Source organism: Oncorhynchus clarkii, chromosome 6, assembly GCF_045791955.1.
Source record: "Oncorhynchus clarkii lewisi isolate Uvic-CL-2024 chromosome 6, UVic_Ocla_1.0, whole genome shotgun sequence".
In the NCBI taxonomy this organism is placed as follows: Eukaryota; Metazoa; Chordata; class Actinopteri; order Salmoniformes; family Salmonidae; genus Oncorhynchus; species Oncorhynchus clarkii.
Genome location: NC_092152.1, coordinates 18,295,296 through 18,439,474, shown reverse-complemented (window position 1 = coordinate 18,439,474; position 144,179 = coordinate 18,295,296). Strand labels below are relative to the sequence as shown.

Here is a 144,179-nt window from a genome sequence, read left to right as displayed (position 1 = left end):
GCCAAACAGGAAGGATATAACCCCACCCACTTTGCCAAAGCACAGCCCCCACACCACTAGAGGGATATCTTCAACCACCTGAGACAAGGCCGTCCTGAGACAAGGCCGAGTATAGCCCACAAAGATATCCGCCACGGCACAACCCAAGGGGGGGCGCCAACCCAGACAGGAAGATCACATCAGTGACTCAACCCACTCAAGTGACGCACCCCTCCTAGGGATGGCATGAAAGAGCATCAGTAAGCCAGTGACTCAGCCCCTGTCATAGGGTTAGAGGCAGAGAATCCCAGTGGAAAGAGGGGAACCGGCCAGGCAGAGACAGAAAGGGCGGTTCGTTGCTCCAGAGCCTTTCCGTTCACCTTCACACTCCTGGGCCAGACAACACTCAATCATATGACCCACTGAAGAGATGAGTCTTCAGTAAAGACTTAAAGGTTGAGACCGAGTTTGCGTCTCTGACATGGATAGGCAGACCATTCCGTATAAATGGAGCTCTATAGGAGAAAGCCCTGCCTCCAGCTGTTTGCTTAGAAATTCTAGGGACAATTAGGAGGCCTGCGTCTTGTGTACGTGTAGGTATGTACGGCAGGACCAAATCAGAGAGAGAGGTACAGTGCCTTGCGAAAGTATTCGGCCCCCTTGAACTTTGTGACCGTTTGCCACATTTCAGGCTTCAAACATAAATATATATTTTTTTGTGAAGAATCAACAACAAGTGGGACACAATCATGAAGTGGAACGACATTTATTGGATATTTAAAACTTTTTTAACAAATCAAAAACTGAAAAATTGGGCGTGCAAAATTATTCAGCCCCTTTACTTTCAGTGCAGCAAACTCTCTCCAGAAGTTCAGTGAGGATCTCTGAATGATCCAATGTTGACCTAAATGACTAATGATGATAAATACAATCCACCTGTGTGTAATCAAGTCTCCGTATAAATGCACCTGCATTGTGATAGTCTCAGAGGTCCGTTAAAAGCGCAGAGAGCATCATGAAGAACAAGGAACACACCAGGCAGGTCCGAGATACTGTTGTGAAGAAGTTTAAAGCCGGATTTGGATACAAAAAGATTTCCCAAGCTTTAAACATCCCAAGGAGCACTGTGCAAGCGATAATATTGAAATGGAAGGAGTATCAGACCACTGCAAATCTACCAAGACCTGGCCGTCCCTCTGAACTTTCAGCTCATACAAGGAGAAGACTGATCAGAGAGGCAGCCAAGAGGCCCATGATCACTCTGGATGAACTGCAGAGATCTACAGCTGAGGTGGGAGACTCTGTCCATAGGACAACAATCAATCGTATATTGCACAAATCTGGCCTTTATGGAAGAGTGGCAAGAAGAAAGCCATTTCTTAAAGATATCCATAAAAAGTGTCATTTAAAGTTTGCCACAAGCCACCTGGGAGACACACCAAACATGTGGAAGAAGGTGCTCTGGTCAGATGAAACCAAAATGGAACTTTTTGGCAGCAATGCAAGATGTTATTTTTGGCGTAAAAGCAACACAGCTGAACACACCATCCCCACTGTCAAACATGGTGGTGGCAGCATCATGGTTTGGGCCTGCTTTTCTTCAGCAGGGACAGGGAAGATGGTTAAAATTGATGGGAAGATGGATGGAGCCAAATACAGGACCATTCTGGAAGAAAACCTGATGGAGTCTGCAAAAGACCTGAGACTGGGACGGAGATTTGTCTGAGACAGGTTGAGATGGTACACACGTACATGGTATAGGAAGGACAATAAAGTTGTATGATCTTAAATCTGATCACCCTGTTGCATGAGAACTCTCCTGCATTGCAGGAATGTAACTTCTAGTGTATTGCAGGTTTAACAATGCTTCTGACGTTTTAATTTCGGACTGGATTTTCCCTTATGAAAAATGGATCTTCTACAAAAATGGCCATTAATTATAATCCACATTTTCTGTTGCTGCAGGGTTGTTTTCCTGTTGTAGCAAACTGGTTAAAATATTAAGATCCTACATCTGTCACACCCTGGCCATAGAGAGGCTTTTATTCCCTATTTTGGTTAGGACAGGGTGTGACTAGGGTGGGCATTCTATGTTCCTTTTTCTATGTTCTTGTATTTCTTTGTTTTTGGCCGGGTATGGTTCTCAATCAGGGACAGCTGTCTATCGTTGTCTCTGATTGAGAACCATACTTAGATACCTCTTGCCCACATGGGATTTGTGGGTAGTTGCTTTCTGTTTCGTACCTGACGGAGCTGTTTCGGTTGTTACTTTTGTTACTTTGTATTTAGTGTTCAGTTCTATTTAATAAATGACGAACACGTACCACGCTGCGCTTTGGTCCTCACCTTCTTCCACCAACGGTTGTTACAACATCTGTAATTCCACTAAATGATCATTTCACCCTGAAGTATACTGTTTTTTTGTTGATACTGCTGCAATACAAAATTATATGGGCAAGTGAGGTGACTAATGGAAATAGACATGTAGGCATATTGTAAATACCTTTTTAGTTCTGTTCACTTGTTTGGATTCCTCTAAAATAATTATACTCTTGAGAAACAATGTAAACAATTCAATCATTTTGGTAGGGCCTATTACTTCTAGAGCTTAACCCAGGGCCGGCTCCAAGCATAACCAACAGTCAATAAGCCATGTAGGCTAACAATTTTTAGATTGGTAAATTAGTCTAGTCAATTATCTAAACTTGTAGGAATCATGGCTGAATACTGACCGAGCACGTGCCCTGATCTCCAGGGGGCCACCATTGATTTTGTTAGTCACTCACAGATATCATTAACATGGCAAAATGTGTAGAATTGCAGGTAATTCTTTAAAACTGCAGTTTTGTGGCATTGGTGCTTAATATTAAATTATATTGGAGAATCCCATATCCCTAAACAGGAGTTTATGGCAGATTGCCTATTCTGAATGCAGCAGTTGAGGTAAGGAGCTGATACATGAGCAGGTTAGAGGACAAGGGTAGGACAGAGAGTTGGGGTATCAGTTTAGAGAGTTTCAGCTGCCATTTATTTAGTCCTTTCAATTATCCAATTCATTTCCATAATTGTGTGCTAAAAATACAGCACATATTTGCATTAGGATACTTTACTTCAAACATATTCCTCGACATACATGCAGTATTTCATATAACCTAAATTCTTTACTAAACATTTACACAATATATTCATAAAATGTATAAATCAGATCATTTCAATACATATGTTATCATTCCTTTTCAAATCCACACGCGGCAACAACTCAACATCCTACCGCTAATTATACAACAGCGCATCTTGTATCTATACACAAAAAAATTAATTAAAAAGTAAATATTTCGGGTTTCTCACTGTGGATATTGTGACACACAGATAACAAAGACAAATGCGGGAGAATTCTTCACAACTCCATGGATTGTTTGGCACTGAACTAAAAGACAAAATGAATGTGTTTATTAACAAGTGAATTGGTTGTAGGTGCGCTCAAAGCAGAAAGATATATAGGGATGTCTCTAGTGCCCAAAAGCTTGTATAACATGGGCTGCGCCATTTAGGTCTGATACATAGCGATCTCTACACATCTCTAGGGCTCAGAGGCGCCTGCAATTAAAGGGTCCGTTAACAAAAAAAGTGCAATTAAAAGACACAGAGAACTAAAAAGTGTCAGAAAATGAGAGCCTTTTGTTACAAGTTAGTTCAGGGTCATGATTATCTATCATTTCTATGGCACATTTCAGACAAATTCATTCTACTTTTAAGATGAGATCAACTTTATTGCCTTCCTGGTGGCGAAATGCATTGGACAGCCAATATTGCTGCATAAAAATTCATATAAAACGTGTATTATTTTCATGTATTTGGCCCCACGCACATTCGTGTTGCTTGTTTGTTCTGGGAACCGTGTGGCACTTGCAATTCCCTGTAAAACCTTAGATTAGAAGTGTTTATTCTAAAACCCGGGTTCTGGCAAGCGGAGTGTCTGACTGCCTATAAACGCACGGGCGTTCAGCTTCCCACTGTGAGCTCATATACGTTTCCCCGGAGACAAGTGGGGGGCCTGGTTGGCCACATGCTGTGTGCAGACCTAAGGAGTGGCGTTTTACCCAAAATCATTGTTTATTTCCCTTTTAGCGCTCATGAATGTTCCTGCTCTAGTCCGCACAATCTCTCGGAAATGCACCGGCGCCATTATGTGTTCTCGGTTTCACTAATTCTCGAGGCCTAACCAGTTAGGTTGATCATTGTTTTTAGATTACTTGCTCTCTTCAACCCAGAGCACTACACTAAGTGATTTTAATTTATGGTGAATTTCTATCACATCGTTACTTTTGCCCTAGGCCCACATTAGACAGATTCTCTGTTTACTGGTTGCTGATGTTTTTTTGTTTTGTTACATTTTTACAAATGGCACTGCAAGTCGAGTTGGCCTATATTTTCCTTTATAAAGTATTGGTTGGAGAGACGTCTGTTTTAATGTTTGTTTTTTTACACATTTCACAGCGCACATTCGGTTATTCCAGAGATTTCCATGTGTTTACAGGGCTTTTTGATGATAAATGTGGACATTTATGGAATTACTAATGCCACCTTGGCAACCAGTGTCCATAAGTGAGTCGGGGCTGCCATAAGAGAGAGAGAGATTATGATGCTGGAGTAGTGTCTGGTCCAATAAATATTATATTCTCATCAAGAAACACAAATCACCAAATGACCCGCTACAATTTGTCCATATGAGTTATGCAACTCCAAACAAAAAACTTTTCCAGATGAACAAAGTCAACCTGTCTGTATGCTCTGCCCCCAGGGTACTCCTGGCACATTCATTCATATGGTCTGGGAGAGCCAAGAGGTTTTCTCCTTTTGGCAATCTGTGGCTACATCCTTATCAGGCATTTTGTCTAAACCCATCCCATGTCTGCCCAATGTGCTACTGCTTAATGATGACTCTTCACTGAATTTAACATACAGGTAGAAAAGGATTTGGCTTGCCGGCTTAACAGCAGCCAAGAGAATGGTTGCCTTACAATGCCAAGCCCCACACACTCTGCCACATCAGCAATGAATGTATTTATTCATTGACATAGCTCAACTTGAACTGTCAATCTCTGGACTGCATGGTGCAAAATCTGAGAATATTAACATATGGACTACAACACTTGGCAGTATAAAATCATTACTAAATTACTAAATGTACTTAAGTAAGCAATATGCTGTGAATTTGTTGTGCTAAGGGCCAGGTTGCATTAAACATTTTAAGTGTTTCCATTAAGGAATAATTTTCCCTTACCTAAGGGAATTGTATTGCATAGAGTGGTGTTGCATAGAGCCCCTCGAACATTTCCTTAGGTAAGGGCATAATTGAAGGGTATTACGGTAGTTTAAAGGCATGTATGTCAGAAAGAGTCTCTGGTTACCATGGAGACGATTTGACTCACTGACTGAACCTCTTGTCAAAGACATCTCATATATTTTGGAAGATGGCTGAATAGAATCTCTACATTCAAGACAGGAGAAACAAATTGATTCAGACGATAATAAAACACGTTTCTTTTAGTAACTTTTTTCTTAACTTGTTTCTATTACTTTCTAGCACGTCTAGCTAATTTACAGAGTAGGTAGCCAACTAGCCAGATAGCATTGTAGTCATGGATTGTGCACAGTGCACCTTCCATTGTTTAGCTAAATTCTTTAGATAGCTAGTTACAATAAGTAGCTAGCTAGTTGGATGATGGTTTCCTTTTGAAACCAGGGCAAAGGAAAGCAACATTCACCTCCACAAATACTGTTTACATTGGTATCTATACTGAATGAAGCATTTAAGGGATCTCATGGATACCCTTAACATCGCCTTAAAATGTTTTGTGTAACTTAGTTAAGGAAACCTTAAGGGAAATGAAAATGGGAACATTAATTTAAAATGTGTTATGCAACCGGCCCGACTGCATCATTAAAACCCCTAACAGGTCTGGGTCTATGTGCAAGTGAAGAAGCTACAGAATGTATTGTTCAGTCTGGTGTTATACAACAGCTACTACATACTTCTGGCCTTGATCTGCCTGTGCATCCACTCAGCCCTAGGATAGGGTCACACAGGGCACACGCACAAAAACTCCACGAAGTGTGTTGACATCATGGTTGAGCTCATACATGCGAGTGGTCCGACCTTGGTCTTTTTTTCAGGGAACACTTGCAGACAACCATTCAATCAGCCAGTTCAATTTCTTCCCCCCTCTAGCTGCGTTTATTAATTGGATTTCTGTCTGAAAGGCATCTCAATTACTGCAAAGGAACATTTCTCAAAGATGTTTCCCTCAAATCAGAGATGTTAATTTCTGTTTTCCGAGGCCTCAGTAAAGAGCATCTGGTGCTTCTGGAAGGACATGTGCTCTGGGTTGTTCCCTTCTTCCACAGGAGAAGCTTTCTGTGTGGTCTAATTGATACCAAGTCCATGCACCATCCAGCTCTGTCTCCTGCTGACTTACATAGTTGAAGGCTTGTCATTTCAAGGCATAATCCGGCACATTTCCTGTTGGTCATTTTAATATCCATTGATTCTTGAAGAATCTAACTTGTATATGAGCTCAGTACAACTGACTGTTTTACCCTGGCATAACCCAAAATATACGGTTGATTAAGTCCCCTTTATTTATAGCGACCCGGGACGATTAAACACTGTTGCTTAGGCTTAAGGTCATCAATGATTCCTCTCCAGCAAATTCGACTTTGGGCAGTCTTCTCAATCTCATCCCAGGAGAAGTCCATCTTTCTGCTCTACTTCAGTGGGGGTTTTTTTCATCCTCCCTTCCTTTTCTCCTGTGGATTCCATATCCAGAAAGCTGCCCTTCAATGTATTTGTTTTTAAAGGAGTTAAATGGTTTCATAATATTAAATACAAAAGTAGTTGAATCAGCAGAACGGACCACTTTCTAAACAAGATGTGCCAACATTTTCTATTAAGAAAACAAACACTGGTACTTTAAACATTATTCTCCAGCGCATGATCATTTACTCTAATTGATAAGACTATTGGTGGCCAGCTGTTACATTTTCGGTTTAACAGATTAATAACACTAACCAAGTCCCCAGACAGAGTGACTGTGTTTCTGACCGAGGGAGATGCTAATGATCATAATTATGTTGGTATAATTCAGCATAACCTCTGTTGCCGAAGCGCTAGTTGTTTACAGAGTGCTGGTGTGTGGCGACAATTAAGTGATTAGCAGTGGGCTCTCTGGTGGCTCGTTTCGCTCCAGCTGTGTGGCACTCATAGACATGATGTTCCTGCTCCTGGTGCCTCACTGTTAAGAACACTGTTATCAACCACACCTGTTTTAATCCAGACGAAGAACCATAGACATAGATAGGGACCTTGGGGCAAAGGTGACTGAATTAGAAGAGGGTTGGAGTCAACTTTAGCCCCCTCTCTCTAACACACACAGTTCCTTTTGAGGTATAATGTTTCCCTTAATTTATCCTTTTCTCCGTGGTTTCCTGATGACCTTTTTCATATCATGAATGAAAGGCAATATCTAAACCAATAAACACCCAAAAGTACCAATAAACACACATAGGCAAGTCAATACACACACATAAACAAACAAACAAACATAAAAAATGCTTCTGTACAGTGTCGATTTGAACACCTCAGCGCCCAGAAAAAAAACAAGTAGCCGTCCAGCACACGTGAAATTTGGTACTGGTTTCAGAGATTAGATTAATATCTACATGGATAGTTCAATGGGTGGCGTGAGGGGGTCTGTGTCAACTCCCTAAAGGAGGCATGTAATAAAAGACTGTGCATAGGTCTATGACCCTCACCTCCATCACATCATGTCCTCCTCCCTAACACATGAGAACAGGTTTGTGTTCATTAGGGCACGCAATGGAAAACATTTTTCAACAAATCACAAAAATCCAGTCTGTTTCTTCCATTTGGTGCCTAATGAACACAACACATGGCTTCCAGCTATTCAGAATTGGGAAGGTAAGGGGGTTGAGGTGGTGTCAGGTCAACATGAACATGATTTATACCATTTTCATTCAATTACCCTCTAATTGATGAGTTTGACAGACCGCTCTCCCAGTTAGTGATGGACAAGTGGAGGCCAATGAATTCGGTCATTTTTTGTCTGAATCACCCATTCTCTCAATCTTTTCATACATTTTCAAATGTATGTAATTATTGCGTATGGTGTGAGAATGGACTGACTGTGCCTTGGAAGTGGGTTTATTTATTTTATTTCACCTTTATTTAACCAGGTAGGCTAGTTGAGAACAAGTTCTCATTTGCAACTGCGATCTGGCCAAGATAAAGCGTAGCAATTCGACACATACAACAACACAGTTACACATGGAATAAACAAAACATACAGTCAATAATACAGTAGAACAAAAGGTAAGGAAGGAAAAGCCGTTCCCACTGGGCACACAGGTTGAATTCATGTTTTTTCCAACGTGGAAGACATTGAATTGACGTCTGTGTCCAGTGAGTTGTTTGTCGAAGTGCTGTTAAAGCTCTTTCAGCATACCCAGGGTTTGGCTTTTCCATTAGTCTGGTAAGGTTAACTATGCACCGCTGCACTGAATGGATGCAAAATACCAAATCAATTTAGTTCAGTAATTGCAGTTTTACCCCCCATCACTTATAATCCTTTTCGTATTGTTTTTTTGTTTCCATAGGAGAGAGTGTGAGAGATTCAGGAAGGATGGTTAGTTTTGGAACGCTATATTCCAGTGAGTTGGACCACAAAACTTCAGACTTCATGTCATTGAGCAGTTCTCCTTCAATTATCTTCTATTGCAATACTGCAGTACAAAGAGTATACTTGATCCTACTGTGCTTTATTGCAACAAATCAGCCCTGCCATAACCAACAATATTTTTGATCATGACACAAGTGTCCTCTGCTCATACATTTGTCAGTCGTCAGATGTTCTCATTGTTTAAAAAAAAAAAACTATTCAGGTCCAATGATTGTAAACAACCATAAATCATAGATGCTCATAGAACATGCAGTTATGAGTAATGAGGGACAATAAACTCCAAACTGTCTTCATTTAGATAAAACATTTAATAGTTTTAGTGTGCCTAAAAACGAATTTCATGATGGCCACATCATTAGCATGACTCATACTGTACTAGAATGATGAACAAACATCACAGAATTTGACCTCTTTAACCCAGTCAGTTAAAGAGATATGGCTCTGCCTCTGCTTGAACCCACTCTCTGCTAGATCCTAATAATTCCCATCCCATCAACGTCTGGATAAAATAATGTACCAAATGTTTTGTGAGACCAATTTTCCTGTAATTTCTATTCCCTAATGACGCGCATCTTCAACTTGGAAACACACAAACAGGGACGGCTCGGGCAGAGAAACCCATTTGCTGATCTTCATGGAACTCAGACAAAGAGGCCAGGCCTAAGTGGATTTTTCATTACCCATCCCTAATAGGGAAGTTAAATTACAGCTGCGGGTATTAGTTTGGTTTGCTGATGTTCATTTTTCCTCTAAAAACGAAAGGACCAAAAGGGTACACTACATCTGTGGTACGAGCATTAGAGAAATTAGCACGTCTCTCCATGCATCCACCACCACTCACCTGTAATTCGGGAACATACAAACTCACTGGAGAACGTAAAGGCAGACTGCAACAGAAAGAGGGGGTGTGGCAGGGGGGTGGTATAAAATCAAGGAAATAACATTGCAAATGGCCTCTTAGCAAAGTCAAAATGTTCTGATGTTGCTTCTAAAGTAATTCACACTACTCCTAATAACAGGGGAAAGACACCTTGCTAGAACACAATAGTTTATTTTATGAAGTTCAGACTATTTATCATGTATTATAAGAGTAGTGCATGAACAAGGTCTGTAGATCAAGGTATCTATGCATTAATACGGTCTTGCTATTTAGCAGACCTTTTTATTCAAGCGACTCAAACCCACCACCATGTTGTTGCAAGCACCATACGCCAACCAGCTGAGCCTTTGTAATCATCCTCGGCATATACACTCCCTTCTTTCTGTATGTATGGACAGTGAAGCTAAAATATTTAATTTGGCTCTATACTCCAACATTTTGGATTTTAGGTATTTGTATTTATTATGGATCCCAATTAGTTCCTGCCAAAGCAGCAGCTACTCTTTCAAGGGTTTATTATGGATCCCCATTAGTTCCTGCCAAAGCAGCAGCTACTCTTCCTGGAGTTTATTATGGAGCCCCATTAGTTCCTGCCAAAGCAGCAGCTACTCTTTCTAGGGTCCAGCAAAATTAAGGCAGTTTGTACAATTTTAAAACATTACAATACATTCACAGATTTCACAAAACACTGTGCGCCCTCAGGCCCCGTCTCCACCACTACCTCATATCTACAGTACTAAATCCATGTGTATGTATAGTGCGTATGTTATCGTGTGTATGCATGTGTCTGTGCCAATGTTTGTGTTGCTTTACAGTCCCCGCAGTTGTGTGTTTTCATGTTTTTTAAATCTAATTTTACTGCTCGAGTCAGTTACTTGATGTGGAATAGAGTTCCATGTAGTACTATGTGCCTGCCTCCCATAGTCTGTTCTGGACTTGGGGACTGTGAAGAGAAGTACACTTATTCATATTGTTACATGGATGACATTTGAGACAGGAAAGGGTATTTGTAGGCTGAATACCATATTTATTTTGACAGTGAAGCTAAACATTTTTATTCGTCTCCTCCACTCCAGCATTTTGGATTTGAAATGTAAATGTTTCATATGAGGCGACATTAGATTGTCACCTATATTTGAGGGCAGTTCCATACATATCTGTTTTACCGTTTGGAAATGAAAGCACTATGTATCTGGTCCCCCCATGTGAAGATGTCAATTATTCAGCCAAATTCACTTAGAGTGTATCAAAGTAGTGTAAAGTTTTGTATTTGGGCCCATATACCTTTCACTCAATGACTACACCAAGCTTGGGACTTTAACTGACTGGATTGTGTTTCTAAGTGAGCAGATAAGATATTTCTGAACACTCATTAATTAATCATGAATAATGATGAGTGAGACGCTACAACATCATAAACCCTTTACCATTACCAATAACGGGGGGGGGGGGGGGTATGATCTTTATTCATGATAATCCATAATCCTTATGGCTTCTTTAAATGGGGGGAGGGGGGGGGGGAGCAGATAAATAGTGATTTAATTTCCAAACAGTAAAACAGATGAATGGAAATACCCTCAAATAAAAAGGTGACATTCTATAATGTCACCTCATATGAAACACTTCAATCCAAAATGCTGGAGTAAAGACACATAAAAATGTTTGGCTTCACTATCCAAATAAATATAGTGTGCAACCTATAAATACAATTTCATCCATGTAACAATATGAGTAACACAGAACATTGTACCAATGTGTGGCTTCCCTCTAATCCACCCACCCAACCAAGCCCGTCGCCCCATTCTGCAGCTAATTCCCCAGGCCTATGGGTGCTCACTACTCTGGACTACACCCTTCTCACGGTGGGCCCAGTCATTAATGCATAACAGGCTAATGACATGCAACGCAGGCTACTAATTTTGGTTAGGCCTTAATGAAATCAGACGAAAGCTCTGGATACGTGTGCACAACACAGAATAGCAATGAGCCAAGGACGACTATTACTCAGTCTCTTTACAGGGGAACAGAGCGAATTGCCCATGGCCTGAGCACCACTCTACAACTCAATGACTAACAGAGGTATATGACCGAAAATGTGTCATTGTGTAGTAAACTACACGGACTGACCTGTAGCAAAAGCAGGGATGGTGAAAAGTAATTCTAAGAGTACAGAGGATAGATAATAACATTCAAATAGTATTTATCCATCAAAATAACTGTCATACATTAGCAACAGTTAATCTAATCAACCATCAGTGAGGGACATCTACACAGTTGCATACCTACTATCAAATACTGAAGGCTAACTTCTTAAAAATACTGTATTTCAGTACTGTAATAAGCTTGTGTTCCTTCACATTCAAAACACAAAAAAATAAAAATAATGTATATTTATTAACATTGTTGCACTTGAACATAGTAGCCTAATGGCTGCATGAATTAAGTTTTACCACAGAGACACCGTAAAGAATGACAGTGGACCAGGGCCAGGGAGCTGGAAATCCACTTACATCCAAGGCAGTCATCACAACCCAGAATTCCCCAAAGCAGTCCTCCATAGCCCACATCACAGAAGGTTGGTGGCACCTTAATTGGGGAGGACGGTCTCATGGTCATCGCTGGAGTGGAATAAGTGGCATGGTATCAAATACAAACACATGGCTTCCATACATTCGATGCCATTTCATTCACTCCATTCCAGCCATTATTATGAGCCGTCCTCCCCTCAGCAGCCTTCACTGGTCCATGTCCCAGAGTCCTCCTGCCCACGCCTGCCTTTCACCCTCTCCTCCAGGGCTCGGAAGTCCTCCTCTGTGACTGCATCAGCCTTGAGGACCACAGCCTTCCCACCGGCAGGGTCCAACCTCAGAGTCATCACGCAACACATGTCCACCAGGCCCTGCTGACACGCCTTCATCCCTGCGTCCTTCCGGGCTGGGTCTAACTTCGACTTCTCAGCCGCTGAGAACCCCAGCAGGCCCGTCAGAACCTGGTCTGAGAGGTGAACGTCCATGTAACCAGTTCCATCAGAGATGGAGGCGCTGACCAGCCACTCCCCCTTACTGCATTTGAGGTTCCCTTGCAGGGTGACGATGAAGGCTTTCACGCACACCTCACTCATGCACTCCAGCAGGCCTGAGGCGCCCGCAGCAACCTGTTGCAGCAAACACAGGTACGTAAACGGGGATGAATCGAGCGTCACAGTCGCCGCACTCTCTGGGATTTTGGTTGAGAGCCTCTCTGCTCCTGCCACAGAGGGCTGGCCTGTTCCCAGTTCTCTGACGCAGGTACTCTCTCGTCTTTGCTCATGTCTAGGAGCTTTTGGCTCTGGTGGGAAGAAGCAGTTCATATCCTCGTCCAAAACAGGATCATCCCTCTCATCCAGGGAGTCAAAATGGCTTTCGTTTATCATGTCATCGTAGTGGTTAGATACTTCTTCCTGCCTTCTCCTCAGGTTGTCTCTTTGATTATCCCTCCCGTTTGTCAGTTGGATTGGGCTCTCCTGGAAAATCATACCATCAAGCTCATCCAGGGGAAGGTCATCAAAGTCCTCATCTGGGATGTCCAAATTGTCCAGTTCAATGACCTCGTGGGATGAAGAGGTTACGAGTAGAGAATCTGCAAGGCTTTCAATGTGCCGACTCTGCAACGAGGCATTTCTGTAAGAGGCAGAGGATTCCTCACTGCGGGTCCTGTAGCCACTCTCCAGGCTGGGTTCCACACTCCACCCCACCTGCCTCTCCTGGGTCTCCAGGTTGGCCAGCAGCTCTAGGTCGTCTGATTCCTGGTTGTCAGCCTGCTGGTTAACTGGTTGTGGGACCTCTGGCTGCTCAGCCGGACCCTGTGGCTCCTCCTCAGGCAGTCCCAGAGCCCTGCATAGCACCTTCCCTTGAGAGTGCCTCTCACCCAGCTCCTCCACCTCCCCTCCCAGCACCTTTACGTTGCCTGGCTTCAGCAGTAGCACCCCTAGCCGGCAGGTTATTTGGCCCTGCAGCTGCAGTTTGACTCCTGGCTTGAGGGTGGTGCTGAGTGCAGGGATGGGCTGGTACTCCATGGCATCCAGGGTCTGCACACCATCAGTGAGCTGCAGCAGCAGCATGCGTGTGGGTTTGGCCTCCCAGGTCCGCTGGGTGGCCTGGGTGATGGCTGACACGGCCTCGTTGGTGCAGTCAGTGCCCCTCCAGCCCTGAAGCTGGCCATAGGCAGGCTGGCTAATGTCCAGTAGGGAGTCCAGCTGCACGCAGAAGCTGCCGCTGAGCTCCGACTTCTGGGCCTGATATAGCCCTGCAGGGAGCACAGAGTGGGCCAGGTCACGTAGGTCGGTCAGCAGCCACTGATCCAGGACCTGCAACGACACAAATGTTACATTTGTGTAAAGAGCTTCAATTCATTTGTACCGGAGTTGAGAAAAATGGTTAATGAGATGGTTAAAATGGTTAACCTGCTGATTAAGCTGGTGTTGAGGCAGGGGGGCACCTCCCCCTTCCTGCTGCAGCCACTCCACACATGCCTCTAGCCAGGCGAAAGGCACCTGGATCTGCCAAGAGGACTGGAGCCAGGTCTGGGTTGCTAGCACATCCTGAGGGCTCATCCCCGCTCTGTCAGGTGGTGCCACTTAACAGTTGACCAGAACCTCCAGGCAATTTCTCATATGCCTACAAAGTGCCAGAGGGCAGAGTGAGAGCAGACTCACTGGCCATGCAGATGACAATCTGTGTACTGAAGTATAATAAGAACGGGACGGTTGTTTTCAATGGGAATGGAACCAATGGAAAGAACATTAATTTCGGTAGTCTGAAGAAACAGAAAGCTAGTGTTCATGCATGTATTGGAAAGCAAGAAACTCAGAAGTAACTTAATATCAAACAGTGACAGTCACTTAAAAAAATGAGAAACCTTAATTTACTTACAATGGTTTTTAGTCTTTCTGTACGAGAAGACTAGTACAGCTGCTTTTCGTTGGGCGAATCGCCAAGGCGCCAAAAATGTGGAGGCAGAATAGTGTGAAAATGTTTGTGGGTAGCTTAGGCAAGCTCCCATAATACATTTTTGGATATTTCGCGACGCATACGAAAGGTGTGATATCTACATTTTAGAACTATGATAGAATTAGCAAGATACATCCCTATATGAACATAACTAGTAAGTATTCACATTATCAGCAAGACTGAAAGCGAAGCCTGCTGCAAATCAAGCAAACTATCTAGGTACGGAAGAATGAGTTACCACAGACACAAGTCATAAACCCCGCCTATTGGTAAAATGTTCATCTTAAAATCCGATTTGAAACCTAACTCTAACCTTAACACTAACCAAACTGCTAACCTTATGCCTAACTCTAACCTTAAAGTATGACCAAAAAGCACATTTTTGTTTTTACAAATTTGTACGCTAGCCAATTTTGACATTGTGGCTATGGTCGTGAAAACCGGAAGGTATCATCACTGCAATCCGATATCCTTGGGACGTCCCTATCCTAAACCCTACCAAGCCCAATTTCCTAATTTTACTTTACAACTTCTATTGGGGGGGGGGGGGGGGGGGATGCACGTCCCAATGATCCCTTACAGCAAGGACCACGGAAGAATGAGCAACAACATCGTTTGAGACACGCCTCCATCCTGTGAATGGCATACGAGCTGTCCAATGCTTGCTCTTTATTTCCAATTCACTCGAAGCGGCTACATCTTTCTTTAGTGCACTTTTTCAGAGCCATTTTTGTGCTTGCGTTCTTCGTCAGAGTGAGAAGGGTCGAAAACGAGTAGCGATACAAGGTGTAGAGCAGGTCTGTTTTACACACATTTCTATTTAGCTCTGTAACAAATAAATTACATGTTAATGCGATGGTATGAGCAAAATCATTTGCGTAACTACATGACCAAAGCAATGCCAGCCATGCATGGCTAGCTAGCAAATGTTAGCCAATTATTGTATCCGGTGTAACGTTAGCAAGTTACTTTAGCTAGCTGTTTTCATCATATCTAGCTAGTTTACACGGCTACATTTAGAATATTAATCGTCAATTGTAGATATGGATTTCATAGGTTTATTTAAAGTTATACATTGTTTCTTCATGCCCAAAACTACTAAACTAGCTACCTACATAATATTAGCAGCCCAACGGCTAGCTTGTTAAACAACAGAAGCTAACGTTAGCTAGCCATCTTTAGCCAACTGAATGCACTTACTGGCTTCCCAAGATGGATGCTAGTTTGTTCTTACTCACCTAGCCAGCGAGCACATTTTCTCGTCTAGCCTAGAGAGCTACCTACACAGTTGGGTACTTAAACGTTATGCGCACATCATTAATCTAAACGGAATGTCCGATGAGGAAACGCATACTTTTACCGTAGTTAGCTAAACATATGTCCAGTGTAGCTAAGATCAAGATAATTCTCGGTGCGAGATGGTTCTGAGACGAGCCCTCTGCATTGACATTCTCAGTTGTCCAGACTCAGATTTCGACATTGTGCCATGTCGAATATATTGTCAAATGCAACGGCATTGATACTTCATTCATGCGATTGACTTTAGATACATAAATTATATGTGCATCAATTAATTCCGCATCAGTATGATCAGTTCAGTAACGTAAATTGTCATCTGTTCTCCTCTGTGTAGGCCGTCATTGTAAAATAAGAATTTGTTCTTAACTGACATGTCTAGTTATATAGGTTACATTTTTTAAATGTTACATTTTTATTTCCAGAATTGTAAAGAGCTCAACTCACGCATTCCTTTGAATCAATGCTGTTCCAGATGCTTCACCTCATCACATCTGCTGTTTTATTTTATGAAATGTGTCATTACCCAACCTTAATCCGCATTTATTACAGTTTTGTAATCGTATGTGTCATGTAAGATTATTCTTGGGCACGGTTTTTTATGGCACTGGCTAACGTTAATCAAACAAAGCTTTTTCTCAATAGGTTAGCAGCAGCTCTGAGACTTGTTACGTTCCGCCCATAACACGCCCATCTTCTCGCAATAAATAGCGGTAAGTGTTGGTTACCAGGCTAGTCTCATCTGCCATACTGACTGTTTCGTCAGTTCTGAAAACTCAAAATCTCACTCTCATCAAGTTCCATCGACCATGTACCCCCCCACAGCCAGTACGACCGAGGAGCCCTCTCCTTTCTCCCCACTCTTACCTGCTCCCAGGACCGAGGTGCCTGGCCTACCCTGCCCGGTGTTAACTGACAATGGAGACAGAAATTGAACAACAAGAAGAAGATACCTCATTCAGCAACACAGAAACCAACGGTGAGTTATAATCCCTTCACGTATTAATTATATGTTACTAGTATATCAAATGAATATTAACAGTATAGTTATTTAAAATAATGTTATCTGTATGGTGCTCCGTCTATGTCCTCTCCTGTTTTCATTATTTATTTATCAATGGTCTAAAATATAAGCATTTCAGTTCCTAAATTGTAGCTGCCAGATAAAGTTCAGAGCAGATGTGTGTAGTGAACAAACCATGTCTATTAAATCTATACAGTTTTAACATGTAAGTACAATGAGTGGGAAATTAGTATTAAGTGTGTATTGTTTTTACATCAATTGAATGCAGAACTAGAGAACCTGTGTATGTGGGAAATTAAAGTCAGTATTTTTCCTTCTCAGGTAAGCGTCCTGCGGAGGACGCCGATGAGGAGCAGTCATATAAGCGCTCCAGGAACACAGAGGACATGGTGGAGCTCCGCATACTCCTGCAGAGCAAAGTCAGTCCGCTTTCTGTTCCTCATTCACAATCTCCTCATGGCATTTCCTGCAATGTAGCCTGTCTTCTTTCCTCCCCAATTATTTTATTGAACTTTTGTTTGACCAGATCTAGGAGTTTAACTTTTACATTTTTCTACCCCCTGTGGTTCACTGTCCGATTTAATGCCGTCAAGATCCGTTTTCAATTATGTAGTTGAGGATTTAAAAAAAAAACTTATCTCAATAAGTTTATCATCTGACGTCTCTCTTTTTGCTTCAGAATGCAGGAGCCGTGATTGGGAAGGGTGGTAAAAACATAAAATCCCTGCGCACAGACGTGAGTACATTTACACCTTTTCTTATTGGGGTAAGCGCGGGTTATATTAACAGTACCCACCCCCTTATACTGGGATGTACTTTGGGAATGTATGATTTTAATACTTTATATTAAAGTTGAGGCATTTGGTAGTTTGGCCTTAAGAAAATGTGTCTGTTATTAACTGTGGTTGGGGAAGTTAAGCTATGCTGTTTTGGGGTAACGGTTAATGCAGGGATATGTGTATTGAGACCTGCTTTACACCGGTTATGGTATATTCCCTCCAAAGTGTAACGTCATTGTAATCAAGTGGCGCCCGCATATCGATATGAAACAGCTGGCCTTTTTTTGTTTAACGAATAGTGATATTACTATCAGGCATCGGCACCACTAAGACTGTCATTAATACTTGAGTGGGCCCAGTGTATTTTAGGATAGAGCTGTTATAGCACCCAAAGCCAATTCATCATTCTATAGGAAATGTCTTGTTTATAAACAACCTGGCCAATTCTCAACTAATTTAATGCCATTACCTTTCTCTACTCTCCACTCTTCTCCCTCTACCACTATCCCTATCTCACCTTCCTCTCTACATCTCCCCCTCCTTTTCTGCTCTCGTTCATTCTACCGGTCTTTCTCTACCTCAATACCTTTGTCTTCTCCTTTTCTATCTACACTTCTGCACTCTTAAAACAAAAAAATCTCAGAGAATGAAATCACAATGAAGAATATTAGCCTGTATTAAAATGTATTCCTCTTCCCCCTCCCTCTTCCCTCTCCTGTTTTTTATTTTTGTTTATTTTTGCCCACTTCCTCTGTTGCCCATGTTCTGGATCGCCCCTCCTGCGCCCGCCCACCTGACACCCTGGTTGGCCCTGCCCATAATCGTGCCCCTCCCTAAATGGGCGCCTTACTTGATTGACATCTGTGTGCTCGAATGGCCCCTGCCCATGCCACGCCCACGGCCCTTGCAGTTCAATGCCAGTGTGTCAGTCCCAGACAGCAGTGGGCCTGAGCGGTATGTCCCTAAGCTCCTCCCTCTCACTACCTGACTACAGGAAATAAACAAACAAACCTGCCTCTGTTCTAGTGACAATATCAAAATCTGCCTCTGTTCCTGTGACAAACATGTAAACTTTCCTCCATTTGTTCAGTGACACCATTATAAGCCTCTGTTTTTAGTGAGGGTTTCAACAAATACTTTAAACCTGCCTCTGTTCTAATGACCGTATTTCAACATTCTATATTTTATTTCAGTGACAGTATCTTTCCCTTCCACGTTCCTCACCTCCCTCCTTCTCAGAATCGGTGTGCTGGTCTGTTTTAGTTTCTCACATCCCCCCCATACCCTCTTCCTTGCTCCCTCTTTGATTTTTGTGGGCGGTTTGACCACTGTAAATACTGTAAAGAATGTTCTGCCATAGAGCAGCTAGGGCTCAAGTGTTGTATGTCTATTTCTTGTCTTTACTCTTCATATAACCTTTGCCATTGTTGAAACTGTTGAATATGAACTTATTTGTCACCTCATGCCTGTGGCCCATGCCCTTGCCTTCCCTCAACATCCTTCTGTCCAATAGTGGGGAGCATAACTCTCTGTTGCCCTGCCAACTCTCATCCATCTTTAAGTTAACTTTAAACTGTTCCATAGTTTGATGTTTTTTTTGTTGGCTTCGGCTACTACTGTCATCTTGTTTTTTTTAAAAATCTTTTTGTTCTTTTTCTTTTTTTTCTCCCCCATGTTGAGCCACAGTACAGTTCCTTTAGTGCGCTGGCAGCAGGCCCCATCGGTGCAAACCACCCACCAACCTTTCCTCCCCCTCCCTCTTCCAGCGGTCACTAAAACACACTTGCTTTCTTTGGGTTCCTTTTACCTGTTTATTTATTTTTTGGTTCCTCTTCTTTGTCAGACACACTTTGAAGGGAGTTACTTTTTTTCAGTCTTTATTTGTCTATGTATGGATCTGTTGCTACGTTATATAGATATCAATGGGTTTTGGTCTGTCCATTTCTATTCCTCAGTTGTGATTTTGGAGGGTGCACATGGAAATATAATTACTAGATATGGCCATTGGTACACTCTTCACAGAACATTGACTTGAATGGGAATGCTCATTCAAGTAAATCTATTTCAATGGGAGTGCTACCTGGTTCATACCCAACAGCGGGGTGGGAGGGAATGGGTTTTTAATTCGTTATTAGACAGTATGGTTGGAATTTTTGCTGAGGGAGAGTTGACCCCGGCTTTGAAATACTGTTTGTTTCCTCTATGTCCCTCTCATCATTTGATTGGTCCTCCTGGGAATGTCCTGCACTGTGATTGGTGGCTCTAAAGAATTCTGAGCATCGGTGCGGAAATTGAGACCGTTGGAGACATCCTACTCAAGATCATCCCTACTCTGGAGGAGGTGAGCCTGGGTTGGAGATGAGCCTAATGGCTGCCTACCATTTTCAATGATAGTCCTATGGTACAGCTAGACATTGAGTGTGTTGATAAAAACAAAACATATACATTTCAAATGCACAGATCTGAATATGGTGATGCTAAAGTCCTTTTCTCTGATTGCCCCCAATCCTCCTTAGTACCAACAGTACAATGGGATGGACTTTGACTGTGAGCTGAGGCTGCTGATCCACCAGAGCCTGGCAGGCAGCATCATTGGTGTGAAGGGAGCCAAGATTAAAGAGCTGCGAGAGGTACAGTTACACCAAACCTCTCACCTGGGTCATGTTCAGTAGCTAAAAAAAATGGGGGAACATCTTAAAACCAGGGAGATAAACCTGTCCCATAAGAATGCACATTTTCCTTTGAGATTACTGTAGGTGACCCTGATTCCATGTTTTTCTGTGGTTTCTTCTCAGACCAATGGCATTGCTTTGTCTTATTTGACCAGTGTTTACTTTGACCATTGCAGAACACCCAGACCAACATCAAGCTGTTCCAGGAGTGCTGTCCCCAGTCCACAGACCGCGTGGTTCTGGTCAGTGGCAAGTCTGAGCGTGTCGTCGAGTGCATCAAGATCATGCTGGATCTCATCGCCGAGGTTGGTGTTTTGATCAAACTGTTGGTTCTCTTATCGAACCATTGACTGAGCTGCTTAACATACCACATACCAGTGTAAAAACCACAGCCAGTCAATTGTAGAAATTGTGTGATCCTGTCCCCCTCAGGCTCCCATAAAAGGGCGCACCCAGCCCTACGACCCTAACTTCTATGACGAGACATATGACTACGGCGGCTTCACCGTGATGTTTGAGGAGCGCGGAGGTGTTGGTGGTGGTGGACGGCGCCCCATGGGAGGCTTCCACATGCGAGGCGGACGTGGTGGCGGAGGGTTTGACCGGATGCCCTCTGGGCGAGGTGGTCGAGGTGGGCCCATGCCCCCCGCCCGCAGGGACTATGAGGAGATGAGCCCCCGCCGTGGACCCCCACCACCCCACCCAGGAAGAGGGGGAAGGGGAGGGAGCCGTGGCCGCAACCTGCCGCTGGCCCCGCCACACAGAGGAGGGTAAGAGAGCTACACCATCGCCCATTGCCATCTCCTTCTCTAAATCTCTTGCAATCCATTTTGCTTTGTCTACATCGGTTTGCTCTTAAAGGTGCAGCAGATATATGATCCCATTTAAGTATGTATTTCATTCATAGTGTGTGTGTGGGCTCATGTGTGTGTTCCATTTTCACGTTGTTTACAGAGATGACCATTACTCCTATGATTCCTATCGGGGCAGTGCAGATGACAGACAAAAGTAAGTACTTCTCCTGCAGAATCCCCTGGTTTGGAGTCAGCCAGTCAGCACTGTGGTGAGGCAGCCAGTCAGCACTGTGGTGAGGCAGCCAGTCAGCACTGTGGTGAGGCAGCCAGTCAGCACTGTGGTGAGGCAGCCAGTCAGCACTGTGGTGAGGCAGTCAGTCTTGCCTTAGACTGGTCCTCTGATTTACTGGTCTCATCAGTGTCTCAGCTCTGCCATCAGTCTGTCATCACCTCTTACTTTTGTGTGAATGCTGTATTTTTCTCTGTCTGTTGTTTGACTTGGATCAGAGATCTGCTGAAAAAGCACACTCTGCCTTGTCAATATTTCCCTCATGTCAGACTTGCATTTTCTCTCTCTCAGCAGTGACAGGCGAGGGAGACCAGGAGATCGCTATGGTGATAACATGGTTAGTGACATATGACTAAATGCATGCAGCAGTCCTCTTGGCATTTGTTGGCTGAAAGCATCATCATAGACTGAAAAGGCTGTAGGTCTTTCCTAGACAATGATTGCAATTGCCTGATAATGACCACAGCTAACCACACAATAAATCCCAGCAATACATTTACCACTAACATGAATTGTAATAAAACACGAGTTTACCACAGTTAACCATACACACAGGTAATGGGTAACTTACCCATGGTTATAATTACCCATACCACCATAACCACTACTATCTACTCAATCATGGGGGGGACGACGACGACTATGCTGTGGTTGCTAGGTGTTAATAATAATGCTTTGTTGTCAGATGAGTGGGCTCTTTGAAAGCTGGCAGAAACTGCCTCCGGTTGCTCGGCAACTGATTTTTTGAATCGCTTGTTGCCCTGGTGACTGAGGAGCCTCTGAATAGCAGGTGAAAGCTGTGGAGTGAGTGGCTAATAGAGTTGCAAGCAGGGGGAGGGTTCTACAGTATCAAATGGGGGCTTTTGGACAAGCTGGGCAACTCAATCCTGACCATGCAAGGCCGGGATTGCATGCATCCATGAGTGTATACAACAGATCAGAAGGAAATCTGATGTGGGTTTAACCCGGCTCCCCCTCTCTTTTCTGTCTTTCTGCAGGGTGCGGGTGGATATGGTGAGTTGTTCTGCTCTTCCTATGGGGTTCTGTCTAGAATGCCAGTTTGAGTTCTGTTGTGCCACTGGAGACAGCAACGACAATCGAAGGCCAGTGGTTCTCCAGTGTATGTTCTAGAACATGATTTCAGCTGGGCTACTATTACACTGACTCAAGTCTTGAGCATATTGTTTTACACCAGGGCTTCTAGTCTACTATCATTTTACTTCAGTTATTTTTATATGGAATATCATCTTTAAAATGTGTTGGTCTACTCTGTGTATCAGGTTGGTAAATACTTATTTGTTTATGATACCAGTCTGCTGTGGATATGTAGATTTAAGCATATTTTTTAATAAACTTCAACCTGTAAGGCCAATTTCCCTAAGTGTAGATCTATTTTCTCGGTCTCTCCTTTCAAACAGATAACAGCTCGTCCTGGAACTCCTATCAGTCTGGTGAGTATAGAAACGCGTCTCGGCAGCCTGGTATTCAATGTTGTTAGCTCATGGTATCATTAAATATGTTCCGGTTCTGTTAATAGAACCTCCACACTTGCTCAAGTTTTTCTCTGATCTCTACTTGTCTGTATTAGGTGGACGCGGTTCCTATAATGATATGGGAGGGCCAGTCATCACCACACAAGTGACGATCCCCAAAGACGTGAGTGTATAACCAGAGGGATGACTCTTTACCTCACATACTCTGTTCACATACAGCAGGGGTGTCAAACTCATTCCATGGAGGGCCTAGCATCTGCCGGTTTTGTTTTTTCCTTTAAAGTAAGCCTTAGACAACCAGGTGAGGGGAGTTCCTTACTAATTAGTGACTTTAACTCATCAATCAAGTACAAGGGCGGAGCGAAAGCCTGCAGACTCTCGGACCCCCGTGGAATGAGTTTGACAAATGACATACAGAGTAATGACTCGGTCTGTCTCACCCACCATGGCCTATGAAACCCTAATGCAGCACAACACCCACATTCTCTCACACATATATTTTTACACTTTTCTTGTGCATCGCGTTCTGTTGACTGTGGAGTTGTTCTCTCCAGCTGGCCGGCTCCATCATCGGTAAGGGAGGCCAGAGGATCAAGCAGATCCGGCATGAGTCTGGCGCCTCCATTAAGATCGACGAACCACTGGAGGGTTCAGAAGACCGCATCATCACCATCAGCGGCACCCAGGACCAGATCCAAAACGCTCAGTACCTATTGCAGAATAGGCAAGTTCTGGATGCCCTCTGAGTGAATAGAGATCATGTCTGCCTTTCTATACAGTCTCCTCCCTGTTTTAACCTACTTTGATCTCAAAATATGTCTAGATGTATATATATTTTTTACCCTCTTATTTTATTTCTGTCTGCTGATGGTGACTAACCACTTCCTCCCATGCAATGTGCAGGTAGTTTGAGCTTCCCCTTGGGAAATGTCTGCGTATTAAACTGTACAGAATTCTTGTATAACTATTATTATATTGATACGAAACTGGAGATCCATATTTTAATTGGTAATGTCTGGTTTTTGAAGAATGTGATTGGTGAATTGTGATTTTATGACTTAAGAGCCGTTTCAGTGTGAAGCAGGGAGTGGACCTCTTCCCTGCCTGTTGCTGTGTGGAAGACTAGTGATTTTGTTGTTTTTAGTTAGATGAATCGACAACAAATCACAGTCTGCCAAACGGCACAGGCTCCTCCTCTTCTGTCTCCCCAGCAACCCTCAGCCTGTCTCATTGCGTGGATGCTAATATGCTAACGCTGCCTCGTAGCCATGGTGACTAACCCTGCCTCCCTCCCTCCTCTTCCCTCAGCGCACTGCACCTGCTCGGACACCAGGACTAACCCTTGCCTCAGACTACGCCCACATCCTGTGCCCTCTCTCTCCGTCTCTGACTCTCGTCCCCCTCTCCCACCACAACCCCTCTTATCTATCTTAATTGACTCATGTGAATTCTCTTATTTTTTCTTTTTACTCTTTATATTTCAGTGTGAAGCAGTCCTCTGGTCAGTTCCTCTAAACAAGGAGACTCAGATTGAAGCAAATCCCCTGGTTTGTGGGCATTTTGTTTATTTTTATTTTTAAAGGGCAACATTCCTGTGCTTAATGTAGACGTTCTGCATTTTTAGAGTGTAGTTATCTACTCCATCTCTTGTATCTGTATTTTTAAAACACATTTGTCTAAATATTTGGAGTCTCCTGACAGACTAGTGAACATTATGTATTTTTTTGGATGGGTTGATTTCCATGGTGTGTTTGTCAGTAGAGTAAGCCTGTCCCGTGTGTGTGTTCTCTCTGTATTGGAGTTTCTCACCCACCCCCTTACTATCACTCAGTGCAACGTGCAGAATGTAAGCTTTTTTTGTTGTTGTGGTAAGGAACATTTTATGATTTTTTAAAAAATAATAATAAATGTAGGAAATTGAACTTCTTGGTTATGTTTTTCAGTTAATTAAATGTATTTTCAGGATGCATGCGGGGTGGGGGATTATAAATACACAAGTATCCTTATTATTCATTACATTTCCTGGCTGTAAACTTTTTTTTCCTGTCAAAGTTTGTACTGACAGGTAGCCTATAGAATATTCATAAAATACATTCTCCAATTGCAATGTCTGCCTATCCTCACACACATTGTCTCAAGAAAATAATAATATTTTTAATACCCTCAAACGCCAAGTTAAGTATCTTTAATTTCAAAATAGGCTATCGCCATCAATCGTGAATTATAATTCTTCACAAAATGTTCAAACTGCATCTGCATGCCAGTCATTTGATATCAATCAGTGTCATGGGAATATGCATTTAGATATTCTTCAATTACTTTTTGTGTGCAAATTAGAGCAGATGGCGTTAACTACACTGAACAAAAATATAAATGCAACATGTACAATGTTGGTCCCATGTTTCATTAGCTGAAATCAAAGACACTTTCCCTCCACACAAAAAGCTAATTTCTCTCATTTTGTTCACATTTGTTTACATTCGTGTTAGTGAGCATTTCTCCTTTGTCAAGATAATACATCCACCTGACAGGTGTGGCATATCGATAAGCTGATTAAACAGCATGATCATTGCACATGTGCACCTTGTACCAGGGAGAATAAAAGGCCACTCTAAAATGTGCAGTTTTGTCAGAAAACACAGTACCACAGATGTCTCAAGTGGTGAGGTAGTGTGCAATTGGTATGTGGACAGCAGGAATGTCCAAGAGAGCTGTTGCCAGAGAATTGAATGTTCATTTTCTACCATAAGCCGCCTACAACGTCGATTTAGAGAATTGGGCAGTACATCCGACTGGCCTCGCAAGCGCAAACCACTTGTAACCATGGCAGCCCAGGACCTCAACATCTGGCTACTTCACATCCGGGATCGTCTGTGGGGGTATTTTGGACTGATAAAAAGCCTTCTGTGTGGAAGAACTCATTCTGATTCGCCACATGTGCGGCTGTTTTAAGTATCCACCCTTTGCCTTGATGACAGCTTTGCACACTTTCACAACCAGCTTCACCTGGAATGCTTTTCCAACCGTCTTGAAAGAGTTCCCACATATGCTGTGCACTTGTTGGCTGCTTTTCCTTCACTCTGCGGTCCAACTCATCCCAAACCATCTCAATTGGGTTGAGGTCGGGTGATTGTGGAGCCCAGGTCATCTGATGCAGCACTCCATCACTCTCCTTCTTGGTCAAATAGCCCTTACACAGCCCGGAGGTGTTTCGGTCATTGTCCTGTTGAAAAACCAATGATGGTCCCACAAAGCGCAAACCAGATGGGATGGTGTATCGCTGTAGAATGCTGGGGTAGCCATGCTGTTTAAGTGTGCTTTGAATTCTATATAAATCACAGACGGTGTCACCAGCAAAGCACCATCACACCACCACCTCCATGCTTCACAGTTGGGAACCACACACACACGTAAATCATCCGTTCACCTACTCTGCGTTTTAGAAAGAGACAGCGGTTGGAACCAGAAATATTACATTTGGACATCAGACGAAAGGACAGATTTCCACCTTTCTAATGTCCATTGCTCGTGTTTCTTGTCCCAAGCAAGTCTCTTCTTCTCATTGGTGTCCTTTAGTAGTGGTTTCTTTGCAGCATTTTGACCATGAAGGCCTGATTTCATGCGGTCTCCTCTGAACAGTTGATGTTGAGATGTCTGATACTTGAACTCTGAAGCATTTATTTGGGCTGTAATTTCTGAGGCTGGTAACTCTAATGAACTTATCCTCTGCAGCAGAGGTACCTCTGGGTGTCTTCAGTGGGGGTCGTCATGAGACAGTTTTATCATAGTGCTCGGTGGTTTTTGCGACTGCACTAGAAACTTTCAAAGTTCTTGACTTTTTCCAGATTGACTGACCTTTGTCTTAAAGTAGATATGGACAGTTGTTTCTCTTTGCTTATTTGAGCTGTTCTTGCCATATTATGGACTTAGCCCTATTTGGTAAAAGACCATCTTCTGTATACCACCCCTACCATGTCACAACACAACTGATTGGCTCAAATGCATTAAGAAATTCCACAAATTAACTTTTAACAAGGCACACCTGTTAATTGAAATGCATTCCAAGTGACTACCTCATGAAGCTGGTTGAGAGAATGCCAAGAGCGTGCAAAGATGTCAAGGCATTGGGTGGCTGCTTTGAATCTCAAATATAACATGTATTTTGATTTGTTTAACACTTGGTTACTACATGATTCCATGTGTTATTTCATAGTTATGTCTTCATTATTTTACAATGTAGAAAATAGTAAACATTTATAAAAACCCTGTAATGAGTAGGTGCGTCCAAACATTTGGCTGGTACTGTACATAAACTCTCACTGTCAACTGTTTATTTTCTGCAAACTTAACGTGTAAATATTTTTATGAACATAAGATTCAACATCTGAGACATAAACTGAACAAGTTCCACAGACATGCGACTAGCATACATTGAATAATGTGTCCCTGAACAAAGGGAGGGTCAAAATCAAAAGTACAGTCAGTATCTGGATTCAGTACTGCAGTGCATCTCCTCATGGACTACCAGATTTGACAGTTATTTCTGTGAGATGTTACACCACTCTTCCACCAAGGCACCTGCAAGTCCCTGGATATTTCTGGGGGCAATGGCCCTAGCCCTCACCCTCCGATCCAACAGGTCCCAGACATGCTCAATGGGATTGAGATCTGTGCTCTTCGTTGGCCATGGCAGAACACTGACTTTCCTGTCTTGCCGGAAATCATGCACAGAATGAGCAGTATGGCTGGTGTCATTGTCATGCTGGAGGGTCATGTCAGGATGTGCCTGCCGGAAGGGAGGAAGGAGGATGTCTTCACAGTAACACAGCCTGCAATGACAACGAGCCCAGTCCGATGATGCTGTGACACACCTCCCCAGACCATGACGGACCCTCCACCTCCAAATCGATCTTGCTCCAGATTACAGGCCTCGGTGTAACACTCATTCCTTCGACGATAAACGAGAATCTGACCGTGAGACAAAACCGTGACTCGTCAGTGAGGAGCACTTTTTGCCAGTCCTGTCTGGTCCAGCGGTAGTGGGTTTGTGCCCATAGGCAACATGGTTGCCGGTGATGTCTGGTGAGGACCTGCCTTACTACAGGCCTACAAGCCCTCCGTCCAGCCTCTCAGCCTATTGCGGACAGTCTGAGCACTGATGGAGAGATTGTGTGTTCCTGGTGTAACTCGGGCAGTTGTTGTTGCCATCCTGTACCTGTCCCGCAGGTGTGATGTTCGGATGTACCGATCCTGTGCAGGTGTTACACGTGGTCTGCCACTGCGAGGACAATCAGCTGTCTGTCCTGTCTCCCTGTAGCGCTGTCTTGGGCATCTCACAGTACGGACATTGTAATTTGTGGCCATTGCAATATCTGCAGTCCTCATGCCTCCTTGCAGCATGACTAAGGCATGTTCACGCAGATGAGCAGGAACCCTGGGCATCTATCTTTTGGTGTTTTTCAGAATCAGTAGAAAGGGCTCTTTAGTGTCCTAACTGTGATCTTAATTGCCTACCGTCTGTAAGCTGTTAGTGTCTTAACAGGTGCATGTTCATTAATTGTTTATGGTTCATTGAACAAGCATGAGAAACGGTGTTTAAACCTTTTACAATGAAGATCTGAAGTTAATTGGATTTTTACAAATGATCTTTGAAAGACAGGGTCCTGAAAAAGGGGCGTTTCTTTTTTTGCTGAGTTTACATTCATTAACGCATGACTGCAAGAGACGGGTTGGAATGTCTAACTGAAATATTGGACAAATCAGCCTTTTATTTTAACTAGTGGTGTTTGAAGTTGCTGTTTTAAAGTGCCGGACAAAGGCAAAACGCAGGACTGTCCGGGACAATCCGGGAGAAGTGGTCATACCATTTTACAATGTTAGGTGTATGTACGGTATCTCTAGTGTTAGACTTTACATATACTCCAGAATCCATCATGCTTAATGATTTTCTTAATGTGTCGATATTCCCCTTCGCCTGACCCTTGCCCTGCTGTAGCTTGAGAAACTGACTTGTCTTATGAAAATAAAGTTTATGCCACTTGTCTGACCGAACCTGCCGACTCAGTTTAAATAGGATGCTGCAGGGTGGGACGTTGTCATAAAGAATTATCAATTGTTATTGGGCTACGTGCAGTACACGAACGGTTTTATTTAAAAATGTGCAATGTAGTGGAGGTCCAGGAACAAAATTATCACGGTCACCACACTCGTCTAGACCTTTAGACACAATCTTTCAAATTTATGTTCATGCTTATTTCACTGTTGTAGAGTCATAGCCTATAGCAGCAAAGGGTTTCATGTGACTATTTTACATATAGCTGACTTTAGTGTAGTGGTGGCGCAATAGCAGATATGTGGTGCCAAACTAAACAGCAACATCTTGTTTCCCTTTACTGATAAAATAACGAATCAATTACTAAACTAATGAATAAAAAAAAACAGGTCACAAAACAATTACGGAAAGAATCCATTTGGATTAGGAACAACAAACTGAAACCTTTGGCACTGTAATGTCCTTGGAAACAAAGATACCGGATCTGAGGAAATCGTTACAAGCTAGCTCTTTATTTTTCCGCATTCGTCTGACATAGGCTCTAATATAATTGGTTGACAGACACCGGATATAGACCTATCGCTCCACGCCCATTTATTTTTTTTCTGTCTGCCGCTACTTCAGCCAAGTCCTAAAGTCCAGGTAAGGCCAACTAACTACACAATTGGTCGTGTTAAAAAAAAAAAAAAAGATGTATCGTCGTGGACAACGGTTGAACCTTTAACTGATAATGATAAATTAAACAATCTAGTAATATTACATTCGATATAAAGTACAGGCGTAACGTTACAATGTAGCCTGTATAGTCAACATAGAACGTAGAAACTCATGTGGAATGAACAGTAACGACGCAGTTCACATGCAGGGTAATTTTGCTGCGTTCAAAGCAACTGGGAACTCGGAAAAATACGAGGTCAAATCATGACGTTAGTGATCTTAAGGTCGGAGCTCAAAAAAGAGGCCCGAGATCCCGAGTTGAATGACCGTTCAAATCGATTTTTCCCAGTCGGAGCTCGTTTTCTTTCAAGTTCCCAGTTGATTTGAACGTGGCATTACTTGCGTGAAGTCCAGTTATGACAGTTTACTCGTTGTCCTTGTCACAGTGAACTCATGCTGCCTTCATAACCAAATGGAAAGGTGGTAATTGCCAGTTGTAAAGTCCTAAATACCAGTTGGATGCATTCACATGTTTTGAACTTGTTGACAAACGCTGATTGGCTAATGGACAACAAGCTGTCAACAATCAACTAAAGTACAGCTATCATGCTTGTAAACAAATTTTAACCATGTGAATAGATTGCTTTTTATAAATTGTGTTTTGTTGCATTTAACTGTGGAAAATGCTGTTATCAAGGTAATTTCCCTAGTAGGTGACGTCAGGTCAGCATGTAGGAGAAGTCTCTGAGTTTAGGGATGGATGATGCCCCACGCAAAACAACTGGGAAATCTTTTTGACTTCAATGCGTTCAAGACAACTGGGATCTCATGGAAAGAAATCTGAAGCTCAGACTTTCCGACCTGAAGAATCCAGTTGTCTTGAACCCAGTTGTCTTGAACGCACCATGAGTTTCCCACTAGTAATTACAAGTTGGAGGGGCGTTCAAGTGGATTTTTCCAAGTTGTGTATAGTAAATACAACCTTTCCACATGGTTATGAACGCAGCATTAGTTGTATAGGATTATACTGGGCTATATATAGCATTTGAGTCATTCAGGGTTGTGCTTTTTCCATTAAAGATGTACATTTGTTTTTCCCATAAAAAGAGGGAAACGCGAGCGTGACTCAACATCAATCAATCCAATGTATTTTATAAAGCCCTTTTCTTTTTACAAACATAGCAGAGTGAAGGTGGTTTTGAACAGTAGACTACCATGTATGCAATGCTGGTGTTATGTCCCAGTCTCTAAGTTTTATTTGAGAACATTTTAATTTGTCGTGGTATGGTGTACCTATTTATGTAGAGCGAGGGGGTGAGAAGTGTAACATTGAACATCGAAGATGATGTGACTGGTCTTTTTATTTGCAGTGCTGATGGAGGCCCCACTGCCCCCCCGTGAGTCTGGCCGGTTCGTGGTGGAACACAGTCAGGATGTGTTTGTGGAGGAGGAGGGCGTGCAGAGGGTAGCGGAGATGCTCTATGCCCTGCGGAAGAGTGAGGACCTCACAGCCAGTGGGTGGAAGAAGGCCAACCCTTTGGCCCCCTCCCCAACCTCCGATCATGCCCTGAACTGGGTGTTTGTAGTCGACACAATGAACTTCTCCTTCTGGCCCGAACGGGAGGACCAGCAGTGTGAGGTGACGTACCGTGGGACCACCTACTACGGTTACATGACCCTCTGTGCTGCCATCACCAGAGCAATGGAAGAGGGTAGGAAGGGACAATATCCAGATTTTCATACCGTTTCTGTACCATATGGTATTATCGGAAGTGGACACAAGGGGCGCTATAAAATGTTTCTTTACACACAAACAATTTAGGCAACAAGAATCTTGATCCAGAAGGGGAATGAATGTATCTCCTGTAACCAAGAAGCTTGATCTTGACATCTAGCCACTTAGCTTGGAAGTTAGCAAACCAAATGCATAGCTGGAGCCCTGAGCTGGATATTATTTAACACATCTTAGATTTCTTATAGTTATACTTAACCTGCAGTGGCGTCGCACACAATCCCTTAGCGAGGCGGGGATTCCCCAACCCCCCAAAGAAAACAATAAATAAATGAAACGGTATTAAAAATATCGGTATTTCGAAATACCCCGTTAAACGGTAGACCGCCCAAGCCTAGAAGAGGGTGAGCGCTACAGCCCTATATCTGTTCTGTCTAGGGCTGCCTGTCCTCTCATACACACACTGCTTTGTGCTGTTTGCTTGTACACTGTTATCGTTTGCAGAATGCATGCATGATAAAACCTTTGAAGTAAATTACACTCTTGCTTGTTCTAAAAATTACCATTCAGTCTTCTTAACACATTTTCAGTAACATTTCCAATTACCTATTGTCCATCTGAACGCAGCTAATCAAGATACCATGCCCTCTATAGGTATTCCCATCACAGAACCGTCCTATTTCTCCCAGATGAGTGTTGAGGAGTTGGGCCGTGTCTTGCGCTCTGATAACAACACGCCCATGCCCATGCTTGAGGAGCGTCACCGGGTCCTCACAGAGGGGGGACGTGTGCTCCTGCAGCACGGCGGGAGCTTCCGGAGCTTCATAAGCCCTGCCGGTAGAGATGCGCAGAAGATGGTGGAGCTCATTGTAGACAACCTGCCCTCATACAGGGACGAGGCCACATACAAGGTTATACACAAAACACAACCTCTTCAACATAACGTAGGGTGAATTTGGAATAACTGGGACACTTTTTGCATTTTTGTCTTCTGTAACCTATCCAACATATTAGCCCATGATACATTTCTGAAATACTCAAGATGTTTCCTAATCTCACACTTATTTTATTTTACATTTGTCATTTAACAGACATTCTTATCCAGAGCAACTTGCAGTTAGTGCATTCAGAGCAACTTAAGATAGCTAGGTGGGACAACCACATTTCACAGGCATAGAAAGTAAACATTTTCCTCAATGTAGCTGTCAGTAGAGTCAGAGCTGGGGGGGTCAAGTGTAAGTTCTGTTTTTTTTTTAAAGAAAGGATTATTTTAGATACGGTTTGAAGAGGTAGAGTTTCAGATGTTTTTGGAAGATGGGCAGGAACTCTGCTGTCCTAGCTTCAGGGGGAAGCTGGTTCCACCTTTGGGGTGCCAGGATGGAGAAGAGCTTGGACTGGTTTGTGTGGGAACTGCCCTCCCGTAGGGGTAGCAGGGCCAAGATACCTGAGGTGGCGGGTTGGGGGTGTAGGGTTTGAGCATAGCCTGAAGGTAGGGATTTTTATATCATATTCACAGGAGACATGACACACACATTTGTGTACACTGAGTCAAAACCATATTTTTTGTTTGCATTTGGTGGACTGGGATAGTAGGTTAAACAGGAACACCATTATTATAGTCCTAATTGTACCCCAATGACAATTACATTTTGTGTGATAAGGAAACATCTGAAGATTTTAGAAATATATCATGTTGGGATAATATGTTAGCTGTCTGAAGAGGTTATAAAAAGTCTCCCACTTTTTCTGAATTCACCCAAATAACAGTGCTAACAAGAGTACTACAATAAATAATTAACAGAATATAGTACTACAATAACCAGAGCCCCGCCTAACCTAAGTACAGGGCGTCCCTACTGGATCTCTTTCCTCCATTGGAGAAGGCTATAAGACTGTCCCACTTTAGCTACTCCATGATGTCCTACTTTAGCAAGTTATGGTTGGTAAAGCGGGACAACAAAAAAATCACTGAATTACAAAAATGAAACATAATATTGGTAACTTTTTAATGTATTTTGATGCACCAGTACATAGTATACACATTTACATCATAATTTGGCTCAGTGCATTTTTTGACAGTTTTAGAACCTTAACTTTTTTTTGTTTTGATGTTATGTCACTGATCTAACCTTGTGCTTTGCGGGGTGAGCTTCCTGTTTGCAGCTTGCACTGCTTCCCTCTGATGTCACACTAATAAAGTGATGTGATTTTGATCTTGTGGTTTCTCTGCAAGGGCTTAATACCCAAGAAATAAACGCATCAGGATTAAGCTGTCCCAGTTAATAGGATGACCCACTCATTCCAAATTCACCTTGTGTAGAGAGTAAGAGCACAAATGTGCCTCAGGTGCTGTAAGATTAATGTGGAAATGGTGCAATGTGGAAGCAAGGGTTAAAAATGTGTTTCAGTTACACACAATACAGTATGTTATCTATGCTATACATTCATTACCATACTTTTGATTATACAGTCGTGGCCAAAAGTTGAGAATGACACAAATATTAATTTTCAAACTCTGCTGCCTCAGTTTGCTTGATGGCAATTTGAATATACTCCAGAATGTTATGAAGGATGATCAGATGAATTGAAATTAATTTCAAAGTCCCTCTTTGCCATGCAAATGAACTGAATCTCCCAAAAACATTTCCACTGCATTTCAGCCCTGCCACAAAAAGACCAGCTGACATCATGTCAGTGATTCTCTTGTTAACACAGGTGTGAGTGTTGACGAGGACAAGGCTGGAGATCACTCTGTTGTGCTGATTGAGTTCAAATAACAGACTAGAAGCTTCAAAATGAGGGTGGTGCTTGGAATCATTGTTCTTCCTCTGTCAACCATGGTTATCTGCAAGGAAACACGTGCCGTCATCATTGCTGTGCACAAAAAATTTATTCACAGGGAAGGATATTGCTGCCAGTAAGTTTGCACTTAAATCAACCATTTATCGGATCAACAAGAACTTCAAGGAGAGCGGTTCAATTGTTTTGAAGAAGGCTTCAGGGCGCCCAAGAAAGTCCAGCAAGCGCCAGGACGTCTCCTAAAGTTTATTCAGCTGCGGGATCGGGGCACCACCAGTACAGAGCTTGCTCAGGAATGGCAGCAGGCAGGTGTGAGTGCATCTGCACGCCCAGTGAGTAGTAGTAAGGCTAGCTTTTTAAAATAGAAATTTGCATCCTGTATTACAAAATCAAAAAAGTTCTGGGACACTGTAAAGTTCATGGAGAATAAGAGCACCTCCTCCCAACTGCCCGCAGCACTGAGGCTAGGAAACACTGTTACCATCGATAAATCCACTATAATTGAGAATTTCAATAAGCATTTCTCTACACCTGGCCATGCTTTCCACCTGGCTACCCCTACCCCGGTCAACTGCCTGGCACCCTCCACAGCAACCCACCCAAGCCCACACCATTTCTCCTTCACCCAAATCCAGATAGCTGATGTTCTGAAAGAGCTGCAAAATCTGGACTCTTACAAATCAGCTGGGCTAGACAATCTGGACCCTCTCTTTCTAAAATTATCTGCCAAAATTGTTGCAACCCCTATTACTAGCCTGTTCAACCTCTCTTTCGTATCGTCTGAGATTCCCAAAGATTGGAAAGCTGCCGCGGTCATCCCCCTCTTCAAAGGGGGTGACACTCTAGACCCAAACTGCTACAGACCTATATATATCCTGCCCTGTCTTTCTAAGGTCTTCGAAAGCCAAGTTAACAAACAGATTACCGACCATTTCGAATCCCACCGTACCTTCTCCGCTATGCAATCTGGTTTCAGAGCTGGTCATGGGTGAACCTCAGCCACACTCAAGGTCCTAAATGATATCGTAACCGCCATCGATAAGAGACATTACTGTGCAGCCGTATTCATCGACCTGGCCAAGGCTTTCGACTCTGTCAATCAACACATTCTTATTGGCAGACTTGACAGCCTTGGTTTCTCAAATGATTGCCTCGCCTGGTTTACCAACTACTTCTCTGATAGAGTTCAGTGTGTCAAATCGGAGGGCCTGTTGTCTGGACCTCTGGCAGTCTCTATGGGGGTGCCACAGGGTTCAATTCTCGGGCCGACTCTCTTCTCTGTATACATCAATGATGTTGCTCTTGCTGCTGGTGATTCTCTGATCCACCTCTACGCAGATGATACCATTCTGTATACTTCTGGCCCCTCTTTGGACACTGTGTTAACTAACCTCCAGACAAGCTTCAATGCCATACAACACTCCTTATGTGGCCTCCAACTGCTCTTAAATGCAAGTAAAACTAAATGCATGCTATTCAATCGATCACTGCCCGCATCTGCCCACCCGTCCAGCATCACTACTCTGGACGGCTCTGACTTAGAATACGTGGACAACTACAAATACCTAGGTGTCTGGTTAGACTGTAGATGCTCCTTCCAGACTCACATTAAGCATCTCCAATCCAAAATTAAATCTAGAATCGGCTTCCTGTATCGCGACAAAGCATCCTTATCTCATGCTGCCAAACATACCCTCGTAAAACTGACCATCCTACCGATCCTCGACTTCGGCGATGTCATCTATAAAATAGCATCCAACACTCTACTCAACAAATTGGATACAGTGTATCACAGTGCCATCCGTTTTGCCACCAAAGTCCCATATACTACCCACCACTGCGACCTGTATGCTCTCGTTGGTTGGCCCTCGCTTCATACTCGTTGCCAAACCCACTGGCTACAGGATATCTACAAGTCTCTGCTAGGTAAAGCCCCGCCTTATCTCAGCTCACTGGTCACTATAGCAGCACCCACTCATAGCACGCGCTCCAGCAGGTATTTCTCACTGGTCACCCCCAAAGCCAATTCCTCCTTTGGTTTCCTTTCCTTCCAGTTATCTGCTGCCAATGACTGGAACGAACTGTAGAAATCACTGAAGCTGAAGACATATCTCCCTCACTAGCTTTAAGCACCAGCTGTAAGAGCAGCTCACGGATCACTGCACCTGTACATAGCCCATCTGTAAACAGCCCATCTATCTACCTCATCCCCATACTGTATTTATTCATCTTGCTCCTTTGCACCCCAATATCTCTACGTGCACATTAATCTTCTGCACATCTAACATTCCAGTGTTTAATTGCCATATTGTAATTATTCGCCACCATGGCCTATTTATTGCCTTAACTGCCTTATCTTACCTCATTTGCACTCACTGTATTTTCATTTTTGTTTTATTTTTTCGACTATATTATTGACTGTATGTTTTGTTTATTCCATGTGTAACTTTGTTGTATGTGTCGAATTGCTGTGCTTTATCTTGGCCAGGTCGCAGTTGCAAATGAGAACTTGTTCTCAACTAGCCTACCTGGTTAAATAAAGGTGAAAAAAGTACATAAACAGTATACAGTGCATTCGGAAAGTATTCAGACCGCTTGACTTTTTCCATATCTTGTTACGTTACAGCTTTATTCTAAAGTTGATTAAAACATTTTTTCCCATCAATCTACACATGACGACAAAGCAAAAACAGGTTTTTAGACATTTTTGCAAATGTGTGTGTATATATAAAACCCCCCTGGAAATATAAGTATATAAGTATTAAATAAGTATTCAGACCATTTACTCAGTACTTTGTTGAAGCACCTTTGGCAGTGACTACAGCCTCGAGTCTTCTTGGGTATGATGCTACAAGCTTGGCACACCTGTATTTGGAGAGTTTCTCCCATTCTTCTCTGTAGATCCTCTCAAGCTCTCTTAGGTTGGATGGGGAGCGTCACTGCACAGCTATTTTAAGGTCTCTCCAGAGATGTTCGATCGGGTTCAAGTCCAGGCAGTGGCAGGGCCACTCAAGGATATTCAGAGACTTGTCCCGAAGCCACTCCTGTATTGTCTTGGCTGTGTGCTTAGGGTCGTTGTCCTGCTGGAAGGTGAACCTTCGTCCCAGTCTTAGGTCCGGACCGCTCTGGAGCAGGTTTTCATCAAGGATCTCTCTGTACTTTTCTCCGATCATCTTTCCCTCGATCCTGACTAGTCTCGCTGTCCCTGCAGCTGAAAAACATCGCCACAGCATGATGCTGCCACCACCATGCTTCACCGTAGGGATGGTGCCAGGTTTCCTCCAGATGTTACACTTGGCATTCAGGTTGAATAGTTAAATCTTGGTTTCACCAGACCAGAGAATCTTCTAATGGTCTGAGTCCTTCAGGTGCCAGTTGGCAAACTCCAAGTGGGTTTTTACTGAGGAGAAGCTTCCGTCTGGCCACTCTAGCATAAAGGCCTGATTGTTGGAGTGCTACAGAGATGGTTGTCCTTCTGGAAGGTTCTCCCATCTCCACAGAGATACTCTGGAGCCCTGTCAGAGTGACCAATGGGTTCTTGGTCACCTCACTGACCAAGGCCCTTCTCCCCCAGTTGGTCGGTTTGGCCAGGCGGCCAGCGCTAGGAAGAGTCTTGGTGGTTCCAAACTTCTTCCATTTAAGAATGATGGAGGCCAATGTGTTCTTGGGGACCTTGAATGCTGCAAAAATGTTTTGGTACCCTTCCCCAGATCCGTGCTTTGAAACAACCCTGTCTTGTAGCTCTACGGACAATTCCTTTGAACTCATGGTTTAGTTTTTTCTCTTGCAACTGTGGGACCTTATATAGACAGGTGTGTGCCTTTCCAAATCATGTCCAATCAATTGAATTTACCACAGGTGGACTCCAAGTTGTAGAAAAATCTCAAGGATGATCAATGGAAACAGGATGCACCTGAGATCAATTTTGAGTCTCATAACAAAGGGCCTGACTACTTACGTAAATAAGGTTTTCAGCTTTTTACTTGTAATAAATATTCAACAATGTCTAAACCTGTTTTTGCTTTGTCATTATTGGGTATTTTGTGTAGATTAATGAGGAAAACAATGATGTAATACATTTTAGAATAAGGCTGTAACGTAGAAAAGTCAAGGGGACTAAATACTTTACGAATGCACTATGCATGCCTATGGTTAATATGTTCATGGTGAACGCAGTCTCTGCGTGAACGTGTCTTGTCAACTGAATTGTCTGTGTGTCTACCTCAGGGAAAGAGGATTTCACTCTACAAGCGAGCTCAGATTCTGGTGGCTGATTTTTGGGGCATCATGGAGGCCAGGGTAGAGGGGGACATGCCAAACCTGGACATCCTCACCATGTTTGCTGACTACAGAGTACCACAGGCCCTGGTCCACCTGGGGGCACTACGCTACTCAGACACCCTGATGGAGACATTGAGGAACGGTTAGTCTTTTCTCCCCTGTATGCTGTGCGTGTGTGTGTGTGTGTTGGAACCTCCTTTGACCCTCTTCTCTCTCTCAGGTGAGTTGCTCAGCTCGGGCGACAGGAGAGAGGTGGAGATTCGTGGCTGCTCTATCTGGTGTGTGGAGAAGATCAAGGCACACCTGTGGAGTCTGGTTGAAGATCGAGATGGCCAAAGCTGCAATATCAACTCTGCCATCATCGACTTTTATCTCTGGCCTTATGCCAAACAGCACCATAAAGAGATGGCCCACATTCCCATACACCACACACGCTGCATATATTACTGACAGGCCTACACAGAGAAACTATTTTTGTGATTCAAAAAAATTATAAATGATGTCCGGTCCTTAATGTTTAACTTTATACAAAGAACTTTGGCTTTGGATCTCTGGCTGAGGATGACCATACTAAGAATAAAATATAGCCAACATTTTCAAGACTATCACATCTCTTTCTTTCCACATGCTTTCACAGATGGACAGGGGGAAATGTAAAATAAATAATTGAATTAAGATTCTTTGCCTGCAGCAGCACAACCCCGCCATAGAGCGGGGCTGTAGCAGCGGATTGTGTGTTTTACAACAGGTGTCTTTTCTTGGACAGAAAGCGTGAGCTTTCTTTGACTTATCGGTGGTATCCCATGGCAACTGAGAGACAACAAAACTGTTTTCACTAGTTACTACAGCCTCAAAGTCTATCGTACAAATTCAAGAAAACAAAATGAGCTTGGTCTTAATTTAAGGTTAGGGTCAGACAATGTTAGCAGGATGGTGAAAGTTAGGGTTAGGTTTAAAATCCAATTTCAAGAAGAGAGATTGTAGAAATAGGCGGGGTTTATGACTTTGTGGCTGCAGTAACTAGTGACGACAAAAAAACGGCCATAAGTCAGCGGAGAAGAAAAACAAAAGCAGAGACTGACGGTAAGATTTATGGAAAACTAGTTAACTACAGTAATTAGCGAACTCAGCAATCAAGGGTTAGTTGAAGTTTAACGTTGTTTCAAATATTGTTAAACAACGCCATATGCCAACTTTACGCTTCACCGTCGGAAGTGCGAGAAAGTCGTGGTTGCTGAAGAAGTGAGCAAGTTAGACTTTTTTTTTTCTGTAAACATGACTTCTTCAGGGAAAGGGAGTGAGTGTTTGTGTTAAACTCCATAGAGGTAAATACAGTGACTGATTTTGTTTATAATGTTACCAGCGTCCTGTTTGATCATGGGAGAAGTGTGTGTGCGGGTTGCGGTTCGGATCAGACCTTTGCTTCCAAAAGAGGTGCTACACAATCATCAGGTGTGTGTGCGCGTGGTGCCCGACAGTGCCCAGGTGATGCTGGGAAGCGACCGAACCTTTTCTTTTGACCACGCCTTTGGACCGACTGCATCGCAGGATCAGTTTTACGAGTCATGTGTCAAACCTCTGGTGGCATCCCTCGTTGACGGCTACAATGCTACAGTGTTCGCTTACGGACAAACCGGTTCTGGGAAGACGTACACCCTTGGCGGGGGACATGTTGGTAAGTTAACAGTATGAGCTTATCTGTACACTTTGACATCATGGAGACACCAAGTGCATTGAGGGATGATGATGTTAGGACATTAGTCCTTGAATAATCTCCTACCACTACGATTCTAAACTGAACTGAGCTGAGCTGTCACTGGAGCAGGAGGAAAACCTTAGGCAAATGCAGAGAAGTTTATGATTATAGGCCACTTTTTATTATCAAACTCTGCTTTTGTGTTTTTACCATGTTTTTACCATGGAACTTGCTCTCCCTCTGTAATACTTGTACCCTTGTTAGCATCTCTGGTGGAGGAGCAAAGTGGGATCATTGGTCAGGTTGCAGCAGATCTGTTTGTGCTCCTGGGGGAGAGGGCTGCAGACGTCAGGTCTGCAGCAGATGTGAGGGTGTCCTACGTGGAACTGTATCGGGAGGAGCTCAGGGACCTGCTAGAGCTCCACACCGCACACAGAGAGCTGCACATCAGAGAGGACGACAGGGGCAACACAGGTAACACTCCTCACTGTCTGTGCTAGGGTGTGTGTGTGTGGATTCAGTATGACAGAATTTAATGTGTTTTACAGTGTTGATAGAGGTTATACGGAGGCTGGTGGTGTGAACATGCATGCTGTATGGAATCTGACTGAAATTAATGTGTTTCAGTTGTGGTGGGGGCCAGAGAGACTGTGATTACCTCAGCTGAGGAGTTGCAGAGCGTCCTGGAGGCTGGCAATGCCCTGAGACACACTGGCCCCACTCAGATGAATGAGCGCTCCAGCCGCTCTCATGCAATTGTCACCGTGCAGTTGACTCAGCATAACCACGACGACGGCTCTGTCCGCTCCTCTAAACTCCACCTGGTGGATCTGGCTGGGTCGGAGCGGGCTGCGCGCACTGGAAACACAGGCCTACGCCTCAAAGAGTCTGTCCACATTAACACCGGCTTGCTGGCTCTGGGCAACGTCATCCGTGCACTCTCTGACCCCCATCGCCGTGGAAACCATGTGCCGTACCGTGACGCAAAGATTACACGCCTCCTCCGGGACTCACTGGGTGGCTCCGCCCACACACTCATGGTGGCCTGCGTCAGCCCCTCCCACCACAATGTCACGGAGACGCTGAGCGTGCTGCAGTTTGCTTCACGGGCACGCCACGTGAAGAACCAGCCTGGGTTATGTCCTGCCAGGGCATGTCCGGGCTGGCAGCCTGGAGAGGCTCGTGTGGAGGAGCTGGAGCAAGAGGTCCAGACTCTGAGAGAGGCACTGCGAAAGAGAGATAAGACAGGGGGAGGGGTCTTTATGACTGACAGCTCCAAACAGACCCCTCAGGAAGAGCGTGACCAAAGGGGTGCGGGCCTAGTGGATGAGCTCCAGTACTACTGCCTTGCACAGGACGCTGCCTTCATATTGGAGGAGCTCCAGAGTTCCACCCTGAGTCCTGCTCTGCAGCACCGCTTGCAGGAATGGCTGGGGAGACATGAGGAGCTTAGCCACTCCTGCCACACTGACCACCAGCATCCTGTGGGGGACACAGGGGACAAGCCTCACCACAACACCATCCTCCAGCTCAGACGAGAGCTCAGGAAGTGCCAGGTAGTGGGCTCTGTTTCTCAGCTTTTTCCCCTCAATATTATCTATTTTTACACCGTATTCTAACTAGAGGTATGAATTGTAACTCTCTCCCACTCCTTCCCTCCATCAGGATACTCTGGCTATAGACGAGCAGGTGTTTGACCAGAGGGAGGCAGAGCTGCAGCAGGTGCAGAGGCAGGTGCAGACTCTGCTACAGGAGAAACAGAGACACCTCCAGTCCTTACAGGAGGAGAGGGAGCACAGACGCAAACAGGTAAGGAGAGAGAGAGTGACACATAGATTCTGAGCTGTGCTTGGAGGATAACGAAAAATGGAGAAACATAGAGGCAAAGATAGAATTGGGCATTTCTGCATTGGTTGACAACTGACGCTTTCCGTTGTTCGAGTGTGCAGAGCGAGCAGCTGGTAGAGCAGCAGCTGTTAATCGATCGTCTCCGTGGTGACCTCCTGACCTCCAGGATGGCATCCTCGGGAGCCTCACTGGAAATCGGGGCTTCTGAGAAGTCTGCGAAGAGACCTCACAGTGTTCCCCTGATCAGCCAAGGCCATTGTGGTACAAGGCAGGTTCGTGTCCAGAGCAATTGTGTCTGTGTGTGTGTGCGACAATGGCTAAGTTTGTCTTTGTCTGTCTCTTATGCAGATCCACACTAGTCCTCCGGCCTGTTCGTTGGAGAGGGTGATGGCTGCCTTTAAGACCCGCAGTCAGCTGCTGCTGGCACAGATAGAAGAGAGAGACGAGGTCATCTGCCCACAAAGAGAACAGGAGGAAGCGGAGGAGGAGGATCAGGGGGGGAGTAAGGGATTCAGGTGAGAAAGACTGATATAATAATGTAATGCTGCTTTTAGACTGTAACAGCTGTTCCACAAGTGTATACACACCCTGATGTTATACTAGGGACATTGTGTTTACATATCTAGGGCTGATGTTAGACTAGGGACATTGTGTTTACATATCTAGGGCTGATGTTAGACTAGGGACATTGCGTTTCCATATCTAGGGCTGATGTTATACTAGGGACATTGTGTTTCCATAGCTAGGGCTGATGTTAGACTAGGGACATTGTGTTTCCATATCTAGGGCTGATGTTAGACTAGGGACATTGTGTTTCCATAGCTAGGGCTGATGTTAGATTAGGGACATTGTGTTTCCATAGCTAGGGCTGATGTTATACTAGGGACATTGTGTTTCCATAGCTAGGGCTGATGTTAGACTAGGGACATTGTGTTTCCATATCTAGGGCTGATTTTATACTAGGGACATTGTGTTTCCATAGCTAGGGCTGATGTTAGACTAGGGACATTGTGTTTCCATGGCTAGGGCTGATGTTAGACTAGGGACATTGTGTTTCCATAGCTAGGGCTGATGTTAGACTAGGGACATTGTGTTTACATAGCTACGGCTGATGTTAGACTAGGGACATTGTGTTTCCATGGCTAGGGCTGATGTTAGACTAGGGACATTGTGTTTACATAGCTAGGGCTGATGTTAGACTAGGGACATTGTGTTTCCATATCTAGGGCTGATGTTAGACTAGGGACATTGTGTTTACATATCTAGGGCTAATGTTAGACTAGGGACATTGTGTTTACATAGCTAGGGCTGATGTTAGACTAGGGACATTGTGTTTACATAGCTAGGGCTGATATTAGACTAGGGACATTGTGTTTACATAGCTAGGGCTGATGTTAGACTAGGGACATTGTGTTTACATAGCTAGGGCTGATGTTAGATTAGGGACATTGTGTTTCCATATCTAGGGCTGATGTTAGACTAGGGACATTGTGTTTACATAGCTAGGGCTGATGTTAGACTAGGGACATTGTGTTTCCATAGCTAGGGCTGATGTTAGATTAGGGACATTGTGTTTACATATCTAGGGCTGATGTTATACTAGGGACATTGTGTTTACATAGCTAGGGCTGATGTTATACTAGGGACATTGTGTTTCCATAGCTAGGGCTGATGTTAGATTAGGGACATTGTGTTTCCATGGCTAGGGCTGATGTTAGACTAGGGACATTGTGTTTACATAGCTAGGGCTGATGTTATACTAGGGACATTGTGTTTCCATAGCTAGGGCTGATGTTAGATTAGGGACATTGTGTTTCCATGGCTAGGGCTGATGTTAGACTAGGGACATTGTGTTTACATAGCTAGGGCTGATGTTAGACTAGGGACATTGTGTTTACATAGCCAGAGCTGACAGTGAGGACTTTTGAAGAGCAGAATCAACAATCTCTGCACAATCAAATCAATTGCTCTGTGAGAAGGTGTTAACCGTCAAAGGTGTAAACCCATGTTCATAGTTAGCCATTGTTTTGTAAATGCCCTGGCCCCAAATCAGAGCAGGTCCACTGAGGCCATGGCCCAGTGAGTCCCAGGAGCCGGGCCGTGGAGGTGGAAACACAAAAGTCTGAGCCTTTTTTGTAAAACACTGGGGTAAATCCTCAGTGGAAATGTACCATAATATCCTGCTTCTGAGTTATGTCATTGTTCTGCTTCCTTACGACACAATACTTATTTAATTTTGATCTATATTGCAGGCGCTCTATGAACCGCACATGGACAAGCAGACCGAATCCAGCCTGTTTTAACCAGAACCAGACGCAAAATACTAGTTTGAACCAGATTCAGGATGGGCTCCAGTTACCTCAACCGTCAAAACTCCCTACAGGTAAATACAGTGATATGACACTTTAAGAGTCTTATATTTCCTGTCATTTCTGTTTCATTGCTAAGCCCGGCCTGTGCTTCCGTAGAGCGCGAGGAGCGCAGAGTGAGGCGGAGTCAGACGGTGAATCTGCAGCGCATACAGCAGGTGGAGACACAGAGCAGGGCTAGCCTGCAGACCAGTGGCTTCAGGGATCAATACAGGACCAAGGTCAGTGCTAACAATACAACATTTGGAGAACATTTTATACAGCACTCATAGAACAGTCATAAAGCATTTATACAGCACTCATAGAACAGTCTTAAAGCATTTATACAGCACTCATAGAACAGTCATAAAGCATTTATACAGCACTCATTGAACAGTCATAAAGCATTTATACAGCACTCATTGAACAGTCATAAAGCATTTATACAGCACTCATAGAACAGTCATAAAGCATTTATACAGCACTCATAGAACAGTCTTAAAGCATTTTGGTCTTTCTATAAACTAGGGTACCAGTGAGGATTTCCTATACTGGACAACTTGTAACAGCTGTTGGTTGATAAGTCATTGATAAAAATATATATATTTTTGTTCATGCCATTACGTTAAGATATAAGGGGGATCATAGATATATTCATTAAAATTCACGAGTTGACTTAAAACCTATGTTTAATCCTTTGTCATGTTTGGTGTCTTGACGGATTTGTCCAAAATCTCATCTATCCTGGATGGATAAAGATCTCAGAAATGCAAATTTAGTGACGTATGTTACGGGGTGAAAACAGTTTATGGGCACACAAATCCTGAATAATAAATGCAATTGCCAAATCGAGTCATTTTACCTGGATTCTTAACCTAAATTAATACTGTCATTAATGTGCTTCTTTAATAATGATGCATAATACTTGTTGGATACACATTTGGTGTCCAGCTGATTAGTTATGCTGCTGTATTTTCACACATCATCAGATGATCTAAGAAGGAATTTTCCAAATGACAGTCAAGTTATGAACAGCGGTTGTGATAGTGCATGCGATGCAACAACAGCCCAAGAACTGGAAAAAGGGTGTTCATGAGGAATATCCAGAATATTTTGGTGTCTCATTCGTTATGCATGTGAAGACCATTGTGCCTGGATCCATGTTAGATCTAATTTCCCTAGCGACTTGATGTTGATCATCTGTTGTAGTCTGCTCAAAAATTCAAGTACTGGAATAGGTTTACCTTGATAATCAGACAGTTCCTCAATTTGGTGCTTGAAAAGTCCTTGTAATTATTGTAGCCAAGTTGTAAGTTCTTCTGTTCTCTTATAATTGTAATTATAACTGTGATTTCATTTTTTATCCGTTCTTGTGAGAGATGGGGCCACTTGTTTGTTTCCCGACGTGTCAATTGAAGAGTGACGGCAGCATCTAATATTGGCTTCAACTTGCCTTTCCATACAAATCCTTACATCAAAAAAGGAACCTGGTTTTTGGTCACTTTATAAAAATAGCGATGGTGAGATTAATGCTACCGCTATTCATGGCTTTATTGTGTGTGCCTGCGTCGGCCACATAGGCTGCTGAAAAATCACCATCCATGCATCCAATCTATTTAGTCAGGCAATGTCCACATTATTCTCACATATTTTAGAATGTCATAATCATTTCAATATCAATGCATTGGGAAGGCCTAAAAACGGCACTATTTTTATAGTAAATGTTTAAGGCCTATTTCTTTTGGGGGGGGGGGGGGGGGGGGGGGGGGGGTTCTATAATGTATAACATTGATGTCCTTTAAAATTATAATTAAGTGCTTGAAAATGTCCCTGAAAAGTCTTTGAATGTGACTTGACAGTGTCTGTATGAACTCTGCTTAAAGGGTGTATAGTCCTGACCTAGGTTGTTTTATAGGTGGAGTTCTAGGGAAATTTGCATATATTCACTTTTATTCCTCTAAGTAAACGTGGAGCTGCATGAAAATAATTTATTTATTGAGCATTTTTTGAAAAAAATGTTTTATCCCACTGTCAAACGTTGGCCCCATTTTATTTATAGCGATACCCATTCAAGGAGCGTTAATACAGAACTTCTGTTGACATCAGACTCTCAGTCCTTGCATCCATGTACAGTTGAAGTCGGAAGGTTACATACACTTAGGTTGGAGTCATTAAAACTTGTTTTTCAACCACTCCACTAATTTCTTGTTAACAAACTATAGTTTTGGCAAGTCGGTTAAGACATCTAATTTTTCCAACAATTGTTTACAGACAGATTATTTCACTTATAAATCACTGTATCACAATTCCAGTGGGTCAGAAGTTTACATACACTAAGTTGACTGTGCCTTTAAACAGCTTGGAACATTTCAGAAAATTATGTCATGGCTTTAGAAGCTTCTGATAGGTTAATTGACATAATTTGAGTCAATTGGAGGTGTACTTGTGGATGTATTTCAAGGCCTACCTTCAAACTCAGTGCCTCTTGCTTGACATCATGGGAAACTCAAAATAAATCAGCCAATACCTAAGAAAAAAATTGTCGACCTCCACAAGTCTGGTTCATCCTTGGGAGCAATTTCCAAACACCTGAAGGTACCACGTTCATCTGTACAAACAATAGTACGCAAGTATAAACACCATGGGACCATGCAGCCGTCATACCGCTCAGGAAGGAGACGCGTTCTGCAAATCAATCCCAGAACAACAGCAAAGGACAAGCATTTTAGTGGACAGAATTGAAAAAGTGTGTGCGAGCAAGTAGGCCTACAAACCTGACTCAGTTACACCAGATCTGTCAGGAGGAATGGGACAAAATTCTGGGAAGCTTGTGGAAGGCTACGCGAATTGTTTGACCCAAGTTAAACAATTTAAAGGCAATGCTTACAAATACTAATTGAGTGTATGTAAACTTCTGGCCCACTGGGAATGTGATGAAAGAAATAAAAGCTGAAAGAAATCATTATCTCTACTATTATTCTGACATTTCACATTCTTAAAATAAAGTGGTGATCCTAACTGACCTAAGACAGGGAATTTTTACTAGGATTAAATGTCAGGAATTGTGAAAAACTGAGTTTAAATGTATTTGGCCAAGGTGTATGTAAATTTCCGACTTCAACTGTAGCACCATCTATGAATTTGCAAGTGGTTACATTTCTCCAGTCCCATCCTTCAGCCTTAGCCCCACCACTTGGTTTGCTATGCCATTTTGTTTTTCAAATGTAGTAATGTGCATGTGAACAGCATGCTAAAGGGTTTGATGCTGCTGTGTTGCAGGTCCTGGGGACAGACAACATGGCTGTCTTTCAAAATGGAGCCTGTAAAGACTCGGAGGAAAAGGTGAGCCCACATGACATCTGCAAATTATCACAGGTTTAGGTTCGGCTGCCCCTCTCTGCACGGTGTGTTTATTATGTCAAAAAAGGCTATTTCATTGTTCACCATGCAGTCATGGTGATTCCTTAGATCTCATTTGGATATTCAACATAGTTTAAAATAGTCAAATTATGTTTGTTTTTTGAAATGTGGATGTGTTCGTTTTGGCCGTGTACGATGCCTAGCAGTCTGAGAGACGCACGTGGCTGGAGCAAGAGGAGGAGCGTGCTCTGCAGAGGAGGAGGGGCCTGCAAGAGCTGGAGGAGGAGCTGAGGCACAGAGAAGAAGTGCTGCAGCAACGAGAGGCCTGTGTCCAGGAGAGGAAACAGCTGCAGATCAAGAGGCTCCGCTCCAGCCAGGTAAACACAGAGCGGGGCATAGAAATCCAAAGTATTATATTGAGAAAAAATAAAACCTATATTATATTTTTGTGTAAGTTAAGGCATTCCAGTGTTGTTATCTGATATTGAAAGTGTGTGTGGGTACGTTCATGTGTATTCCTCAGGCTCTGAGTCAGGACTTGCTGCGAGTGTCAGCTCGTCTGGGAGCTTTGGATCAGGAGCTGGAGGAGAGAGGAGGTGTAAGGAGGAGACTGTCCTCCCCGGCAGCAGGGCTGTGTGGAGTGTCTATGGAGGAGCTGCTGAAGGAGAGGGAGAGCCTGCGTCTGAGGAGGGACACCCTGGACACACAGCTGAGAGACGGCAGGGTGCTCACGCCAGAGGTGAGCTCAACGTTCACCACCTTCCTTCCGGCTGGGTGTCATTCTGACTGCAGGGGGCTGATCAATGGTGTGTGTGTGTATAGGAGGAGCATGCTCTGCTGCAGTTGGAGGAGGCCCTGGAGGCGTTGGATGCTGCTGTGGAGTTTAAGAACCGTTCCATCCAGGAGAGACAGAGTGAGCTCGGGGACACATCTAACCCCGCCCACGAAGACGATGACATCATGAGGGCGCTAAGGGAGCTGCCGCTTCCAGAGGCCTCTGCACTGTTGGTCAAATACTTCAACAAGGTCAGAGTCCCAACACACACACTCACAACAAACTACTTTGAGCAACCAAACTAAATCCAAATCAAATTTTATTGGTTGCATACACGTTTAGAAGATGTTATTGCAGTGCCTATCCGACCAGAGCCTATTCATCTCCAAAATGCAAGATCCCGCTGCTGGATGAGCACATGACTGTTTCTGCAGGACATGAAAAGCCACACCAAACTACCGTAATTCACTCATTTTCGAAGGAAGGAGGCCACATGAAGAAACTTTTGACCATTGGCGAGCGATACGACCAGAATTGTGCAAAGTTCAAATCGGATGCCAATCAAATGCGCCACATACAACAGATGTAGACCTTTAAGTAAAATGCTTACTTACGAGCTTGGATTAGAATAAGAAATCAAAGTAACAAGTAATTAAAGAGCAGCAGTAAAATAACAATAGCGAGACTATATACAGGGGGGGGAGGGGGGGTACCTGTACCTGTACATAGTCAATGTGTGGGGGCACCAGTTAGTTGAGGTAATATGTACATGTAGGTAGAGTTATTAAAACTATGCATAGCAGAGAGAACAGTCTATGACTAGGGTGGCTGGAGTCTTTGACAATTTTTAGGGCCTTCCTCTGACACTGCCTGGTATAGAGGTCCTGGATGGCAGGAAGGTTGGCCCCAGTGATGTACTGGGCCGTTCGCACTACCCTCTATAGTGCCTTGCGGTCGGAGGCCGAGCAGTTGCCATACCAGGCAGTGATGCTCTCGATGGTGCAGCTGTAGAACCTTTTGAGGATCTGAGGACCCGTGCCAAATCTTTTCAGTCTCCTAAGGGGGAATAGGTTTTGTCGTGCCCTCTTCATTACGGTCTTTGTGCTTGTACCATGTTAGTTTGTTGGTAATGTGGACACCAAGGAACTTGAAGCTCTCAACCTTCTCCACTACAGCCCTGTCGATGAGAATAGGGGTGTGCTCGGTCCTCTTTTTCCTGTAGTCCACAATAATCTCCTTTGTCTTGATCACGTTGAGGGAGAGGTTGTTGTCCTGGCACCACATGGCCAGGTCTCTGACCTCCTCCCTATAGGCTGTCTCGTCGTTGTCGGTGATCAGGCCTACCACTGTTGTCATCTGCAAACTTAATAATGTTGGAGTCGTGCCTGGTCGTGCAGTCATGAGTGAACAGGGAGTACAGGAGGGGACTGAGCACGCACCCCCGAGGGTCCTCCGTGTTGAGGATCAGTGTGGCAGATATGTTGTTACCTAACCTTACCACATGAGGGACGCCCGTCAGGAAGTTTTTAGTCCCAGGCTCCTTAGCGTATTGATGAGCTTTGAGGGCACTAGGGTGCTGAACGCTGAGCTGTAGTCAATGAATAGCATTCTCACATAAATGTTCATTTTGTCCAGGTGGGAAAGGGCAGTGTGGAGTGCAATAGAGATTGCATCATCTGTGGATCTGTTAGGGCGGTATGCAAATTAGAGTGGGTCTAGGGTTTCTGGGATAATGGTGTTGATGTGAGCCATGACCAGCCTTTCAAAGCACTTCATGGCTACGGACGTGAGTGCTACAGGTCGGTAGTCATTTAGGCAGGTTACCTTAGTGTTCTTGGGCACAGGTACTATGGTGGTCTGCTTGAAACATGTTGGTATTACAGACTCGGACAGGGAGAGGTTGAAAATGTCAGTGAAGACACTTGCCAGTTGGTCAGTGCATGCTCGCAGTACACGTTCTGGTAATCCATCTGGCCTTGTGAATGTTGACCTGTTTAAAGGTCTTACTCACATCGAATGCGAAGAGTGTGATCACACAGTCTTCCTGAACAGCTGGTGCTCTCATGCATGTTTCAGTGTTATTTGCCTCGAAGCGAGCATAGAAGTCGTTTAGCTTGTCTGTTAGGCTTGTGTCACTGGGCAGCTCTTGGCTGTGCTTCCCTTTGTAGTCTGTCATGGTTTGCAAGCCCTGCCACATCCGATGAGCGTCAGAGACTTTGCTTTGTGATAACCAATCGGGAGAGGGAGGTTCTCACTAGCCTAGTCAGCTTTGAGACTGTACTGGATAGCGGAACATGCTATTATGCATGCTGTTTTGGATAAACATCCACAAAGGGAGAAGAACTAGGTGATGCCTACAACAAAGTGGTATCTGGTCGACAGTACACTGCATTAGAACCCTCATTTGAGGAAAGGCTGGATTGAGATTTTAAGAGTTTGAAAAAGGTTTGGCTCAGAAGTGGGACTGGTTCAAGAGATGATGATGATGATGATAATAATACATTTAATTTGTATAGTGCTTTTCATGTCAGAGTAGTCTTCAAGTTCTACGTAGGCCAAAATAAGACATCCACTACACTCCTAACCTTCCGTTAGCCTCCTAAGCTGGCAAATGTTGAAAGCATTCCCTTGGCCCCTCCAGGTGGTGTGTCTGAGGGAGTCAGAGCAGCGGCTCCAGCTGCGCTGTGAGGAGCTGGAGCTGCAGAGTGGAGAGCAGGAGGCAGTAACCAGGGAGATGGAGGCAGCTCTACAGCGCCTCACTCTGGACACAGACCGGCGGCTGGCTGAGCAGCATCAAGAGCACCAACATAGCATACAGTTACTACTGCAGCAGTGCCGAGGTCCGTGTCTGTGTGTGTGTGTATATGCATCAATGTGGTAAATGTTTAAGTGTGGTATTCCTGCCCTTTCATTGTGTGTTTTACAGTATTCTCACTGCTAATTTTCTGTTTGTGTGTAGAGGGTGGCTCAGGGAACAGTGGGCAGGCGGTCCAGGCTAGGCTGCAGCAGCTGGAGAGAGACCTGTTCTTCTATAAGAACTCCAGTCGTGAGCTGAAGAGGAAGCTCCGAGAGCTGGTCACCAAATCCCTCCCCCCTCAGGCTCTAGACCTGCAGACCCAGGGCAGGAAGGGGGCCAGTGATGGAGCAGGGGACAGCCCCAGCCTGCAGACTCCCAGAGTGGAACTGGCCCCTGTCCGTCTGTCCCGTAGGGAGCTGAGGCAGCTCTCACCCTCTGACCCCCGAAGCACTAGGGTGCGCTCTACCATGAGGGCCAGCAGAGGCTCATTCCAGGAGGACTCTATTGAAGTGCCCAGAAACACTTACTGACCAGGAGGCTCGAGCACATATCAACCACTTTTTCCATTCGTCCACACTGATCTAGAAGAAGAGGTCAGGTGAATCTAAGTCAAATAACATCAATGTGGATGAAGGAGAGGAGGCAAGGAACAGAAGCCACTAACTGTGAAACTGTTGTGACACGTCAACTGATTCCACGGCGTGAAAACCCTCTCTGCACTTTACAGCACTAAAGTCTGACTGAATTGCACTTCAAACTGCAGACTCATCAGTTAGTCAGAGATAGATGAGCCCACAGCTAAATGGATATCAAAATAATGTGTATTAGAAATGTGTTTTTTATGTTTAAATTATTTTACTTTTAAATATGTATTTGTTTATAAGACAATGTGTTGGCTGTGTTCTAGACCCTCGGGCCACTCCAAACTCTAAAGCAAGCCACTTGTCATTCATGCAATATCATTTAGCTGTGATTTACTCTTTCTTTGTGTGTGGTTTTGGTTATTTAAGTGTTGAACAATTTGACATCAAATTGATTGGATCAAACCTGTTCATTTGCATGATTCACCAATTCGATCTACATTTGTCTTTGCAGACTCCTGTTTAATGTTAAAGGTGCTACTTGCAATAGTAGCACCTGCTGTCCAATGGTCATTTTAATTACTGGTACGCCATTGATTCTTGAAAAATAGAACTTATACATGTATATAACTAATATATTGGTCTAATATCATATTCCCCAAAATGCTAGTCTGATCTCAGTTAGCATGACTGACACACAAGGCTAGTGATCCACCACCACCCCTCAAACAGTTTTTGTTGCTAAACAAAAAGCTTAAGGATCCAGTAGGCCTCAAAATAAAATATATATTCAAAACGTCATTCTTGTTGGAGCTGTAATTCATGCCTGTGTAATGTACTTCTCAAGATGAGATGCAGAAATAAAGCTACATTAGAAAGGCAATTGGAAAAATACATATACCATTTAATATATATATATATACTTTAATATACAGTTGAAGTTGGAAGTTTACATACACCTTAGTCAAATACATTTAAACTCAGTTTTTAACAATTCCTGACATTTAATCCTAGTAAAAATTCCCTGTCTTGGGTCAGTTAAGATCACCACTTTATTTTAAGAATGTGAAATGTCAGAATAGTAGAAGAGTGATTTATTTCAGCTTTTATTTCTTTCATAACATCAAGTGTTTCAGAAGTTTACATACACTCAATTAGTATTTTGTAGCATTGCCTTTAAATTGTTTAACTTGGGTCAAACGTTTCAGGTACCCTTCTACACGCTTCCCAGAATAAGTTGGGTGAATTTTGGCCCATTCCTCCTGACAGAGCTGGTGTAACTGAGTCAGGTTTGTAGGCCTCCTTGCTCACACGCATTTTCAGTTCTGTCCACAAATTTTCTATGGGGTTGAGGTCAGGGCTTTGTGATGGCCACTCCCAATTCCTTGTCTTTGTTGTTCTTAAGCCATTTTGCCAAAACTTTGGAAGTATGCTTGGGGTCATTGTCCATTTGGAAGACCCATTTGCGACCAAGCTTTAACTTCCTGACTGATGTCTTGAGATGTTGCTTCAATATATCCACATAATTTTCCTACCTCATGATGCCACCTATTTTGTGAAGTGCACCAGTCCCTCCTGCAGCAAAGCACCCCCACAACATGATGCTGCCACTCCCGTGCTTCACGGTTGGGATGGTGTTCTTCGGCTTGCAAGACTCCCCATTTTTCCTCCAAACATAAAGATGGTCATTATGGCCAAACAGTTCTAGTTTTGTGTCATCAGACCAGAGGACATTTCTCCAAAAAGTACAATCTTTGTCCCCATGTGCAGTTGCAAACCGTAGTCTGGCTTTTTTATGGCAGTTTTGGAGCAGTGGCTTCTTCCTTGCTGAGCGGCCTTTCAGGTTATGTCGATATAGGACTCGTTTTACTGTGGATATAGATACTTTTGTACCTGTTTCCTCCAGCATCTTCACAAGGTCCTTTGCTGTTGTTCTGGGATTGATTTGCAGTACGTTCATCTCTAGGAGACAGAACACGTTTCCTTCCTGAGCGGTATGACGGCTGCGTGGTCCCATGGTGTTTATACTTGCGTACTATTGTTTGTACAGATGAACGTGGTACCTTCAGGCGTTTGGAAATTGCTCTCTTGGATGAACCAGGCGTGGCAGATTTATTTTGATTTTCCAATGATGTCAAGCAAAGAGGTACTGAGTTTGAAGGTAGGCCTTGAAATACATCCACAGGTACACCTTCAATTGATTCAAATGATGTCAATTAGCCTATCAGAAGCTTCTAAAGCCATGACGTCATTTTCAGAAATTTTCCAAGCTCTTTAAAGGCACAGTCAAATAGTGTATGTTAACTTCTGACCCACTGGAATTGTGATACAGTGAATTATACGTGAAATAATCTGTCTGTAAACAATTTTTGGAAAAAAAACGTGTGTCATGCACAAAGTAGATGTCCTAACCGACTTGCCCAAACTATATTTTGTTAACAAGAAATTTGTGGAGTGGTTGAAAAACGACTTTTAATGACTCCAACCTAAGTGTATGTAAACTTACGACTTCAACTGTATGTGTCTGTATGTATGCATGTGTGTGTGTGTATGTATATATATATATAATATATATATATGTACAGTGCCTGGCGAAAGTATTCGGCCCCCATGAACTTTGCGACCTTTTGCCACATTTCAGGCTTCAAACATAAAGATATAAAACTGTATTTTTTGTGAAGAATCAACAACAAGTGGGACACAATCATGAAGTGGAACGACATTTATTGGATATTTCAAACTTTTTTAACAAATCAAAAACTGAAAAATTGGGCGTGCAAAATTATTCAGCCCCCTTAAGTTAATACTTTGTAGCGCCACCTTTTGCTGCGATTACAGCTGTAAGTCGCTTGGGGTATGTCTCTATCAGTTTTGCACATTGAGAGACTGAATTTTTTTTCCATTCCTCCTTGCAAAACAGCTCGAGCTCAGTGAGGTTGGATGGAGAGCATTTGTGAAGAGCAGTTTTCAGTTCTTTCCACAGATTCTCGATTGGATTCAGGTCTGGACTTTGACTTGGCCATTCTAACACCTGGATATGTTTATTTTTGAACCATTCCATTGTAGATTTTGCTTTATGTTTTGGATCATTGTCTTGTTGGAAGACAAATCTCCGTCCCAGTCTCATGTCTTTTGCAGACTCCATCAGGTTTTCTTCCAGAATGGTCCTGTATTTGGCTCCATCCATCTTCCCATCAATTTTAACCATCTTCCCTGTCCCTGCTGAAGAAAAGCAGGCCCAAACCATGATGCTGCCACCACCATGTTTGACAGTGGGGATGGTGTGTTCAGGGTGATGAGCTGTGTTGCTTTCACGCCAAACATAACGTTTTGCATTGTTGCCAAAAAGTTCAATTTTGGTTTCATCTGACCAGAGCACCTTCTTCCACATGTTTGGTGTGTCTCCCAGGTGGCTTGTGGCAAACTTTAAACGACACTTTTTATGGATATCTTTAAGAAATGGCTTTCTTCTTGCCACTCTTCCATAAAGGCCAGATTTGTGCAATATACGACTGATTGTTGTCCTATGGACAGAGTCTCCCACCTCAGCTGTAGATCTCTGCAGTTCATCCAGAGTGATCATGGGCCTCTTGGCTGCATCTCTGATCAGTCTTCTCCTTGTATGAGCTGAAAGTTCAGAGGGACTGCCAGGTCTTGGTAGATTTGCAGTGGTCTGATACTCCTTCCATTTCAATATTATCGCTTGCACAGTGCTCCTTGGGATGTTTAAAGCTTGGGAAATCTTTTTGTATCCAAATCCGGCTTTAAACTTCTTCACAACAGTATCTCGGACCTGCCTGGTGTGTTCCTTGTTCTTCATGATGCTCTCTGCGCTTTTAACGGACCTCTGAGACTATCACAGTGCAGGTGCATTTATACGGAGACTTGATTACACACAGGTGGATTGTATTTATCATCATTAGTCATTTAGGTCAACATTGGATCATTCAGAGATCCTCACTGAACTTCTGGAGAGAGTTTGCTGCACTGAAAGTAAAGGGGCTGAATAATTTTGCACGCCCAATTTTTCAGTTTTTGATTTGTTAAAAAAGTTTGAAATATCCAATAAATGTCGTTCCACTTCATGATTGTGTCCCACTTGTTGTTGATTCTTCACAAAAAAATATATATTTATGTTTGAAGCCTGAAATGTGGCAAAAGGTTGCAAAGTTCAAGGGGGCCGAATACTTTCGCAAGGCACTGTATATACTGTATGTATATATACTGTATGTATGTGTGTATATACTGTATGTATATATATATACACTGTGTGTGTGTGTGTGTGTATGTATGTGTATATATATATATATATGTATATATGTGTGTATGTATATATTATTTATTTTTGTAGATATTTTTTCAATATATTTTCTTTATTACCGACCACAAAATATCAAGTATATATTAGCTTTACATACAAAAGCAGAAACTTAATGAATAAATAAATATGTTAGCAAGTAAATACATGTTACAAGATAATACAATTCTAACATAAAGCACTTTGCATTCACAGACAACCACCAACACTCAAGGCAATAGTTGTTAACACATTCATGGAACAACACTGGTAAAACTGAAGTGATGTTCTACCTAGGCAATGAAAAACAGGAATGGGGATTCAAGAGATATATTAATTTACGATTTGCATTAATTTAAGGGAATGAAAGCACACAATCCCTTGCATAAATCTCAACAGCGAGGCTACATCAAGATAAAGTAATACACCCCTAATACTTCATCTGTTTCCTAGATTCACCTGTTTTTAGATGGATTCATATCGATATCATCTTAATCCTACTGGCCAGAGATCTAAGCATCCACCCAACTGTTGAATTGGCAACCATGTGCAGCAATTGTTACAGAGCACAATGGCTGGGCTATGTTATATGGTATTCATCGTCATCTTCCAACTTTTGAAGCAAGAGTGAATTTGACATTCTTTGGACTCTATTCTTAGTTCTCATCTCTGCAAATACAATTTTTTGGGGGGTGGCCAGGCCAAGCACTTATCCAAAACAAAAACAAAAAAACATTAATTTGATTAAAAAAACAGATGAACATAAAATGCCATCAGACTATACAAGGTACTGAGAAAGCCACACAATGTACATCATACACAGTGGCTGACTGGAATATATAAATAATGGAATAAGAAATCAGAGCACAGTTAAATAGCTTTTTGTTGATTTTTGTATCCATTTCTGCCCAGATAAGTCACATGTAAAATCACACAAGTTTTTCTTAGTCATAAATATAAGTTTTGACTAGGATTAGATTTGCCTCTTTTGTTTAGTTCTCCTTACAGTACAATTCACACACAACGGTATACAGACATAATATAGAATAGACAAACAAGGCAGAATATGGGAAATAATCAAAACACTGCCCATTACTAAATTGCCGACATGGTTTCAACAGATTAATGACTCCTAACAGTGTGCAGTACCACACGTCATGACCATACACACAGATTTACAGGGTATGCAGAACAGTGGCATGTCTCTGTTAGGACCTGACTACAATGGGAGTTTAGCAAATACAGATGACATAGAAACAGGTGATTTAGACTGAGAGGAAAGGAAGAGAAAAAACTGATGTTCTTATTTCCTGAATTAAGAAATCCATAAAATGATTTCCTATTTCACAACTAATTAAACCACAGAGCAAAGAAAACACGTGTCTTGGCTTTTCGTGTCTTTATGAAAAAATGAACCATTCTTCCCTTCATAGGGGCAATCTGAGGTTGCTACATCAATTTTTTTTACTTATAAATTAATGATATGCACCCATTTATTTTTGAAAAATATAACTTATGAGCTTAGTTTAACTGTCATAGCCCATCAGAACCCAAAATATAAGATTGTTCACAAACATTGGAGTAAAACAAAGTAAATATAAACAAACACTATATGGCCTCAAAACATGGTTAAAACTAGAATGTTGATATCATGGATGGTCAGTACTTCCATCCATAGCTCTGTCTATCAATTTGAGAGTGGTTACATTTCTCCAGGCCCATCCCTCAGCCTTTTAGCGAAACGGGTTTGGTGGGGGCGAGTGGGTACGCTTTATTATTGTTTCAACTACTGATTGCCGCTTTAAGCGAACCAATTAATTATCTTACTTAATTTTGGTTTAAAGGAATTCCAAAATAGATTGTAAGGTAACACCTACAGTACCTACCAAACTACATTCAGTAACAACTTACTTGGGACAGGGTTACTTGCAAGGTAGTCTACTTATTCAACACAGTATAACATTTAAGCTGATCTAATTTGCTCCTTGCACTGGCCTTTGGCACATCAGGTAGGTAGGTACCCTACTTGTAACCTAATTTACTCAGGTAAACTACTGCTCCAGACGGTGTCTGTTAATGAGTTTTAACTCCAACATTTGGACATTTCACTGGACCAGGTTAAGCCTACTCCTGTACTGAATGGCACTTGGTAACTTTCACATCTTAAAATATTCGGGGACTATCTATTGTCCATATTTATGTTTAACTGCTATTCAGTTCTTGAGTAAAATAATTGTATCTAGGTCTATGAAACCAGCTCTGTGTTTGTATATACTAACCCCACTTCAATCAACAGTAGGTCTACGAGGCATACCGCATACAAATCCTATGACTAAATATTTGTCACAGTTTAATAAAAAGTCAACCAAACTGTTTCACTGACAGTATAACTGGAGGTAAAAGTAATCATTCCCTTGGTGTTCCATGACCAAACCTGAAATGACAAAGTACTGGTATAGCATTACATGGTATACCCTGGCTGGTTTCACATACATTTGATATTTTAGTAATTCAGCAGACGCTCTTATCCAGAGTTACTTACAGGAGCAATTAGGGTTAAGTGCCTTGTTCAAGGGCACATCGACAGATTTTTCACCTAGTCAACTTCTAACCGCTAGGTTACCTGCCACCATAGATGAGAAGGTAGTGAACAATGGTGGTGACCCTGTGAAGAAGGATGTGGTGTAGAATAGTATGTGAGTATGTGAGAATAGTATGTGAGGGTACTCAATGGAAAACATGTAAAAACATTTGGCGAAGGAAAATGATCATTTCTTATCGGACAAGTCTAAGTAGTCCCTGCCTGTTTCAGTCCCATTTCTTCAGTTTGGTGCCTAATAAACATGACCCTGATCTATCTGTTCTGTTGCAGCTGTTCAGACTGGGATGCCTTGAGACAGACTAAGCAGAAACTGGAAGAGGATAAAGGAAGAGAAGTGGACGGCTCCTGGAGATCACTTGTTCTCAATGAGAGTCTGCACCTTGCACACCAGGTCCCGGGCCAGAGTCAGGATCTGCTTGATGTTGTGATGCTCAGCCATTTCTGAAAGGAGTCGAGAGAAGATGAAAATGTCATACCAGCTGAACCACTGCCAGCATCAATGCACAAGACTATACCATCATATTTATTGTATGTGTATGTGGGTAATCCCTGCATTCCCCTGTAACTCTGTATTCTCAGAGCTGGAGTATCACCTTTCACTGCATGGTGACAGTTCATAATCAGAGCCATCCAGTGGCTAGCTACACTACAAACTTCATTTTACCAGGTTCATGTGAAGCAATTGTAATGTCAGTTCACCACAACAGACCTGAGAGTCTACTGTTTAATTTAATTTAGTATTAAAAGCACAGTTTGAGATCATTGTGAGGAGTTTTCCCCATTGGCTTAAATGGTTGGGCGTCCAGGGAAAATATTGTCTAAGGTTGCCACAGTAACCAAGGGGGCAACGCTTAGCGAAGGGTCAATTGCGTGCGTTATTCATTGAATCATTTATTTTCTCAGCACAGGTACCCATTCAAGGTTACTATTCTCCCTTCAGCTATTGACAAGTTGGACATTAATAAAAATACATTTTAGGTTGATCTTTCTCTAGGCAATTGAAATGCAATGCTCCACATTGACACTTTATCTGTAAATCTAGAGTTTGTGCCCCAGTCGAGTATTTCATATTAGCTGCTGCAAGGTGGCAGACAGTTTACTATTAAAAGGGTATAGTACGCACACACCTATAATTTTTCCAAGTGCATGGAGACATTTTTTTAATACAGAAATGCTGGTTGAAAAGTTCCATACCTTCAATGCTCCGCAAACAACTGAATGAATTGTTGATTCATTGTTAGACAGTTTACCGTTGAAAAACTTAATGATGTCGGTGAAGTCCATGTTGTTCTCCAGAATGATGTCCCGGTAGACCTCTACCAGTGCCAGTGCGATGAAGAGGACAAAGTGGCTGGAGGAGGCATCCTTCGCTGCCCAGATGGTCTCCCATACCGCAAACACATCGTCATACACCAGCTCTGAGAATAGAGAAGTACAGGTGGATGCAGGAGTCAGTTAAGGTAGGAGTGGTGGGGAAATATAAATCTGATAGAATTAGAGAAGGTATAAGTCAAATTGTAATAGCTTCACCTTGCCCTCCGATTGGGCTAGATGAAATTGACTTTGGGATTCAGAATGCAAGTACAGTACATGAGGATGAATCATGAGTCAGGATGGTTGGGATTGGAGTTCAGGGCTCTTGGTTTTTAATGAAGATAGAAGTGTGTTTGAATATGAGGGGTATAAACAGAGAGATTAGAGGCTATGATTGATAATGAGATAGCCATTGATTCATTTTCACCGTGCCCTCACGTGTCCTTCACGCAGTAGTGACCCATCTTCTTATTCATTACCAACTCCCGAAGCCACTATTCCCTGAGTGATCTTACTGCCTGCCGCATCATTGATGTGGAAGCAGCTTATTAGAACTAGGTATTGTTATCTTGTGTTGTTTTATATTTGGTCATGGTATGAAAACACGCTCTCCCCTAAGTTTAATTGCCATTTGCTACGGGCAATTCCACGGTAACAGAGGGATCATTGTGAGGAGACTCCAATTTTTCACTTTGAAATGTATGCCAAGTAAAAACCAATGATTGCAAAGTTAAACACACCATAGAAAAAGGCATTTATTTGAAGAACAGTGCAGATGCAAAGTTTGGAAACAGAATGATGGGTTGTGCTGTTTGTTCCATCATTCTTTTACCAAACTTTGCATCTGTACTGTTCTTCAAATAAATGCATTTTTCTATGGTTTGTTTAATTTTGCAATCATTGTTTTTTGTTTGGAATGCATTTTAAAGTCTCAGTGTTGCCCCTACAGTAATAAGTCCCCTCATAGCAGGATGTCATTATTACCACGCTTTAAGTCTAGAAGGAACCATCGGTAGCAGAAGTAGAAGTGGGTGTAGTCGCCATTTTGGTGCATGAGCTCAAAGATCTCAGAATCCAGTATCTACAGAAGGGTAGGAGCAGGAAGGAAGTAGTAGGAGAGAGGGCAGACAGTTGAAAGAAAAGAGAAGCCAGACATACAGTTGAAGGAAAAGAGATGGGTTGGGGAGTAGAGAGGATGGGGGTTAGTGGAGACCATAAAGTTAGATGTGTTATATTCACTGTATCCTTCTATTCATGATAACAACTGGATGCATGCCAACACAAAAGTTACAAAGGGTCTCTGTGGCCTCACCTGGATAAGAGAGCGCATGTTGGCAAAGTGAGTGTCCATGGCCCCGCCGTGGGGGAAGTTCTGATTCATCCTCTTCATGAGCTCAGTGAAACAGCTATAGGCCATGGCCTCTGAGAAAGGGGGGAGGAAAGATGGAGAGAGGGGGAGGAAAGATGGAGAGAGGGGGAGGAAAGATGGAGAGAGAGGGAGGAAAGATGGAGAGAGGGGGAGGAAAGATGGAGAGAGAGGGAGGAAAGATGGAGAGAGAGGGATGAAAGATGGAGAGAGAGGGAGGAAAGATGGAGAGAGAGGGAGGAAAGATGGAGAGAGGGGGAGGAAAGATGGAGAGAGGGGGAGGAAAGATGGAGAGAGGGGGAGGAAAGATGGAGAGAGAGGGAGGAAAGATGGAGAGAGAGGGAGGAAAGATGGAGAGAGAGGGAGGAAAGATGGAGAGAGAGGGAGGAAAGATGGAAAGATGGAGAGAGGGAGGAAAGATGGAGAGAGAGGGAGGAAAGATGGAGAGAGAGGGATGAAAGATGGAGAGAGAGGGAGGAAAGATGGAGAGAGAGGGAGGAAAGATGGAGAGAGAGGGAGGAAAGATGGAGAGAGGGGGAGGAAAGATGGAGAGAGAGGGATGAAAGATGGAGAGAGGGGGAGGAAAGATGGAGAGAGAGGGAGGAAATATGGAGAGAGGGGGAGGAAAGACAGTCAGAAATGTTGAGTGGTCCGCTTCTATCACCGTTTCGGTTGTCCAACCTGAAGCTCAACAGAACCCCTGTCCTCTGTTCTATAGTATTATATTCATTGTACTCTTTCTTTATTTCTCAATACCTCTGTATGATATAGTGATAGTCTAAGATGAGTCTCATTGACAAACTGTTGTTTGACTAAGCGTTGTTGTGTGTGTTATAGATCAGCTGAACCAAAGAAAATATTTATTTGGTTGAAAACGGCATCGATATTAGTCAGAAACATTGATTCTAGTGTTAAAATTGACTACAAAGTGTAAATAGCATATTTTGGTCATAAAGTCAGTATCTTCCAAAACGGGTATTAGGGAAGCTAGATCCAATGGATGTTTGAGGGTTGGGTTTTGATTTAGATCATGCCCACTTGCCCACTAACAGAGGACTGTAACGCCTAGGGAGAATTGTGCATGGAGAAATGCACATAGAAACAGCTGCGCTGATTGCGCTCTATCCAATCGTACGGCTGAACCTACAGACAGAGACAGACCTGCCCACATTATACATGCACCTCAGACTTGTTTACATAAGAAAACACGTTGCCTATGTTATGTTAAAAGAACACTTGGCCCCTAAGTCATTGTTCAAACCTATACTTACAACTTGTGCTAAGTTAGGATATTATACTGAATTGAATCAGCCGGACTCAGAGGTAAACTTCAACATGTCTTTACTCGACGACAGTCGGTGTAACTAGAACCCAGCATTATTTACTGACGTGGTGACATCCTATCAGTACGTTACATCAATACACAACCTCCACCCTTTACTTGGACATAAACTTCAACTTCAACCTAACATACACAACAACACGTGTTTCTTTACCTGCATAGCAACCAGTTGAGGCTGGTGGGAGGAGCTATAGGAGGACGGGCTCTGTGTACTGACTGAAATGTAATAATTGGAATGGAGTCAAACGTGGTTTCCATATGTTTGATGTGTTTGATATCGTTTCATTTATTCCATTCCAGCAATTACATTGAGCCCTTCCTCCTTTAGCTCCTCCCACCACCCTCCACTGATAGCAACCATTGTGTTACCAATAAACAAATGAAATCTGTTCCCAGTATCTTACTAGTTTGGTTTTCCTAATCAACTTTTCTTTATCAGCTTACTTTCTTACTATAAAGCATTATTTTTCACAACATAACTCAAACATTAAGAGTCTTTTCATTAGTGCTTTGTACTTACCACTTTTCAGTTTATACTTGTTTTCTTTACCCCTTACTTTTTAAAATGTATTTAACCTTTATCATTATTTAATGACAAAGTATGTTCTCTTCTGTGTCCGTTTGATTTGTCTGTGAGGCCTGCCTGGTTTGGGTGTCAGTGGTCTTTGTGGTGACCTCTCACAGATAGTCTCTGGTTTGGACTCAGAGTAGGGTTCTGTTCCACAGTCTCTTTCAGATGAGTGGTGTCCATTGGTTGTGGAGCTGGCTCCTCAGTTGTCTACCTTTTCACAAATGTTGTATTTCTGTAATACTGGTTAGACTGAACAACCAGATTGTTTCCCTCTTTGCTGATCAGTGTGTGGTACCCTTTTATTTATTTATTTATTAGGTTCCCCATTAGGAAACCCTCGGCTAGTCTTACTGGGGTCCGACATATAACTAAAAATGCATTACAGACAAAAGACTTGCATACATTTAAAATCATTAACATGTAATGTGTGTGTACATCTATCAGTTACGCATACATGACAGGACATACACACAAGTAGGTCACGTGGGGAGAGGCGTTGTGCCGTGAGGTGTTGCTCTATTTGTTTTGTGAAACCAGGTTTGCTGTTCTCTTGCACTATATAAAATGGAAGGGAGTTCCATGCACTCATGGCTCTGTATAATACTGTACGTTTCCTTGAATTTGTTCTGGACCTGGGAACTGTGAAAAGACCCCTGGTGGCTGCTGGGGTAAGTGTGGGTGTCAGTGCTGTGTGTAAGTTGACAATGCAAACAAATTGGAATTTCTAACACATTCATGTTTCTTATGAAAACAATACGTTTTTATTTGATCTTTCCTCAACTCTTAGCCAAGACATGCATAGTATTAATATTAGCCCTCTGATTACAATGAAGAGCAAGACGTGTCGCTCTGTTCTGGGCCAGCTGCAGCTTAACTAGGTCTTTCTTTGCAGCACATGACTGGACAATAATCAAGATAAGATAAAACTAGAACCCGCAGGACTTGCTTTGAGGAGTGTGGTGTCAAAAAATCAGAGCATCTATTTATTACGGACAGACCTCTCCCCATCTTTTCATTCATTGAATCTATATGTTTTGACCATGACAGTTTACAATCTACACCAAGTAGTTTAGTCTCCTCAACTTGTTCAACAGCCACACCATTCATTACCAGATTCAGCTGAGGTCTAGAACTTTTGTACCAAATACAATGCTCTTAGTTTTAGAGATGTTCAGGACAGTTTATTACTGGCCACCCATTCCAAAACAGACTGCAACTCTTTGTTAAGGGTTTCAGACTTCATTAGCTGTGGTTTCTGATGCATATATGGTTGAATCATCAGCATACATGGACACATATGCTTTGTTTAATGCCAGTGGCAGGTCATTGGTAAAAATAGAAAGGATTAGAGGGCCTAGAGAGCTGCCCTGTGGTACACCACACATTACATGTTTGACATTAGAGAAGCTTCCATTAAAGAAAACCCTCTCAGTTCTATTAGATAGATACCTCTGAATCCACGATATTGCAGAGGTTGAAATGCCATAACACATGCATTTCCTCAACAACAGGTTATGATCAATAGTAATCTAACAGTACAGCTCCCACAATCTTCTTGATATCAATTTCTTTCAACCATTCATCAGTTATTTGTTTCAGTGCAGTACATGCTGAGTTTCCTTCTCTAGAAGCATGCTAAAAGTATTTTGTTAATTTATTTACAGAGAAGTAGCATTGTATTTGGTCAAACACAATTTTTTCCAACAGTTTGCTAAGAGCTGGCAGCAAGCTTATAGGTTTGCTGTTAGAACCAGCAAAGGCTGCTCTACCACTCTCGTGACTTTGGCTTCCCTCCAGGCCTGAGGACAAAGGCTTTCCTCTAGGCTCAGATAAAGAAATGACAGATAGGAGTGGCTATCGTCAACTACCATCCTCAGTAGCTTTCCATCTAAGTTGTCAATGTCAGGTTTGTCATTATTGATTGATAACAATACAATACTTTTTCCACCTCTCCCACACTAACCTGATAAAATTCAAACATGCAATTCTTTTTTTTTGTGATTTTTGTATTTTTTACATGAGTAGATGGCATACTATTTGTTGTTGGCATTTCCTGCCTAAGTTTCCCCACTTTGACAATTAAGAAAATATTAAAAATAATTGTCAACATCAAATGTTTCAACCATACATTAAGGTCATCCCTCCATTTAAAAGGTATATGATTCTGAACATACAGTGCTACACCCCCACCATTGCTATTCCTATCCCTTCTCAGTAGACTCTATCCATGAATGTTAATTTGCCATGAATGAATATCCATTAATGTTAATGTTAATCATTTACAGATGCATCTAAATGCGTTTCGGTCAAAGCCAAAATATGAATATTATTTATGTTGACTAAGTTAAAAACCTCATGTATCTTGTTAGGTAGGCTACATACATTAACCTGAGCTATATGCAGCCCTTTCCTTGTCAAGTGGAGATCAATAGAGCATGTATTCATTATAGTGGAGATCCATAGAGCATGTATTCATTATAGTGGAGATCAATAGAGCATATATTCATTATAGTGGAGATCAATAGAGCATGTATTCATTATAGTGGAGATCAATAGAGCATGTATTCATTATAGTGGAGATCAATAGAGCATGTATTCATTATAGTGGAGATCCATAGAGCATGTATTCATTATAGTGGAGATCAATAGAGCATGTATTCATTATAGTGGAGATCAATAGAGCATGTATTCATTATAGTGGCAATCAATAGAGCATGTATTCATTATAGTGGAGCTCAATAGAGCATGTATTCATTATAGTGGAGATCAATAGAGCATGTATTCATTATAGTGGAGATCAATAGAGCATGTATTCATTATAGTGGCGATCAATAGAGCATGTATTCATTATAGTGGAGATCAATAGAGCATGTATTCATTATAGTGGAGATCAATAGAGCATGTATTCATTATAGTGGAGATCAATAGAGCATGTATTCATTATAGTGGAGATCAATAGAGCATGTATTCATTATAGTGGAGATCAATAGAGCATGTATTCATTATAGTGGAGATCAATAGAGCATGTATTCATTATAGTGGAGATCAATAGAGCATGTATTCATTATAGTGGAGATCAATAGAGCATGTATTCATTATAGTGGCGATCAATAGAGCATGTATTCATTATAATTAAAGTTGTCATGATACACTACAACACAAACTCAGATTTGAACATTGAATTAAAACAGCCAGGCAATTACTCTAAAGTCCCGAAACAATTGCCCATGGATATAAAGTTTATCCATCACCATGGAGACTCGTTGATTCAGGCAACACTTTTCCTTCATGATGGGATATTAGTTTTTTTCTCCTTTCATTGATCTCGATGGGGAAATTATCATTCATTCCAAAATCAGTGTTTCTGAGTTCTCTGCCCATGTTCTTCGTCATTTCCTTTTGCTTAAATTTGTCAAAACATGCAATAATAGACCGTGGCCTATTTCCAGAGGCCTTACCTATTCTATGGACTCTGAAAAAAGTGACATTACGCACAACATCAGTGGGCAGTTTTAGTTGGGTTGACATAAAGTCTCGGACTGTGTCATTCTCCGGTATCCCTGAGAATATTAGATTGTCCCACATTGATCGACACTGTACATCAAGCAAGGTTTCTTTAAGTTGTTTGTTCTCCCTTTGCACCACCTCCACCGTGCCATGAATAGAGTCTACAGTACCTTTCAGCGCCGTGTTCGCTTTCCTTACATCATTAATCTGACGTTGGATGAATTCTAGACTACACATAATGCATTGATGTCCTCTTGTAATATATCCAAGATATCAAGTTTGGCAAGCCTTTCATTGATGGATTTTAACAAGTCAACATCCATTTCAGTAAATCTCTCCCCACTTGCCACACGCGTGCCCTCTTACTAGGGGATGGTTTGGTTCCATCGTTGATACCTATTAGCCAACCTGGTTTTGGTATGTTTTGTTGATTGGGTGGGTTGGTTGTCCTTAATGCTTGTATCCTCCGAAACCAGCGACATGTTCCTTTGAGTTCGTAGGTATCTCTCGTCAATGAATCGTTCAAGCTCTGGTTTGGGGATGAATAAACCATCTGATTCCATGAAAGATGAAGTTGAATTTGTCTTTCTGCACATCATTTCATTTTATCAAAGGTTCTTATATCATTAATCTTGGCTTCATAATACAGTTCCTTCTTTTTTTTTTTTTTTCAGTCACATCATTTCTCAATTTGCAGTAAGTTAGCCAGTCAGATGTGCAGCCAGACTTATTAGCCACTCCTTTTGCCCCATCTCTTTCAACCATACAGTTTTTCAATTCCTCATAAATCCATGGAGCGTTAACAGTTCTAACAGTCAGTTTCTTAACAGGTGCATGTTTATCAATAGTTGGAAGATGCAATTTAATAAATTCATCAATGTGCTGCGTCTGGATGCTCCTTATTAATCACATCAGACCAACAAATATTTTTAACACCATCCACATGAGTCAAAGCTAAATCTTTTGTATAATCTCTTATACACTATTTTAGGCCCAGCTTTTGGAACTTTAGCTTTCCTGGATATAGCCACAATATTGTGATCATTGCATCCAATGGGTACGGATACAGCTATTAGTAAAAATGTCATCAATACATGTGGATGATCTTGTTCCTGTAGTGTTTGTAAACACCCTGGTAGGTTGATTAATAACCTGAACCAGATTACAGGCACTGGTTACAGTGAGAAGCTTCCTCTTAAACGGAAAGCTTGATGAAAAACAGTCAATATTTAACTGGTAGCAGGGAAGTCAGATGCAGGAGAGCAGAACTAGGTAATAGCCGGAGCAGTTTAATTGTAAAACCAATGGCATAACGAAATAAAAAAACATGGGTACAAAGCCCGACGCGCACCAGTAAAATGTGCACAAGCACTTACAATAAACAATTCCACACAAAGACATGGGGGGGGAAACAGAGGGTTAAATACACAATAATAAATTAGGGAAATTGAAACCAGGTGTGTAGGAAAACAATACAAAACAAATGGAAAATGAAAGATGGATCGACAATGGCTAGAAGACCGGTGACGCCGACCGCCGAACACCGCCCGAACAAGGAGAGGAAACGACTTCGATGGAAGTCGTGACAAGACCTCTATGTTTACATCACATACACTATCAAGCATTTCACACATATTATTTAGATACTGACTGTTAGCACTTGGTGGCCGAAAAGAAAAGGCTTTAGATGTGTCAGGTAAATCTGCAACCACAACACTTCAATAACACTTGACATACGATTTTCTCTAAGTATTACAGGCTCTGAATATATACAGGCACAACTCCCCCATAAGCATTCCTGTCTCTTCTATAGATGTTATATCTTTGTATTGCTGCTGCTGTATGTATCATCAAATTAAGTATCTAAGTGAGTCTCAGAAATGGCTGACATATGAATGTTATCTGATGTTAGCAAGCTATTGATTTCATGAACCTTATTTCTAAGGCTACATATATTATTATGCACTATTTTCAGCCCTTTCCTGGGTAGCTTATCAGAGATAGACACCTTTAAGGTTGTTGTGAACTTGTTTGTTTTGTCCAGTTTTAAGAGATCCTGGTCTCCGATGTCCACGTCAGACTACTTGGCTCTGCGACGGTTGTCTGCATAGATCTAGGATTTCCCTTTCTCCTCAGCACCATGATCCCATGTCTCCAGCTCACTCTGTGGTGCAGCTATATCCAGAAGCTTTTCCTTTTGAAAAGGAACGCAGCTGGGCTCGGTAGAGTGATCAATGGATTTGTAAACTGTGACGTATTTGTGTAGCTCCTGGTTCCAGCTTGTGCAATGTGAATTTGTTTCATGAGGGAGGCATTTTGCCGCTCCGCTTCACCATTTGCCTGTGCCCATTTTGGCATAATTTTCACACGCTGTATCCCGTTTTCCTGGCAGAAGTTTTGGAACTGGATGAAGTACCGTGGGTCACAATCAGATCAGATTGTTATTGGTGGACCTTGATGACTGAAAATAGTCTACAGACTATTAATCACCTTTTCTGTGGTGGTAGATTGCACAATATCATATTCATAATACCTGCTGTAATAGTCTACAACTACCAGTATGGAGTGTCCTGTTCGTAGTGAACCCAATAGATCAGTGGCAACATCAGGTAGCGCTGTGGATCTCAGCGGTTCTGGCACGTCTGGTCGTTCTACAATCTGGTAACCATGACTTGACTTGACGTGTCTCTCTGAAGCTTTGTCCATGCCCGGCCACCATACTTTACTCCTGAGATGTTGTTTTGTGCCTACAATGCCTCAAAGTACATGTGGCAAAACAATGAGTGTTCCCCTTCAAATCAAAACCTTAGGACTAACTGTCCAATTACACACAGTTAATTTGTTATAGGTGCATATGCCTGGCATGTCGCATAATACCCACTCCGAATAGCATTTCTCACCTCTCTTAGTTCTTCATCTGTAGCAGATGCTTCATCCACTTCCCTTCTGGTCATTGCACTTGGAGTTGCGTTCACAGCCACAAATCTCACATACTCCTCTACTTCATGTGTGTGTGATTCATTCACTGCAGTCTCTCCAAGTAGACGAGACAGAGTCAGCAATATTGTTTTTCCCTGGTATGTGGACAACACGGAAAGTCATAAGGTTGGAGCCTCAGCACCCACCGCTCGTTGCGAGCCTTATGACCTTATGATCAGTCACTAAATCAAATTCCCTGCCGTATACATACAGGCAAAGCCTTTCACAAGCCCAAACCAATGCAAAGGCCTCCTGCTCAGTCTCTGAATATCTGCGTTCACCCTCTGATAGACTCCTGCTCACATAACAGACTGGAACCATTTATCTGTGTTATTCTTACACAAGCACAGCTCCTAAGCCCACTGGTTCTGCATCTGCTATTACTTTTGTGGGAGCATCTTTGTCAAAGTATGCAAGAGTCGTGGTTTCAGACAGTCTTTTAATGTCTGAAATGTCTACTTCTGTTCCAGTCTGAAGTGGAACGTTGTGTCCTTCTTGGTCAACTTCCGCAGAGGCTCTGAGAATGTAGAGAACTGGGGAATGAACCTACTACTGTAACCCACTGAACCTAGAAAGCTAGGAACCTCTGATGAAGTGTCAAGCTCCCTGGCCTTGACCACTGCTCTCACTATTTCAGCTGTGGGACCGATGCCCTTCTGTGAGAGTAGCATGCCCATAAACATCTTATTCATGTTGAACTGACATTTCTCTGAGTTGAGAGTCAGTCCACAGCCCTGGTTTTATCTCCAATTGATGGTAGCCCCATTTAAGATCCAGTTTACTGAGCATGACAGACCCATTTATTCCTTTCAAAAGTTAATCTACTGTGGGGATTGGGAACCTGCCACATATGATTGCTGTGTTCACTTGTCTCATGTCCAAACACAGTCTTATGTCACCTATCGGTTTTGGCACTACCACCGCTGGATTCACCAATGGCGTGACCTCATCCACTCTCTCGCTTAGTCCATGTTTTGTAGTTCCTCTATCTTTTTCTCCACAGCTTCACTCAGGTGGAATGGAGCACGCCTAATGGCCTGTGCTACTGGTGTCATGTTTTCATCAACATGTAGGTTGATCAGCCTTGTGTTGTGCTTACCCATCCCTTCAACCAGCTTGGGGTACCACTGTTTTATCTGCGCTTTCACATCTGTCACTGCTGCTCTGCCAACACCCACTTTTGACACACCCAATTTAACGGCAGTCTCTTTCCCTAGCAACGGCTCTCTGTCACAGTGAACTCAGTCTGTGTGCTGCGCTTGCCTAGCTTTATTTGGCATGTGAAAACTCCTTTCACTGGTATTGACTCGTTTAATGAGTATACTTATAGCTTTTTATCAGTCAGTGATAAACGACACCTGGTTTCTGTGGCTTTCAGCTTTTCCCATGTGCTCTCATCTACTATGTTAGTTGTGGCCCAAGAATCAATTAACATGAATAAATTGTCCCCTCCCACTGAGAACGGGATCCTGTCTGAGTTACAGTTCTCATGCACAGATGCATAGGCTCTGTTTTGTTCCTCTGAATCAACACATTTCACAATCTGTTTCGAGTTATCTTTGGTCTTGCACATTTTTGCAAAACTATCCTTTCGGTTACATTTCTTGCAGGTCTGCCCGCATGCTGGACAAGCAGGGTCCTTTGCAAAATGATCATGTCCACAAAGGTAGCAAACTTTCTCTGATTTGTATTTTCCGTCTACATTCTGTCTCTGACCCGTTTGTGATATTTCCCTTCCTTGTTGAAAACATGATCTCATCATCCTTCGCATCTGTACTCACATGCATGGTGGACATTTGCACTTCAGTTCTTTCACATTGTGGCTCGAGTAACTGCGCTAATGTTAGCCTAGGGCCCTCCTCCAATAGCTTTCGCCGCAAATATTCTGTATAACACTTGCTCAGTATGGCACCTCTAATCTGATTGTTCTTATCTCCTGCAAATACACAGTCCTTAGCTGCTTGTCTAAGATGAGTAACAAATTGCTGAACTGTCTCACCAGTTTTCTGTGTCAGTCTCGCGAATGCCGTGTTCACTTGTGGCACAAGGGAAAGGGGAATGCCGTGTCAGTTGTACAACTGAATGCATTCAACCGAAATGTGTCTTCCACATTTAATCCAACCCCTCTGAATCAGAGAGGTGCAGGGGACTGCCTTAATCGACGTCCACATCAGCGGTGCCCAGAGAGCAGTTATTGTTGGGGGTTAACTACCTTGCTCAAGAGCAGAACGTCAGCGTAGCAGGTTCACTGTAGCAGTCAAACTGTGGCATGGTGCTTTCCATCTTGTCGACCATTTAACTCACTTTTCAGATTTAATTATCATTTTCAAACATTATCCTCTTCGCCATTGTTCAATCCTATACTTACAACTTGTGCTAAGTTAGGATATTATACTGGATTGAATCAACTGGACACGAGGTAAACTTCAACATGTCTTTACTCCCTGATCGTCTTGTAACAAGAACCCAGCATTATTTTGTGACGTGGTGACGTCATATCAGTGTGTCACAACGATGCACGATTAAGCCTTTTATCAAGTGGCAACTTGCTGATCTGTTTGATAGTGATCACTCCAGTCTGCCACTGTTGTGGGCAAATGAGAATTGAGACAATTTGCACTTGCATCCCAACTGCCACTTGTCAACCCATTCATGAGCATCTTGTGTCCCGCCACGACCTGTTTTGTAACATGATTCGCTAAAAAACTCTGCCAGACGGACGCACACTACGGTAATAGTTGAACAACAAAATGACACTGAAGCACTTTGTCACTCGCCAGTGACTTGATAAGCTGATTCATCTAACATGGCCTGCCTGCTCAATGTGCCTGCTACAGGTAAAATAAAATAAAGGAAACACTTGTGTAAATGAGGGATCTGGCAACTCTGTTATGGTGTGGGGTGAATTTTCCTGGTTTGGGGCCACTCAACCCCTTAGAGGGCAAGGTAAACGCCAATAAATACACAGCCATTCTGAGTGATCACTTTCAACATATGGTGAAGCATTTCTATCCTAATCGGAGTGGTCTATTCCCAGCCTGTTCTCATAGACTAGACGTAACATAGTAAATGTAAATCCAAGACACTCAAATTAGTATGATATGTTACGTTTGGTATAGTTACATAAGACAGATGGCTATTTAAGGAAAAAACAAAAGCCACTGATAAACAGTGTGCAGCTGGTGCTTTATTTACGATAATTTGACAGCTCGCTGATGATAAATTGTAGACGTTCTCAGAAATCAGTTCAGAGCGCAGTAGCAGCTGACTCGATACTTTCTGCAGTGCACTACTAGTTTTCATACAGTTTCTTTACTTGAGAAATACTGCACCTTAGATAGATGTAAAATTGCACGATTAAGACCACCTTGGCAAAAACGTCTAAATTAATTACAGATTTCTTGATTTATCTTATATTAATTCTATTTCGAGGGCAAAATGTTGCTACCGTTACTCAATAGAGACAAACAACAGTAACTGCCAGGGTACATTATAGCGAACATAACACACCCACATTGAACCACATGATGCAAATAAAAAAAAAATTCTTAATGAGCATCAGAAAAACACATGCGGAATCGGTGAGTTCAGCCCCCCTTTAAAAAATTACTGATCAAGTCAAATCACTTTTAAGAAGAAAAAATTATCTTGAAGGTTGACACATTTTGCGGCCATCGCAGAATCAATATCACAACTACCAAGGAGGAGAGTGAGGGAGGAACACAACACAGCTCACAGCCTTGACTCACAGCGTTAACTCACCATCATCCAAAATGACAAGGAGGGGAGCTAGCAGGTCACACATGCCCTGCACATAGCCAATCTCCAGGTGCTGCCAGATATAGCTGCGAAGAGAAGTCAGCATCATGTACTGTGTAGTGTGACTAATTCATTCTTCCAATTTTCCATGTATTAATTGCGCTCCACACATAACATAATGAGTGCTAGATTATTTACAAACCTGTCTACAAAAGTGGAGTAGAGAATCATGAATGGCATTGTTTTTATTTTACCTGCACATGATGTTGCGCAGTTTCTCCAGGTTGGCAGGGGTAAAGTACCAGTAGTTTCTGTCACACCTCTGGACATCCTTCTCAATGCGATGCAGGTTGATCGTGTACATGTCCAAAAGCTCTTGCTACAACAAAGGTGCAAAACCACCACACAAATTTTAAAGAATAACCAAACACCTAAATAGATCTCGATTATTCCAAACTTTTATTCTAAAAAATGAAATGCCAAGTGCCTACAGAGTAGGTGGTTCCGATGGATGGCACTGGAGAGATTTTCAGCTCTCCTCCCACGGTCAGGAAATCAAATTTAGGGAAGAGGCTCTCCATCTCAGGCTCCTCAGACATGATGGACTCTGTGCCCTCAGGGCTGGGCTTGCACTTCTCCTTCTCCTCCAAACGGAGTTCCAGATGGTGAACTGAGCCCTCAGAGAGAGCAGCCCGGACCCCGGAGCTTTCACACAGGCCCTTCCTGTCCCATGGTAGGGCCATGGAGAATTTAGCTGAGGAAATCTCCTCCATCTCAATGGCCGAAGGAGACTCGTCTAATTCTGTGGTGGCCAGAGCCTCTTCGAGCCTGGTGGTGCTATCCATTGCTCTTGCCACGCTGGTCTCTGCAACAGGGCTTTTATTCTTCTCTGACTCTGGCAGCTTGGCCTCAGATAGTATGATCTCCTCCTCCTCTATTTCTCCCACTTCCTCTGATTTTTTTATCTCCTCCACTTTTGCCTCTGCAACCTCTTCTGGTGACACTGTCTTATACACCTTTGTTTCGACTACCTCTTCAGATTTCAAAGTCTGATTGGCTTCTACTCCCTTCTCAGTTTCTGTCTTTTCTACATTTGTTGCATTGGCTTCCTTTACCTCTGTTGTTTCAGCACTCTTTGTTTCTCCAGCCCCTGTTTCTGAAGTTCTTTCATCATCCAGTTCTGATGCTGTGTCTTCCGTTGCTTCTGCAGTCACCGTTGATATCGATGTATTCTCCCCTTTTGGCTCTCTATTGTATGTTTGGGATGTCTTATTCTCTTCTGGGTCGACAGACTCTGGTTCTGGTCCTTTGTTCTCCTTTGCTTCTCCTGACTCCCCAGGTTCCAGTGACTGCATCTCCTCTGTGTGTACTTGCATTGTTGGCTCTCCATCCAACATTTTCATCACTTCTGCATCAGGCTCTTTAGCCTCCCTTGTTTTGGACTCATCTGTTTTGGACTCCACTGTTCCTTTTACAGCATCCACTTCTGCTTTTGGTAACTTGCTGTCTTCCTTTTCAGAGGTCCTTACCTCATCTTTCTCATTAGATAGAGTCATGGAAGTCTTCTCTTCTTCTATTTTCAGGCTCTCTAGCTCAGCTGGGTCTGCTGCCTTGTCCTCCGCCGTCTCTGGATTTTCCCCCATTTTTACCTCTGGATCTTCTGTCTTGGTGTCCTCAGTATCTTGGGCCACTTCAGTCACACTCTCTTCCTTCTCTTTTTCCTCCTTATCTGGCCGGTCCTTGGCCTGGAGGTCCTTCTCATCCTGCAGGGTCAGGGGTTGGACATTTGGCTCATCTGCTTCCAACTCTTCCTGATGGACTTTGACTGGGATCTGTTGGGCTGGGGTCAGCTGTGGAGGAGTACTGATGGTGGTTTTGGGGTTGGTGTCAGGCACAGTGCTGTCCTCTGTGCTCAGAGAGTGGTCTGACATGCCCGAGGTGACAGAGAAGTTGCGAGAGGAGGGATGCCCCGAGTCTGGGGAGCTGGCCACGTTGGGCAGGCCTCCTCCATTGGGGATCTTGGGAACCGGCTTGGCCTCCTCACTCTTGGGCTCTGTCTCGATCTGTTCCACTTCCTCCACAGACTCAAACACCTGAAAGAACAAGTCAAAGGGAAGCAGGCTAGTGTTATGGAAGGGAAGGGAGGATGTGAAGAACTAGCAGGAGAGAGAGCAATATTGGTTCAAAAAAGCTAAAGACTGTAAAAGACTAAGGTAATTCCATAGTTTTGGAACAATAGGAATCGCACAGTTGTAATATGAAAGGTGTTTTTGGTATGAATATTACAAAAACAGTCATGGAACTATTTTTAGCTTTCGGAGGTGCTCTTCGATTTTGAACTTGAAGCCAAAATACAACATATTTCCACTAGAATAGTGATTGGTGGACCAAAATAAAGTTGTACACCACAGGTAAGCTCAGGACATTGTTCTATAGTTCTCTTTTCAGTCCCGTGAGACTAAGTAGCCTTTGTGTATAGTAGCCTTTGTGAGTGTATATTCAGCTCTATGTGTGTTATTATTCTTATTGTTCATCAATTATAAATAATTCATTACTGTTAATTATGTGTAGAGGGGCATAGAATTACATATGGAATGCATTTAACATTTTATATATTTAAGAGGATCTCTGTCTATATGGGTACCTGGGTACTGCTGTCAGAGTCACTCTGCAAGCGAGCCAGGCTCTGTCTGTCTGAGCTGCAGCTCTGGGAGGACTGGCATGAGTAGTACCAGAGAACAAGCAATGGAGAGGTCAATAAAACCCTGGAACAACAGTATCCATACAAAACACTCATGTGGACAAGTAATTCTGTAGGCCTGTATGTAATGATATATAACTGTCGTAAAGGCAGTGTATTATTGGTGCTTCAAATGAACATTACACAATATGCTTTGTAGTTTCATATTATTGAGGCGTTGGAGAGCTAACATGTTGGTCTCCCGGGTATCCTGTGTGCCACAAGACTATGTACAGACCCTGTGTTGTTGTTTTTGTCTCACTGATTTGCTTTATCTTGGCCAGGACGCAGTTGTAAATGAGACATTGTTCTCAACTGGCCTACCTGGTTAAATAAAGGTTAAATAAAATGTAAAATGTTTAAAAAAATGTGTGCACATGGGCAGGTGGGCGTGTGTGTGTGTGTGTGTCACCTCATTGCTGACACTGGAGTCACGGTGCAGCATCCTCTGCACAGTGCTTGGATTATCCACACTGGCTGAGATGGACGAGCATTTAGCCAGTGCCGCAGCATGCTGCTCCTTCTCCCGCTGCCGCACGATGGCCTCGCAGCCCAGCCACTCGCTCATGGTCTGCTCGTAGCCCGCCCGCACCTGCTCATCCACCTGCACAGTGTCACAGGGCAAGTGTCAGGGGTCGGAGATCAAGGGGTTTGGTGGTGACCTCCGATGGCAAGGGGGACACCAACCTCTTTCCTGTCATCCTCAGACATGCCAAACTGGTAGTGGCCTAGGAGGAAGGGCCACACCTCCTTACGCAGTGAAGGGTCAACACCACCAAAGTAGACCAGGCGCAACAGCTCCTGCTCCTTATAGGCCTGGAGAGCAGGGAGAGAGAGCAAGGAAGGAGAACAGGGAGGGAGAACAGGGAGGGAGAGTAAGGAAGGATAACAGGGATGGAGAACAGGGAGGGAGAGTAGGGAAGGAGAACATGGTGGGAGAACAGGGAGGGAGAGTAGGGAGGGAGAACAGGGAATGAGAGCAGGGGAGGAGAGGGGAGGAGGTAGGGACAGCAGGGAAGTAGAGCAGGAAGGGAGAGCAGGGAAGGAGAGCCGGGAGGGAGAACAAGGAGGGAGATAACAGAATGAGAGAGGGGAGGGAGAGGCCTCAGTCATTGAGCCACAACACACACAGATATACTGTAGAAAGCCCTACGTACAGACCCAGTTCAAATACCAGTAGCAGTTGTTTTCTTTCAGTTACTAGTTTTGAGCGTTTGATTGAGTCTGGCGTACCAAAGATCTGAACAGTGCACACACAATGTACCCACACATGAATACACTAATGTTACCATAGACACTGGCACATAAAAACATTCACATGAACATATGTTAACATATGTTAAAAGTTAATTTTCCGCAATTGCCTTGTTAAAAGTTAATTAAGCAAAGAGAAAAAAAGCTCAACTAAGCAAAGAGAAATGACAGTCCATCGTTACTTTAAGACATGAAGGTCAGTCATTGCGGAAAATTTCAAGAACTTTGAAAGTTTCTTCAAGTACAGTCGCAAAAACCTTCAAGCACTATGATGAAACTGGCTCTCATGAGAACCTCCACAGGAAAGGAAGACCCAGAGTTACCTCTGCTATGGTGAAACTGGCTCTCATGAGGACCACTACAGGAAAGGAAGACACAGAGTTACCTCTGCTATGGTGAAACTGGCTCTCATGAGGACCTCCACAGGAAAGGAAGACCCAGAGTTACCTCTGCTATGATGAAACTGGCTCTCATGAGGACCTCCACAGGAAAGGAAGACCCAGAGTTACCTCTGCTATGGTGAAACTGGCTCTCATGAGGACCTCCACAGGAAAGGAAGACCCAGAGTTACCTCTGCTATGATGAAACTGGCTCTCATGAGGACCTCCACAGGAAAGGAAGATGCAAAGTTACCTCTGCTGCAGAGGATAAGTTCCTTAGAGTTAACTGCAACTCAGCTTGCAGTCCAAATAAATGCTTCACAGAGTTCAAGTATCAGACATCTCAACATCAATTGTTCAGAGGAGACTGCGTGAATCAGGACTTCATGGTCAAATTGCTGCAAAGAAACCACTACTAAAGGACACCAATAAGAAGAAGAGACTTGCTTGGGCCAAGAAACACAAGCAATGGACATTAGACCGGTGGAAATATGTCCTTTGGTCGGATGAGTCCAAATTAGAGATTTTTGGTTCCAACCGCCATGTCTTTGTGAGACGCAGAGTAGGTGAACAACTTATGTCCGCATGTGTGGTTCCCAACGGGAAGTATGGAGGAGGAGGTGTGATGCTGTGGGGGTGCTTTGCTGGTGACACTGTGATTTATTTAGAATTCAAGGCACACTTAACCAGCATAGCTAACACAGCATTCTGCAGCAATACTCCATCTCATCTGGTTTGCGCTTAGTGGGACTATCATTTGTTTTTCAACATACCAATGACCCAAAACACACCTCCAGGCTGTGTAAGGGCTATTTGACCAAGAAGGAGAGTGATGGAGTGCTGCATCAGATGACCTGGCCTCCACAATCACCCGACCTCAACCCAATTGAAATGGTTTGGGATGAGTTGGACCGCAGAGTGAAGGAAAAGCAGCCAACAAGTGCACAGCATATGTGGGAACTCCTTCAAGACCGTTGGAAAAGCATTCCTCATGAAGCTGGTTGAGAGAATGCCAAGATTGTGCAAAGCTGTCATCAAGGCAAAGGGTGGCTACTTTGAAGAATCTAAAATGTAAAATATATTTTGATTTGTTTAACACTTTATCGGTTACTACATGATTCCATATGTGTTATTTCAAAGTTTTGATGTCTTCACTATTATTCTACAATGTATAAAATAGCAAAAATAAAGAAAAACCCTTGAATGAGTAGGTGTGTCCAAACTGTTGACTGGTACTGTACGTGTATAAAAAACAAAAGAGGAAGCCAGTGGCTTATTAAATTCTTCACCAGTATCCCCTCAGTAGCCCTAAAAATTGCCAAAGACTCCAGCCACCGTTCTCTCTGCTAGCGCACGGCTAGCGGTACCGGAGCGCCAAGTCTAGGTCCCAAAGGCTTCTTAACAGCTTCTGCCCCCAAGCCATAAGACTGCTGAACAGCTAATCAAATGGCTTCCTGGTCTATTTGCATGAACCCCCCCCCCCCCTTTTTATACTGCTGCTACTCGCTGTTTATTATCTATGCATAGTCACTTTACCCCTACCTACATGTACATATTACCTCGACTAACCTGTACCCAGCGCATTGACTCGGTACCGGTACCCCTGTATATAGACTCATTATTGTTATTGTTATTTTATTATTGTTGCTCTTTTATTTTTTTACTTTCATTTATTTAGTACATTTTTGCTTAACTTTTATTTTTCTTAAAACTGCATTGTTGGTGAAGGGCTTGTAACATGTTGTATTCGGCACACCTGTTGTATACTATTTTATTTATTTATTTGATCAATCAACGTGCAGAATGGTTGTGTACCACTGGATGCCAGTGGGGGCCCTAATCCCCTCTTTAATAATGAATAATACTGAACTACAATTGTGAGAAAAAATGTTAAGATTGACTACAGCCAGTAGAACTCTACAAACACAGATTGGACACACATGGATGAACTTGAGACATAAGTCAACTGAATGCCTCCCATCGGTTGATTATTCAACAAAATCCCTCCAATGAAATGTATGCTGTTGATACGCTGACAGGCCGGGCATTAGTCAAGCTTGCATACGGCTGGTTGTGTGACTAAGAATGTGTGAGCAATGTGATGACTAACGGATGAATACAGATGAGTGTGTGTGTGTGTGTGTGCATGTGTACGTGCGTGCGTATGTGTGTGTGTGCGCATCACGTCGCCAGGGGGTTTGGGCTGTCTGGTACTGCACAGTGTGTGTGTGTGTGTGTGTGTGTGTGTGTGCGTGTGTGTGTGTGTGTGTGTGTGTGTGTGTGTGTGTGATGACTAAAGTGTCAACCTTAGCGACACTGCTAATGATGTGACGGTGATGCTGCTTACGGTGCAGTCCTGAAGGAACCTCTGCCACACCTCGGCAGTGAGGCCCCCTAAGGCATCGCCGGGCGCGTCGGGCGCCACAATAGTGTGGTTGACCAGGGCCGAGAGGTGTGTACGTACGGTGGACAGGTGACGACAATAAGCCAGCCCTGGAATACAAAAACACAACCGCTATCAAATGAGCCTCCTGACATTCCGAGATTTTATGTGATACAGTATCTAAATAAGGCGATCTGACATTTCTGACGTTTAATTAATAGTTGGATGCTAGACTAATTGATAAGCTGCTTTAAATTAAAATCTGTTGCAAAACGTTGCAAATCATCTAGGGGGAAAGAAGATACAAGATTTGTGTTCACAATCACATACAGCCATAGAAAGCCCGGGAGATGATCTGATACTTCATTTGGTCGCACAGCAGCTTCAAAGGGGCTCTGCAGAAGGAAACAGCACATAAGTCAAAGTGTTCTCCATACGGGCTCCACCTCGTCTTAAACATGTCCAAGACTTTCATTTTGATCCCAAACATTCTCTATTCTCCATTCACAAGAACATCTTAAAGTAACTGTCCCGCGTTACCAATTATTTAGGAAATATTCCCTCAAATGAATTACAATATAAATTAAATAGATGTCCTTCTCCATTCACTGTTCATAAGGACATCAAAACCATAATTGGGTAATAAAACAGTACATTTCAAACGATGAGATAAATGCATGCACTATAGTATCAACATGTAATAAACCTGGGTTTATTTCAAATATTATTTGAAATCATATAAAATACTGTATGTGCTTGATTAAGGGTGCCTAGTGCAATGGAACCAATAGAAAAGTCAAAAAAGTGCATACCCTGCCCACCTGGCACTCCAGGCAGGTTAAAGAAAAATAACAAAGTATTTGAAAGATTTCAAGCAGTATTTGAACCGGAGTCTGGGGTTCTTGTATCCTTCTCAGGCCAGTGAGATCGGTAAAGTCCAGGGATGATATCTGGGTAACCAGCAGTGTGTGTCTCTGACTCTGACCTTTCATGGTTGCACCCATTGGGAGGCCCTCCGTCTGAGAAGCTGCACTGGGTACAGGACGAGCAGGAGGATTTCCTGGTTGTGGGCTGCCAGATGTTTGCCTCCTGGTCCATTAGCTCTGGGGCCACTGCACCACAGAATACACACACACACACACCAGTCAAAAGTTTGGACACACCTACTCATTCATGGGTTTTTCTTTATTTTTATTATTTTCTACATTGTAGAATAATAGTGAAGACAACACAACTATTAAATAACACATATGGAATCATGTAGTAACCAAAACAATTGTTAAACAAATTTGCCTTGATGGCAGCTTTGCACACACTTGGCATTCTCTCAACCAGCTTCACGAGGTAGTCACCTGGAATGAATTTCAAATAACAGGTGTGCCTTGTTAAAAGTTAATTTGTGGAATTTCTTTCCATCTAAAGCTCTATGATGAAACTGGCTCTCATAAGGATCGCCACAGGAAAGGAAGACTCAGAGTTACCTCTGCTACAGAGGATAAGCTCATTAGAGTTAACTGCACTGGTTGAGAAAATGCCAAGAGTATGTCATCAAGGAAAAGGGTGGTTACTTCTAAGAATCTCAAATATTAAATATATTTTGACAATATATTTTATCACAACCGGCCGTGATTGGGAGTCCCACAGGGAAGTGCACAATTGTCTCAGTGTCGTCAGTCTTTGGCCGGTGTAGGCCGTCATTGTAAATAATAATTTGTCTTCACTGACTTGCCTGGTTAAATAAAGGTAACATTTTTTTTTTTTATCAAATAAAGATCATTGCTATTCTAACTTCCGCGATGCATATAAGGCCCTCCCCTGCCCTTCTTTCGGAAAAGCTGACCACGACTCCATTTTGTTGCTTCCAGCCTACAGACAGAAACTAAAACAGGAAGCTCCCGCGCTCAGGTATGTTCAAAGCTGGTCCGACCAATCTGATTCCACGCTTCAAGACTGCTTTGATCACGTGGATTGGGATATGTTTCGCATTGCATCCAACAACAACATTGACAAATACGCTGATTCGGTGAGCGAGTTCATTAGAAAGTGCATTGGCGATGTCGTACCCACAGCAACTATTAAAACATTCCCAAACCAGAAACCATGGATTGATGGGAGCATTCGCGCGACACTGAAAGCGCGAACCACTGCTATGAACCAGGGCAAGGTGACCGGAAACATGATCGAATACAAACAGTGTAGCTATTCCCTCCGCAAGGCAATCAAACAAGCTATGCATCAGTATAGAGACAAAGTAGAGTTGCAATTCAACGGCTCAGACATAAGAGGTATGTGGCAGGGTTTACAGTCAATCACGGATTACAAAAAGAAAACCAGCCCCGTCGCGGACCAGGATGTCTTGCTCCCAGACAGACTAAATAACTTCTTTGCTCGCTTTGAGGACAATACAGTGCCACTGACACGGCCCGCTACCAAAACCTGCGGACTCTCCTTCACTGCAGCCGACGTGAGTAAAACATTTAAACGGGTTAACCCTCACAAGGCTGCAGGCCCATACGGCATCCCCAGCCGCGTCCTCAGAGCATGTGCAGACCAGCTGGCTGGTGTGTTTACGGACATATTCAATCAATCCTTATCCCAGTCTGCTGTCCCTACATGCTTCAAGATGGCCACCGTTATTCCTGTTCCCAAGAAATCTAAGGTAACTGAGCTAAACGACTACTGCCCCGTAGCACTCACTTCTGTCATCATGAAGTGCTTTGAGAGACTAGTCAAGGACCATATCACCTCCACCCTACCTGACACACTAGACCCACTCCAATTTGCTTACCGCCCCAATAGGTCCACAGACGACGCAATCGCAACCACACTGCACACTGCCCTAACTAATCTGGACAAGAGGAATACCTATGTGAGAATGCTGTTCATCGACTACAACTCAGCATTTAACACCATAGTACCCTCCAAACTCGTCATCAAGCTCGAGACCCTGGGTCTCGACCCCGCCCTGTGCAACTGGGTACTGGACTTCCTGACGGGCCGCCCCCAGATTGTGAGAGTAGGTAACAACTTCTCCACCCGACTGATCCTCAACACTGGGGCTCCACAAGGGTACGTTCTGAGCCCTCTCCTGTACTCCCTGTTCACCCACGACTGTGTGACCATGCACGCCTCCAACTCAATCATCAAGTTTGCGGACGACATGACAGTGGAAGGCTTGATTACCAACAACAACGAGACGGCCTACAGGGAGGAGGTGAGGGCCCTCGGAGTGTGGTGTCAGGAAAATAACCTCACACTCAACGTCAACAAAACAAAGGAGATGATCGTGGACTTCAGGAAACAGCAGAGGGAGCACCCCCCTATCCACATCGACGGGACAGTAGTGAAGAGTTGTAAGTTAAGTAAGTTTTAAGTTCCTCTGCGTACACATCACGGACAAACTAAATTGGTCCACCCACACAGACAGCGTTGTGAAGAAGGCGCAGCAGCGCTTCTTCAACCTCAGGAGGCAGACAAAATCCTGCTTGTTACCAAAAGCACTAAACTTTTACAGATGCACAATCGAGAGCATCCTGTCGGGCTGTATCACCGCCTGGTACGGCAACTGCTCCGCCCACAACCGTAAGGCTCTCCAGAGGGTAGTGAGGTCTGCACAACGCATCACCGGGGGCAAACTACCAAACCGGGACCAAACTACCAAACTACCTGCCCTCAAGGACACCTACACCACCCTACATTACTCATCTCATATGTATGTAATCTCCACCCGGTACTCGATGCCATCTACTGCATCTTGCCTATGCCGTTCTGTACCATCACTCATTCATATATCTTTTTTTTAAATTTATTTATTTATTTTATTTTTAATTTTACCCCTTTTTCTCCCCAATTTCGTGGTATCCAATTGTTGTAGTAGCTACTATCTTGTCTCATCGCTACAACTCCCGTACGGGCTCGGGAGAGACGAAGGTTGAAAGTCATGCGTCCTCCGATACACAACCCAACCAAGCCGCACTGCTTCTTAACACAGCACGCATCCAACCCGGAAGCCAGCCGCACCAATGCGCCGGAGGAAACACCGTGCACCTGGCCACCTTGGTTAGCGCACACTGCGCCCAGCCCGCCACAGGAGTCGCTGGTGCGCGATGAGACAAGGACACCCCTACCGACCAAGCCCTCCCTAACCCGGGCGACGCTAGGCCAATTGTGCGTCGCCCCACGGACCTCCCGGTCGCGGCCGGTTACGACAGAGCCTGGGCGCGAACCCAGGGACTCTGATGGCCCTTAACCACTGCGCCACCCGGGAGGCCCCCATTCATATATCTTTATGTAAATATTCTTTATCCCTTTACACTTGTGTGTATAAGGTAGTAGTTGTGGAATTGTTAGGTTAGATTACTCGTTGGTTACTACTGCATTGTCGGAACTAGAAGCACAAGCATTTCGCTACACTCGCATTAACATCTGCTAACCATGTGTATGTGACAATTTATTTGATTTGATTTGATTTACATCGGTATATGTATTTGACCCTGGTCTGAAACTCTGTGCTATACTGTAACTGGAGAGGCTCAAACTCCCAGCCAGAATCACATTGTCCCGTCATGATTTGGACACCTCTGGAGATGATTCTCAAGACACGATCACAGCTGAATTAGACAAATTGGGCAAGATCTGTCACTTGATTTGAGGAAGTGTTAATAGCTGCCATAGAGGTGGAGTTAGAGAGCAAATCAAGCACATCAACAATGACATTTGGGGAATCAAGGCATTTCAATCTGCGGAGGGTGAACAACAGTCTTTTGGCATGGTTATGATGACACATTCTTATTTGTCTTTATGTTTCTATATTCTCTTTATGGGCACATACTAACTCAAGTTCTCAGGCATATCTTCCATTGACGTCAAGGCATGAATAATACAAAATGTTTATGTTGTGTGTGCATCTGAAGTTAGAATTCGTCCCTAAGCATGACAATTTGCTTGCTCAACATTTGCTTTTTCTACTACTGTAAACCACTGTGTACCCCGACATAACGCTGTGTTTTTTATATTGGAAGGCCCGTGGCCAGTCAATCATCCACCTATTGTCCAAGAGGGACTGAGGTTAAGGGAAGAGGACAGAGAGCGCTTGATTAGGGGACTCATTTGTAAGATTTGCAGGAAGGAGACAGAGGGCGAGGCAGTGATTGAAGCAAAGCAAGTGGACGAACAGACTGAAGGAGGAGCTGAGGTGTGGTAACGTTACAGCTGTTCCCTGTGGTGGGCGATGGGGGGTCTCCGGGACAACTGCAGGAGCGCTTAGGGACCACCAGGTTCCCTTTGGTTGGGGGCTGTCCTCTCAGGTGGAGGGAGAAGGAGCGGGACAGGAGAGGAACCCCCGGGGGAAGACGGGGAGGGTGGGTTATAGTCACTGGAATGGACAATGAGGACAGTTGGATTTTTTTCAAACAAAAAACAGCACCTGAAGTGATCACATGAATGGAGGAGGGGTTGAGGTCACTTACCAAACTCTGATTGGCTGTTGGGGAACAGGATGCGGAAAACATAGTCCGTGGCCTCGTCCTCCTCCTTATCAGACACGGAGTCCGAGGATCCCTGTGAACACCTGTTTCTCAGTTTAGGGAACACTTTCCCCTGTAGTCAGAAATTAGGGGAATGTTAGATACAGTAAATGCCCCAAAAATATGACAAACTGTCAAAATCTAAAATGATTAACAGCATTCTTTGTTAATTAAGACATTTTTTAAAATTAAGATTTTGATAGCACAGTGTCTTTAAATAGTCTAGATTTGTAAAACATCCACACTTCCACCAAACAGAAGGACTGCCTATTAAGCAATACTTAATAAGGTCTGGCTTAAAGAAGCTTTGTGTGGGAGGGTTTCATTATTTATTCTGCCCAGTAGACATGATACAGGCTTTAAGCAGTCTAACACATATACTCACACATACACATTGGCTAAAATAACTCATGATCTGTCTTTTTTTTAATAATCAAATGAAATAGGGATGACCTTTCCCCTCTGGGACCAGAGCGGAGGGTCGAGCTGGCCGTGTGGCAGAAGGCCGTTCTCCAGGCAGGAGAGGAACTGGAGCAAGTGCCCCCCTCTGGGGAAGCGCAGCGGGGGTCTCTGGATGCCGTCCTGGCTCACCAGCACCACCGTGCCCCCGGTGTCCACTGCGGAGAATAATTTATACCTTTTATGGACCTTTTAAATATCAAAAAATGATATGAACAACTCCGTAAATGAACCAGAACTAGCTGTCGTTGATAGCAGTAGCAAGTAGTTGAGCTCCATACAAGATGTGCCGATTACAATCCAGACATTACAATGAGCCTGTCCTCCCAATGTCTCTCTCCACTAGCCTCCATTGGTGGACCTACCCTGCTGATGACAGTGCAAATAAACAATCTCCTCCAGACGTATGGTCATAGCGTAGTCCCAGTACACACTGAAAGAGATGGAATCAAAGCCGGGGTTATTGAGACATCACTCACCTTGTCACACTGAGTTGAACAACAAAGATCGCCATGGGGATATGTGTGTTGTGTGTCTCTCTTGGTGTGTGCAGAATTCTGAATACGGTCTGTGTTACTGAATGTAGAAATTATTAAAGTTGGGGTTCAGTATTTTGCATAAGTAAGAGTGTTTGCTGCTCCCAAAAGTGCTCTTTAATGAAAATGTAAGTGATACACAGCAAACAACACCACGGGCTAAGAACCAAAGTCACTAAAATTATATGACTAGTTACTTTGAAGTATGCTTGAACATGTCCCCCTGCTGCCCCTACAAACAACCCTCGTCATATTCCCCTCTCCAGAGTTGACCTCAGGACTCAAAGCCCTCCTGAGTAACACTTAGACAGACACGCTACATGATTTAGTCACACTGAACCGCTGCACCAACTGTAGACATCAACTTAAACACAGTTGGTGTATGGTGTTCCTACAAACAGTCATCACCTTGCTGTGCCATCTTGATGTACATAAGTGAGAGATAGGATCATTAGTGAATTGCTCTCCCCACCTGTGCTCATAGTCCAGGTCTCCCACAGAGCCGTTCATCAGCTGATTGGGCGTCCACTTCAGCGTCATGATGTGAGCTGTCTGGTGGAGAGAAAGGTATCCTGGGATAGCCTCCATGTCATCCCTCTGTAATGCCAAGAAGGATAACAGTTTGAGGATCTGTTTTCTTAAGTGAACTATGAAGAAATAATATACCAATTACCCCAGCGAAGACATTATTTAAAAAAGTATACTCATCATAACAGACTTTATATGGGGAAATAAAACTCATAGACTAAAAAGGAAGGTTTTACATCTTCCTAAGTCAGGGGGTGGTTTTAACCTTCCAGACTTGGAATTGTATCAACTTGCCACTTGCGACATATAGTTAAATGCACTAAAGTAGAACATTGGGTACATATTTAAGATGTGCATGCTAATCCCCAGGATCTTTTTACATGTATATTTTCTAAGGATAAAGCTAAGAACGTCATAGTTAAGAACATTATAACAATATGGAATAACATGAAATCTATTCTACATAGTTAAGAACACTATAACAATATGGAAGCGCATTAAATATATTCTACATAGTTAAGAACACTATAACAATATGGAAGCGCATTAAATATATTCTACATAGTTAAGAACACTATAACAATATGGAAGAACATGAAATATATTCTACATAGTTAAGAACACTATAACAATATGGAAGAACATGAAATATATTCTACAAGAACCAATATCACTCCCTAAAAACACAACCTTATGGAACAATCCTTGGATAGCTTATCAGAAATCTCTGATAAATTGTTCTACATGGAAAACTAAAAGCATAGAAACCATAAATGACTTGGTAATAGGAAATACATTTATTTCCATGACAGAAATAAAAAGCAATTTTGGACTGACCAATGTAGATATCTTAAAATACGTGCAACTTAATAGTTTCATATCAATACATTTCTAATTTAAATGTTTTGGACATCAGAGCAATCTGAGGGAATCCAATTTGAGTCAGAAAAGGATATTCATATGATAGGTTAGATATACAGTGCCTTGCGAAAGTATTCGGCCCCCTTGAACTTTGAGACCTTTTGCCACATTTCAGGCTTCAAACATAAAGATATAAAACTGTATTTTTTTTGTGAAGAATCAACAACAAGTGGGACACAATCATGAAGTGGAACGACATTTATTGGATATTTCAAACTTTTTTAACAAATCAAAAACTGAAAGATTGGGCGTGCAAAATTATTCAGCCCCCTTAAGTTAATACTTTGTAGCGCCACCTTTTGCTGCGATTACAGCTGTAAGTCGCTTGGGGTATGTCTCTATCAGTTTTGCACATCGAGAGACTGAATTTTTTTCCCATTCCTCCTTGCAAAACAGCTCGAGCTCAGTGAGGTTGGATGGAGAGCATTTGTGAACAGCAGTTTTCAGTTCTTTCCACAGATTCTCGATTGGATTCAGGTCTGGACTTTGACTTGGCCATTCTAACACCTGGATATGTTTATTTTTGAACCATTCCATTGTAGATTTTGCTTTATGTTTTGGATCATTGTCTTGTTGGAAGACAAATCTCCGTCCCAGTCTCAGGTCTTTTGCAGACTCCATCAGGTTTTCTTCCAGAATGGTCCTGTATTTGGCTCCATCCATCTTCCCATCAATTTTAACCATCTTCCCTGTCCCTGCTGAAGAAAAGCAGGCCCAAACCATGATGCTGCCACCACCATGTTTGACAGTGGGGATGGTGTGTTCAGGGTGATGAGCTGTTTTGCTTTTACGCCAAACATAACGTTTTGCATTGTTGCCAAAAAGTTCAATTTTGGTTTAATCTGACCAGAGCACCTTCTTCCACATGTTTGGTTTGTCTCCCAGGTGGCTTGTGGCAAACTTTAAACGACACTTTTTATGGATATCTTTAAGAAATGGCTTTCTTCTTGCCACTCTTCAATAAAGGCCAGATTTGTGCAATATACGACTGATTGTTGTCCTATGGACAGAGTCTCCCACCTCAGCTGTAGATCTCTGCAGTTCATCCAGAGTGATCATGGGCCTCTTGGCTGCATCTCTGATCAGTCTTCTCCTTGTATGAGCGGAAAGTTTAGAGAGACGGCCAGGTCTTGGTAGATTTGCAGTGGTCTGATACTGTCATGTACTGTCATGTTGTGTCTTGTTTCTGTCCTTTCCTTTCACCCTGTCTCCCTCTGCTGGTCGTACTAGGTTACCGTTTCTGTCCCTCTTTCCCCCAGCTGTTCCTTGTCTTCTCTGACTACCTCATTCACCCCTTTTCCCACCTGTTCCCTTTTTCCCTCTGATTAGGTCCCTATATCTCTCTCTGTTTCTGCTCCTGTCTTTGTCGGATTCTTGTTTGTGTTGTTCATGCCTGAACCAGACTATCGTCATGTTTGCTGCAACCTTGTCCTGTCCTGTCGGAACCTGCCGGTCCATCTGAGCCTACGTTTTGTTTTGTTATTAAAGAAGCTCTGTTTACGTTAATTCGCTTTTGGGTCCTCATTCACGCACCGTAACAGAAGAATCCGACCAAGAATGGACCCAGCGACTTCGGATCCTCTCCACTCAGCCGTCGAGATCCAGGGAGCGATGCTAGGCAGACACAAGCAGGAATTGTCTGCTGCTCGACATGCCGTTGAGACCCTGGCCACCCAAGTCTCCAACCTCACAGAACAGGTTCACCATCTCCGCCTCGATCCACCGGCCACTTCCAGGGCTTTCGAATCTCCGGAGCCCAGGATCAATAACCCGCCGTGTTACTCTGGGGAGCCCACTGAATGCCGCTCGTTCCTCACCCAGTGTGATATTGTGTTTTCTCTCCAGCCCAACACTTACTCCAGGAGCACTGCTCGTGTCGCCTACGTCATATCTCTCCTTACTGGACGGGCTCGTGAGTGGGGCACGGCAATCTGGGAGGCAAGGGCTGAGTGTACTAACCAGTATCAGGACTTTAAGGAGGAGATGATACGGGTTTTTGATCGATCTGTTTTTGGGGAGGAGGCTTCCAGGGCCCTGTCTTCCCTATGTCAAGGTAATCGATCCATAACAGACTACTCTATTGAGTTTCGCACTCTTGCTGCCTCCAGTGGCTGGAACGAGCCGGCTTTGCTCGCTCGTTTTCTGGAGGGTCTCCGCGCAGAGGTAAAGGATGAGATTCTCTCCCGGGAGGTTCCTTCCAGCGTGGATTCCTTGATTGAACTCGCTATTCGCATTGAGCGACGGGTTGATCTTCGTCACCGAGCTCGTGGAAAGGAGCTCGCGTTCTCCGTTGCCCCCCTCTCCGCATCACTACCATCTTCCTCTGCCGGCTCGGGTGCTGAGCCTATGCAGCTGGGAGGTATCCGCATCTCGACTAAGGAGAGGGAACGGAGAATCACCAACCGCCTCTGTCTCTATTGCGGTTCTGCTGGTCATTTTGTCACTTCATGTCCAGTAAAAGCCAGAGCTCATCAGTAAGCGGAGGGCTACTGGTGAGCGCTACTACTCCTGTCTCTCCTTCAAGATCCTGCACTACCTTGTCGGTCCATCTACGCTGGACCGGTTCGTCAGCTTCCTGCAGTGCCTTAATAGACTCTGGGGCGGAGGGCTGTTTTATGGACGAGACCTGGGCTCGGGAACATGACATTCCTCTCAGACAGTTAAGGGAGTCCACGGCCTTGTTCGCCCTGGATGGTAGTCCTCTCCCCAGGATTCAGCGTGAGACACTACCTTTAACCCTCACTGTTTCTGGTAATCATAGCGAAACCATTTCTTTTTTAATTTTTCGTTCACCTTTTACACCTGTTGTTTTGGGCCATCCCTGGCTAGTTTGTCATAATCCTTCCATTAATTGGTCTAGTAATTCTATCCTCTCCTGGAACGTCTCTTGTCATGTGAAATGTTTAATGTCTGCTATCCCTCCTGTTTCCTCTGTCTCTTCTTCACAGGAGGAGCCTGGTGATTTGACAGGGGTGCCGGAGGAATATCACGATCTGCGCACGGTGTTCAGTCGGTCCAGGGCCACCTCTCTTCCTCCACACCGGTCGTATGATTGTAGTATTGATCTCCTTCCGGGAACCACCCCCCCCCGGGGTAGACTATACTCTCTGTCGGCTCCCGAACGTAAGGCTCTCGAAGATTATTTGTCTGTAGCTCTTGACGCCGGTACCATAGTCCCCTCCTCCTCTCCCGCCGGAGCGGGGTTTTTTTTTGTCAAGAAGAAGGACGGGTCTCTGCGCCCCTGCATAGATTATCGAGGGCTGAATGACATAACAGTGAAGAATCGTTATCCGCTTCCTCTTATGTCTTCAGCCTTCGAGATCCTGCAGGGAGCCAGGTTTTTCACTAAGTTGGACCTTCGTAACGCTTACCATCTCGTGCGCATCAGGGAGGGGGACGAGTGGAAGACGGCGTTTAACACTCCGTTAGGGCACTTTGAATACCGGGTTCTTCCTTTCGGCCTCGCTAACGCTCCAGCTGTCTTTCAGGCATTAGTCAATGATGTCCTGAGAGACATGCTGAACATCTTTGTTTTCGTTTACCTTGACGATATCCTGATTTTTTCACCGTCACTCCAGATTCATGTTCAGCACGTTCGACGTGTCCTCCAGCGCCTTTTAGAGAATTGTCTTTTTGTGAAGGCTGAGAAGTGCACTTTTCATGCCTCCTCCGTCACATTTCTCGGTTCTGTTATTTCCGCTGAAGGCATTAAGATGGATCCCGCTAAGGTCCAAGCTGTCATTGATTGGCCCGTCCCTAAGTCACGCGTCGAGCTGCAGCGCTTTCTCGGCTTCGCGAACTTCTATCGTCGTTTCATCCGTAATTTCGGTCAGGTGGCAGCTCCTCTCACAGCCCTTACTTCTGTCAAGACGTGCTTTAAGTGGTCCGTTTCCGCCCAGGGAGCTTTTGATCTCCTCAAGAATCGTTTTACATCCGCTCCTATCCTTGTTACACCTGACGTCTCTAGACAGTTCGTTGTCGAGGTTGACGCGTCAGAGGTGGGCGTGGGAGCCATTCTTTCTCAGCGCTCCCTCTCTGACGACAAGGTCCACCCATGCGCGTATTTTTCTCATCGCCTGTCGCCGTCGGAACGTAACTATGATGTGGGTAACCGCGAACTGCTCGCCATCCGGTTAGCCCTAGGCGAATGGCGACAGTGGTTGGAGGGGGCGACCGTTCCTTTTGTCGTTTGGACTGACCATAGGAACCTTGAGTACATCCGTTCTGCCAAACGACTTAATGCGCGTCAGGCGCGTTGGGCGCTGTTTTTCGCTCGTTTCGAGTTCGTGATTTCTTATCGTCCGGGCTCTAAGAACACCAAGCCTGATGCTTTGTCTCGTCTCTTCAGTTCTTCAGTAGCCTCCACTGACCCCGAGGGGATTCTCCCTGAGGGGCGTGTTGTCGGGTTGACTGTCTGGGGAATTGAGAGGCAGGTAAAACAAGCGCTCACTCACACTCCGTCGCCGCGCGCTTGTCCTAGGAACCTTCTTTTCGTTCCCGTTCCTACTCGTCTGGCCGTTCTTCAGTGGGCTCACTCTGCCAAGTTAGCCGGCCACCCTGGCGTTCGGGGTACGCTTGCTTCCATTCGCCAGCGTTTTTGGTGGCCCACCCGGGAGCATGACACGCGTCGTTTCGTGGCTGCTTGTTCGGTCTGCGCGCAGACTAAGTCCGGTAACTCTCCTCCTGCCGGCCGTCTCAGGCCGCTTCCTATTCCCTCTCGACCGTGGTCTCACATCGCCTTAGATTTTGTCACCGGACTGCCTTCGTCAGCGGGGAAGACTGTTATTCTTACGGTTGTCGATAGGTTCTCTAAGGCGGCTCATTTCATTCCCCTTGCTAAGCTTCCTTCTGCTAAAGAGACGGCACAAATCATCATCGAGAATGTTTTCAGAATTCATGGCCTTCCGTCAGACGTCGTTTCGGACAGAGGTCCGCAATTCACGTCTCAATTTTGGAGGGAGTTTTGCCGTTTGATTGGGGCTTCCGTCAGTCTCTCTTCCGGCTTTCACCCCCAGTCTAACGGTCAAGCAGAACGGGCCAATCAGACTATTGGTCGCATCTTACGCAGTCTTTCTTTTCGCAACCCTGCGTCTTGGTCAGAACAGCTCCCCTGGGCAGAATACGCCCACAACTCGCTTCCTTCGTCTGCGACCGGGCTATCTCCTTTTCAGAGTAGCCTCGGGTACCAGCCTCCGCTGTTCTCATCTCAGTTCGCCGAGTCCAGCGTCCCCTCCGCTCAGGCTTTTGTCCAACGTTGCGAGCGCACCTGGAAGAGGGTCAGGTCTGCACTTTGCCGTTATAGGACGCAGACTGTGAGGGCTGCTAATAAGCGTAGAACTAAGAGTCCTAGATATTGTCGCGGTCAGAGAGTTTGGCTCTCCACTCAGAACCTTCCCCTTAAGACGGCTTCTCGCAAGTTGACCCCGCGGTTCATTGGTCCGTTCCGTATTTCTCGGGTCATTAATCCTGTCGCAGTTCGACTTCTTCTTCCACGATACCTTCGTCGCGTCCACCCGGTCTTCCATGTCTCCTGTATCAAGCCCGTTCTTCGCGCCCCCGCTCGTCTTCCCCCCCCCCCCCCCCCCATCCTTGTCGAGGGCGCACCCATCTACAGGGTCCGTAGGATTTTGGACATGCGTCCTCGGGGCCGTGGTCACCAGTACCTCATAGATTGGGAGGGGTACGGTCCTGAGGAGAGGAGTTGGGTTCCCTCTCGGGACGTGCTGGACCGTGCGCTGATCGATGATTTCCTCCGTTGCCGCCAGGCTTCCTCCTCGAGTGCGCCAGGAGGCGCTCGGTGAGTGGGGGGGTACTGTCATGTACTGTCATGTTGTGTCTTGTTTCTGTCCTTTCCTTTCACCCTGTCTCCCTCTGCTGGTCGTACTAGGTTACCGTTTCTGTCCCTCTTTCCCCCAGCTGTTCCTTGTCTTCTCTGACTACCTCATTCACCCCTTTTCCCACCTGTTCCCTTTTTCCCTCTGATTAGGTCCCTATATCTCTCTCTGTTTCTGCTCCTGTCTTTGTCGGATTCTTGTTTGTGTTGTTCATGCCTGAACCAGACTATCGTCATGTTTGCTGCAACCTTGTCCTGTCCTGTCGGAACCTGCCGGTCCATCTGAGCCTACGTTTTGTTTTGTTATTAAAGAAGCTCTGTTTACGTTAATTCGCTTTTGGGTCCTCATTCACGCACCGTAACAGATACTCCTTCCATTTCAATATTATCGCTTGCACAGTGCTCCTTGGGATGTTTAAAGCTTGGGAAATCTTTTTGTATCCAAATCCGGCTTTAAACTTCTTCACAACAGTATCTCGGACCTGCCTGTGTGTTCCTTGTTCTTCATGATGCTCTCTGCGCTTTTGACGGACCTCTGAGACTATCACAGTGCAGGTGCATTTATACGGAGACTTGATTACACACAGGTGAATTGTATTTATCATCATTAGTCATTTAGGTCAACATTGGATCATTCAGAGATCCTCACTGAACTTCTGGAGAGAGTTTGCTGCACTGAAAGTAAAGGGGCTGAATAATTTTGCACGCCCAATTTTTCAGTTTTTGATTTGTTAAAAAAGTTTGAAATATCCAATAAATGTCGTTCCACTTCATGATTGTGTCCCACTTGTTGTTGATTCTTCACAAAAAAATACAGTTTTATATCTTTATGTTTGAAGCCTGAAATGTGGCAAAAGGTCGCAAAGTTCAAGGGGGCCGAATACTTTCGCAAGGCACTGTACAAAACCTTGCAGAGATCATATCCAACTGACAATCTCTTAGGAAAAAATATAAACTACTGGAATCAAGACTTAAAAAGAACTGATATTGGCACGAGATTTAAAAAATAAGAAGATTATAGACACACTATTCATTAATAACTAATAACTGTTAATAAGAGTATACAGAGGCAATATTGAAAGGAATTTTTCCCTCTCTTATTTTGTTTGTTTTTTACAGTTTCACCAACTCAGTGGCCTTGTAGTTAGAATGTCTGCCCTGAGATTGGAAGGTTGGGATTTCGATCCCCGGCCCAATACCAAAGACTATAAAAAATGGGACCTGACGTGTCTCTACTTGGGGTTAGGCCCTGCGATTGACTAGTTTCCTGTCCAGGGGGTGTACCTGTATGGTGTCAAATCCGATTCAAAAGTCGAACACGCGCGAGCAAGAAGAAACATTATTGCGCGAGCAAACACTGAGAGAGAAGAATTGTGGTCGACAGACCAGAGGACGGGTCCCTCGAGTGCGTTCCTTGGGTAGGCTTAAAGGCGAGTCTAAAACCTTAGATTTGTCACTTTTACTGGAGTGATGGACGAACAAACAAATTCCTGCCATTGGCCAGTCCAGTGTTGTGATTGGCTATTTCAAGCCTTCTGTTTGTGATGCACTATAGGGCAGTCTGCTTAGCTAGCTAACCGGTTTGAGCAGTAAGCGCCAAATGAGAAGCCCAGCAGCTTGATAACCAAATTAACTGGGAAACACATTATCATAGGTATGCTATACCTTGAGTTGAGTGGAATATACGTACTAAAGTTAGCTAGCTAATTACTTGTTAGTCAGCAACGTTCGTCTGTAAAATGAAAAGCAGACAGTCAGCTCTAGCAAACACCACACAACGAGTCCACTAATTGCAGGCAGGAGCCAATATTGAGGGTATTAAGCTAAAGGATACACACAGTGTATTTTGAATTATATGAAGACACAAAGGGGAGAATCTGCTACCTGCTACAGTTCATCCAGTACATAACCAGTCCCAAATAATAGAACGTAAACTCGCATGATAAACCAGCTAAACTCAGGTTAACATGTCAGAATCAGCTTTAAATTCCAAATGCATTTGCATGTATAGGAATCTGAATCTGAAACATACAGAATGTACACTATGAACGCTAAATAATTGACGTTCTAAATAATTAACGTTCTAAATTCTGCATGCAAGAGATGTGCAAAGAGCAATGCTCAGTTCTGGGATGATAGTGCAAGGTGCATAGTCGTGAATGAATAATGCAGAGTGTGAAGTCCATGGATGAGAGGATCATCATGGACCCGGTGGACGGTTGGTGAGGGCCACGGCACGGGGAAGAAACTGTTCAGGTGGTGGGAGGTTTTGTTTGTGAATGACCTGAACCGTTTGCCAGAGGGGAGTCTTTGGAAGATGGGGTGGAAGGGGTCGGCGATGATCTTTCGCTTCCTTGCCCTGGAGTCATGAAAGACCTTGATGGAACGCAGGTTGCAACCAATGACCCTCTCAGCAGACCGGACAATCCGTTGCAGTGATGGAGGAGGTGAGGATGGACTCGATGATGGACGTTTAGAACTGAATCAGTACACACAGCATTCAAAGGAGGACTTAGGACAAAACAACACCATGCAGTCACCAAACAGTGAACTGAGGAAAACATTTGTTTTATAGTCATTGTGTGATTGGGAACTACTATTGTCTATCAATTACAGAATCTCAAATTATTTCAATTTGGCATTGGAAGCTTTATTGAATAAAATCAGTCAAACAGCATAAAGAGTCTCATCAGATCAGATGTTATCAGCAAGCCAGAGCCACCTGTGGAAAGAGCACAAGTAGAACAAAGATATACGTGCAAACAGAATAAATGTATCATTCAACATCAGATTCCACCTAAAACAATGACATGAGCTCTGTCGCAATTAATCTCTGCTCAACTCCTGACTTCCTCTCTACTCGCATCCTTCTCAAAACCCGTTGGAGGATGTCTGAGGTGACAAACCTTGGGTCGTTCCTCCAATAGGGTTTTAGGAGGCACGATGGTCAGTCCTATGCACCCATAGCTCTGTCTATGAATTTGAGTGGTTACATTTCTCCAGCCCCATCACTCAGCTTTTTACCAAAACAGGGGCTGGGAGGACGCTTTGTTATTGTTTCAACTGCTGATTGCCACTTTAAGAAACACATCAATGAGTATACAAATATGTTTAAGCATACAGGACTGTTGGGAGTGTGGTGCCATACCTTTAGCGCTCAGGTGCAGCAGAGCTGACACAATTAAGATGAAGTAGCAGCAGATGTCTTGACCACCCTCTGGCTGTTCTCCAGTCCGATGTCTTGACCACCCTCTGGCTGTTCTCCAGTCAGATGTCTTGACCACCCTCTGGCTGTTCTCCAGTCAGATGTCTTGACCACCCTCTGGCTGTTCTTCAGTCAGATGTCTTGACCACCCTCTGGCTGTTCTCCAGACAGTGGTAGCACTGGAAGATGTCCCAGGCACTGTTTGTGGCCACATCACCTCCCTCAGAACCAGTGAAGATCTCCAGGTTCTTACAGTGGTGCATTAGCACAATATATATAGAGGGCAGAACAATACAGGATATATAATTAAATGTAATATGGAGTCCAAGTCCCAACTTAAAACCATTGTACAATCCATAGACATTGGTAAAAAGATAAACAAAAGTAGGGCACTGAAGTGTGAGGAAGGCAGTGCGATGTGTAAATCATAAGATGAGTTGGTTACTCACTGGTCCAAACTTGGTGTCCTCTGCCTCGTTGGTGTAGTGGTCCAAGGCGATGAAGTAGAAGCCTGACTCTACCTGGTCAAATGTGTTCTCTCTACACACACTGACCTATCTCCTGAGTAGAAACCTGACTCTACCTGGTCAAATGTGTTCTCTCTACACACACTGACCTATCTCCTGAGTAGAAACCTGACTCTACCTGGTCAAATGTGTTCTCTCTACACACACTGACCTGTCTCCTGAGTAGAAACCTGACTCTACCTGGTCAAATGTGTTCTCTCTACACACACTGACCTGTCTCCTGAGTAGAAACCTGACTCTACCTGGTCAAATGTGTTCTCTCTACACACACTGATCTGTCTCCTGAGTAGAAACCAAACTCTACCTGGTCAAATGTGTTCTCTCTACACACACTGACCTGTCTCCTGAGTAGAAGCCTGACTCTACCTGGTCAAATGTGTTCTCTACACACACTGACCTGTCTCCTGAGTAGAAACCTGACTCTACCTGGTCAAATGTGTTCTCTCTACACACACTGACCTGTCTCCTGAGTAGAAACCTGACTCTACCTGGTCAAATGTGTTCTCTCTACACACACTGACCTGTCTCCTGAGTAGAAGCCTGACTCTACCTGGTCAAATGTGTTCTCTACACACACTGACCTGTCTCCTGAGTAGAAACCTGACTCTACCTGGTCAAATGTGTTCTCTACACACACTGACCTGTCTCCTGAGTAGAAACCTGACTCTACCTGGTCAAATGTGTTCTCTACACACACTGACCTGTCTCCTGAGTAGAAACCTGACTCTACCTGGTCAAATGTGCTCTCCCTACACACACTGACCTGTCTCCTGAGTAGAAACCTGACTCTACCTGGTCAAATGTGTTCTCTCTACACAAACTGACCTGTCTCCTGAGTAGAAACCTGACTCTACCTCATCAAATGTGTTCTCTACACACACTGACCTGTCTCCTGAGAACAACTGGAGTGAGAGAGAGAGGAAAATAAGATGTCAGGAAATGTCCCAGAGTTCAATTGGAGTTTAAATGTTTAAACACCTTAAATGTTGCATTCAAGGTAACAGTCCATTTTAAGACTGCTGTGGCTATATCAAAATATGCAAATATGGAAAAGAATGTTGCCAAATAAATGATAACACAGGATGTGGGACTGGACTGAGCCGAGCAGTAGGGAAATTCCACGGTACAGAGTGATTCTGAGCACATTTTCACTTTAAAATGTACAGTACTAGTCATTCAAAGGTTTTCTTTATTTTTACTATTTTCTACATTGTAGAATAATAGTGAAGACATCAACACTTTGAAATAACACATATGGAATCATGTAGTAACTAAAAAAGTGTTAAACAAATCAAAATATTGTTTATATTTTAGATTCTTCAAAGTAGCCACCCTTTGCCTTGATGACAACTTTGCACACTCTTGGCATTCTCTCAACCATCTTCACCTGGAATGCTTTTCCAACAGTCTTGAAGTAGTTCCCGCATATGCTGAGCACTTGTTGGCTGCTTTTCCTTCACTCAGCGGTCCAACTCATCCCAAACCATCTCAATTGGGTTGAGGTCGGGTGATTGTGGAGGCCAGGTCATCTGATGCAGCACTACATCACTCTCCATCTTGGTCAAATTGCCCTTACACAGCCTGGAGGTGTGTTGGGTCATTGTCCTGTTGAAAAATAAATGATCGTCCCACTAAACGCAAACCAGATGGGATGGCGTATCGCTGCAGAATGCTGTGGTAGCCATACTGGTTAAATGAGCCTTTAATTCTAAATAAATCACTGACAGTCACCAGCAAAGCACACCCACACCATCACACCTCCTCCTACATTCACTGTGGGAACCACACATGCAGAGATCATCCGTTCACCTACTCTGCGTCTTTCACAAAGATACGGTAGTTGGAACCAAAAATCTCAAATTTGGACTCATCAGACCAAAGGACATATTTCCACCGGTCTAATGTCCATTGCTCGTGTTTCTTGGCCCAAGCAAGTCTCTTATTCTTATTGGTGTCCTTTAGTAGTGGTTTCTTTGCAACAATTCAACCATGAAGGCCTGATTCATGCAGTCTCCTCTGAACCGTTGATGTTGAGATGTGGCTGTTACGTGAACTCTGTGAAGCATTTATTTGGGCTGCAATCTGAGGAGCAGTTAACTCTAATGAATTTATCCTCTGCTGCAGAGGTAACTCTGGGTCTTCCTTTCCTGTGGCGGTCGTCATGAGAGCCAGTATCACCATAGTGCTTGATGGCTTTTTGCAACGGCACTTGAAGAAACTTTCAAAGTTCTTGAAATGTTCCGCATTGACTGACCTTCATGTCTTAAAGTAATGATGGACTGTCGTTTCTCTTTACTTAGGGTGGCTACTTTGAAAAGGTTTCATATAAAATATATTATGATATGTTTAACACTTTTGGTTACTACATGATTTCATATGTGTTAATTCATAGTCTTGATGTCTTCACTATTATTCTAGAAAATGTAGAAACTAGTCAAAATAAAGAAAAACCCTTGAATGAGTAGGTGTGTCCAAACCTTTGACTGGTACTGTATGTCAAACAAAAACCAAGGATTTCAAAGTGAAACAAACCATACAACTATGCACAAGTACTAATTTTAACAATTTGCAATCATTGGTTTCTTTGACATACATTTTAAATTGTATGTCAGCATCACTCTTACTGTAGAATTACCCTGTACCAATACATACCACTTGTGAGTCAGCTTGGCTCAGTATTAAACAGCCTGCTGTCATTTCATGCCTAACCCACCTCGTGGGAAAGCTATCCTCCTCTAGGTTTTCACTTCTTCCCTTACCTACATTACTCATATTCTTTACCAATGACTATCACATACATTCAGTATAGAACTATCTTTCAAACCAATAGACAGCAGCTGGTCATCATCTCTCTAATTGACAAATGTTCTATGCACAATGCCTTCATACAGCGTCAAAGAAATTAGAGGAACAAACACTATGGAGTTGTTCATAGAGGAGAGCCTAGGTCAGCTATTTGGAACAGAATGGACTGGTCATCATACAGGAGTATCTCCTGTTTCTATCAGCTGAACAGAGAACAACTTCACCACCATTAGTGACAGTGGACCTGCATGGAAAGAGGGATGGAGAGAGAGAAATGGTTTGAGATCATTCTCATTTATTGCAACTGCACAAAAACTGACAGAGTAAGTTATTGAATCTTTATTTAAATCAGATTGGATTTCAAAGTAGCTATGCCGCTAACAATATTGGCTATTATTTGGTTCAGAGCCTGATCTCTCTTGGCTCTCCCTCCTCAATCACTGACCTCTTCTGCTGGTCTTCCAAGTCCTTCTACTCTACTAAATCCCTCCTCAATTTAGGTACAATGCTCTTATTGAACCTTTTTGGGATAGGGGGCAGCATTTTCACTTTTGGATGAATAGCATGCCCAGAATTAACTGCCTCCTACTCTGTCCCAGATGTTAATATATGCGTATTATTATTACTATTGGATAGAAAACCCTCATAAGTTTCTAAAACTGTTTGAATGATGTCTGTGAGTATAACAGAACTCATATGGCAGGCGAAAACCTGAGAAAAATCCAACCAGGAAGTGGGAAATCTGAGGTTTGTAGTTTTTCAACTCAGCCCCCATTGAAGATACAGGGTGATATTAGTTATATTTGACTTCCCAATGCTTCCCCTAGATGTCAACAGTATTTAGAACCTGTTTTGAGGATTCTACTCTAAAGGAGGGGCTCATAAGGGCTCTTTGAGTGAGTGGTCTGGCAGAGTGCCACAGCCTCGGTCTGGCGCGCTCACGTGAAAGGTAGCTACGTTCCACTTCATTTGTACAGACAAAGGAATTGTCCGGTTGGAACATTAATTAAGTTTTATGTTAAAAACATCCTAAAGATTGATTCCATACTTAGGTTGGCATGTTTCTACGGGCTGTAACGGAACTTTTTGAACTTTTCCTCTGACGTTCGGCGCGACCTGAATGCGCTTTTGGATTTGTTTACCAAACGCCCTAACAAAAGAAGATATTTGGATGTAACTGATGGACATTATTGAACAAATCAAACATTTATGGTGGAACTGGGATTCCTGGGAGTGCATTCTGAAGAAGATCATCAAAAGGTAAGTGAATATTTAAAATGCTATTTCTGAGTAATGTTGACTACCCAATATGGCGGGTATCTTTTTGCCTGCTTTGTTGTCTAAAGGCTGTACTCAGATTATTGCATGGTTTGCTTTCTCCGTAAAGTTTTTTTGAAATCTGACACAGTGGTTGCATTAAGGAGAAGTTTATCTAAAGTTCCTTGTATAATAGTCGTATCTTTATCAATGTTTATTATGAGTATTTCTGTAAATTGACGTGGCTCTCTGCAATAACACAGCATGTTTTAGAACTACTGAACGTAACGTGCCAATGTAAACTCCGATTTTTTAATTTAAATATGACCTTTCTCAAACAAAACATACATGTATTGTGTAACATGAATTCATATGAGTGTCATATGATGAAGATCATCAAAGGTTAGTTATTAATTTTATCTCTATTTCTGCTTTTTTTGACTCTTCTCTTTTTCTGTGGCTTGGTGGTGACCTTACATAATCGTTTGTGGTGCTTTCACTGTAAATAATTTTTTAAATCAGACACTGTGGTTGGATTAAGGAGAATTGTATCTTTAAAATGGTGTAAAATACTTGTATGCTTGAGGAATGTTAATTATGAGATTTTTGTTGTTTTGAATTTGGCGTCCTGCACTTTCACTGGCTGTCGCGGGGGGGTTCCGCAGTCCTAGACAGGTTAAACCAGAGACGGTATAGAAAAATAAACTACCTTGGCTTTGGTTAAAAATTCTTAAGGCTTAAACCCTTCATCTCAATTTCCGCCTAAAATGACATACCCAAATCTAACTGCCTGTAGCTCAGGACCTGAAGCAAAGATATGCATATTCTTGATACTATTTAAAAGGAAACACTTTGAAGTTTGTGGAAATGTGAAATTAATGTAGGAGAATATAACACATTAGATCTAGTAAAAGATAAAAACAAAAAACATCAGTTTTCTATTAATTTTGCTATTAATTTTGCAAAATAAAGGCCATACATTGACCAAGGAATATAGGTGTCATGTAGACATTGTCCACAAGGGGACAGCAGTGGGTGTGCAAAGTTTCTTACTGATACATTCAAGAATGAGAGCTCTACATAATATTTTGTATCAAGTCTCCCAGGTGCTCCTCACGAGTTTGCCCAAATGTACCCAAGTGGCCGAAATGGTCAATTGATCAATTTCAAAGTACATAACTATAGAGAACATATAAAAATGCTATGGTAATACAAAATTAAAGTTAACATACTCCCAGGAATGTCATACATGATGGATCATTAGCTTCCGTACATAAAAGGTACTAACCTTCACACCTCTAGATGGCCGGGACGGGGGTGGGTGTGGAGCCAGAGACAGCAGAGGGGTCTGACTGGAGAAACCAGTTCCTACATTTGAATGAGTGGAGGAAGGACTTGAATGAGGTGTCTTTGAAGTTGGCTCCCACAGGTCATCTTACTCTCTACCACTATTGAGGATTTTTAAAAATCAGTTAGAACTCAAGTTTACTATTACTTATTTTATTGAACCTTTATTTTAGCAGGGGATGAGCACTGCATCAATACATCAAATATACAACACATCTATAAAATAAATATATATATTCAGTGGGGAGAACAAATATTTGATACACTGCCAATTTTGCAGGTTTCCTACTTACAAAGCATGTAGAGGTCTGTAATTTTTATCATAGGTACACTTGAACTGTGAGAGACAGAATATAAAACAAAAATCCAGAAAATCACATTGTATGATTTTTAAGTAATTAATTTGCATTTTATTGCATGACATAACTATTTGATACATCAGAAAAGCAGAACTTAATATTTGGTACAGAAACCTTTGTTTGCAATTACAGAGATCATACGTTTCCTGTAGTTCTTGACCAGGTTTGCACACACTGCAGCAGGGATTTTGGCCCAGTCCTCCATACAGACCTTCTCCAGATCCTTCAGGTTTCGGGGCTGTCGCTCGGCAATATGGACTTTCAGCTCCCTTCAAAGATTTTTTATTGGGTTCAGGTCTGGAGACTGGCTAGGCCACTCCAGGACCTTGAGATGCTTCTTACGGAGCCACTCCTTAGTTGCCCTGGCTGTGTGTTTCGGGTCGTTATGCTGGAAGACCCAGCCACAACCTATCTTCAATGCTCTTACTGAGGGAAGGAGTTGTTGGCCAAGATCTCGCGATACATGGCCCCATCCATCCTCCCCTCAATACGGCGCAGTCGTCCTGTCCCCTTTGCAGAAAAGCATCCCCAAAGAATTATGTTTCCATCTCCATGCTTCACGGTTGGGATGGTGTTCTTGGGGTTGTACTCATCCTTCTTCCTCCAAACACAGCGAGTGGAGTTTAAAAAGCTCTATTTTTGTCTCATCAGACCACATGACCTTCTCCCATTCCTCCTCTGGATCATCCAGATGGTTATTGGCAAACTTCAGACGGGCCTGGACATGCGCTGGCTTGAGCAGGACATGCGCTGCAGGATTTTAATCCATGACAGCGTAGTGTGTTACTAATGGTTTTCTTTGAGACTGTGGTCCCAGCTCTCTTCAGGTCATTGACCAGGTCCTGCCGTGTAGTTCTGGGCTGATCCCTCACCTTCCTCATGATCATTGATGCCCCACGAGGTGAGATCTTGCATGGAGTCCCAGACCGAAGGAGATTGACCATCATCTTGAACGTCTTCCATTTTCTAATAATTGTGCCAACAGTTGTTACCTTCTCTCCAAGCTGCTTGCCTATTGTCCTGTAGCCCATCCCAGCCTTGTGCAGGTCTACAATTTTATCGCTGATGTCCTTACACAGCTCTCTGGTCTTGGCCATTGTGGAGAAGTTGGAGTCTGTTTGATTGAGTGTGTGGACAGGTGTCTTTTATACAGGTAACGAGTTCAAACAGGTGCAGTTAATACAGGTAATGAGTGGAGAACAGGAGGGCTTCTTAAAGAAAAACGAACAGGTCTGTGAGAGCCGTAATTCTTACGGGTTGGTAGGTGATCAAAAACTTATGTCATGCAATAAAATGCAAATTAATTACTTAAAAATCATACAATGTGATTTTCTGGATTTTTGTTTTAGATTCTGTCTCTCACAGTTGAAGTGTACCTATGATAAAAAAAAAATACAGACCTCTACATGCTTTGTAAGTAGGAAAACCTGCTAAATTGGCAGTGTATCAAATACTTGTTCTCCCCACTGTATATATAGTTGAGGTCGGAAGTTTGCATACACCTTAGCCAAATACATTTAAACTCAGTTTTTCACAATTCCTGACATTTAATCCTAGTAAAAAATTTCTGTCTTAGGTCAGTTAGGATCACCACTTTATTTTAAAAATGTGAAATGTCAGAATAATAGTAGAGAGAATGATTTATTTCAGCTTTTATTTCTTTCATTCACATTCCAAGTTGGTCAGAAGTTTACATACACTCAATCAGTATTTGGTAGCATTGCCTTTAAATTGTTTAACTTGGGTCAAACGTTTTGGGTATCTTTCCACAAGCTTCCCACAATAAGTTGAGTGAATTCTGGCCCATTTTTCCTGACAGAGCTGGTGTAACTGAGTCAGGTTTGTAGGCCTGCTTGCTCACACACGCTTTTTCAGTTTTGCCCACAAATTTTCTATAGGATTTGTAGGGCTTGTAGGGCTTTGTAATGGCCACTCCAATACCTTGACTTTGTTGTCCTTAAGCCAGTTTGCCACAACTTTTGAACTAGCTTGGGGTCATTGTCCATTTGGAAGACCCATTTGCGCCAAGCTTTAACTTCATGACTGATGTTTTGATATGTTGCTTCAATACATCTACATAATTTTCCTACCTCATGATGCCATCTATTTTGTGAAGTGCACCCGTCCCTCCTGCAGCAAAGCACCTCCACAACATGATGCTGCCACCCCGTGCTTTATGGTTGGGATGGTGTTCTTTGGCTTGCAAGACTCCCCCTTCTTCCCCCAAACGTAACGATGGTTATTATGGCCAAACAGTTCTATTTTTGTGTCATCAGACCAGAGGACATTTCTCCAAAAAGTACGATCTTTGTCCCCATGTGCAGTTGCAAACCTGGCTCTTTTATGGCGGTTTTGGAGCAGTGGCTTCTTCCTTGCTGAGCGGCCTTTCTGGCTATGTCGATATAGGATTAGATTTACTGTGGCTATAGATACTTTTGTACCTGTTTCCTCCAGCATCTTCACAAGGTCCTTTGCTGTTTTTCTGGGATTGATTTGCACTTTTCGCACCAAAGTACGTTCATCTCTAGGAGACAGAACGCGTCTCGTTCCTGAGCCGTATGACGGCTGCGTGGTCCCATGGTGTTAATACTTGCATACTATTATTTGTACAGATGAACATGGTACCTTCAGGCGTTTGGAAAATACTCCCAAGGACAAACCAGACTTGTGTAGGTCTACAATTATTTTTCTGAGGTCTTGGCTGATTTCTTTTGATTTTCCCATGATGTCAAGCAAAGAGGCACTGAGTTTGAAGGTAGGCCTTGACATACATCCACAGGTACACCTCCAATTGACTTAAATGATGTCAATTAGCCTATCAGAGGCTTCTAAAGCCATGACATCATTTTCTGGAATTTTCCAAGCTGTTTAAAGGCACAGTCAACTTAGTTTATGTAAACTTCTGACCCACTGGAATTGTGATACAGTGAATTATAAGTGAAATAATTTGTCTGTAAACAAATGTTGGAAAAATTACTTGTGTCATGCGCAAAGTAGATGTCCTAACCGACTTGCCAAAACTATAGTTTGTTTACAAGAAATTTGTGGAGTGGTTGAAAAACAAGTTTTAATGACTCCAACCTAAGTGTATGTACATTTCCGACTTCAACTATATATATATATATATATATATATATATATATATATATATATATATATATATATATATATATATATATATATATATAGTTGAAGTCGGAAATGTACATACACTTAGGTTGTATATATATATATATATATATATATATATATATATATATATATATATATATACACTGTATATATATATACATATATACTATATACTATATATACTACCATTCAAAAGTTTGGAGTCACTTAGAAATGTCCTTGTTTTTGAAAGAAAAGCACATTTTTTGTCTATTACAGTAACATTAAATTGTTCAGAAATACAGTGTAGACATTGTTAATGTTGTAACTGACTTTTGAAGCTGGAAATGGCTGAGGACAAGCACATTAGAGTGTCTAGTTTGAGAAACATACGCCTCACAAGTCCTCAACTGGCAGCTTCATTAAATAGTACCCGCAAAACACCAGTCTCAACGGCAACATTGAAGAGGCAACTCTGGGATGCTGGCCTTCTAGGCAGAGTTGAAAAGAAAAAGCCATATCTCAGACTGGGCAGTAAAAAGAACAGATTAAGATGGGCAAAATAACACAGACACTGGACAGCATCCCGGAGTCGCCTCTTTACCGTTGACGTTGAGACTGGTGTTTTGCGGGTACTATTTCATGAAGCTGCCAGTTGAGGACTTGTGAGGCGTCTGTTTCTCAAACTAGACACTCTAATGTACTTGTCCTCTTGCTCAGTTGTGCACCGGGGCCTCCCACTCCACTTTCTAGTCTGGTTAGAGTCAGTTTGCGCTGTTCTGTGAAGGGAGTAGTACTGTGTACACAGCGTTGAATGAGATATTTAGTTTCTTGGCAATTTCTCGCATGGATTAGCCTTCATTTCTCAGAACAAGAATAGACTGACGAGTTTCAGAAGAAAGAAATTATTTGTTTCTGGCCATTTATTGAACCCACAAATTCTGATGCTTCAGATACTCAACTAGTCTAAAGAAGGCCAGTTTTATTGCTTCATTAATCAGGACAACAGTTTTCAGCTGTTCTAACATAATTGAAAATGGGTTTTCTAATGATCAATTAGCCTTTTAAAATGATAAACTTGGATTAGCTAATACAACGTGCCATTGGAACACAGGAGTGATGGTTGCTGATAATGGGCCTCTGTACGCCTATGTAGATATTCCATAAAAAAAATATGCCGTTTCCAGCTACAATAGTCATTTACAACTTTATTTACAACATTAACAATGTCGACACTGTATTTCTGATCAATATGATCTTATTTTAATAATATATATATAAAAAGTATTTAGTCAGCCACCAATTGTGCAAATTCCCCACTTAAAAAGATGAGAGAGGCCTGTAATTTTCATCATAGGTACACTTCAACTATGACAGACAAAATGAGAAAAAAAAAATCCAGAAACTCACATTGTAGGATTATTTATGAATTTATTTGCAAATTATGGTGGAAAATAAGTATTTGGTCACCTACAAACAAGCAAGATTTCTGGCTCTCACAGACCTGTAACTTCTTCTTTAAGAGGCTCCTCTGTCCTCCACTCGTTACCTATATTAATGGCACCTGTTTGAACTTGTTATCAGTATAAAAGACACCTGTCCACAACCTCAAACAGTCACACTCCAAACTCCACTATGGCCAAGCGAAAGAGCTGTCAAAGGACACCAGAAACAAAATTGTAGACCTGCACCAGGCTGGGAAGACGGACTCTGCAATAGGTAAGCAGCTTGGTTTGAAGAAATCAACTGTGGAAGCAATTATTAGGAAATGGAAGACTTGCTTGGGGCTCCAAGCAAGATCTCACCCTGTGGGGTCAAAATGATCACAAGAACGGTGAGCAAAAATCCCAGAACCACACGGGGGGACCTAGTGAATGACCTGCAGAGAGCTGGGATCAAAGTAACAAAGCCTACCATCAGTAACACACTACGCCGCCAGGGACTCAAATCCTGCAGTGCCAGACTTGTCCCCCTGCTTAAGCCAGTACATGTCCAGGCCCGTCTGAAGTTTGCTAGAGAGCATTTGGATGATCCAGAAGAAGATTGGGAGAATATCATATGGTCAGATGAAACCAAAATATAACTTTTTGGTAAAAACTCAACTCATGTTTGGAGGACAAAGAATGCTGAGTTGCATCCAAAGAACACTATACCTACTGTGAAGCATAGGGGTGGAAACATCATGCTTTTTTGGGGCTGTTTTTCTGCAAAGGGACCAGGACGACTGATCCGTGTAAAGGAAAGAATGAATGAGGCCATGTATCGTGAGATTTTGAGTGAAAACCTCCTTCCATCAGCAAGGGCATTGAAGATGAAACGTGGCTGGGTCTTTCAGCATGACAATGATCCCAAACACACTGCCCGGGCAACGAAGGAGTGGCTTCGTAGGAGTGGCCTAGCCAGTCTCTAGATCTCAACCCCATAGAAAATCTTTGGGGGGAGTTGAAAGTCCGTGTTGCCCAGCAACAGCCCCAAAACATCACTGCTCTAGAGGAGATCTGCATGGAGGAATGGGCCAAAATACCAGCAACAGTGTGTGAAAGACTTACAGAAAACGTTTGACCTCTGTCATTGCCAACAAAGGGTATATAACAAAGTATTGAGATAAACTTTTGTTATTGACCAAATACTTATTTTCCACCATAATTTGCAAATAAATTCATAAAAAATCCTACAATGTGATTTTCTGGATTTTTTTCCTCATTTTGTCTGTCATAGTGGAAGTGTACCTATGATGAAAATTACAGGCCTCTCTCATCTTTTTAAGGGGGAGAACTTGCACAATTGGTGGCTGACTAAATACTCTTTTGCCCCACTATCTATAAATCAAAGACAAAAATCTTAAATTAATATGAAACCATTTAAAAAACTGGATTAGCACGAGAAGCAAAAACATATTTTACTTACTGATTTAAAAAAACAAGGTTACCTTCTCCTTCCAATCTTTCTTATGCGCAGGACTCCTCATGTCACTCTCCCGGTCAATTTCTGCAATAATCTCGTCCAAATGTGTATACTTGAAGTTTATACTGTTTGTAGCCATATTGGACTTTTTATGTTTGAGAAAACTTTGTAGAAGAAAGCGAGCGCTGCGTAACGTAAACTCCCCTGTGTCCTGTAGATTTTCAATGTAGAATGAATCGCATTGCGCACAGTCATATGACAATGGCCATTACTCCAACAAAGGGCCATCACATACTCATGTAAAGCCCAGAGCATTGGCTATCTAACTAGCTATGTTTCAAAACGATAGGTGGTCATTGGACCAAGAGACTGTCAATCAAGGGAACACCGTCCGTCTCATTGGTGCGTTATGATGGCTGTCCTTTGTGGGCTATTAGACATGTTGTGTAGCCAATACGTAATGTAGAATGATGAAACAAAGTTTGGTTGCCTTCTAGAGTGTCTGAAGATTGCAAAAAAACTGAATTTGACCGGGTGAAACAAAGTTTAGCTGTTTAGATTTCATAGATTGTTTTGTTGCAAGTTGAAAGAGTCGGAATTCATGCGAAACACTGTACACAACATGGATCGTGTTAGGGTATAATAAATGATTTTATCAAATTTAAACAATGCTACATTTTATCTCTGGGACCCTCAGGATGACAAATCAGAGCAAGATTACTGAATGTAAGTACATTATATACCGTTAGGTGAATGTATCAAAGCAGTTGCCTTGATAAAAGTGTTTTGTTGTTGTGCACTATCCTCAAACAGTAGATGGTATATTTTCACTGTAATAGCTACTGTAAATTAGACACTGCAGTTAGATTATCAGTCATTTAAGCTTTCTGACCATATAAGACATGTCTATGTCCCAAAAAGTTGGCTTTTGTTTACAACGCCATTCTAGTCAAATATCGCATATTGAGCAGCAACTCTCCCGATTTCGGGACACTGGTCCAGTAGTTAAACCACACGGTTAAATGTTAGATAGCTAGCTAGCTACCGTTAGCTAGTTAGCTTGCTAGCTAGCTGATGTTAACCTAGCTTGCTTCATCAATAGCCTGCTTTAATAACAGAAGATCAAATAACTACTAACTCAATTTCAATATTGAACTCATAGTTAATTAGCTAGCTAGTTGGTTAGCAAGTTTCTCTAATGAAAAACTATGGAACTTACCTCTTCATTGTCAGACATCGTTCACCTTTCACCATCCCCTTTCATCTCTATGCTAAAACATCAGATTAGAGAGCAGTCAAGACGCGATTGGTCCAAAAACTTGACCAATTGCGTTTCAGTAGACTGCTACAGGTTATGTTCATTGGCTATAATTATATCTATTGTACAATTATAGTAAGTAGTTGCGAGAGCAAAATGGATTTTGGAGAGGAAACTGGAAAGTTGATGTGAGAGAGAGAAAAGACATCCATATGGGGACGTGGTGTATTTGTGAAAGTGCAGTCTTTGACATGTAGTATGTATTTCTTCAGGTGTCAAAATTCTCGGGCTGACTCTTTTCTCTGCATACATCAATGATGTCGCTCTTGCTGCTGGTGATTCTCTGCTCCACCTCTATGCAGACGACACCATTCTGTATACTTCTGGCCCTTCTTTGGACACTGTGTTAACAAACCTCCAGACAAGCTTCAATGCCATACAACACTCCTTCCGTGGCCTCTAACTGCTCTTTAATGCAAGTAAAACTAAATGCATGCTCTTCAACCGATCGCTGCCCGCACCCACCCGCCCGTCTAGCATCACAACTCTGGACGGTTCTGAATTAGGCAAAGGAAATATCTGGGCAACTACAAATACCTAGATGTCTGGTTAGACTGTAAACTCTCCTTCCAGACTCACATTAAGCATCTCCAATCCAGAATTAAATCTAGAATCGGCTTCCTATTTCGTAACAAAGCATCCTTCACTCATGCTGCCAAACATACACTCGTAAAACTGACTATCCTACCGATACTTGACTTTGACGATGTCATTTACAAAATAGCCTCCAACACTCTACTCAGCAAATTGGATACAGTCTATCACAGTGCCATCCGTTTTGTCACCAAAGCCCCATATACCACCCACCACTGCGAGTTGTATGCTCTCGTTGGCTGGCCCTCGCTTCATATTCGTCGCCAAACCCACTGGCTCCAGGTCATCTATAAGTCTTTGCTAGGTAAAGCAGCGCCTTATCTCAGCTCACTGGTCACCAGAGCAGAACCCACCAGTAGCATATGCTCCAGCAGGTATATTTCACTGGTCATCCCTAAAGCCAACACCCCTTTGGCTGCCTTTCCTTCCAGTTCTCTGCTGCCAATGACTGGAACGAATTGCAAAAATCACTGAAGCTGGAGTCTTATATCTCCCTCACTAACTTTAAGCATCAGCTGTTAGAGCAGCTTACCGATCATTGTACCTGTACACAGCCCATCTGTAAATAGCCCACCCAACTACCTCATCCCCATATTGGTATTTATTTTTTTGCTCCTTTCACCCCAGTATCTCTAACTGCACATTCATCTTCTGTACATCTATCACTCCAGTGCTAATGCTAAATTGTAATTATATCACCACTATGGCCTATTTATTGCCTTACCTCCCTAATCTTACTACATTTGAACACACTGTATATAGATGTTTCTATTGTGTTATTGACTGTACATTTGTTAATCCCATGTGTAACTCTGTGTTGTTTGGGTCGCACTGCTTTGCTTTATCTTGGCCAGGTCGCAGTTGTAAATGAGAACCTGTTCTCTACTGGCCTACCTGGTTAAATAAAGGTGACATAAAAAATTAAAACTTGCGCGCACCATGCTGGCCTGCGCTCGTGGGACCCTTCCTCTGCTCGCTCGACCACATTTCTTCTTTCTCCACTCAAGTGTTTGCTCGCGCGATGATGATCCATCCTGCGCCCGTTCGACTTTTGAATCGGATTTGACACCATATACTTCAAACTGCCTTATGCTACAAAAACAGGAGATAAGATCCTACCGAGCTGTTCCGGATTTTACAGATTGGCATTCACAGTGTGTCTCCAAATAGGTCTACTGTGTTGTGGTGTTAACCTTTTTGGGATAGGGGGCAGCATTTTCACTTTTGGATGAATAGCGTAAACTGCCTCCTACTCTGTCCCAGATGCTAATATATGCATATTATTATACTATTGGATAGAAAACACTCTGAAAACACTCTGAAGTTTCTAAAACTGTTTGAATGATGTCTGTGAGTATAACAGAACTCCTATGGCAGGCGAAAACCTGAGAAAAATCCAACCAGGAAGTGGGACATGTGAGGTTTGTAGTTTTTCAAAGCTTGGCCTACCGAATACACATTGAGAAATGGATTTGCACTTCCTACGGCTTCCACTAGATGTCAACCGTCTTTAGAAACGTGAATGAGGATTCTACGATAAAGGAGGGGCTCATGAGACCTCTTTGAGTCAGTGGCCTTGGTCTCAGAGTGCCTTGGTCTCATGACGCTCGCTCCCGACAGAGTTACCTCTCATTCCAGTGCTTTTCTTCAGACAAAGGAATTCTCCGGTTGGAACATTATTGATGTTTTATGTTAAAAACATCCTAAAGATTGATTCCATACATCGTTTGACATGTTTCTAAAGGACTGTAATGGAACCTTTCGGGTTTTTGTCTGGACGAAGTGCATGCGTCCCATGAAGATCGATTACTGGGCTGAACATGCTAACAACAAGTGGCTATTTGGACATAAATGATGGACTTTATGGAACAAATCAGTAATTTGTTGTCGAACTGGGATTCCTGGGAGTGCCTTCTGATGAAGATCATCAAAGGTAAGTGACTATTTATGGTGTCATTTCTAACTTTGCTGACTCCAAAATGGCGGATATTCATCTGGGTGTTTTGGGTTCTGAGCGCCGTCCTCAGATTATGCTTTTTCCGTAAAGTTTCTTTGAAATCTGACACAGCGGTTGCATTAACCTCTCTGGGATATGTGGGACGCTAGTCCACCTGGCCAAAAGCCAGTGAAAATGCAGAGCGCCAAATTCAAATAAATTACTATAAAAATCTAACATGAAATTACACATGTAAGATACGAAATTAAAGCTACACTTGTTGTGAATCCAGCCAACATGTCAGATTTCAAAAAGGCTTTTTGGTGAAAGCAAACGATGCTATTATCTGAGGGTACACCTCCGTAAACAAAGAGAGAGAAGCACATTTCAACCCTGCAGGCGCGACACAAAACGCAGAAATAAAAATATAAATCATGCCTTACCTTTGACGAGCTTCTTTTGTTGGCACTCCAATATGTCCCATAAACATCACAAATGGTCCTTTTGTTCGACTCATTCCGTCGGTATATATCCAAAATGTCCATTTATTTGGCGCGTTTGATCCAGAAAAACACTGGTTCCAACTTGCGCAACGTGACTAAAAAATATCTCAAAGGTTACCTGTAAACTTTGCCAAAACATTTCAAACTACTTTTGTAATACAACTTTAGGTATTTTTTAACGTAAACAATCGATAAAATTGAAGACGGGATGATCTGTGTTCAATACAGGAGGAAAACAAACTGTAGCTAGCTTTCTGGTCATGCGCCTCTATCTAACAGTACACTTGAAGTGACCCTCGTTTTGAACAGGGCTACTTCTTCATTACACAAAGGAAAAACCTCAACCAATTTCTAAAGACTGGTGACATCCAGTGGAAACGGTAGGATCTGCAAGAAGGTCCCTTAGAAATCTGGATTCCCAATGAAAACCCATTTGAAAGAGAGTGACCTCAAAAAACAAAAATCTGAATGGTTTGTCCTCGGGGTTTCGCCTGTTAAATAAGTTATGTTATACTCACAGACATGATTCAAACAGTTTTAGAAACTTCAGAGTGTTTTCTATCCAAATCTACTAATACTATGCATATCTTATCTTCTGGGGATGAATAGCAGGCAGTTGAATTTGGGCATGCATTTCATACTGCCCCCTGTCACCAAGAACTTAAGGAGAAGTCTATCTTTAATTCTGTGAATAACAGTTGTCTTTTATCAATGTTTATTATGAGTATTTCTGCAAAATCACCGGATGTTTTGGAATCAAAACATTACTGCACGTAACGCGCCAATGTAAACTGAGATTTTTGGATATAAATATGCACATTATCGAACAAAACATACATGTATTGTGTAGCATGATGTCCTATGAGTGTCATCTGATGAAGATCATCAAAGGTTAGTGATTCATTGTATCTATATTTCTGATTTTTGTGACTTCTCTCTTTGGCTGGAAAATGGCTGTGTGTATTTTTGTGACTTGACTCTTACCTAACATATAATATGTTGTGCTTTCGCTGTAAAGCATTTTTGAAATCGGACACAATGGGTAGATTAACAAGATGTTTATCTTTCATTTGCTGTATTGAACTTGTTAATGTGTGAAAGTTACATATTTCAAAAAAATATTTTTGAATTTCGCACCTTTTCAGCGGAATGTTGTCGCTGCCCAAGAAAGGTTAACAACTGGCATATTTGCTTTCACTGAATATTTGAGTTTCTGAATGCTATCATAAATATGGAGGAGTTGGGGCACTGAGAGATCATCTTCCACAGAAAGCGCGATATGGCGAATCTCTCTATAGATACACTAAGTGTACAAAACCTTAGGAACACCTTCCTAATATTGAGTTGCAACCCCTTTTGCCCTCAGTCTCAGTTTGTCTAGCCAATGTTGACTCCAATGCTTCCCACAGTTGTGTCAAGTTGACTGGATGTCATTTGGGTGATGGACCATTCTTGATACACACAGGAAATTGTTAAGCATGAAAAACCCAACAGCGTTGCAGTTCTTGACACACTCAAACTGGTGAGCCTCCTAGAGATGGGAGGAGGATGAATTGTTTACCGGCTGCACCAGCACGTTGTTCTTTCCAAACAGCAGGGTGGCTCTGTTGTTCTGGTGCAGGGATTCCACGTAGTCCCGGGCTGAAGGTGAGGGCCGCTCCTCCATGCTGTTACTGGAATGCCTCTTCTGGATCTGGAAACACAGACAGTGTGTTTGTTTTTACCCCATCTCAATCCATCCTCCCATCCGTCCAGCCAACTTCCATATATTGGCCAGTTAGTTTCACACATCACTGGTGCAAAATGAATGTATGATGCCATATTGTTCATCCACCATTGAGCACATTTAGTTAATTCCATACAGTTAACCACAATGATCATCCACTGGGAATGAATTAGCAACGGCTAATCAAGTATTATAATGTTACCCAGCTTATACAGCTCTTAGAAACCCTTTCAGCCATGTATTTGATTTCAGGCTGCTACACAGGCTCAAACGATGTAACATCAGAAATGTGTTTGGTTGATTGAAGAAAAATGAAATGGGAAACCATTTGCCACTCTGTTTCTGATGACAAAGCCCATTATGTTTGCCTCTAGGGTACAAAAGATACAGTGCTGCAATAAACAGCTCTCAGTTGTCAATGTAGAATGAGAATGGTGCTACGTGGCGAGATGTTTCTAGCTGCAGGGGTCAATGATAATGTGAAGAGTAGTTCCAGAAAATACACTCTGTCCTCTCCCACGGGACACAATGTGCTCCTTAATGCATTGACAACAGCAGGTCTTCTACTACTGAAAGAGAGAGGCTGGGGGAGGCTTCAATGACAGGATTGGTCACGGATATCCCCGCTACGTTTGAGCTAATAGTGTGCAGTGTCAGCAAAAGAAAGATATGAAATAATCAATAGAGAAATGTATACCAGGGGATAATGTGGTCATGTTCAATCTTATTTGGGGGAGTTTGGTAGAGTAGTGGTACATTATTTAGAACCCCTACCCAGGAAACTTACACAGAGAGCAGGCCTCTTGGTGGGGGAGTCCTGTCTGCAGTGGCCACTGTGGATGCGGTGTCTCTGGACCAGCTCGTCGGCCGAGGGGTCTGTCCAGAAGTGGTCCGCCGTCTTCATCTTTGTGTACTCCAAGGCACAGGGCCCCACTGCCAGAGTACAGAACAATAGCGTGAAAAGACGCATCGGTGCCCAGTGTGAGGAGAATCACTGACATAAATTGGTGCCCCGTGTGAGAGGAAATCCCCTACTACACTGGTATATTGTCTGAGATGAGATGTTTATGAATAAAAGCTTAACCATGTGGAATCATTACCTAACAAAGAGGCCAGAATGGGTCCGTCCACCGGATCCATCAGAATGGCCTCTTTTTCATAGAATTTACTGGAACATAAAAACGTTATGGAGGTGAGCCATGCATTTCTGGATTTCCTTTGCCTCCTCCCCGCAGGTGACCATGCCATTTCACCCTCCTGTGACTCACCTGCTGTTCTCCACGAGGTAGAGCACGATCTTGTCCAGCACCTTCTCGATGAGGGCCGTGCGGATCCAAAGGTTTCTGACCACCTGCGGGCTGAGGCTGGGCAGCCTGGACAGTATCCGTAAGCTATCCTGATTGGGCAAACTTTGGTTCCGTCTGCAATGTAGAAACAGGGGAGAGGGAGGGAGGGAGGAACTCAGAGGTTACCTTTTGGTTATTTTCTACCAGTGATCATTTCTTATGTTACACCTGCATTGCATCAGTAAACTATACTTATGTGTGAGTAGAGTTGTCGTGTATGACAGAAATCATGTTTAGGATTTGTTAGCAGTAATATACAGTAACAGCTCTTTGCTTTTGAGTGCTATGGTCTGTCTGCACAGGGATTCGGTGGTGTGTTTGTGTCTGTACAAAGGTGTGTGTGCTCTCACTTGCTCTCCGTGATCTGTTCCAGCTCCTGAGCCTTTCTGCACAGCTCCTCTGCCGGGGCGAAGCTCTTCCCCACCTTCATGAAGAGCGCTGCTATCTTGTTGCTACGCAGGAATCCCGCAGCTCGCCGCTTAAGCCCATGGAGAACGCACGCCTCCACCGCAGCTGCACACACACACACACACACACACACACACACACACACACACACACACACACACACAAATAGGCACAGAAATAATAGTACATTTCAAAATATAGATGAGAAACAATTTGAGAGTTCACTGAAACTTGTCACCATTATGTTCTGCATTTTAATATTTCATTAAAAATGTAATATCACTGTATGATGCTGGTGGTGAGTTACAAGTTACAATACATTATATGACATTCGATGATGAATACACACCACAGAAAGCTGCTGAGGGGAGGACGGCTCATAATGTCTGGAATGGAGTGAATGGAATGATATTAAACACATGGAAACTACATGTTTGATGAGTTCAATACCATTACATTTATTAAGTTCCAGCCATTACTATGAGCCGCCAGAGTTGGTCCTCCCCAATTAAGGTGCCACCAACCTCCTGTGATGCACACAAATGTAGTGTCAATAGAAGGGGATTCACATTCTAAAAAAACACATCTACCATCATACTGTGTTGTAAAAAATATGATACATGGTCCTAAATAAAAATCTCTCAATACCCATAGAGAATCTGCATATTATAGTACTTAGCTTCTGTGTAATTGTGACTGAGCCATATGATGGACACTTCAGACAAAGCTCTGCAGCTTGAGGCTGTTATGAAAGTGACTCAAATAAGCCAATCATTTTTATTACGTTATCCATGAACATAATTATATTTTCCTAAGCCAAGAGCTTATCCAGTAAACACTAGTGCACACATGCACCGTATGCACACATACACACAAACAGGCACATCTTTCTATAAGGCCTACGTGGCAGTGCCTTGAGCGGTTTTGACATTTGAGCTCTCTCTCTCTCAGGACTAATCCCGTGGTTGTCATGGAAACCCCTGCTGATGGAGTGCACCAGCGTTGAGAAAGAAAGCAGTGGAGGGAGAATCTTTCTCTGCCTGTGATGTACTTTCAACCAACTTTGCCCACCGGCAGTACAATACAGCTATAACCTAGCCTATGTCAAAATAATTTCCATACCATGTCCATTATTGCACTGAATAACTAAACTATACTTATCATGTATTAAAATCTAAATAAAAACGGAGCAATCAGAGTACATAAAACTATGTAATCTGAATGGATGATCTCCGTATGTGTGGTTCCCACCATGAAACATGGAGGAGGAGGTGTGATTGTGTGGGGGTGCTTTGTTGGTGACACTGTCAGTGATTTATTTAGAATTCAAGGCACATTTAACCAGCATAGCTACCATAGCATTCTGCAGCGATACGCCATCCCATCTGGTTTGTGCTTAGTGGGAATATAATTTATTTTTCAACAGGTCAATGACCCAACACACCTCCAGGCTGTGTAAGGGCAATTTGATCAAGATGGAGAGTGATGGGGTGCTGCATCAGATTACCTGGCCTTCACAATCACCCAACCTCAATCCAATTGAGATGGTTAGGGATGAGTTGGACCGCAGAATGAAGGAAAAGCAGTCAACAAGTGCTCAGCATATGTGGGAACTCCTTCAAGACTGTTGGAAAAGCATTCCAGGTGAAGCTGGTTGAGAGAATGCAAAGAGTGCAAAGTTGTCATCAAGGCAAAGGGTGGGTACTTTGAAGAATCTAAAATCTAAACTATATTTTGATTTGTTTAACAATTTTTTAGTTACTACATGATTCCATATGTGTTATTTCATAGTTTTGATGTCTTCACTATTATTCTACAATGTAGAAAATAGTAAAAAAAGAAAGAAAAACCCTTGAATGAGTAGGTGTGTTCCAAACTTTTGACTGGTACTGTATATATTTACTATATTTTCCAGCTATTCTAAAGCTTTGTAATCCTAATGTTGGAGCAGTGTTGTGTATATTCTCACTAATACAGTATGTACTCCATCTCTTCCTCGCTCTCTCTCTCTTCCTTCTTACCTTTCTCTTTATCTTGGTGCACGTCTCTGTTTCTTTCCTTATTATTAGAGGAGCGAGAAATGTAATTCCGTGACAAAGATGTCTCAATAGGATGACCCTCGTCTTTCAAACTACTAGAAAATACACTCCAATATTGAAAAGAAATCAGCATTTCCAGAGGGTGAAACCTCCTTGGCTTTGCGGTACTTTGGCCTAACATAACCCCGGGAGCCATGCAACCAAAGCAATATCCTTTGTGTCAAATAAACCCTTAAAGGAAACGAGTGGCTGGACCCTGTCCACTTTCGACACAGGAGGCACTCTTATTTAAAAGGTAATTACAGCTACTGGAGTAATGACCCCTAATCAGCCCGTATCTGTGGCAACAGAACACATTAGGGGACTCAGAGTGTCTGTGTTGCCACTGACCAGGAATTCTCAGCACTACGACACACTCAACACATTCTAAATATGGCCAACCACACTATTGGCTTATATTAATTATTGAATGCCAACATCATGCCTACCCTGGGTGCCAGTCTGTTTCTGCTCTCTTGCTATATCCTTATTGAAATGGTATGACAAATCCATAACGAGTTGATAAGAGTGCAGAAACAGATTGGCACTCAGGCTACTTCATGACCACTTTGAGAAAGATACACCTTTAAAGCTCGGCTTCATTAACAATTGGATGACTAAATAAAGATTAAATTAGTATTCTATTTCCTAATTCTATGGTTACTATCTCTGTCACAGCAATGTGAAGAGAAGGGAATAATAGCTATTTTGGTGAGGAGAACAGGAAGAAGGGACGGGCGTGACTAACACTTGATATTTCCCCGGCGCTCTTGCCTAGGCGACTTGAATATTTGACCATGATGATAGAGGCTAATTACTCCCCGGTGACCTGCCTGAGCAAGTCCTCGCCTCACGCCTTCCCTTTCCCCCTCCCCTCGCCCTCCATCTCCATCCTGTGATCTCTGCACACACACACATTTGTGTGACAGCTTGGTGTAAAACCTGGGACAGCATAGTAGAATGTGGGGGGAGCTAACACTAACAGCCACCATGGTATATGAGGTAAAGGGAAAGCTCTTACTTCCAGGTCTGTTAAAAGTCAGGATACTCTCCTGTTGTAGTCGGGGAGGAAGAGCCTTTCCTTGGAGATTGATCACACAGTTATCAGCTAGCAGTGGGCACATGCACAGCTAGAGCCCTATGGGTGCTAGAGCACCTGCCCATTTGTCCTATGAAAAAAGTGTCCTTATGATTGTTGGCGCAACTATCAACCTAGATGATTTCTCATAAAACGCATGAATCTTTAAAACAAAAGTCCCCCTCCCTGCCCTTCTGCGACCGTGAGAGCGGCAGTGCATTGCTGCACTCTTCCTTGTTGCATGCACGGGCTACCCACCGGTGCAGAGCGGTGAGTTTGAAATGAATACGGCCAGTAGTAGGATACTTTGGAGTTGCTAGCATGTGTTGTCTCAGGGGGCAACAGCAGTTTGACTGTTTGTCAGTAGCATAACAAATTCAAATCAAGTAAAGATGAACATAATCTAGCTAAGTAGTTGATTAATCTAGTCTACATTAGCAACAGTGTTTCCGCTACATTCATTCATTTGGTAATTGTAGCCACTGCAAACAAAAAAAACTAAAATGCTACATCATAATATTTCTACCAAACATACTTTTAATAATATGTCCGGGTAAAGCACCGGTTTAAAGGTTATTTGGTTCTTTGTGCCACTGTGGCAGCCAAAACTGCCTGTGCAGAAAACTCAGTTCACTGTCTTCAAGACAGAGCACTAGACATTGGAGAGACTCTGGGAAGATCTTAATTGCATACTCCTCGTCCTCTCTCCTTCTCAAAACCCATTGGATGAGAAAGCCAGAGGTCCCGCCCCTCTGATCTTCTCCTCCAATGTAGTTTTGGAGAGATGACTCGAGGAGTATGCAAATGAGATTCTTCCCTAGAGACAGCCCCCAGTTTGTGGTATGGCATGCACATTAGGAACTTTGTCAAGCCTCCTCAGATATCACCCCTCACCCAGTCAAGTCTCAACCATGCACATTTTGCCATGAGGCAGAGAGAAAATGTTGCTGTTTTAAAGCTAATTTCCTGCAATTCTATACATTTTACCATGGTGCAAAGAGAACATTTATAGCTAATCTCATGCTATTCTACACTTTATGGCATGAGGCGGAGAGAAAATGTTGCCGTTTAAACTAATTTATTGCAATGACATGTTGGCTTATGGCATGTTCATAAAAGAAAACACATCGGGAAGTATGTCCTTTTAAAAAGTCACTTGAGCTGACCTTTTCACAGTTGTTCTATAAACGACACTGCAACAAAAATGTCCAGAGGAAACACTGATTAGTGATGATCAGCTGATAAAGCCCAGCCCAGTAGCGCTTCTAGCAAAGATAGTTAATTTCATCTTTGGTTCTAGCTTGGTTAGCCTACAATGTGTGACGAGTGAGTGTATTTTTGCAGAAAATGTAATGTTATTAAGGTGCCCTTTTTAAAAATTTTACTTTGAGCATCCACCAAAGTTCTGTACATGGCTAGCAGACCCTCAAACCCTCCACCCACAGGTTGATGTGATATGCAGATTTGGACCTTTCCTCTACCACTTTTATCAGTTGATAAAATATCCTGCGACTTCGGCAGGATGTCAGTAAGGCTTGATGAGCCTGTGAAGAATGTCTGAGGGACTGTGAAATTATTATTTCACCCCCCCCTATGCAGTACAGCAGATAGTCACTAACTAAAATGTCGCTGGAAGAAATGGCAACAGTTTTACGGGCGCCTACCCAATTGTGCTATTATGTGGGGTTGTTTCACGTTATTTGTAACTTATTTTGTACATAATGTTTCTGCCACCGTATCTTACGGCAAAATTCTGGATATCAGAACAGTGATCACTCACCTCGGATTAGACAAAGATTTTTTCTTCAACAAGCAGGACAGGATATACTGCCAACACCCGACAAGGACAACATCCACGTCATTGGCAAGAGAAAGAGACACAGGTACAGAGGACCCAGAGCGGGGTGCCTCGTAAGGATCAGCAGAAGGTGAGTGGAAAAGCTGCCATCACCGTCAATTTTAAATTAGACGAGGTGCGATCACGAATATCCTACCAACGGGACATTAAAAACTGTAACATCTTATGTTTCACGGAATCGTGTCTGAATGATGACATGGATATTCAGCTAGCAGGATATACACTGCACTGGCTAGATAGAACAGCACACTCTGGTGAGACGAGGGGGGGGGGGGGGGGGGGGGGGGGGGGGCGGTTTGTGCATATGTTAGAGCAAAAACCAAGCCATGAGGTCGAAGGAATTGTCCATAGAGCTCTGAGACAGGCTTGTGTCGAGGCACAGATCTGGGGAAGGGTACCAAAACATTTATGCAGCATTGAAGATCCCCAAGAACACAGTGGCCTCCATCATTCTTAAATGGAAGAAGACTCTTCCTAGCGCTGGCTGCCCAGCCAAACTGAGAAATCGGGGGAGAAGAGCCTTGGTCAGGGAGGCAACCAAGAACCCGATGGTCACTCTGACAGAGCTCCAGAGTTCCTCTATGGAGATGGAAGAACGTTCCAGAGGGACAACCATTTCTGCAGCACTCCACCAATCAGGCCTTTATGATAGAGTGGTCAGGCGGAAGCCACTCTTCAGTTAAAGGCACATGACAGCTCGCTTGGAGTTTGCCAAAAGGTACCCAAAGACTATCAGACCATGAAAAATAAGATTCTCTGGTCTGATGAAACCAAGATTGAATTATTTGGCCTGAATGCAAAGCTGTCATCAAGGCAAAGGATGGCTACTTTGAAGAATCTTAAATATATTTTTTGGTACTACATTATTCATTATGTGTTATTATTCTACAATGTAGAACATAGTAAAAAAAAAAATAAGAACAACACTTGAATGAGTAGGTGTGTCCAAACTTTTGATTGGTACTGTATGTTAAAACTTGTTTATTTTTTATAAATTAGCAAAAATGTCTAAAAACCTGTTTTTGCTTTGTCATTATGGGCTATTGTGTGTATTGATGATGAAAAAAACTATTTAATTCATTTTAGAATAATGCTGTAGCGTAACAAAATGTGGAAAAAATCAAGAGGTCTGAATACTTTCCGAATGCACTGTATGTTGGGAAAAACCGCCAGACCATTGACTCGTGTCTGACAGGATACCTATTCCTTCTGATTGGCACAATGACAAAAGGTTAGATTTTTTTCTGTTGTAGGGCAGGTAATTAATGAGCAAATACCACCAAATATGTCCCAATAGTTGAAACTCACCACAAAATGAGACAATGTGGCTGCTGTCTTCATGTACAAACTTCCTGGTGACAGCCTCTTCCATGATCTGCTTCACCTGTGAATGACAGGGGGAGGAGACACTCAGACCTTCTCTACAAAACCACTTATCTACGGGAGTGAGGAGGAGGGAAGGATTTATCAGTAAACATGTATAGAATTAGTTTACATTGGGAACAGATAGGAGGGGAGGGAGACAGGAAGGGAGGTTGAGAGAGAGAGAGAGAGATAGAGAGAGAGAGAGAGAGAGAGAGAGAGAGAGAGAGAGAGAGAGAGAGAGAGAGAGAGAGAGAGATTAAGCAGAGCAGGAAGAGTTCATGCAAAGTTTGAAGGATGAGTCACCCAACTCGCATCAAGCAGATCACAGATGGATAGGGCTGAAGAGGGCTGATGTTGGGTGGGTGGGGGGCTAATTTATCCACACCTCTGGGGCCCACCTGACAGACTGGCTTTACAATCAAACCTCTTTAGATGTGAATGGAGAAAAAGAGAGTGAGAGCACAGTGCCACACGCTTTTCATGTCTCACCAGGCCTGGCACTATACGACACCTCTAATTGATTCAGTGACTTGCAACCAGCAGAAACCTCACTCAGACACACAGCCTCGGAAAAACAAGCGGGAGGAGAGTTTTAGAGTACAAATGTTGGGTTTAATCAACACCAAGGTTTCCTCCTTGCTGACCCGGACACAGGCTGCTCACAGAGAGAGACAACATCAGACCTGCGCCCCAGATGCCTGATAACTCTGACCCTGGTGAATATGGTGACATATCCTAGCACTGCCATTGCTCTGTATCCTGGAAATCAGCCTGCAGATAGAGCAGCCCAGATAGCACTCATTTCCTGTTGTAATGGGTCTTTCCTCAGAGGAGTTATTACACTGCACAAAGAGAGGTGGTGCCTGCCTAGAGAACAACGCCACACACACACAAACACACAGATACCCAAACATCTGTGCAGACATAGAGGAGCTTTGAATATCACTACAGAGGGCAGATTTGAAAAATAATGCTCCATTAAAGCAAAATATTTCAAATGACTTGATTGTTTAACTGCCTCTATGTTGCAATCTCTGATTGTAAATATAGTATGGTTAAACAAACCTGGGCCTGGTTTCCCAAAAGCATCTTAAGGCTAAAGGCTTAATATCCACTAAACATAGAATCAAGATGTTTAACTGTCTCTCTGTGACCAATAACTTCACAACGAAGTTGACTGCAAACACAAAGTTGCCACTGTCTTTGTAATTGTTAAAAAACAAGAAAAGGATAAAAATATGCTTCAAATGAAAACTGGGATGACTGCAGTAAAATATAAATAGCCTACAGTATAGGCTGCATAGACCTATATAATACAAAAATATTGAAATCAATTTCATGTTAATTAAATTGAGCTCTATTTTTCTAATTGTAGGCTACTGCCTGTAATTTGTCTAAATATATTGAATGATGTGTAACAACACGTGCACAATGATGTGCCCAAATTAATCTGTGATTGCATTATTATAGGGTAAGCATTAGAATAAGCAACCTCAATATTTGCAGCCATTAGGTGATAATATTGCTCTAGGAGCTGATGCGTCGTCAGTATTGTGGAAAAATTATAATGTTAAGGTAAAATTTGAATGGAGAAAGCTGATCAGAGAGCAGTGCTGCCTTTCTTTCGACACACTTACCGAAATGTTTTTGCTGCATGGTGTTTTGGGAAATGTACGTTACATCTTCGGCCATTGTAGGAAAGATGCATCATTAAAACACTTGTAAGCCGAAGTTCCATTGCTATCGGGAAATCAGGCCCTGAAGGTAAAATGATCTGTCATAAGTGTAATAGAGGTGGTTCAGTGAACCATGATCATGTGATGAATAACCTTGCCCCTGTAGACTTGCTAATGCCCTAGAATCAGATCAGTGTGCAAACACAGTCTTTTGGCATACAGGAGAACGCAGTGTTTGAGCCCAGATGGTCACATTGGTGTATATGTGACTCATAGGAGGAGAAAGAGCTCAAATGGGTGTAAAGTGTAAGAGGCAAGCTAACAGGAGTTTGAGGTCAGGTCACATAAGGATAAACACAGACATTTCAATTTGTGGATGTGAAATTTGCCCATAACATGCTGGCTGGAGTACATTGGTGACACCACCTTCCCCGAGTTCCAGTTTTGTTGCTCTGTTGGCTAAAACATCCCCCCTTTAGCCCTCAGTACAGCCTCAATTTGTTGGGGCATGGACTCTACAAGGTGTTGAAAGCATTCTACATTCTACAGGGATTCTACAGGAATGTTGGTCCATGTTGACTCCATTGCTTCCCAAAGTTGTGTCTAGTTGGCTGGATGTCCCTTTTGTGGTTGACTACTGTTGATACACACGGGAAACTGAACATGAAAAACCCAGCAGCGTTGCAGTTCTCGACACAAACCTACTACCATACCCGGTTCAAAGGCACTTAAAGGGGAATATCAACCTGGCTTTGCCACGGCATATAGTCATTAGTATTTTAACATTACGTTTTTATCATAAACATCACAATTATCCAAGCTAGAACTAGCACATTTTAATTTTAATGGTAGAATTGGGAAGTTTCGACTCCCTGTGTTTTGACTCCCCATCCCATTCTTGTGTATTGGTGTCTCTGAGGGGTCTTTGGCCTGGTTTGCTAACTACCTATCTCAAAGAGTGCAGTGTATAAAGTCAGAACATCTGCTGTCTCAGCCACTGCCTGTCACCATGGGAGTATCCCAAGGCTCAATCCTAGGCCCCACGCTCTTCTCAATTTACATCAACAACATAGCTCAGGCAGTAGGAAACTCTCTCGTTAATTTATATGCAGATGATACAGTTTATACTCAGCTGGCCCCTCCCTGGATTTTGTGTTAAACGCTCTACAACAAAGCTTTCTCTACCCTTAACCTTGGTTCGGAACACCTCCAAAACAAAGGTCATGCGGTTTGCCCCTCTTCCCACAGGTGTGATTACTACCTCTGAGGGTTTAGAGCTTGAGGTAGTCACCTCATACAAGTACTTGGGAGTATGGCTAGATGGTACACTGTCCTTCTCTCAGCACATTTCAAAGCTGCAGGCTAAAGTTAAATCTAGACTCTTTCACCCCAGCTGCCAAAGTAACCCTAATTCAGATGGCCATCCTACCTATGCTAGATTATGGAGACGTAATTTATAGATCGCCAGGGAAGGGTGCTCTTGAGTGGCTAGATGTTCTTTACCATTCGGCCATCAGATTTTCCACCAGTACTCCTTATAAAACGCATCACTGCACTCTATACTTTGGAAACTGGTCATCTCTGTATACACATCGCAAGAACCACTGGTTGATGCTTATTTATAAAACCCTCTTAGGCCTCACTCCCCCTATCTAAGATATCTACTGCAGCCCTCATCCTCCACATACAACACCCGTTCTGCCAGTCACATTCTGTTAAAGGTCCCCAAAGCACAGACATCCCTGGGTTGAGCGTCTTTCTAGTTCGCTGCAGCTAGTGACTGGAACGAGCTGCAACAAGCACTCAAACTGGACAATGTTATCTCAATCTCTTCATTCAAAGACTCAATCGTGGACACTCTTACTGACAGTTGTGGCTGCTTTGCATGATGTATTGTTGTCTCTACCTTCTTGCCCTTTGTGCTGTTGTCTGTGCCCAATAATGTTTGTACTATATTCTGTGCTGCTACCATGTTGTGCTGCTGCCATGTTGTGTTGTCATGAGTTGCTAGCTTGCTATGTTGTTGTCTTTAGGTCTCTCTTTATGTAGTGTTGTGTTGTCTCTCTTGTCGTGATGTGTGTTTTGTCCTATATTTAAAAATAAAATAACATTAATTAACATTAATCCCCCCAAAAGGCCTTTTGCCTTTTGTAGGCTGTCATTGTAAATAAAATGTATTTTTAACTGACTTGCCTAGTTAAATAAAAGGTACAAAAAGCAATGAAATATATGATAAGGTGATGACTTTGGCACTTGAAAAACAATAAAAATATTAGTACAAAAATAATAGAAAAGGAACTTAATGTGTTATTCGACCCAACACGCACACACACACACACACACACACACACACACACACACACACACACACACACACACACACACACACACACACACACACACACACACACACACACACACACACACACACACACACACACACACTATAGCCCTCAGTGTGCTAGCTCGTGTATAATGTTCAGACTGCCCTGTCCTGATAGTTCTGCCACTCTCTCCAGACCCTGATTCAATGAGGCAACCCGAGGCCTTGAGAGCAAATCTGTCTCATTTGTCTGACATCACTGATATGGTATCGGACCAGTTGACTTGCTGGAGATATTACCTTCCATCTTTTTATTTTTTCCCACACACACAAAGTAGGTTTTGGTGCGTTAACCTTTGTGCTTCAATGTATTTCTCTGGAATGGATTACAGGATTGTCTGTCCTCTATAAACATTTTGAAGCAAAGCTTCACAGTGTTGTAATGTACTCCTGATACTGTAGTTTTTCTTTAAAACGTTTCAATTAAAAGCATACATTTTATACAAAAGTGAAGTAGCTCTGAATACCCAAATCCCCTTGTTTTCTCCCTGAGTCCTCCCCATCCAGGTGCTTTTAAAGCAGGAAGCAGTCATTTCAAAGGAACCACCTGCTTTTCTCCCACAAGGCTACTGACGGAGAGAGCAACAAGAGAAAACAACAACAACAGAACCCTATAATAAAACTAGCCCTGATTGCACTCGCTCTTGGGTGCCCGCCATCTGTGAATCACTCCAGGCAGATTGAGATCTGAAAGGAAGCGTTAGCCGTTGACTATTATGGCTCTTATCTTTAGGAAACATTTTCAAAATGCTTTTGTCAATTTGAACATTGAACATACAGGGTAGATATTTTCAATATGCCTTCAGAAATACTACTACTACTACTAATTATTATTATTATTACTACTACAGTACATGGTATTTATATCGCGCTTTCTAGGACCCAAAGTCGCTTTACAGTTTTCTGAAAAGTGAAAAATACTGGTGACTCATGAAGTAAGCGAACTGAGACTTGAAGTGTGTAATGAAGTGAAGTGTACAGCATATGTACAGCATATATAAAATGTTGCCCTTTGAAAGCATTAAAATATAAAAAATATATACCAGTTACAAACCAATCATGATGCAGTGTTGACCTGCAATTGGTTGTCTGAGACCACTGTCTTGTCAGCTACAGCAATGATGATGAGCCACAAACACAACTCATGCTGCCATCACGATAACAATAGCAATCCCAAAGCCTGATCACACACACACACACACACACACACACACACACACACACACACACACACACACACACACACACACACACACACACACACACACACACACACACACACACACACACACACACATGGGATTTAATAACTGTTCATCATGAGCTTCATCATAAGTACACAAGCCTAAGATTACCATGCGCACTGCCAAGCATCGGTTGGAGTTGAGTAAAGCTCGTCGCCATTGGTATATGGATCAGTGGAAACAAATTCTCTGGAGTGATGAATCACGCTTCACCATCTGGCAGTCTAACGGACGAATCTGGGTTTGGCGGATGCCAGGAGAACGCTACCTCCCAGAATGCATAGTGCCAACTGTAAAGTTTGGTGGAAGAGGAATAATGGTCTGGGGCTGTTTTTCTTGCTTCAGGCTAGGCCCCTTAGTTCCACTGAAGGGAAATCTTAATGCTATAGCATACAATGACATTGTAGACGATTCCGTGCTTCCAACTTTGTGGCAACAGTTTGGAGAAGGCCCTTTTCTACTTCAGCGTGACAATGCCCCTGTGCACAAAGCGAGGTCCATACAAAAATGGTTTGTCGAGATCAGTGTGGAAAAACTTCACTGGCCTGCAGAGAGCCCTGACCTCAACCCCATCGAACACCTTTGGGATTAATTGGAACCCCAACTACGAGCCTGGCCGAATCGCCCAACATCAGTTCCCGACCTCACTAATGCTTGTGGCTGAATGGAAGCAAGTCCCTGCAGCAATGTTCCAACATCTAGTGGAAAGCCTTCCCATGAGAGTGGAGGCTGTTATAGCAGCAAAGGTGGGACCAACTCCATATTAATGCCCATGATTTTGGAATGTGTTCGACGAGCAGGTGTCCACATACTTTTGGTCATGTAGTGTACTTTTACCTCTGCGAATCTGTGTACATGACAAATAAACTTTGATTTGATGTGCATTGATTGGTAGGCAGCTAAAGTAAATGTGCAAACTGCAGGGCACGTCACTTCTCTCAAGTCTTACTAGTTCTATCCTCCCATCAGTCAGAATCTGGATCCCATCCAGCCATCACAGAATCTAACTGGTGAGATGTCTTAGCAGACAAGCTGCAGGTTTCTATGGCGACAGCACGAGTCACATTGTCGCCTGAGCAGAGTCCACAGCAGCTATCTCTGAGAGATAGAGTACGTCAACAAGCCCATTCATAACACAGATAACTGGTATCACGCATAATCATTGGTTCGCATTTCCCTTCATCAGCATAGGAAACAGTTAGGTGGAGGGATACAGACAGTTTAATTTCATAATTCCAGAACAATAAATATGTTGGACCCTGGAAACTGTGCATATTGTTCTTTCCCAAAAAGTTGAAATTTCATCCTTATGTGCACGTTTGAGGCTGGAGTCCTCTTTTCTAACATTTCTCTTGTATGACATTTAGACAAAATTGATTTAGTACCCCTATGAGCAATAATACTTTTGACAGCTAACAGCAGCCTTGTTTATGCCCAAAGGACAAGATCACATCCATGCTGAAACAATGTGAATCTTTACTGTTGCGTTCCTCAAGGGCTGGCATCATTAGATGAGGAGCATTCAGTACGTTCTCACTCAAGTATCACTCTACATCTCTGCTGTCACAGTGGGGACAATATCATATCAAACCTGGCAACCCTCCACTACCGTGTAAAGGGGCTTGGATAGAGCAGAAGCAGGATTTACACAGTCTTCACATGAACTCCTCGTCTACAGCCACAATCAGAACAGAGGGAAGACACACCATTTATCATCCCCATGATTATAGTGAAAAACAACTTGCACAATCATGTCAGTCTTACCAAGAATACATTTTAAATCGCAGACGCTCTTATCCAGAGCGACTTACCTATTACTCAGGCATACGCCTGCATGGACTGTTCCAGATTTTATATGACAGAAAATGGTTGTAGGTGGCTAACATCTGTTGACAGTTCCTACGGTGCATGTTTAGAGTGAATGACTCACATCATACTGAGAAGTGATAGTCTTGAGACAAGACTTATGAATTCATTCACATTAAAATGAATAGGGTAAAAAGGTAGTTTAACTAATTACTATTTTGTAGTATATTTTATGAATCTGCCAACACTAGTAATAACCATTGTTTATTCACAAAGCTTGATAACACATTCCCCTGAGTAAAACAGGTTAAATATGCAAAACCATGTAGCTATGGGAACCCGGGTGATTACCTCATTATCAATGACAACAGAGGATTTCCTTTCCTGTGATCCGTCATGTGTCTCACCCAGGTAATAACACACTTTTTGGCTCAAGGGCTACATCGGTTTTTCGAGCGCCACTCAGATTTGTTTTTGACCATTTTTCCAAATCTATTGCGAGGCCAGAAAAAGGGCAGTTATTTGAAAATATATACAGTACCAGTCAAAAGTCTGAATACTTATGTGAATAAGGTATTTAAGGTTTTTTTTTATTATACATTTGCAAACATTTCTAACAACCTGTTTTCACGTTGTCATTATGGGGTATTGTGTGTCGAATTATGTTTTTATTTTATTTAACCCATTTTAGAATAAAGCTGTAACAAAATGTGGAAAAGGTGAATGGGTCTGAATACTTTCCGAGTGCACTGCTAATACACTACTGGTCAAAAGTATTTGAACTCCTACTCATTCAAGGGTTTTTCTTTATTTATACAATTTTCTACATTGTAGAATAATAGTGTAGACATCAAAACTATGAAATAACACATATGGAATCATGTAGTAACCAAAGAAGTGTTAAACAAATCAAAATATTTTTTATATTTGAGATTCTTCAAAGTAGCCACCCAATGCCTTGATGACAGCTTTGCATAATCTTGGCATGCTCTCAACCAGCTTCATGAGGTAGCGGAAGTTAATTAGTGGAATTTCTTTCCTTCTTAATGCGTTCGAGCCAATCAGTTGTGTTGTGACAAGCTAGGGTGGTATACAAGATAGCCCTATTTGGTAAAAGACCAAGTTCATATTATGGCAAGAACAGCTCAAATAAGCAAAGAGAAACAACAATCCATCATTACTTTAAGACATGAAGGTCAGTCAATGCGGAACATTTCAATAACTTTGAAAGTTTCTTTAAGTGCAGTCGCAAAAACCATCAAGCGTTATGATGAAACTGGCTCTCATGACGACCGCCACAGGAAAGGAAGACCCAGAGTTACCTCTGCTGCAGAGGATAAGTTCATTAGGGTTACCAGCCTCAGAAATTGCAGCCCAAATAAATGCTTCATGGAGTTCAAGTAACAGACACATGTCAACATCAACTGTTCAGAGGAGGCTGCATGAATCAGGCCTTCATGGTCGAATTGCTGCAAAGAAACGTCTAATAAAGGACACCAATAATAAGAAGAGACTTGCTTGGGCCAAGAAACACAAGCAATGGGCATTAGACCGATGGAAATCTATCCTTTGGTCTGATGAGTCCAAATTTGAGATTTTTGGTTCCAACAGCCGTGTATTTGTGAGACCAAGTAGGTGTACGGATGATTGCCGCATGTGTGGTTCCCACCGTGAAGCATGGAGGAGGAGGTGTGATGGTGTGTGGGTGCTTTGCTGGTGACTGTCAGTGATTTATTTAGAATTCAAGGCACACATAACCAGCATGGCTACCACAGCATTCTGCAGCGATACGCCATCCCATCTGGTTTGAGCTTAGTGGGAATATCATTTGTTTTTCAACAGGACAATTACCCAAAAGACACCTCCAGGCTGTGTAAGGGCTATTTGATCAAGAAGGAGAGTGATGGAGTGCTGCATCAGATGACCCGGCCTCCACAATCACCCGACCTCAACCCAATTGAGATGGTTTGGAATGAGTTGGACCGCAGAGTGAAGGAAAAGCAGACAACAAGTGCTCAGCACATGTGGGAACTCCTTCAAGACTGATGGGAAAGCATTCCTCATGAAGCTGGCTGAGAGAATGCCAAGAGTGTGCAAAGCTGTCATCAAGGCAAAGGGTGGGTACTTTGAAGAATCTCAAATAACACTGTTTTGGTTACTACATGATTCCATATGTGTTATTTCATAGTTTTTATGTCTTCACTATTATTCTTCAATGTAAAAAATAGTACAAATAAATAAAAACCATTGAATGAGTAGCTGTGTCCAAACTTTTGACTGGTGCTGTATATATTAATATCAATATCATACAGTTGATACCTAAGCCTAAGTTCATTAGGGTTACCAGCCTCAGAAATTGCAGCCCAAATAAATGCTTCATGGAGTTCAAGTAACAGACACATCTCAACATCAACTGTTCAGAGGAGGCTGCATGAATCAGGCCTTCATGGTCGAATTGCTGCAAAGAAACCTCTAATAATGGGCACCAATAATAAGAAGAGACTTGCTTGGGCCAAGAAACACAAGCAATGGGCATTAGACCGATGGAAATCTATCCTTTGGTCTGATGAGTACAAATTTGAGATTTTGGGTTCCAACAGCCGTGTATTTGTGAGACCAAGTAGGTGTACGGATGATTGCCGCATGTGTGGTTCCCACCGTGAAGCATGGAGGAGGAGGTGTGATGGTGTGTGGGTGCTTTGCTGATGACTGTCAGTGATTTATTTAGAATTCAAGGCACACATAACCAGCATGGCTACCACATCATTCTGCAGCGATACGCTGTAAATGTGCTAGTCCAATGTCACATTGATTATGCCTGCACATCATGGTTCACTAGCAGCCCCAAACATCTAAAGAATAAGCTACCAGCCAAACAAGCTTGTAAGAATTGTACTAAAACTCTCCCCTGATACTCATCTAGAGGTTGAGCATGTTTTCCTTTCTATCTATGTAATTATATATGTATTTATGTAAAAAATAAGGACCACAATGGAAATAAGTCCCCGGTTTTATTGTGCAATCCCGGTCACTTTAAAAAATCTTTCTGTATATATGTATTTTTTTAACTGACAAATAAAGTCAATCAATCCAAACTGTGCAGCAGCCAATAGATGAATGGGAAAAGACATCCGCTACAAAACACCAAAATGTTGAATTACATTTGGAGAAGCCTTCGATACTGGGTAGGAATGGATGTATTTTCTGATTGTCAAGATTAACATAGTCTACCTTGATTTGGACCAGCCCCTCTCCCCCAGTCAATTTCCATATGTCCCTAAGTAAGCAGCCATGCTAAAAAAGGTGACTGATAGAGAAAAGAAAATGAAAGATGAGCCGTTGTCCTCTGTGCCCTACTCTTTCATGAGTGTGTAGCTCTCTCCTTATGTAAACACAGGTGTTTTGTGACGTGTGTATGTGTGTAGCAGAGGGGAAGAGAGAGACACAGGGAAAGAGAGAGTGATAGAGAGAGCACCAAGATACACCCAGTATAGGCTATTCTTAAGCATGCTTCTGTCATGAAGCATATTGTTCTGGCCTACACTCTTATAAAAAAGGGTTCTTCGCCTGTAGGAAACGCTTTTTGGTTCCAGGTATAACCCTTTTAGGTTCTATATAGCACTTTTTTGTGTGTAGACCCAGGTACACAAAGTGGAACGTAACCAGTTAGTAAGGGAGAGCTTTTCAGCATTCACTGCCAAGCCACCAAACCAACAGTACCCAAGCTAAGAAATTAGAGAAATAATGAATGAATACAAACAGAGTGAATACATCTGAATCACTATCATTACTGGCGTATATGTCCGGGTGAACATTCACTACTGCATCGTATTTGTGATGGGGCAGGTAGCCTAGCGGTTGGGCCAGTAACTGAAAGGTTGGTGGTTCGAATCCTGAGATGACTAAGTGAAAAATCTGTTGATGTGCCTTGAGTAAAGCACTTAACCCTAATTGCTCCTCTAAGTTGCTCTGGATAAGAGTGTCTGATAAATTACTAAAATGTACATTTGTTGGTGGTATCCTTCATTTGACATAGTTTCTTACAATGCATGTAGCCTAGCAGCTGAATGTTCATTAAGCTAAACGCTCAACAGATGGCCACTGCCTTTGTCCTTTATGCCTACTATTTGCATTGAAATGGCAAAAAAGGAAGCTTTTATTAAGTCACTTTTAGTGACTCAAGTTCCATTTCCTTTCAGCAACCTCTTGTGCAGGGTGCTCTACCTCTTACCATAAAGACTCTCTTCAGAGGATATCACCCTGGCGTAAGATATCTTTTCATCTGTGCTTTAAAAAAATAAAATAATAATCTAAATCCGTTTACTTCCATTTTCACTCCAATAGTTGCTACTGGGCAATCATATCACTGACTCAGACTATTCTGTGTGCCTCAGAGGTGTGCTGGAGAGTCTAGCAATCATATTGTATAATTGGAGAAACACAGACTGCTCTGGTCATGTGATCCGTCTTCACTCCACTGCAGTTTATTTAAAAATCAGCTACAATGTAAGCGCTGAGCACTAGGGAGCTAAACCTGGGGGGGATCCTGAGGAAAGTGAATCTCAGTAGGCTCTCTTAACACAGGCAGGTTTAAATACAGGGTTGGTCTGTACTCTGCTGATAAGGCTGGTGACAGGCATTTATGAAGATCAGGAGTAAGTGACAGGAGATTAAATCTCTCTTTCATTCACACCCAGACATGGACAATTTGATGTCTTTGTGTGCTTGACACAAGGTCTTGTGCTTTTATGAGACCAATAAAGATAAAGTCTGAGTCTTCCGACAAAACCGAACAATCACTTCACAAATATTCCCTGAAGACAGGAGAGGAAAATAACTTTATTTCTCTGATCCATTATTGGTCTACTACACCAAGTATGAGACGTTTAACAATCTGACCCAAAGACATCCTGGAAAGATTGAAATTGTTTGATGAAGAAGATGCTGAAGATGACAATAGAAATAGAGTGGGGGAAACCTCAGCCTCCACTTCAGAGTTGAGTGCAAGGAGTATTAATGTCTCTGAGGGGGTTTTGGCTTGGTTTGCTAACTACCTTTCTCAAAGAGTGTCGTGTATAAAGTCAGAACATCTGCTGTCTCAGCCATCCCAAGGCTCGATCCTAAGCCCCATGCTCTTCTCAATTTACATCAACAATTTAGCTCAGGCAGTAGGAAGCTCTCTCATCCATTTATATGCAGATGATACGGTCTTATACTCAGCTGGCCCCTCCCCGGATTTTGTGTTAAACGCTCTACAACAAATCTTTCTTAGTGTCCAACAAGCTTTCTCTACCCTTAACCTTGTTCTGAACATCTCCAAAACAAAGGTCATGTGGTTTGGTAAGAATAATGCCCCTCTCCCCACAGGTGTGATTACTACCTCTGAGGGTTTAGAGCTTGAGTTAGTCACCTCATAGAAGTACTTGGGAGTATGGCTAGACGGTACACTGACCTTCTCTCAGCACATATCAAAGCTGTTCAATCTAGACTTGGTTTCCTCTATCGTAATCGCTCCTCTTTCACCCCAGCTGCCAAACTAACCCTGATTCAGATGAACATTCTACCCATGCTAGATTATGGAGAGGTAATTTATAGATCGGCAGATAAAATGTGCTTTACCATTCAGCCATCAGATTTGCCACCAATACTCCGCGCCTGTCCCCGCAAGAGGCCTTTTGCCTTTTGGTAGGCCCTCATTGTACATAAGAATTTGTTCTTAACTGACTTGTCTAGTTAAATAAAGGTTGAACAAAACAAAAAAAGTTATTCACAAGATTTCACAACTGTGCGATGAGGTTAGGGTGGACTCTTTAATCCAAACGGGTTGATACATGTTTACTTAAAACTGTTAAAACTTGACATCGCATGTATGAACCCTTATTATTAAAGTGATAATCATTTATTTTACCGTTTTAGCCAATCTTCTTAACCGTTTTAAAAATTCTCGAGTCGTTTTGGCTAGACATGTTTGGAGAATGTAGCAATACTTGTTGACACGGATTGTATCCGTTAGCGGTGCATTCAAATGCACCGGGAAAGAGCTCTGTGTTAAAAAACGTTTTGGGAAGTCGGAAATTATCTAAAACTGCACAATACCTTTAAAATGACAAGCATTTCTATGCAACACTTCTTCAATTCTTCAACATCTATAGCTTATTTAGTCAGTATCATAATGAGATGCTAGTAAGACATTAGAGGGCGAATGCAGTCTTGCATGACTGCATTCTACAGGCTAGCTGGATTTCCATGACAGGACCCTCCCTATACATATATTATTTATAGTTCAACTATATACCCTAACCCATAATTAAAGACTTAATTAGTTATAAGAATATGGTCAACTTCAAAATATATATTACACCTTGCCCTAATGTTCATCTTATTTGCAAAAATTGACAGCAAATACAAGAGTGGATGTAGTAGCCTACTATTTTCATAATATGTGCACACAAAAAGAAAATGGCAATAGTTACTGTAAAAGTAAATGAATGAACAAAAAACAAGCATAGCGTATCTACACAGGGAGGGAGTATTTTAGCCATACGCATAACCAAAGTGTTTGTTTCTCCTATTTGATAATTGTTGCAGACTGGCAAAAACACCCACCTCCTTCTTGACAGTGCGCAGCAGCTTCTGTCGCGTCTCTGCTTGTAAAACATAACAGAAAGGGTTTCATGTAATTTCTTTTATAACACATTTCCTTTCACATTTACATCTTCAGCACATGATGAATATTGAATTTGGTTGTTCTATACGGTCCTGTGTTCTCTCACCTGCCATTGTGGTTGCTGTTGTTGTTGTTGTTTATGTTGTTGTTTATGTTGCTATGGAATCGGGTCCACTTTACGTAGCTCCTTCACACTGCTCCTGTCAGTTCAATGTGGCTGTGTGGAGCAAAAGAGCTAGACTGCGCTCGATACTTTACTCACACCTCTTAAAGCTACAGTAATCTCTTAAATTCGAATAAGTCTATATAGACTTTTTCCAGAAACGCAAGATAAAAATTATACACAAGAATAATAAGAGACTCTTTTACACCTGTTTGCCGTGATGTTTCACATTTAGTTCTGCATTGTCTGTGAGTACAAGTCAAAGACAGTGCCATTTAGGCATAATGTAACCTATTCGTTATTGAATAGCCTGATTTTGTCCAAACAGGTGACGTATTCTTCACGAGGCCTTATAAAGTCAGGAGCATATCATTAACCATTCATTTCTAGAATCATTTCCGTAATAATGAAGCATTCCTATAACTTTTATCATGGCTTCATCATATTCTTCATGCATATTTTCACATGTATGCCAGTTTTTACAGATGATGCACCATCATCCATAACAAAACTGAGAAGACAAAATAGCCAGAGACAGCAGGAAATACTGTATTTTCTGCATAGGCCTAATCATATGCATTGGATATGTTTGGACATTTGTCCTACACGTGTGTCTAGTTGTTTAGACACAGAATTCTAGGCCTACCATTTTCAAATGTCTCGTGTATCCATCCTCACCATATCTTGCAGAGAAGTAGACATCCGGAGCCCTGGCCTAGAGCACATTTTGTTACAAAATACACAAAAGCCTTCCCTCACCAATAAGATGTGTTGCTAAGCAACCCCCTGAAACATATTAGCAGAGCTAATTGAGCAGATCCAGTAGATTTGGTGTCCTGGTCTTACAGCCTCTTTCTCTGGGGTAAATGACACTATCATATACTGAGAAATCAATATTCCTGTTTAAAGACATTGATCTGGACTCACTGGGAATTAAACACTGCAATAAAAATCATCCTATCCATGTTGTTTATTCTAGACTTGAATAAAGCCGTGGTGGTTAGGAGGAGTTAAAAAAGCTGTGTACAATAGTTGGTGTGAATGGAATCTTGTGCGTTGGGGATATCATATCTAAATTCACATATCCCATTTGCCTTCAGGTTGCAGAGCGGGGACACAACATTCTTTCATATAGATTATAATTAATTAAATTACGTCACTTGAGGTGTGTGTATAGGAACAACTTCCTAATATTGAGTTGGACCCCCCTCAGTACAACCTCAATTCATCGGGGCTTGGACTCTACAAGGTGTCGAAAGCATTCCACTGGAATGCTGGCCCATGTTGACTCCAATGCTTTCCACAGTTGTGTCAATTTGGCTGGATGTCTTTTGGGTGGTAGATCATTCTTGATGCACACAGAAAACTGTTAAGCATGAAAAAACAGTTCTTGACACAAATCAGTGCACCTGGCACCTACTACCATAATAATTCAGGCACTTACATATTTTGTCTTGCCCATTCACCCTCTGAATGGCACACATGCACAATCCATGTCTCAAATGTCTCAAGGCTTAAAAATCCATCTTTAACCTGTCTTCTTCCTTCCATCTAAACTGATTGAAGTGGATTTAACAAGTGACATCCATAAGGGATCATAGCTTTCACCTGGATTCACCTGGTCAGTCTAAATCATGGAAAGAGCAGGTATTCTTAGTGTTTTGTGTACTCAGAGTACATTTAAGCAATAAGGCCTGAGGGGGTGTAGTATATGGCCAATATACCACGGCTAAGAGCTGTTTTATGCACGACACCATGCGGAGTGCCTGGACACAGCCCTTAGCCATGCTATATTTCCCATATATTACAAAACCCTGAGGTGCCTTATTGCTATTATAAACTGTTTACCAACTTAATTAGAGTAGTAAAAATAAATGTTTTGTCATACCTTTGGTATACGGTCTGACATACCACAGCTGTCAGCCAATCAGCATTCAGGGCTCGAACCACCCAGTTTATAATAAGGTATTTCAGACCATATACCATGGGTTTGACAAAACATTTATTTGTACTATTTTTACTAATTACATTTGTAACCAGTTTATAATAGCAATAAGGCACATTGGGGGTTTGCTTCGTACCTAAGAACAGCCCTTAGCCGTGGTACATTGGCCACATACCACACCCCCTCGGGTCTTATTGCCTAATTATACTGTGCGGTTTCCACATGCATTTTGTTTTAGACACTCAGTAGCATCTCCTTTTATTATTACTCTGTCTTGTGGTGAAATGTTGTACCGTGATTCTGGTAGGCTTAGATGCAGGGGTTCCCAAACTTTTTCACTCAGGCTGCCCTTTCAGTTTTGGGCAACATCCCCACCTCTCCCTGCGCGCACCACATGTATTTCTATGGGCACAAGCACTGTTCATGACACAAACTGTTCACACCCCTCTTGTTGGCAGATTTTTTGTTGTTGTTGTAAGTTTAAAGCTTATTTCCTGAAATTCTACACATTTTATCATGGGGCAGAGAAAATGTTGCCATTATAGAGCTAATTTTCTTGCACTTCTATACATTTTGCCATGTTTAAAGTGTATTCATGTGATATTCAAGTGACTCAAACACAACAAAATCTATGGGCTAAAAAAATAAGCTAAAAAACATTAGCTGGCATGGGCTTGTTGATTTCTAACAAGTTAATAATATCTCTCTAAGGTATGCAATGACTGACATGACAAGAGGAAAACTGATGATGCACTACCTAATTTTGAAGTTGTTGTCTGTGCATTCTACTATTACAACTTTCAATTTTTTTTTTTTTAGGGGGGGACCCCGCACCTCCCCGGCCGATCCCTCAGTTTGGAAACCACTGTCCTAGAGTACATGGATATTCCATTCCAGTCTTTACAATGAGCCCGTCCTCCTTTGGCTCCTCCCACCAGCCTCCTCTGAACTGCACTTATTCACATACAGGATGTAAAAGCACTGAAATGCTATCTAAGAGTACTAAAAACATTATTCATTCTGCATTTCCTTAAGAACAGTTCCTTTTGTAGGTTACAGCACTGTCTGTGCACTAAGGGTAATATACATACATTACCGTTCAAAAGTTTGGGGTCACTTAGAAATGTCCTTGTTTTTTAAAGAAAAGCAAATTTTTTGCCCATTAAAATAACATAAAATTGATCAGAAATACAGTGTAGACATTGTTAATGTTGTAAATGACTATTGTAGCTGGAAACGGCAGATTTTTTATGGAATATCTACATAGGTGTACAGAGGCCCATTATCAGTAACCATCACTATTGTGTTCCAATGGGACGTTGTGTTAGCTAACCCAAGTTTATCATTTAAAAGGCTAATCGATCATTAGAAAACCCTTTAGCAATTATGTTAGCACAGCTGAAAACTGTGGTCCTGATTAAAGAAGCAATAAAACTGTCCTTCTTTAGACTAGTTGAGTATCTGGAGCATCAGCATGTCACGACCGTGTGTAGAGAAGGACCAAGGCGCAGCGGAGGTTGAGTTCCACATCTTTATTTCTAAGGGAAACTTAAGCAAAACAATAAAGAAAGAATGAAACGTGAAACACAAAACAATATCCCACAAACAACAGGTGAGAAAAACAGCTACTTAAATATCCCCAATTAGAGACAATGATTACCAGCTGCCTCTAATTGGGAATCATACAAATCACCAACAAATAAACTTAGAACACCACATAGAAAAATATCATCTACATCACTCCCAGTCACGCCCCGACCTGCTCCACCATAGAGAAACAATGGCTCCCTATAGTCAGGGCGTGACAGTACCCCTCCCCCCCCTAAAGGTGCGGACTCCGGCCTCAAAACCTGAAACCAAATAGGGAGGGTAGGGGGGTGATTAGTGTCGGTGGCGGCTCTGGTGCAGGACGAAGTACCCGCTCATCCCGCGGATCCACCAGCATCGGGGGAGGCTCTGGTGCGGGACGAAGAACCCGCTCAGCTCGCGGATCCAATATCTTTGGTGGTGGCTCTGGTGCGGGCCGGAGAACACGCTCATCCAGCCTGAACACTGTGCCTGAACTGGATCTCAATGCCGAGGAAGGCTCCTGCCATGGAGCGGGACTGGACACCAGCCCTGGCCTGGACATCGATGCAGAGGAAGACTCCTGCCATGGAGCGGGACTAGACGCCGTGTCTGGACTGGGCATCGGCGCAGAGGAGAGCTCCTGCCATGGACAGGGTGTGACACAACATTTGTGAGTTTGATTACAGGCGCAAAATGGCCAGAAACAAATAACTTTTTTTTTCTGAAACTCGTCAGTCTATTCTTGTTCTGAGAAATGAAGAGAAATTGCCAAGAAACTGAAGTTCTCATATGTCCTGTCTCTCTGTAGCGCTGTCTTAGGCGTCTCACAGTACGACATTGCATTTTATTGCCCTGGCCACATCTGCAGTCCTCGTGCCTCCTTGCAGCATGCCTAAGGCACGTTCCCGCAGATGAACAGGGACCCTGGGCATCTTTCTTTTGGTGTTTTTCAGTCAGTAGAAAGGCTCTTTAGTGTCCTAAGTTTTCATAACGGTGACCTTAATTGCCTACCGTCTGTAAGCTGTTAGTGTCTTAACAACCTTTCCACAGGTGCATGTTCATTAATTGTTTATGGTTCATTGAACAAGCCTGGGAAACAGTGTTTAAACCCTTTACAACGAAAATCTGTGAAGTTATTTGGATATTTACCGATTACCTTTGAAAGACAGGGTCCTGAAAAAGGGCCGTTTCTTTTTTTGCTGAGTTTAGTACCCGCACAACACCAGTCTCAACGTCAACAGTGAACAGGCTCCAGGATGCTGGCCTTCTAGGCAGAATTCTAAGAGCGTGCAAAGCTGTCATCAAGGCAAAGGGTGGCTATTTGAAGAATCTCAAATACAAAATATATTTTGATATGTTTAACACTTTTTGGTTACTGCATGATTCCATGTGTTATTATTCTACAGTGTAGAAAATAGTAAAAATAAAGAAAAACCCTAATTCAAGGGTTTTTCTTTATTTTTATAAAGAAATATATATATCTAATTATTTTCTTCTTTTTTTACATTTACGTTTTGATTGGTGAAATCGTTAAACATTTTATGGACGTTTTTGAGAAATAAATTGCAGAGTTGGCATTGTCCAGTAGATGGTGACAGTGTCATTGGAAATAATTTATTCAGGAAAGAAAGTGAGAATTTTTCTAGACCAAAATAGATCATGAATGCATAAATGTCATGCTAGAGTCATTCTTAAGTCATTAACGTTACAATGATTTCCTACTGCATAATTTTAGATTGCACCAAACAGTAGTTTCTTCTGTTTGGTGGGCCCATAATTACACTGAGTATACAAAACATTAAGAACACCTGCTCTTTCCATGACATAGGCTGACCAGGTGAATCAAGGTGGAAGCTAAATCCACTTCAATCCGTGTAGATGAAAGGGAGGAAACAGTTTAAAGGATGATTTTTAAGTCTTGAGACAATTGAGACATGGATTGTGTTTGTGTGTCATTCAGAAGGTGAATGGGCAAGACAAAAGATTGAAGTGCCTTTGAACAGTGTATGGTAGTAGGACCCAAAGGACATCCCGCCAACTTAACACAACTGTGGGAAGCATTGGAGTCAACATGGGCCAGCATCCCTGTGGAACACTTTCGATACCTTATAGAGTGAACTCAGTGTGTATCATTTACTGACAGCATGGTAAGTGAAACTCTGTGTTTGGGCTTGTCTAAGGACGAGGACAGGTAGTACAGTAGATGTGATGGTTGTGGACTTGACTAAACCCTTGGTGGTGCAGCCCATTGGAGTGTAAACAGCATGAGTTCCCTCTGGCCCCTGGCTGCAGGTGGGGGGCCCTGGGGGGCCAACCTGTCAGCTAGATCAGGTGGTGAAAGGGCAGGCAGGTAATGTAGGATGACAGAGGAAGACGTGGACATTGCTTAGCAAGGCCATACACAGGCCTCCTACTCTGTGGGCCTGGACCATTCTCTCTCATTGCCTTCCTGTCCTCTTGAGGATGTTTGATTTCCCCACTAAAGCTTGGGCTTTCTATTCTCTGATGCCTGTCAAAATACCAAAGAGGAGACACATGCTTTACATCATGACATGTAGACATGTTCACATACTCGTTTTGAAGAGGGTCAAGGTGTGGTCACTTGAGTTTGAAATGAACACTGAGCTGGAATAAAGCCAGGGGAAAGCAATACTGTCTCAGATTTTGCAACCCTCTTCACTGGTAAGCCTGACACTATTTGGCAACTCTTCCTAGTTATCTTTATTAAATAACTAGGAAACTAAGAGTGTGAAATAGCCATACTTCTAGGTACTCTAATTTCACAATTTCAATAGACATTGAATGGCTCCTGTCAAAGTGGCTATG

At 42.8% G+C, this 144,179-nt stretch overlaps 5 protein-coding genes across 7 annotated transcripts; 3 read left to right on the top strand and 2 right to left on the bottom strand.

Moving 5' to 3' along the window:
• Nucleotides 1–11,801: 11,801 nt before the first annotated feature.
• On the bottom strand, nt 11,802–15,027 carry LOC139411937 (RMI1, RecQ mediated genome instability 1, homolog (S. cerevisiae)). Of its 2 annotated transcripts, none has more exons than XM_071158701.1 (3): nt 14,529–15,027; nt 14,060–14,273; nt 11,802–13,963 (listed from the first exon to the last, which is right to left on the bottom strand). In XM_071158701.1, exons 2-3 carry the CDS (start codon nt 14,207–14,209, stop codon nt 12,344–12,346), a joined length of 1,770 nt encoding a protein of 589 aa, XP_071014802.1. In that variant the 5' UTR covers nt 14,210–14,273; nt 14,529–15,027; the 3' UTR covers nt 11,802–12,343. The 2 variants fall into 2 exon arrangements, with proteins under 2 accessions (XP_071014802.1, XP_071014803.1); XM_071158702.1 differs by having other exon boundaries at nt 14,060–14,337; nt 14,529–14,849.
• Nucleotides 15,028–15,271: 244 nt separating this feature from the next.
• Nucleotides 15,272–27,602, top strand: LOC139410697 (heterogeneous nuclear ribonucleoprotein K-like). 2 transcript variants are annotated; one of them, XM_071156107.1, is made up of 17 exons: nt 15,272–15,403; nt 16,548–16,615; nt 16,728–16,881; nt 17,248–17,345; nt 17,606–17,662; nt 18,616–18,659; nt 19,974–20,046; nt 20,222–20,335; nt 20,554–20,682; nt 20,810–21,147; nt 21,332–21,385; nt 21,752–21,797; nt 22,459–22,474; nt 22,879–22,911; nt 23,049–23,116; nt 23,508–23,677; nt 24,438–27,602. In XM_071156107.1, exons 3-17 carry the CDS (start codon nt 16,821–16,823, stop codon nt 24,466–24,468), a joined length of 1,332 nt encoding a protein of 443 aa, XP_071012208.1. In that variant the 5' UTR covers nt 15,272–15,403; nt 16,548–16,615; nt 16,728–16,820; the 3' UTR covers nt 24,469–27,602. The 2 variants fall into 2 exon arrangements, with proteins under 2 accessions (XP_071012208.1, XP_071012207.1); XM_071156106.1 differs by having other exon boundaries at nt 24,262–24,989.
• A 1,660-nt stretch (nt 27,603–29,262) lies between these two features.
• On the top strand, nt 29,263–39,074 carry LOC139410696 (Q-nucleotide N-glycosylase 1). The gene is made up of 5 exons (XM_071156105.1): nt 29,263–29,647; nt 31,033–31,374; nt 32,049–32,305; nt 38,421–38,616; nt 38,695–39,074. The coding sequence occupies exons 2-5, from the start codon at nt 31,038–31,040 to the stop codon at nt 38,922–38,924; spliced, it is 1,020 nt and encodes a 339-aa protein (XP_071012206.1). The 5' UTR covers nt 29,263–29,647; nt 31,033–31,037; the 3' UTR covers nt 38,925–39,074.
• Nucleotides 39,075–39,827: 753 nt separating this feature from the next.
• Nucleotides 39,828–52,302, top strand: LOC139411936 (kinesin-like protein KIF27). The gene is made up of 14 exons (XM_071158700.1): nt 39,828–40,149; nt 40,435–40,644; nt 40,798–41,726; nt 41,836–41,979; nt 42,120–42,290; nt 42,367–42,533; nt 44,271–44,401; nt 44,487–44,608; nt 47,646–47,708; nt 47,933–48,103; nt 48,250–48,465; nt 48,549–48,752; nt 51,143–51,341; nt 51,461–52,302. The coding sequence occupies exons 1-14, from the start codon at nt 39,828–39,830 to the stop codon at nt 51,826–51,828; spliced, it is 3,417 nt and encodes a 1,138-aa protein (XP_071014801.1). The 3' UTR covers nt 51,829–52,302.
• Nucleotides 52,303–58,326: 6,024 nt separating this feature from the next.
• On the bottom strand, nt 58,327–137,872 carry LOC139410695 (small G protein signaling modulator 1a). The gene is made up of 26 exons (XM_071156103.1): nt 137,783–137,872; nt 137,616–137,656; nt 123,844–123,919; nt 117,464–117,626; nt 117,036–117,188; nt 116,868–116,935; nt 116,555–116,700; nt 115,603–115,734; nt 87,366–87,490; nt 86,723–86,790; nt 86,352–86,515; nt 85,842–85,971; nt 85,583–85,747; nt 81,359–81,485; nt 80,704–80,768; nt 80,338–80,483; nt 77,044–77,172; nt 76,769–76,960; nt 76,261–76,332; nt 74,108–75,709; nt 73,871–73,995; nt 73,620–73,702; nt 61,405–61,514; nt 61,077–61,173; nt 60,029–60,196; nt 58,327–59,219 (listed from the first exon to the last, which is right to left on the bottom strand). Exons 1-26 carry the CDS (start codon nt 137,787–137,789, stop codon nt 59,131–59,133), a joined length of 4,443 nt encoding a protein of 1,480 aa, XP_071012204.1. The 5' UTR covers nt 137,790–137,872; the 3' UTR covers nt 58,327–59,130.
• Between the last annotated feature and the right edge of the window lie 6,307 nt (nt 137,873–144,179).

Excerpts from the sequence above, each read along its gene's own strand:
- LOC139410696 (XM_071156105.1), top strand. The coding sequence starts at position 31,038 with ATGGAGGCCCCACTGCCCCCCCGTGAGTCTGGCCGGTTCGTGGTGGAA. Across the intron at positions 32,306-38,420 it reads GGGACGAGGCCACATACAAG|GGAAAGAGGATTTCACTCTA; the intron begins GTTATACACAAA and ends TGTCTACCTCAG. Across the intron at positions 38,617-38,694 it reads GATGGAGACATTGAGGAACG|GTGAGTTGCTCAGCTCGGGC; the intron begins GTTAGTCTTTTC and ends TCTCTCTCTCAG.
- LOC139410697 (XM_071156107.1), top strand. The coding sequence starts at position 16,821 with ATGGAGACAGAAATTGAACAACAAGAAGAAGATACCTCATTCAGCAAC. Across the intron at positions 21,386-21,751 it reads AGTGCAGATGACAGACAAAA|CAGTGACAGGCGAGGGAGAC; the intron begins GTAAGTACTTCT and ends TCTCTCTCTCAG. Across the intron at positions 22,912-23,048 it reads CTGGAACTCCTATCAGTCTG|GTGGACGCGGTTCCTATAAT; the intron begins GTGAGTATAGAA and ends TGTCTGTATTAG.
- LOC139410695 (XM_071156103.1), bottom strand. Across the intron at positions 80,484-80,703 it reads CTCCCGGGCTTTCTATGGCT|GGCTGGCTTATTGTCGTCAC; the intron begins GTATGTGATTGT and ends TTTGTATTCCAG. Across the intron at positions 61,515-73,619 it reads CCTTGTCATTTTGGATGATG|AGGCCATGGCCTATAGCTGT; the intron begins GTGAGTTAACGC and ends CCCCTTTCTCAG.
- LOC139411936 (XM_071158700.1), top strand. The coding sequence starts at position 39,828 with ATGTTACCAGCGTCCTGTTTGATCATGGGAGAAGTGTGTGTGCGGGTT. Across the intron at positions 40,645-40,797 it reads GGACGACAGGGGCAACACAG|TTGTGGTGGGGGCCAGAGAG; the intron begins GTAACACTCCTC and ends AATGTGTTTCAG. Across the intron at positions 41,727-41,835 it reads GAGAGCTCAGGAAGTGCCAG|GATACTCTGGCTATAGACGA; the intron begins GTAGTGGGCTCT and ends TCCCTCCATCAG.
- LOC139411937 (XM_071158701.1), bottom strand. The coding sequence starts at position 14,209 with ATGAGCCCTCAGGATGTGCTAGCAACCCAGACCTGGCTCCAGTCCTCT. Across the intron at positions 13,964-14,059 it reads AACACCAGCTTAATCAGCAG|GTCCTGGATCAGTGGCTGCT; the intron begins GTTAACCATTTT and ends GTGTCGTTGCAG.